The following is a 119479-nucleotide window of genomic DNA, read 5'->3' as shown; positions in this document are numbered from 1 at the left end:
TCAATTTTTATTTTATCAAGTGTATCCAGTGTGATAGATTTGTGACATATTCCATCAAATATATGAGTCTTATTACTATGTGCTTGGCATTGTACTAGGCTACTGAGAGGAACAAAATAAATATAAAAATGATCCCTCCCCATGGAGGGAGTTTAATCCAAATGGCCCATGAAAAAAATTGCTTAATGCCTGTACTGAAGTTATGGGGGGTTTTTTGGTTTTTTAAAAAAATATATCTTTATTGATTTCAGAGAGAGGAAAGGAGAGGGAGAGAGAGAAACATCAATGATGAGAGTCATTGATTGGCTGCCTCCTGCACGCCCCAACTAGGGATCGAGCCCGCAACCCGGGCATGTGCCCTGACTGGGAATCGAACCCCGATCGCCTGGATCTTAGGTTGACGTTCAACCGCTGAGCCACACCCAGCCAGGCTGAAGTTATGTTTTTAAAAGCAAAGGATATTAATAGATATAAAAACAAAAGGCCATCTACCTTATTATTTCAGAGCTTTGTTTCTTTTTTAAAATGTTCTTTTTGAAAACAGGGAGGAGAGAGGTTGAATTTTTGCAAAGGAATGAAAAGCTCAGAGGAGATGGTAAGAAAAGAGTCAGCTTGGAAAAGAAGCAGCCATACGATCTAAGCCGTTGGTGGCTGTAGTGCTCTGAAGTAAGGGCAAAGGATAGAGCAGAGTCTGAATTTTATGAGATGCAAAGACCTTACAAGGCCACCTCACTGGTTTTCATCGTGGGCCAAATTCCTGTGGCCTCCTGATGCTGCACTTCACTTCCTCTGACATAGACTGTAGGCATTTGCTAGGGTGGAATGTGCAATTTGTATTCCACTCTGACTTATGCCCTGACTGCCTTTCTAGTTTCATTGGAACCATGGCTCTTTTTATACCCCTCCTCTTTAAAACTTAGAATGAAAGCCAAATACTTGTTCCCTGTCACCTCCTGGCCCTGCTTAGCTATCCAGAAGCAAAGGTGCTTCCCAAGCGGAAGGTTACTAAACAAAATTTTAGCACTTTGGGAGAAAAAACTCCACAACTACTGATAATCACATCATCTCCCACTGAAGGTATGTCTCGACACGCATGTGCATACAACACACGGAGGGGCAGGATGTTCGCATTACCCTACTGTGCCACAGTGGACCCGCTGGGAAACCTTGATACTCGGGACAGTGGCTTAGCATCTCCCGTGTGCCTCTTTGTTGGCACTCATCATGCTATATTGAGTGCTTTAGGTGACAGACACTGTTCATTGCTAGAGATACAGTACTAAAGTACATTCAGTTTTTGTCCTCATTACAATGTTGTGTGAGAAGGCAGATATTAAACCCAAATAATTATAATTACAATCAGGATTAGTGCTGTGAAGCTGTGTGTCTCTTCCCTATGAAACTTGCTCCTCAAGAAGCAGGGCTGTGACCCATATCTTTTTCATCATTGTTTCCACAGCTTGCCTATTGTTGAGACTTTAATATGTGCTCGTTGAGCTGAGTTAATCTGCAGATTTTTGCAAATATCAGATATTGAGAAGAAGGGGGAGACGAATCATCTACAGATAGTCCCTAACTTATGTTTAAGGTAGGCTAGGCTAACCTATGGTGTTAGGTAGATTAAGTGTATTAAAAGCATTTCGACTCAACAAGTTTTCAATTTATAATGGTTTTATCAGGACAAAACCCCATCTTAAATAAGGGAGCATCATTTGGTATAGAAGTCAACTTCCTAATCTCTTTGGCCCTTGTTGAACATTATAGTGGTGAAAAGACACCACATATTCCATGAATATATACTACCTGCAGAGCCCCTGAAACTGGACTCAGACCCTGGTTAATAAAAATGGGAGACTTCTAGGAAAAGAGAATTTGTTGTTATGCAACATAATATGACCTTGGGAAACCCTCTGAAGGGTAAATTGAAGTGTCACTCCCCTACTATTCATCCCTGATTGAACATTCTTTTTTCCAGGTACCAAAAATGAACAAGACAGATTTGTCTTAAAAGACATCATACTGCCCTGGCCAGGTGCTCAGTTGGCTGGAGCATCACCCCGCCACCAAAAGGTGGTGGGTTCTGTTCCAGTCAGGGCGCATATCTAGGGTGAGGGTTTGATGCCTGGTTGGGCGTGTATGGGAGGCAACCAGACGATGTTTCTCTCTCTCTCCCTTCCTTTCTCTCTAAAAATCAATGAAAACATATCCTCAGGTGAGGATTAAAAAAAAAGAGGTTATAGTACCAAATAGTTGGGCCCATTCTTACAAGTTATATGAATAATGAAAAGTATATCTCCCTTACATTCTGTAAATTTAATATGGAGCATGTTACTAATGATTTCTGGAGTAACTTATTTAAATCTTCTCTAATAAATGTAACACACACGCCAGATCTTATAAAAAGAAAATGAGACCTATTTCATGTATTAATAAATAGAAGTGGGTGATACTTCCCTATTTTGTTTTCCACCTTTCATCTGAAGACAGGATATTCTATACCTCTGGATGGATTTAGCTATAAATGGATATAGTGTTAATGACTCTCTTCTGCACCATAGCTCACCTGTGTGGATCCCATGTTTCTTATCTAGGGGGAATAGGAGCACATCATTCAAATGATACGGTTATAATTCCACTCCTTACTTTATTTACCAAATACTCATATAGGCCTACGTGTCAGATACTGTTTTGAGTCCACTTTTTTATTGAATTTATTGGGGTGACATTGGTTAATAAAATTATATAGGTTTCAGGTGTACAATTCCATAATACAGCATCTGTACATTGTATTGTGTGTTCACCATCCAAAGCCAAGTCTCTTTCCGTCGCCATTTATCCCCTGTTACCCCCTTCTCCCTCCCCACCCCTTTCTCTCTGGTAATCACCATACTGTTGTCTGTGTCTATGAGAGTTTTTTTCTTAATCCCTTCACCTTTTTCGCCCAGCGCCCCAACCTCCCTCCCCTCTGACAGCTGTCAGTCTGTTTCTGCATCTATGAATCTGTTTCTATTTTGTTTATTTTGTTCATTAGATTCCACAAATAAGTGAAATCATACGGCTTTTGTCTTTCTCTGACTGGCTTATTTTGCTTAGCATAATATCCAGGTTCATCAATGCTGTCACAAAAGCTAAGAATTCCCTCTTTTCTCAGCCAAGTAGTATTCCATTGTGTAAAGGTACCACAGCTTGTTCTGAGATCTTTACAAAAATTAAGTCACTTAGCCTGGCCTAGGATCCAGGAGATCGCGGTTCGATCTCCAGTCAGGGCACATGCCATGGCTGCGGGCTCGATCCCCAGTTGGGGGTGTGCAGGAGGCAGCCGATCAATGACTCTCTCATCATTGATGTTTCTATCTTTCTCCCTCTCCCTTCCTCTCTCTGAAATCAATAAAGATATATTTTTTTAAAAAAATAACTCAATTCTCTTAACTCTGATTAGACACGTTATCTAGTTTATGCCCATGATGCAGATGCTTATAGGATTTCCCCACCATCAAAATGGTGGACATCAAAATGGACATATTTCTCTGAAATCTACCCCTCCCCAGGCTGTTTCATGAGAGGCAAGATCTTTTCATTCTCACTGGCTTTATTCCTCCTGTAACAGGTATTATTTTGGCCAGGTTGCAATGATTACAGAAAGCAAATTTTTTATTTAATGTGAAATTTTAACCAAAACATACTTAAATATTATTGCTATTTAAAATTTCATTTTTACTTCTTTTACTGAAAGAAAATTCCCCAACATGCAAACACTTTCGGCTTTTTCTCATATTCTCAAGGTGAGATCACCACAAACATTTGGTTTTAGGAATCAGGTAAACAACTTCTCTTTCCATCACTAGGATATGGTTAACTAGATAGTCTGAAAAAAAATCTCTCACGGCAGACGTAGAAATGCTGGGTAAAATCTAACAAACATCCTTTTAAATGCATAACTGAACCCTTAAGAAGTAAGGGAAATCCCCAGAGGCTAAAAGCAAAGGGATTTGAAAATCAGAGAAGGCGTTTGCTGTTGCTGTCCTGCAGGAAGTTGTTAGGCACAGAAAGGAAAAAGCAAACTAAGAATGAGATGGTAGCTCCGAAACACTCTTCCTGGGATTCTTGGTGTATGTCAGCTAGCACTGCACATCAATGATCACAGAAAGCAATTTTTTTTATTTAATGTGAAATTTTAACCAAAACATACTTAAACATAAGTATGGATAAGCTCTTTAATAAATAGTAATGAGTCCCACTGGGGTGGCTCCGTTGGTTGAGCATCATCCTGTGCACCTAAAAGTTGCCTGTTTGATTCCTGGTCAACCAATCAACCAATCTCTGTCTCTCTCTCTCTCTTTTTCTCTCTCTCTGTCTCCCTCCCTCCTTCCCCAACCCCTTCTACTCTCTGAGCATGTCCTCAGGTGAAGATAAAAAATAATTGGTTAAGTGGTGCTCGGTCCGTGTGGCTCAGTGGTTGAGCATTGGCTTAGGATCCAGGAAATCACAGTTTGATTCCTGGTCAGGGCACATGCCCCAATTTTGTATTTAAATAAATAAATAAATGGTTAAATGGTAATGGGACAACTGGTTACCCACTTGAAAAGAAGGAACACTGGACCTCTACTTCATACTATTAAAAAACAATAAACCAATTCCAGATGAGTTGGTTTAAACATAAAACTAGAAAACTTTTGAAGACAAAGAAAAATAATTTTAAGACTTTGGGAGTAAGGATAGATTTCCTAAACAAGATACAAAAAATGGTAACATTAAGGGAAAGATTGATAATTCAACTACCTGAATATGTAAATTTTAAAAATTACATATTTTTGGTACAGTCAAAGAGGGATATGCCCTTTAGTCAGCAATTTCACTCTGAGAAACTGCTTACAGAAACTCCAGCATACATGCATAAAAATAACGTACAAAGGCATTGTTTGTGGGAGCAAAAAATGTTAGAAGTAACCTAAAATTAATCAACAGGAAAATGAATGAATTAATTGTGCTTTACTCACACAGCATACCATAGAGCAGAGGAAAGAAAGCACTGCAGCTACCTGTGTCAACCTGTATACGTCTCAAACACAGCTTATTGAGCAAAAACTAAGACCAGTTGTGAGAGAGTATACACAATGTAATATTTATAGAAAGCCTAAAGACCCACAAAGCTAAATATAGTGTTTAAAAGATACAATGTTGGAAGTAAAACCCAAGAAAAGCAAGGAATGGTTGTTGCAAAATTCAGGACAGTGAGTACTTGTTGGGAGCCCTGGAGAGGAATCCACAAGAAACAGTAATGCTTTGTAAAGCTGCATGGTGAGCATGTGCATGTCCACTTCATTACTCTAAACTGTACATGCAAGTTATCTGCACTTATTCATTATGTATTTCATTATTATAAACCAAAAAGACACTCCATGCAGAAAACAATTAAAATTTAAACATGCATACCTTGTCCTCATGAAGCACATTGTGTGAGGAAAATTGAAAGCATCTCTGGATGTATACATATGTAGTAAAAGTAAAAGCAAAAGCAAAAGGAGGATTGTTGGAAGAGAGGGGAACACAGAGGGTTTCAACTACATTTGACACAACATAGTTCTTAAGTAGTGGATGGTAACATGTACTCATTATAATATTCCCCTGTCTAACAGAGCCAGAGACATCTTTGCTTCATTACTAAGGTTAGCACTTAATCCTTTAAAAAAAATTTACCCCCCACATTTCTGGTCATTTTGAGGAAGATGACCAAGTGAAGGAAGTAATGAAAGACACAACAACCTAGCAATTTTCTATTTGATTGTTGGAAAAGGATGTGATTGAAATAAATACTCTCCAAGTTTACAAAAAACTACTTAATTTACTCATATTTTCTTAGGGTTTTCATTCCAAATATTTCCATGCTTTATGTAATTTAGCACACACACACATATATACTTACATCCTTTGGGATTCCTTTAGAAAGGAATTAAGCAATTACTTTATCATAATTCCACATAAAGTATCAGTGGTTATTGAAAGGTTATAAAAATGCTTAACCTGATTAAAAATTACAAGAAGCTTTTTCACTGTATTGTTAATAAAGGGTTATAAAGGCACATTGTGCCTTATATATAACAGGGAAAACAGGTGACTAGACTTTTTTCTTTTAAGATCTTAATTTTAAGAAGCATATATCAGCCCTGGCCACTGTAGCCCAGTGGTCAGAGCGTTGGCCTGCACACTGAAGGGCCTTGGGTTCCACTCCCAGTCAAGGGCACATACCTCGGCTGCAGGTTTGATCCCTGGCCTGGTCAGGGCGCATGCAGGAGGCAACCAATCGATGCCTCTCTCTCACATAGAGGTTCCTCTTTCTCCCCTTCTTCCCTCTCTTCCACTCTCTCTCTCTAAAAGTCAATGGAAAAAATATCCTCTGATGAGGATTAAAAATAAAATAAGTTAGAGCAGAAATGAATGAAATCGAGAACAAAAATTCTATACAAAAAAATAAAACAAAGAGCTGGTTCTTTGAAAAGATTGATAAAATTTAAAACCCTTAGCTAGATTCACTAAGGAAAAAAGAGAAAAGACCCTATAAACAAAATAAGAAATGAAAGAGGAGAAGTTACCACAGACATCACATATATACAAAGGATATTTCATAGTATGAATACTATGAAATAACCTAGAAGAAGTGGATAAGTTCCTAGAAATACATAACCTTCCTAAACTAAATCATGAAGAATTGGAAAATCTAAATAGACTGATCAGCAGTGAGGAAATTGAAATAACCAAAATATCCCCCAAAATAAAAGTCTAGGACCAGGTGGCTTCACCAGTGAATTCTACCAAGCATTCAAAGATTTAAAACCTATCCAAAAATTCTTCCAAAAAACTGAAGAAGAAGCAATACTTCTTATTGCATTTATTTATGAGAGGGAGAAGGAAACATTGACTCGTTGTGTTTATTTATGCATTCATTGGTTTTTCTTGTACAATGTGCCCTGACTGGGGATCGAACCAACAATCTTGGTGTATCAAAACAATGCTCTAACCAACTGAGCTACCTGACCAGGAACTCAATTGAACTGTTTTACACTGACTAAAGTTTCCTTTTTCACCACACTCCAAATTGCGGATTCCTGTTGGCATTGAATTGGCACTAACAACCATTGGTTGACAGTATTTAGGAGAAATCTACACATAGCCCCTACTATGGCCTATGTGATCTCCTTCCTGCTACCCCACCTCTTTGCTTTATCTCCTGCCCTTGCAGCCATTTCTGCCCTACCTTATGCAGTCACACTGGTCTCCCTGCTGTTCCTCAAATACACTAAGCAGACTCTTGCCTCTGTGTCTTGGCATTAATTGTGTCCTTTGCATAAGAGACTTAACAGGAGACTCTACCAGGAGGAAAACAGAAGCATAATGAAGGATATTTGTTGGGGAGGAGGTCAAAGAAGACTTCTTTGGGGAAAGCTCTTCCCCCACTTCTTTGCCTGGCAAGAGGAGCATGGCATCCCAGAAAGACTGGTGTGGGAAGAAGGAAGTAGCCAGAGGTGATGCCAAATAGGGGTCATGACTTCTATGTTTGGGTTTTACTCTTGAGGCATTGGGGGAGGGAAGGGAGAGGGAGTGAGGGGAGCCATGGAAAATTTTAAGTATGGATGAAACTTCGTATTTTTGTTTTAGAGAGGCAAGCATCAAACAAATAAACCACTTGAGGAAATAGATCAAGAACAAGACTAGGAAGCAGATCATTTTTATTCAGCATTTTTTATGGAGATTATATGTAATCAATGCAGTTATACTACAAAAACTCATGGCCTAGAAATTCGTTTATTCAGTCAACAAAATTATTAAACACCTACTATGAGCCAGGCACTGCTACGGTCTATAGGGATATAGCACTGAACAACAAAAAGATCCCTGTCTTCATAAAACATAATTTTAGAAGAAACAAATTAAAATCTTGCTGACCTCTCGGCATTTCACCCAGCTAAACACTTTTATCTTGGCTTCCTGACTTCACCTCTTTTGACTTTTTTCACCTTGACTTCCTGACTTACTCCTTTTGGGCTGTTTTTCTCTATCCAGCCTTTCCTATTTCTCTAGTTCCCTTTATTGGCTTCTTTTTCTATTCTACCACTAAATGCTGAGGTTTGAGATGGCTTCTTCTCTCTGTACTGTACCTTCTCCCCATGGAGATAACATCCAGTCTCATTAGTTCAAGTATAATCTATACTGTGTCAGGAAGTGCAGGTAGGAAGGTGATATACAACCTAGCCTGAGTTTCACTTTCAAGTTCCATTTGATCTTTTTTGAACTTGAACCCTTGATCATGCCCCTCAGAGTTGTTCCATTTCCAACCTTTCCCATCACTGTGAATGTAATCAGCATCCACTCAAATGTCTCAAGCTAAAAATTCAAGAGTCACGTTTAACACTTTCACTCCCTCTACTTTATTCCATCTACCACTATGATTCATAGATTTTTTTACCTCCAAAATATACTTCAACTCTGTCTACTACTACTACCCTATTTCCATATCCACTGTCTCTGCCTTATTTCAAACCACCTTCATATCTCACCAGGCCTACTACAACAGCCATCTAACTATTTTATTTCCTCTTTTGCCCTCCCCAAGTCCACTCTCCCTAAAATTACTAGAATGATCTTTTAAAAATGTAAGTTACTAAAAAATGTAATTTATTCAAAAAAGAATGTAAGTTACTCAGATACATCAAATGGATACAAGAGACAACTTAAAGGAGCTCTTACTGTCCAAATCTGGGACAATTTGAAAATACAAATAAATTATGACAATAGCTGATTACAACTCATTGACTAAAAAAGAAAGCATGAATTCATACTGATACATACATACTAGAAATGGGAAAACTACTTCTGGTAGGATGTCAAACAGTAATATAGAAGAAAAGATGATGTAGGAAAAAAAACACCATTTTTCAGCCATCATAGTAATAACTGATTCAGCCAAGAGTCATTAATGGATACAAAAATTAATAAGTCCAAGCTTGCTGAAGAACAGGATATTTATATATTCTCAAAATGTATCCCACATACTGCATATTAATTATAAAGAGGAAAAACAGTAACTTCACAGTGAGAAACCTGACAGATACCATCATAAACTGGTGACCAAATTTAGTGTAAACAATAACACAAACTTACATCATGTGTCTCTCAATGTGATACAGAGGACATAGCATCACTCATGCAGTTTCCCTGTCAAAATGCATAACTGGAATTAATCATGAGGAGACGAGACAAACATAAATTGAAGACATTCTACAAAGTAACTGGCCTGATTGCCTAAAAAATGGTAATATGAAAAACAAAGAAAGGCTGAGGAACTGCAACGAATGATTCTAGTTTAGATCCTGGACTGGAAAACTGCTATAAAGGACATTATTGGAACAATTGGTAAAAATTGAAAAAGATCTGTTGATTAAACTCTGTTGACTAATTGCATCAATGTTAAATTTTCTAATTTTGTTAATTGTATTGTGGTAGCGTAAGTGCATGTCCTTGTTTATAGGAAATATATACATTGACTTATTTAGGGGTAAATGGGTATGTTCTCAACTTTTCAGTAGTTCAGGGGAAACAGTTTATATACAGTTGGTTCTCATTAATTGTGGTAATTATGTTCTACTAAGTCACCAGAACTGAATGAGTACTAAACAATTGCTTGTAGGGGAAATACAGGGTTAGGGTCCTATAAGCCTCTAGTCTTAACGTTTTTTTCCCACCGATCAATACATAAGCTGGTTTTATGTATGCTTCTGTTTAAAGACACCTTATTTAACATATATAGTTGATTCATTAACCAGCAGCACTATAACTCATGTCTGAATGAAACTTATCTAACATATTATCTCTGTAAAGCACATCACAGCCTTCTTGTGCTTAGAAACACTAGAGAGCACTTCAGCACTACACCCAGGGTCCATTTTAAACAGCAAAATTACTAACAAAAGGCACAAAAATAAGAAAAATGTGGCACCAAATAAACTGTAAAAAGGACACTTATTTACAGTATGAGAGTTAAAACAAGAAGGCAGAGCACCACCTTGTTCAACCTCAGTTGGGAATGTGAATTTTTGGCAACTCAAAATTTTCGCTGCTCTGTACATATCTGCAAAAGACCTTGAAAGCACTGTGAGCATTGATTTTGGCAAGTAGGTGAAAATGCAAATATGGAATCTGCAAATAACAATGATCAAGTGTGTGTGTGTGTGTGTGTGTGTGTGTGTGTATACAGAAAGAGCAAATGGTAAACAAATCAAAGTATTAAAATTGGTCAGTCTGGATGAAGGCCATATGGGAGTTATGCCTCTTACAACGTTTCTCTAAGTTTGAAATTATTTCCAAATAAAGTGTTGAAAAATGTTAATAAATTCATTTTACTCCTCTGCTTAAAACATTTCAATTGCTTGCATTTGCATGTCACAGAAGACCTTGAAGAGGGTCAGGCCCCTCTCTGCCTCTCCAACAGTCATTCGGGACACTCTTCCTCTAGTTCACTCTGCACTAATCTCATTCATGGATATTCTTTTCATTCCTGAAGCACTTCCTTAGCTCCCTAGCTAAATTAGATCCGGTCCAGTACCCTCTTTTAAAGCACCTTGTTCTTTTCTTTTGTAGCACTTATCACAATTTGGAATTATGTATACAAACAATTATGTGCTCTTAGTTATTAAATACCATGCATAAAATGATAATTATGAGGACACTTTAGAAATGTGGAATTATGCAAGTGACCTGATTTAAATGTTTAGGCATGGAAAATTATTTAGGTAAAGTTAAGTTCCAAATTACATACAAAATTAGACATACACTTCACATAGTAGCAAACATATAATCGGCAAGGATTTGAAAGCAATATGCAAAAATGAGAATTCAGCCAGAATGATAAAATTATAAATAGTTAAAAATAGAAATTGTCTTTTCAGGTTCCTTTCAGTAAAAAAAATAATCCTAAACCAAAGAATGATGATAAAAACTATAATGTTAACACTAAAGGAACATTTTGAGTAAACATCTCTCTGATTGTAGACTAGAGAATAGAATAGAGAAGCATGGCTGGAGGTATGGAGGGAGATCAGTTAGCAAATTTAAGTGAGCTCACTTGGATGTGAACTGAAAGAGTGAAGGTGGGAATGAGAGAATGGACTCCAGAGATGTTGCAGATATGATGCTAGGATTGACAGGATCTAATGACTACTGAAGTAGGGGTGAAAAAAGAGAAATTCAAGGTCGATCTTAATTTTACATCTTGAGCAACTGGAAGGAGGTTGATCGCTCATTGAAATAGGAACCATGGGAGAAAAAGCAGGTTTGAAGATGGGATAGTAAGTTCAGTTTGAACCTGTGGGACATCCAGGTGGAGATAATAGGCAGTTGTCTACCTAGGTCTGGAGGCCAGGAGAGAAATCTGGGCCAGAGATAGCTATAGAAGTCATAATCGTATAGATAGAAATTAAACTGTAACTGAGAAAGTTATCACCCAAGGGAAGTATAGACTGAGAACAGAAAGCTGAAACCTCCTATTATTATATGGAGAATTGCATTAGACACCAGGGTTTACAGACAAGACAAATTCCCTGCCCCTTGGAGCCAGTATAGAGGTTGAGAGTGGGCTAGGAGTCAGAGAAGTACTCTTTGTCAGGTATTTACTATTAGGTTTTCTCTTGTGATCCTTAGAAAAACATGACAGCCCCGGCTATCATGAAGTTCAGAGTTTAGTAGGAGAGGACACACAAGAAAAACAATTTGAAGACTATAATATGGGAGAAGAAAAAGAGGCACTGAATTCATCCAGTGTAGGTTACTGCTTTTTTTAAGGCCAAAAAGAAATTGGCCAGGTAGAACATGAGTTTCAGATGGGAAGAAAGGTCTTTGAAAGGAGCTAAAACAATGTATGAAAAGGATGAGAGAGAGTTTAGGATATTTACGAAAGTCCTGTAGTTATCTATAATGCCCATGGGAACGTGGTAGAGTGAGATTGCTTGGGTAAATTAGCAGGTACCAGATGGTAATGAACCTTATATGACATAATAGCTATTTGAGATTTTATCCTGCGGGTAATGGGAGAATGTTAAAAAGTTGTTAAGTGGGAGAGTTACATAAGTAGATTTGCATTTTAGAAAGATCAATCTAGAAATAGTAAGAGATATGGATTAGATTAGGATTCTGGCCTCTTCCCTTCTCCATTTAAATTCCTTTTCTCCATGCTCATACTGAGTCCAATGGTGTTAAAAAATACCATCTATATGCTGTGAATATAAATATTATATATGTCTGTATTCAGCCTGCACCTCTTCCTTGAACTCTGGGTTTGCATACCCAGTTTCCTATTCCATACTCTATTTGTATATCAATAAGCATTTGAAATTAAAATATCTCAAATTGAGCACCTAATTTCCTAACCCCCACTGTGGTTGTCCTATTGCAATTAACAACTCATACTTCCAGTTTGCCAGAAACCTTTGAATCACCCTTACCTTCTCTTGTATACCTCACACTTGATCTGTTAGAAAAAATCTATTGCATCTACCATCAAAATATTCCCAGAATTTGATCACTTTTTACCACTTCCAATGGTATTACCTTAGTCTAAGCCATCACCTCTCACCTGGCTTTTTCAGTAGCTTCCTTAAGTAGTCTCTCTGCAATTATCCTTGCCCTTTTGGTCTATCCAAATAGCAGCCAGAGTGAGGTTTTAAAAATATAAGTCAGATAATGTCACTTTGCTGCTCAAAATTTCCCAGTGCCTTTTCATCTCACTCAGGGTTAAAGCTAAAAAACATACACAGCGCCCAATATAACTTTGCTGCCTTCTCTTTCTTCCCTCCTAAACACACCTATAGCATTTCTTATGCTTTTGGTTTATTTTCTTTTGCATGACACTTATCACCACCTAATATAATATACTTTTTCGTTTTGTCTTTTTCCATTGGAATGTATGCTTCACAGGGACAAGGTTTTTGTCTTCTTTTTTTATTGATATAGTCTCTACTGCTGAGCACATAGTAAACATTCAATAAACATTTGTTCCGTGAATGAATGACTGAAGGGAGGTATGGAGGAGGAGCTTATATATGTAATTTAAGAATATATAATTTAAGAAAATGAGTGCTATTAATAGACAGTGAAAGTATAAACTTCTGTGGTTGCAGAATCTTCTAGAAAAGAAAAGATGATCTCTGGGATTCTGGCTTCTTAAGTTGTCATTACTTTTTCTACACTTAATATGGAATAAAAAGAAGTGAATACTCACACTGTTAGAAAATGGCCCATCTTCCTAGGTTAAAGCAGTGTTTGTAGTAAGCTTCTGCTTGGCATAGCTTGAGCAGGCTAATATATTTGTCCAGCTTCATGAAGTTCAGTGAGGTTTCTTGGTTACTATGAGGAGGAGACTAGGGAGTACTTAGCTGTACTTACAGAAATGTTTCTAAGAATACATATTTGAAGAGAAAAACTTGTAATTTTTAGTATGAAAATATTATTCATTCATTGTAGAAAAATTAGAAAATACACAGAAATAAAGAAGAAAATGATCATTTAGAATGTCTCCAAAGAGAGATATTCTCTGTTAATAGTTTTGTATATAATGTAGATTTCCTTATGAACATATATTTACCTGCTTATTAGATAAAAGTTTTTTTATTTACAAAAAAATGAAATCATACTTTATATACTATTTTATAAGCTCCTTTTAAAATTTAACAATATATGCCATAATCATTTTCCATGTCAATAACTGTTCCTTTACAAGTGTAAATCTCAATGACCGATTAGTATTCAGATTCAAGGTATAAAACTTGAAAGAATTTGTTTCTTGATTACTTTGAAGCTGAGGCCATGACTATCTTCGCCAAATAGTTATGTCTTCTCAGGCAGATTTTTCAGCTAATCTCTTTTCACAGATAAACAGGGCTTCCTCTTTAAATTCTAGAGTAGTAAACTTTTGTTTTCTCAAGAGACTGTAGGCACTTGAAAAGTCATAAGGATTATAAGAATAATTTACTTTGTCTACCCAATAATTATACTCTTAGCCTTTCACTTTCCCCAAGTTAAATTGTGTTCCTGTGTGTGTGTTGTGTGTGTGTGTAAAATAGTAAAATATTGGAAATATAAATTTTGTATTTGTTCATAGTTTTGTTTCATTACCTAAATTGATGAGCAGAATATTTGGACAATTAATGATGTAGTCCTTCATTTTAAGGGTGCTATGGTCTGGATGTTTGCATCTCCCCCAAATTTAATATTGAAATCCTAACTCCCAAAAGCCATGGTACTAGTAGGTGGAGCCTTTGAGAGTTGCTTAAGTCTTGAGGGTGGAGCTCTGGTAAATAGAATCAGTACCTTTTAAAAGGCTCCAAAGATCTCCCTTCCCCCTTCTGCCATGTGAGGTTATCTGGAGAAATCCTCGATCTGGAAGATCCTCACCTGGCCATGCTGGCACCCTGATCTGACTCCAGCCTTCAAAACTGTGAGCTTAATTTCTGCTATTTATAAGCCACCCAGTCTATGTTTGTTTGTTTGTTTGTTTGTTTGTTTGTTTGTTTTTACAGCAGCTCAAATGGACTAAGATAGAAGGTAAATGGATAAGTATTTTTCAATATCTTTACTTTTACCAATATTTTAACAGAGAAACATAATAAATTCAAGATATAATCTTCCTCCTCCATTTCTTCTTTTCTTACATAGAGGGATAAAAATGCATATTGCCTTTCTATATATCTTGTATTATTATTATGTTTCTACAGAAAAGAAAGGTAGTGAACATATTTATTACTAAACTCCAAATTCAGGACAGTAGTTTCTGTGCTGAGTAAGGAGGACTATATTCTTTGCAACTAGAAAATTAAAATTCCCATCAGTGAGTCAAATTATAAAGCAAATAATTATAAGAAAAATGTGCTAGGTCACCTTAAAAAGAAAGTTATACTTACTCTGCCAAGCCTCTTTGTAACCCGACTGAGGTTATTTATACACCTAAATAAAATATGTGAGTCGAGGGTGGTGGTCTAATGAAAGTTGGAAAATGGAGAGTTCTCAATGCAAACTTTGTGTTCTTTCCACAAGTATTTATTCAACTATCCTATACGGAGAGAAAAATACCAGAGCTAAACAATTTGCCCAGTTAGTCTAAGGTTCAAATCCACTTCACTGAAAATGTTGCATGGCTCCATTTAATTAATTCACTTAGCACATATTTTTAAATACCTTTTATGTGCAAGGCATTTTGCCAGGGGCAGTGTGGGATATATTATGAATCAGACATTTGTGTAGTAGTGGAAAGAGATGTACTTTTACATTATACAGACTGGTTTGAATCCAACTTCTTGGATAAGTTACTCTTTTAAATGCAGTTTTTAAATTGGTAAAGCAAGGTGGTTGTGAGGGGGAAAAAACACACACAAGGAAATGTATTTCTTAGTGACCAGCACACCAAGAGGTGCTCAATTAATTTAGTTTTCCTCCCCGCCCCCAATTCCACTTTGAGGAGTTTTCTAGAAGGTAAGTGATCAGGTAAGCCTTGATGGAATGAGGAAGGATGCGATTGATTTGGTCATGAGATAGGTTCTTGATTTGGACTTGTTGAGATGTGGGAGACAGTAAACCCGTCATTTTACTTGGAGGGTGCAAACTAGAAGCTGTAAAGGTCAGGTTGCCTGCCTACTTGGAAAATCTCCTTCAGTTTAGTGTCAATTTCTACAAACATGTAATATTATTACAACAGCCTGAAAGCAAGACATCTTCTCTGTAGAGATCTCTGCGGGGCAGGTTTTTCCATATGGGACTGGATTATTGACTCATTCTACAAACACTTTTAACTTATTCAAGGAATGTCTAGGATTTCACTTAAGATCTACGTCAAAAGACACTGTCCCAGTTTTCAAGGAGAAAGACTCATAAACAAATCATCTGAGGAAGTTTGGAGGTGATTAAGACATCTATGGCAAGCAGCTCGGAGGAAGAAAAAGATTTTCCTTCGGGGCAGCTCAACTCTAAACTTACATGAAAATAGGCGGATTTTACAGACGATACAATATTCTTAAGCACTTAAAAGGAAAAAAAAGGACATTTCAAATAAATTCACAGTGTCCATTGTAATGGTGATTTTAGCGACGCTTTAGAGCGAAGTCCTCAGGAAAACCCTGAGAAAGCGTGGTACTGAGTTACTGTTTTCCAAAATCAGTCCTCCGCAATTTTTGCTTATAAAGTAGAAGCCTGTGGAAAGTCCTGTCCCTGCTTTTTAAGGAACGCGCAACTGGGGACACCGAGGAGGACGCGGATGCCGCAGCTTTCGGAGCGCGGTTCCCCCTCCCCCCGCCAGACTTTCGGCAACTCGCCCCTCCTCCCTCCGGATCCAGGGTTATGGTTCCAACGCCCTCAGGGGCAGTCCCTAGTGACGTCACTAGCGCGATTCCAGCCGGTGGCCAATCACGCGGCCGGATTCCGGGGAAAGCCCGGGGCGGTGACGGCGACCCGTGCGCGTGCGCGGGGTCTCCGCGTGGCTATATAAACATGGCTGGCGTGGTCGCGCGGCTGGGCTGCGCCGAGTGTGCGTAGGGTGCTTTGGGTCGCTCGGGTTTGTGGTTTTGAAATTTCCGGCGGGGCGACCGCGGCGCTGAGTTAGGCTTGGACGTGAGAGCCTACGTGACGCCCTTCCGGGAGCCGCACAGCCGAGCTCCACGGGAGCGGGACTGAGGCTGAGGCGGCGCACGTGGGAGCGCCGCTGAGGAAGCGGCGGAGCAGATACTGCTGCCGGCGGGGCCACGCGGACCCGCGGAGGTCCCGGGCGCGCGTGTCGTCCTTCCCAGCCGGCGCCCATCATTGACTTCTATGCGCGGCCCCAGCGCCTCTGCCTAGAGATGCTGTGGAGCCGGAACTTCACCGGAGTCGGCTGCCGCTTGACAAGCCTCCGCTTGCCTGTGCCGCTGGAACGGCGGCGCCGCAGCTGCCGCTGATCACCTGGGGGATGCCCGCGGGCCTCACGGAGCCGGCCGGCGCCGCTCCCCTCGCTGGTATGAGCGCCTCCGGGACCTTGACAGGGGCCCCCGGCGGGGCTCTGCCCGTCGGGGTGGAGAGCACTTCCGTGGCCCTCGGAGCCGTGACTAAGGCTCCTGTCAATGTCTGCGCGGAGTCCGCTGTGTCCCAGCCCCTGCGGCCCCCCGTGGGGACCCTGGTGACCAAAGTGGCTCCTGTCAGTGCTCTTCCTAAACTCAGTAGCGGCCCCGGGCTGCCTGCTCCTCAGATAGTCGCCGTGAAAGCCCCCAACACCACAACAATCCAGTTGCCAGCTAATTTTCAGCTTCCTCCAGGTATGTTGATCACCTTTTTCCAGTTTATCCATCGGCCCAGGTCCAGCCAGCGGTGACAGGGGCAACGGCAGAGCCCCGGATTGTGCCTTCTTGTTTTAAAAACAAAAAAACAAAACAAAAAACCCTCAGCTAAGAGAACCTTTCATAATCTTGCCTTTGCGGGGCAGTGATTTGGCTTTACAGTTGATAAAGCCTCTTCGAGTCCCTACTGCGTAGTTTTCCTTTCCATATTTAAGAAAAGTGTTTTTCACCTAAGTCACATAGTAAATAAAGCTGGAGCAGCATATTCCAGAGGGCCTTTGAGGCACTGGCTCCTACTTGGGGAAGTATAGCTAAGTTTATTTTTATGTGGAGAAAGGATCAATTTATATATCCACACACATCACGATGTTAACTAAAAGTGTATTTAAAAGGTTCTTGGGTGTTACGACTGAAAGAGAATTTTGAGTTTAAGCAAGTCAAAAATTTAAATTTCAGCCAGTTTACTGCTTTATAGTACCAGAAATGAATAACGCTGCTTTTCCGCACAGTCTTTAGATGTGTGAGCTTTGTAACTTTGGGTTAGAAGACTCACTCTCCCAGGAAGTGAGTGCCAGAGTTGACAAATAGGTCAGAGCAATGCTATTGTGGTATTTGAAGCAGGCTGTGAATACTAGTCCGTGAGTATGTGACTTCTTTTTATCCTAGGGTTTACTCTATTGGGCTGTTTTTCATGACTTATGTAAAGGTTTTGCTCGGTGATCATTTACATACTATAAATGTGATGAAGGATATTTGACTGTTTACTTGCTTTACTCAACTGAAAATTTCTTGGAATTTCAGTGGGGGGAAAAGCACATCTCACATTCTTTGGAGCGAACTCGACTCAGTGTTATGTCTTCTGTTAATTTTGCTCAGCAGTAATTGGAACTCTAACACTCCAAGATGGTAAAGAAGTCAAAGCATTTGGTTTAAAAGATTTCAGTATCCCCAAGCAAAATGATGGGGTCTCTTTTGTAGCTAATGTTCCGTTTGGTCATGAACATTGTGGAAAGATTATGTTCTTTACTTCTGATAAAGTTTTGTTTCAGTTTTGTATGGTACACCGGTACATACACTTGTTAAGCTGAGTGTATCAGTGAATACATTTTCTTCCAGTTCTAAATTATCATCTTGCATGCATTCTTATAAAGTAGTTATGAATGTGTTTGAAATCACCTCCTAATTTGTTAAAACTAAATGGCTGTGTAGTCAGTGAAGTTTGTTTAGAGGCAATAAAAAAAAAAAGTATTAAAATGGGAAAACTTTAAAGAGTGAAAACTTACTGATAAATGGGAAATGATCACTTGTTGAGGGTGATCACTACGGATGGCTAGGTTTTATACGTTATTTGTGTGTATAAATAACGTTGTTTGTTGGTCATAATAGGTAGGTAGCAAATTATCATTCTCTAAAGGTAATTTGCTCAATGCAAAACTCATAGGTGTCAAAGGGAATTTGAATCCAGATCTGTTTTACTGTACTCTTTCCACAACACTATGTTTTTATCACTTGGTGTATGTACAGTTATGCCTCATTGAATATCAGTGCTAAGAGGTGATTTTTAGAATTTTAGAGCCTAATCTTTTTATACACAGAGAAACCAAACTGAAACTTGGCAGAACTAGATAGCAGCAAACCAGAACCACAGTCTTAGTATATGCGGCACTAACACATTTCATGGAGAAACTTTCATAAAAGAGAGAAGATAAAATTGCCTTTAGTAATTTTTAGCTACAGAGGAGGTGGGAAGGTGCTTTTGAGAAGCAGCTTTTGGGAATTTTTGCTGATGTGTGGCAGAAGAGCATACTAATATTTGTGTTCTTATTGGTGCAGAATATGATAACCAATACTTGAAGAATGAAATGGAAACACTGATTAATATTTTCAAAAGGTTATGATTCGTGTACCATTTCTTTTATATACTGAACATTAGCAATTGATTACTCAAGGATGCTTTCTTTAATTATATAGAAGTCTTGTACTTTAAGTATAGTATACTTATACTTTAAGTATTTGATTTCTCTTTACTTCAGAATTTTCTCTATGAACAGAACTGGTTTAAAAAATGTATAAATATGGGGAGATCCAGGATGGCAGCTGATTAGGTGGAAGCTACACTCACCTCCTCCCAGGACCAAACTGGAATTATAACTAAAGTATAGAAAAATCACCCTGAATAACCAACTGAAGAGAAGGTGGAGAGAAGCCTTATAACCAAGGACTAACAGAGGAGGGCACGTCGAGGCTGTGTTACTTACAATAGTCAAGATTTGGAAGCAGACCAAGTATCCATCAGTAGATGAGTGGGTAAAATAGCTATGGTATATTTCCACAATGGAGTATTACTTAGCCATAAAAAGGAAAAAAATTTACCCTTTGCGAGACTGTATGGATAGACCTGGAGAACATTATGCTAAGTGATATAAGCTAGTCAGAGAAAGACAAGTACCATATGGTTTCACTCATATGTGGAATCTAATGAACACACTGAACTAACAAGTGAAATAAAGACAGACTCATAGATAGAGAGCAGGCAGACAGTTCTGGTAGTGGTGGTGATGGGAGTGATGAGGAGGTGAAGGGATTGAACAAAAGAAAAAAGAAAAAAAATATATATATGTATATAAAAATATGCACCACAGGTTTTTATAGGTTAACAGGGTTTGGAAATAAAAAGGAGGGGGCATTGTGAAGAAATGAAAGAAACTATAGTGAAGCTCTGAAAATTATGCTTCTATTGAATGTTTTTGGTAACTTCTCCCGTCTTCTTTTTTTGTGAACGTGGGATTTGAGGCCAGACTGTGGCTCTGTTTTTGGTATTCTGTGTCTGTCCTATCACTTGTTTGAGAGTGATGAGCAAGGACTTGTTTATTTCTTTTAGGTTATAAACTGTGGTAAATTCTGCTTGACAGTCACACTGTACAGAAGTTTGTGAAAGTTACTTTTTCATCAATATCTTCATGCTGAGATGTCACATAGGATTTGCATTTGCTTTCTCAAATTCCTGAGTCAGTTCCTAAATAAGCTAGTGGTTCTTGTTTCCACCTTGGCTTTATCAAAGGGATATTACATGTTCGTCAGCTTTCACAGTTGTCACAGTGCTGCTGGATTTCATGAAATGAGAGACTCTTCTTTTCAGTGCTCATCATGTGTGCCATTGGCTCTTTGGATTTCAAAGGCTGTGGAGTCAGCTTAACCCTGATAATGTCAATGGCATTATTCAGTCTTTGGATAGTCCTCTCTCAGGAAAAAGTGCTGGTACTTCATTGGTGCAGCTCTTCTTCAAGGCTAGATTAGGGTCTCCTATTTTGTGTTCCCACTTGCGCACTGTACTCTCACCACCATACTACTCACATTTCAGTTTTATTGCTTCCTTTTTTGATTGCAAGTTCCACAAAAGTAGGGACTCTATATTGCTGACCTTGTTATCCCCAGGGCCTAGTATGTTTCTTGGCATAGGGAAGGCACTAAAGTATTTGAGTGCACGCTTGAGTGTATGCAGAGGGAGTAGGGGGCAATCGGGCTATAGCCCTTAAGGGATTCCAAGGGCTGTCACACATATTAGTGCATTTTATTTTTAATTTCTTTGCTTATTCTGCCTACAAAAGTGGAATATGTTCATGTAAAAAAAATTACTGAAATGTAATAACCACTTCACGAGAGTATTACTACTAACAACTTTTAAAATATGTTTTTATTGATTTGAGGAGAGCAGGAGAGCGGAAGGGGGAAGGGGGAGGGAGGGGGAGAGAGACAGAGAGAGAGAGAGAAAGAGAGAAACACTGATGTGAGAGTGAAACATTGATAGGCTGCCTCCTGCACGCCCCGTACTGGGAATTGAGCCTGCAACTGGGCATGGTACCTGACTGGGAGTTGAACCAGAGACCTTTTGGTGCATGGAACGACACTCATCCCACTGAGCCACAGTGGCCACGGCTACTAACAATTTTTTGTATCTTTTTCATGTTAGTACCTATAAACCTTCCTCACTTTTTGAATTGCTTAGTAGTCCATTGTATCGATGTACCATCATTTTGGGAGCCCTTCCCTATTCATAGACATTGATATTGTGTGCACTATTTTCTGCTACTACAAATAATGCTATAATAAACCTCTTGGTATGTATATTTTTGTGCAGCTTTGTAGACATGTGTTTTAGGACACATTGCTGGAAGTGGAATTGTTGGTTTAAAAGGTAATATTTTAATAGGTATTACCAAGTTTTACCCCCCCAAAGATTCTTTAAATGCATAATTAAGAACATTAATTTTAAGTAATTTCCAGGCTTTACTTTAATTAACGGTAAGAGAAGATGAGTTTTATAATTGAGTGGAGAGAGGAAGATTTTGACTATAGAGAAATGTTGCCTGGATGATATTATATAGATTTGTTATTTACTGAATAACTTTGCCTAAGAGGGCTCTTGATAGCTTGAAGTAAAGTATATAATAATATATAGTAGCTGAGGTTTAGTTCAGGGACACAGAGTAAGGACTAGGTGGTTTCTAATCAAGTATGTAGATAACAAGGGATTTAGAGGATTAGCCTTTTGAGGAAAGTAGTGGAGTATGGCAATATAGAGTAGAATATTCACCTTGGAATCAATAGACCTGAATTTGAATCCCAGTTCTGTGACCTAATAGCTTTGCGATCTTAGACAAGTTTATTCATCTCATCCTAAACCTCACTTTTCTTATGTCTAAATAATGAATCACACTTTTTTTAAAGAAGTATCATAAGGATTAAATAAAATAAAAATACAGGCCTGCATGCCGTAGAACTCCGGGGGCCATTTATGTGGAATACAGTATTGTACAGCAGGAATGTTCTGAATATTTAAGGTACCTTTGTAGCATTTAGCTCTAGGTACTCTGTGATTACTATTTGTCTAATAATAATAAGTATTAACATTCTCCAAATTCTCAATAGTATGGACATTTAAATAACCTCAATTGCCTATATACCCCTTTTTTTTTAAAATTGAAAAATGATAATTATAAAAAGTTTGGAAAACGTAGAAATATTGCCCCCAAATATTTTGAGTCTATTTTTTAGTCTCCTTTTTAATGCCAACTTGATTGAGCTACAATTTTTGTTATTTTTACAAAAAGAAACCTATTTACAATGAGTTTTTAAAAAGTTGACCAAGGTATAGCCACCACTGCACTCAAACTCTAGAACATTTCACTCTCCAAAAGCTTTTAACTTATTTGGGGGAAAATATATGCATGCTTCCTCTATTTTTACATAATTGGGATTATATGATGTAATAATTATATTTTGCTTTACACTTACCATTACCTAGTGACAATTTTATATGTTATAAAATCCAAAACTTAATTTCAATGGCTGCATAATCCATTATTTAATCATTCCTTTATTTTGTCCATTTAGGTTGTTTATGCTTTTTTGTTTAAAATGTTACTTATAAATAAAAGTAAACAAAATGTTTTTGTATTTAGGTTGTAATTTGCAACTTGATTATTTTCTTGGGACTAGATAACAAGAATTGGAACTTCTGGATCAAGGAAATATGAGTGTTTTAAAGTTAATGATTTTTTAATTTTAATTTTTATTTATTTATTTTTTAAAATATATCTTTATTGATTTCAGAGAGAGGAAAGGAGAGGGAGAGAGAGATAGAAACATCAATGATGAGAAAGTCATTTATTGGCTGCCTCCTGCACGCCCCCAACTGGGGATCGAGCCCGCAACCTGGGCATGTGTCCTGACTGGGAATCGAACCCCAATAGCCTGGATCCTAGACCGATGCTCAACTGCTGAGCTGCACCCAGCCGGGCAAAAGGTAATGATTTTTAAAAAAAAGATTTTTAGTTGATCTTGAGAGAGAGAGAGTGAGAGAGAGAGAGAGGAACATTGATGTGAAAGTGAAATATCAATCAGCTCCCTCCTGCACAAGATGGAGCTCAAAACCTGGGCTTGTGCTCTGACCTGAAATTGAATCAGCAACCTTTTCCTGCATGGGACCATGCCCAACCAACTGAGCCACACCCACCAGGGCAATGATTTTTTTTGATTTTTTTTTAATCTCATGCACTTCAGGCCTACCTATATACTAAATTCTATGCAGAGCATTATGGATATAATAGTAAATAAGGTAGGTGCAGTTCCTGTTCCAGAAACCAAATAGATTTACAGAATTTCCTTAGATGACTCTAAGCTTAATTTTTCTCCAGCAATCCTTTATTTTTTGTAAATTAATACATGTATATATGAAATCAACCAGAAATATGGAAACTTAAAAAAATCACCTGAAATCTTACGGTCTTACTTTTAAAAAATGAAACTTAATAGAGGTAAATAGAAGTTCTGTTTTGACATATCAACTGTGTGAATGGAGGGTGAGGGAGATAGATGTACCGTAACTAATAGAATCTGGGATTAAAAGTTATTGATTGATTTATTTTTTCTTCATTTACTCAATGAATTATGGGAATGAGGGGAAGAGGGAAATTTAAGTGACTTTAAGCTCAGTAGGAGAAACTATGATATTTGAGGAACTGGGCCCAAGGTGCCTGAAGAAGGAACAACTTAGGATATGTTAGCTACCTTTAAGTGTTTAGAGGACTGTCCTGTGGAAGTGAAAGTAGGCTTAGTTTATGTAGTTGTACAGGGTACCTTCACATTTGTGAATATTAATGGGAAGCACAGTTTGGTTCCATATTAAGGAAGAACTTTGTATTTGTCTGCTTGTGAGGGAGTGACACTTGTACATCTCCCCCTTCCCAACTGTGGATTTATTTGAGTAAAGACTGGAAGGTCATCAGTCAGGCATTTGTGTGTAGGTATTAAATCGTTATTAGTGAATTTTAAACTCTTTCTGGCTCTTAGATCTGTATGGCTCTGCTGTCCTTTCAGGGTAGGTATTTACCAGGCTGTGAATATGGAGAAACCAAAGTATCTAGATCAGCTTGCCACCAAGACAAAGTAGGAAAGGCATCTTGGGACATAGTAGTTCACTGGGCAGAAAAGTAGACTATGTTAAATTATGTACCAGATTAGAGAGTGGATACTGGACTGCTTTATACTTTAATATCTTAATATTTCAGAGAAAAGGTGCTCTGTAATCTAATGTATGATTATTTTCTTTCAACATGTCTGTAGAGTAAATAAATGGCTGTTCTTTCATTATTGGAAAAAATGAATCTCAGATATTTATCAGGATTGGATTCAAAGAGACTTGGTAAGTGGTCTTAAGAAAAGAGACTAATGTTTAGTTTCCTTTTTACGTTGATTCCCATTGGAATTGGACTTTTGGGATAGATAGTCACTTCAGTCAGAAGAATGTCTAGAGTTCAGATGAGCTATTTATTTTATTCGTAGTACAGTAGTCCTCCCTTATCTGAGTGGGTATATGTTTCAAGACCCTCGGTGGATGTCTGAACCCATGGATAGTGCCAAACCCTATATATACTATCCACTTTTTCCTACACATACATACACTTACAGCTTCTTTTTGGCATATCTGTATTGCCATCATCACTACTCTGTGCTTTGGGGTGATTAAGTAAAGTAAGGGTTACTTGAGCAGAAGCACTGAGATATGGTGACAGTTGATCTGATAACCAAGATGTCTACTGTGACTAATGGATGGGTAACATTACAGTGTGGATACTCTGGTCAAAGGGATGATTCATGTCTCAGGGGACTGAGTGGGAAGGTAGGAGATTTCATCATGCTACTCAGAATGGTGTTCAATTTAAATCTCAAGAATAGTTTATTCCTGGAATTTTCCATTTAATATTTTTGGTCCACAGTTGACCTTGCTAACTGAAACTGCAGAAAGTGAAACCGTGGATAAGAGGGCATCTACTGTATCGTCTGTTTGCAGCTAGTGGTGGTGAGTAGTTAGTTGAAGAAAAGTGTGGATTGTGGACCTTTTGGCATTAATAACAATTATTACTCATAACTTTAAAATATGAGAAATCCTCTCAAATGTATTGTCTCATTTGATCCCTTTAACAATCCTGCAAGTTAGGTATTAAGTCTCTTGATGGGGATGTCTTTCCATTTATTTAGGTTTTCTTTAATTTCTTTCAACAACATTTTATAGTTTTCAGGACACTAGTTTTGTACTTATTTTGTTAAATTTATTTTTAAAGTGTATTGCTCTTTTTGATCCTTTGTGAATAGAATTGTTTTCTTATTCATTGCAAGTGTATAGAGATACAGTTACTTTTTGTATATTGATCTTGTATCTGGCTGCCACCCAAACTCATTTATTAGTTTTAATAGTTTTTCCCTGGATTTGTTAGCATTTTCTATATACAAGATTATATTATCTGTGAATAGATAGTTTTACTTATTTCTAATGTGGATGCATTTTGTTTCAGCTTCTTGCTTAATTGCCCTGGCTAGAACTCTCAGTACAATGTTGAATTGAAGTGATGATTGTAGGCATCCATATCTCATTCCTCATCTCAGATATCTTTGTCTTATTCCTGATCTTAGGGAGAAATCATTTAGTCCTTCACCACTAAGTATGATGTTAGCTGTGGGTCTTTTGTAGATCCCCTTTCATCAGTTTGAGGAAGTTTCATTTTATTCCTAAGTGTTTTTATCCTGAAAAAAAAGGGTGTCAGATTTTGTCAAATACTTTTCATCTATTGAGATCACCATGTGTTGTTGTTTTGTCTTTATTCTTTTGATAGGGTGTTTTACAGTAATTAATGTTCAGATGTTAAACCAGCCTTGCATATTAAGATATCACTTGATTATAGAGTTTTATATGATGCTGGATTCAGTTTGCTAAGACTTTGTTGAGAACTTTACATCTATATTCATAAGGTATGTTAGTCTCTAGTTTTTCTGTGATGTCTTTGTCTGGTTTTGGTATTAGGGTAATACTGACCTTATAGAATGTGTTGAGACATGTTCCCTCCTATTCTGTTTTTTGGAAGAGTTTGTGAAGGATTAGCATTAGTTTTCCTTAGATGTTTGTTAGAATTTACCAGTCAAGCATCTGAACTTGGGCTTTTCTTGTGGATACTTTTTTTGATTATTAATTCAATCTCTTTGTTAGAGGTCTGTTCAGGTTGCCTATTTTCTTGAGTCAGTTTCAGTAGTTTTTGTGTTTCTAGGAATTTGTACATTTCATATAAGTTATCTAATTTATTGTTTTATAATTATTCATAGTATTCCCTTATAATCTTATTTTTGTAAGGTTAGTAGTGATGTTCCCTCTTTCATTCCTGATTTTAGTAGTTGGAGCCTTCTTTTTTTTAGTCAATCTGAATAAAGAGTTGTCAGTATTGTTGATCTTTGCAAAGAACCAACATTTGTTTTGATTTTTCTCAATTATTCTTCTATTTATTTATTTTTCCCATCATCAATAGTTTTTCTATTCTTTTAAAAAAATATATTTTTATTGATTTCAGAGAGAGGAAGGGAGAGGGAGAGAGACAGATAGAAACATTAATGATGAGAGAGTCATTGATCGACTGCCTCCTGCGCACCCCCTGCTGAAGATCAAGCCCACAACCCGGGCATGTGCCCTGACTAGGAATTGAACCATGATCTCCTGGATCCTAGGTTGATGCTCAACCACTGAGCCACAACAGCCGGGCTATTTTTCTATTCTTTGCTCTACTGGCATACCTTAGATACATTGCAGATTTGGTTATAGACCACCGCAATAAAGTGAATATTGCATTGAAATAAGTCACATGTGTCTCTTGGTTTCCTAGCGCGTATATTTATACTATACTGTAGTCTATTAAATGTGCAAAGCATAATTTAAAAATACTTTATTGCTAAAAAATGCTAACCATTATCTGATCCTTTAGTCAGTCATAGTCCTTTGGCCGGTGAAGGATCTTGCCTTGACGTTTATGGCTGCTGACTGATCAGGATGCTGGATGCTGAAGCTTGGGTATCTGTGGCAATTTCTGAAAATAAGACAGCTTTGAAATTTGCTGCATCTTTTGACTCTTCCTTTCAATGAATGATTTCTCTGTAGTATGCGATGCTGTTTGATAGCATTTTACCTACAGAACTTCTTTCAAAATTTGAGTCAGTTCTCTTAATCCCTGCTGCTGCTTTATCAATTAAGTGTATGTAATATTCTAAATCCCTTGTTGTCATTTCAACAGTCTTCACAGTGTCTTCACCAGGAGTAGATTCCATCTCAAGAAACCATTTTATTTTCTCATCCATAAGAAGCAACCCCTTATCTGTTGAAGTTTTATCATAAGGTTGCAGTAATTCAGTCACATCTTCTGGCTCCACTTATCTAATTCTAGTTCTCTTGCTATTTTCCCATCTGCAGTTACTGTCACTACAGAAGTCTTGAAGCTCTGAAAGTCATCCATGAGGGTGGGAATCAACTTCTTCCAAACACCAGTTAATGTTGATATTTTGACCTCTTCTCATTAATCGTGAATGTTTTTAATGGTGAATCCTTTTCAGAAGGTTTTCAATTTACTTTGCCCAGTTCCATCAGAGGAATTACTATCTATGGCAACTATAGCCTTACAAAATATATTTCTTTTTTAAATAATAAGACTTGAAAGTCTAAATTACTTCTTGATCCGTGGACTACAGAATGGATGTCATGTTAACAGCACAAAAACATTAATATTACTGTACATCTCCATCAGTGCTCTTGGGTGACCAGGAGCATTGTTGATGAGCAGTAATTTTTTGGAAAAGAATCTTTTCTGAGAAGTAGGTTTCAACAGTTGGCTTAACATATTCAGTAAACCATGTTGTAAACGGTTGTGTTGTCATTCAGGCTTTTTGTTCTGGCAGAGTAGATTTAACATAATTCATAAGGGCCCTAGGATTTTTGGAATGGTAAATGAGTATTGGCTTCAACTTGAAGTCACTAGCTGCATTAGCCCCTAAGAAGAAAGTCAGCCTGTCTCTTGAAACTTTGAAACCAGGCATTAACTTCTCTCTAGCTGTGAAAGTCCTAGATGGCGTCTTCTTTCAAAATAAGGCTGTTTTATCTTCTGCATTGCAAGCATGCTGTTTAGTGGAGCCACCTTCATTAATTGTCTTAGCTAGATCTCTGGGTAACTTGCTTCAGCTTGCACTTTTATGTTACAGAGATGACTTCTTTTTTTAAACCTCATGAACCAACTGCTAGCTTCACACTTTTCTTCTGCAGCTTCCTCACCTCTCTCAGCCTTCATAGAATTGAAGAGGGTTAAGGGTAGGGCCTTGCTCTAGATTAAGCTTTGGCTTAAGAGAATGTTGTGTCTGCTTTGATGTCCTATCCAGACCACTAAAACTTTTCCCTTATCAGCAATAAGGCTGTTCTGCTTATCATTCATGTATTGTTGGAGTAATATTTTTAATTTTCTTCAAGAACTTTTCCTTTGCATTATTAACTGTTTGGTGCAAGAAGCCTAATTTTCAGCCTGTCTTGGCTTTTGATGTTCCTTTCTCGCTCTTAATCATTTCTAGCTTTTTATTTAAAATGAGAGATAAGGGACTCTTTCTTTCACTTGAACACTTAGAGACCATTGTAGGGTTATTAATTAGCGTAATTTCAATATTGTGTGTTGGGGAATAGGGAGCCCGAGGAAAGGGATAGAGATGGAGAAAATTGCTTTCCAGTTAGTGGAGCAGTTAGAACACAGACATTTATTAAGTTTGCCATCTTATAGGGGTGTCCTTTGTGGTACCTCAAAACAATTATAATAGGAACATTAAAGATTTCTGATCACAGATCATCATAATAAATATAATAATCATGAAAAATTTTGAAATATTGTGAGAATTACGAAAATATGACACAGACATGAAGTAAGCAAATGCTGTTGGAAAAATGGCACTGATAGATTTGCTGGACACAGGGTTGCCACAAACCTTAATTTGTAAAAAATGCAATATCTGAAATGAAATAAAATTAAATGCAATAAAATGAGATATGCCTATATATACTTCTGCTGTGATCATTATTAATTTCCCTTCTTCTGCTTGCTTTTGCTCTCCTTCCCCTCAAAGTATTTGTTACTATATTTTTCTTTTTAAATACAGGCATTTACAACTATAAAATTTCCTGTAAACAACTGCTTCAGCTGTATCCCATAAATCTTGGTATGTTGTGTCTTTATTTTCACTAATTTCAAGGTATTTTCCAATTTCTCTTGTGATTTCTTCATTGATAACTGGCTACTTGAGTGTATTGTTGCCTGGCTGGTGTGGCTCAGCAGCCGAGCATCGACCTAGGATCCAGGAGATCGAGGTTCGATTTCTGGTCAGGGCACATGCCCAGGTTGCAGGATTGATCTCTAGTATGGGCTGTGCAGGAGGCAGCCAATCAGTGACTCTCTCATCATTGATGTTTCTATCTGTCTCTCCCTCTCCTTTCCTGTCTCTGAAATCAATAAAGACATATTTTAAAAAAAAAAAAAGAGAGAGAGTGTATTGTTTAATTTTGGGGTATTCGTCAGTTCTCCCAATTTCTTTTTGTTATTGATTTCTAATTTCATTTCATTGTAGTTGGAGACCATACATTATATAATTTCAATCCTTTTAAGTTTATTGAGGCTTGTTTTATGTCTTAGTATATGGCCTATCCTGAGTGTTCCATGTACACTTAAGAATGTTACTTTTGGGTGGAGTTTTCTATGGCTGTTTTTTAGATCTGGTTGGTTTATAGTGTCAAAGTATTTGATTTCCTTGTTCTTCTTTTTAGTTGTCTGTTCTTCATTCAAAATGGAGATATTAAGTCTTACAAGTATTGTTGAATTGTCAAATTTTTCTCTTCATTTATGTCAGCTTTTGCTTCATGTGTTTTGGGCTCTGTTGTTTGGTGCATACAGGGTGTGGCAAAAATAGATTTACATTTGTTCATATGGAAACTAATATAATAATTAGTAAATAATAATACAAAAATAAACTTTCATGTACTCACAACTGTAAACCTACTTTTGCCCCACCAAGTATACGTTTAGAATTGTTCTGTCTTACAAACCTACTAATTGTTTTATCAATTATAAAATTCCCCCCTTTATTTCTAGTAAGATTTTTAAAATATAATCATTACATTTTTAAATAAAAAATGTGCAGGTGGGGCATTGTTTTAGAGATGCTTGAAATTTTTTCATGAAGTTAGAGCTATTAGATAACCACTGTGCTAAGTAACTGTATACATACAGGTAAAGTGAGCATCCAAGGTATAGCAGCAACAGTCCCTTACAGCCTTGTGCACAGCAAGAAAGACACATCCTCTTGCCTTCAGGTTGCATCATTTTCCTTCAGGAAGCAGGCCGGCTTCAACTGAGCACTTACTCACCTTCAAGGTTAGTGATTGTTCCGATAGTGATTCCCTGCTGTTGGTGTTTCATGCAGACTTGTATGAGAATCCTCTTTTTTTCTTTAAAAGAATTTCTCTCTTTGAAGAAATCTGATACATACACAACAACTAATATTGCAACCACAGCTCCTTGAATGAGTCCAGTCAGCACATCACTCCAATGGTGTTTGTAATTAGAGGCTTAAGAAAGGCCCACATAAATGGACAGACATGGAGACCAAGCTGCAGCGTGGGGTACAAGAGCCTTGCCCAGTCTGCCTTCATCCTGGCTTAAAGATAAAGCTCCACGAACAGCATGCAGTACATGGAGAGGTGCCCTCCTTCACTTTTTGTGAATTCCCTGGACATATGTAATTTTTAGTGTAACCATCACTGCAGTTGATTTTTTTACCAGCCTGGGTTACAGACATCCAAGATATGAGGCCTCAGTTTGCCTATCAGTACTTGCAATGTTAGTTGGGGACTGACTAGAAGCTGCACCAAATGAAAATGTCTCAATGGCTTTGTAAATTAGTGTCTACCTAGTTATATCTGATAAAGGAATTCAAGTGTAAGAGGTTACAGTACACAGATAGAGCTTTTCCAATAATCTTCCAGCAGGACACACAGAATATCCAGGCCACGTACGGGAACCATGGACTGTGGAACATGGTCACGGATCAGTGGCGGGCATTGTGTGGACTCACAAGTCCCAGGGGGCAGCTCTTGGCCCGCAGTGCTGGACCCTTCCCCACAGAGCCTCATCCTTCTGGGAGAGGCTCCTCAGGCTCTCATCTACTGACCCACCCTATCCCACTACTTACCACCCGGATTCTAGCCCCCTCTCCAAGAGGCAGGGCGCCCTTGTTCGCATTCAATCTTTAAGGATGGGGATTTCTGGGGAGGGTTGGCACAGGACCAGACATCACGCAGTCTGTCTAGTAAGATTTTTTTTGTTCTAGTTTATTTTGTCTGATATTAGTGTGGCCATTTTAACTCTCTTATGGTTGCTGTTGCATGATGTAATTTCCCTGTCCTTTTACTTTCAACCTTTTTTGTATCTTTGACTCTATAGTACTGTATGTCTCCTGTAGCATATAGTTAGATCTTATTTTTTTTTAATGTAGCCTGATACTTTTTCGCCTTTTGATTGGATTATTTAATCAATTTATGTTTAGTGTTATTGATATATTGTGTTTAGGTTTGCTGGTAACTTTTATTTCTATATATTTTCTCTCCTTTTCCCCCCTGTATTTCATCTTTCCTGATTTCTTTTGCATTTAAGTGAATATGTCTAGTGTAACATTTTAATTCCTTTATAAATATATGTACATGTATGTATTTGTGGTTGCTCTAGGGCTTACAGTACATATCTACAAGAATCTGCTTCATATTTATATTAATTTATTTCATTGAGATATAGAAACATTTAGCTCATTTTCCTTTTTATGTTTGCGCTATTACTATTCTATGTATTGCATCTAGATATGTTACAAACCCAACAATTCCTTGTTGTAATTATCACTTTATGTAATTTTATATCTTTAAAGAAGGTGACAGAAGAAAGAATAGCAAGGATATATTTGTAGTATTTGTTTTATCACCTTCTTATTTACCATTTCTGGTTTTCTTCATTTGTTCCTGTGGATTTGAGTTATCATCTGAAGTCAATTCCATAGTGCAATAAAACTGCTCAAACCCACTTCCTTTGTGCTGCTATTACAAATATATTACATTTCTGTGTTATAGGTCCATCAATACAATTATATACGTATTGTTCTGTATAATTGTTTTTAAAGCTATTAAGAGACGAAAGGAGAAGTTATATGCATCTATACTGTCAAATTACATAATTACCTTTATTAGTGCCTTTGTTTCATGTGAATTCAAATTAATTACTGTCTGGGGTCACTTGTTTTCAGCCCTGAAAAACTTCATTTAGTAGTTCCTCTATGAGGTGCCTGCCAGCAACCAGTTCTCTCAGTTTTTATCTGAGAATGTCTTTATTTTGCTTTCATCTTTAAAAGATATTTTTGGTGGATATCTGATTGTTGGTTAACAGGGTTTTTTTTCTTTTAGCAATTGGAATGATGTTTCATCCTGCTGCCTCCCAGTCTCCACTGTTTCTGATGAGAAATCAGCTGTTAATATTGTTGGGGTTCTTTGTACATAATGAGTCATTTTTCTTTTGCTGTTCCCAAGACTTTCTTTGTCTTTGAATATTTTTACTATGATGTGTCTTGGTATGGATCTCTGAATTAATCCTACTTAGAGTTTGTTGAGCTGTTTGGATGTCTAGATTGTTTTTAATCAAATTTGGGGAATTTTCAGCAGGTATTTCTTTGAATTTTTTCCTGCTCCTTTTATATCTGTCTTTCCTCTTTCTCGTACTCATTATTTCTGTGTTGGTGTGTTTATCAGTGGACTGTGTTTCTCTGAGGCTCTGTTTATTTTCTTCATTCTTTTTTTCCTCTGTGCTTTGGATTACATAATCTCTATTAATCTGTTAGTCTATCTTTTTGATAAGCTTTATTTATTTTTCAATTTTTATTGAATTTATTGGGGTGACATTGACTAATAAAATTATACAGGTGTACAATTCTATACTATATCTTCTGTATATTGTATTGTGTGTTCACCACTCCAAGTGAAGCCTCCTTCCATCATCATTTATCCCCCCTTTACCCTTTTCTACCTGACCCCACCCCCCTTTTTCCCTCTGGTAATCCCCATACTGTTGTCTGTGACTACGAGTTTTTTTTCTTTGCTTACTCCCTTCACCATTTTCACCCAGCGCCCCTCTAACAGTCTATTCTCTGTACGTATGAGTCTGTTTCTATTTTGTTTATTTTGTTCCTTAGATTCCACATATAAGGGAAAGCTTGTGTTACTTTTCTTTCTCTGACTAGCTTATTTCACTTAGCATAATACTCTCCAGATCTATCCATGGTGTTCCAAAAAGTAAGATTTCCTTTCCTTTTTTATGGCTAGGTAGTATTCCACTGTGTAAATGTGCCACAGTTTTTTTATTCACTCACCTACTGATGGACACTTGGGCTGCTTCCAAGTATTGGCTATTGTAAATAATGCTTCGATGAATACAGGGGTGCATATATTCTTTCAAATTAGTGTTTTGGATTTCTTTGGATATATTCCCAGAAGTGGAATTGTTGGGTCATAATCTGTCTTTAAGCTCTCATTGATTTTCTTTTGCCCATTCAAATTCAGGCCCTTTAGTGAATTTTTATTTTCAGTTTTTGTGCTTTTTAACTACTGATTTTTTTTTTACTACTGATTTACTACATAATTACCTCGGTAATGGTATTTTTTTATTTGATGAGATCGTCATTATACCATCCTTTACTACTTTAATCATGGTTTTTGTTAGTCTTTTAAACATATTTATAATGGTTACTTTGAAGTCTGTTAAATCTGACATCTCAACCCTCTCAGCGGTGGTTTCTGTTGCCTGCCTCCCCCAGACCCCATGTCTCACACTTTTTTCTTTGCATGTCTTGTTATTTGTTGTTCAAAACTTATGTATTATAGCAATTCCAGATACTGGACTCTACTACTTTGAGTATGTTATTGTTTGCTTGTTAATTTTTTTAACATCTAGCTGGATTATTTCGGTAAAGTCTATTTTCTCTGCAATGAGAAGCCTTTGATGTTGCTCCATTTTAGAGGGCACAGCCTTGGGCATCAGCATAGCCACCCTGACTGGGATGACAGTGGTTGTAGCAGGGCTTTCTTTCTTTGATCTCTCTGGTGTCATGCCCAGCTGTTGGTCTCTCCTCGTTGATTACCCTATTGTTTTCAACAATTTCCCTAGGGCCTAACTTGCTGAATAGTCTAATTTAATTAAAATGTGGTCTCTTTTACAGGGATAGCTTTTAAGGCCATTGTTTGAGAATTGTTCTGATCTCTGAAGGGTCCTTCCTGTGTCTTTGTCTGGTTCTCTGTGGTAAAGTAGAGTAAGGCCTATGGCTTAGTTTGTATCTGTCATGAAACTACTAGCCTTCTTTTAATTGTTCCTTTGGATTTGAGAGTGTCCTTAGCCTTGAGCTCCCCCACACTCTGAAATAAAAGCAGTTTCAGGTACCAGAATTGTGCATGCTTCCTTTTGAATCATATCCCTGCTTTAGACGTGAGTTCTGGGCATGGATGGTAATCTCTGGCCCTCTCTGCTTACCTCTCCCAGCATGATACCTCCACTCTAAGAAAGTACTGGGGTGAGAGCAATCAGGGTCCAAGTATTCTCTGTGTCATCCTGATATAGAGTCTTCCACATATGAGTGGGGATAGATGAAAGAAGGGAGAATCTCTTGGATACATTTGTCTCAAATTTGTCCTGTGCAGTATGTAGCCCGGGGTGGGGAAGATGAGATAAGCTGGTGGCCTGCTTCTTCCAGGAAGAGACCATAGCCCTTGACTGGGAGCTTGGGAGAGAAGGGAGGCCCCGTATTGGCTACATTGCCTGGAGTGGAGTTTGTCATGCTGAGCTGAAAAGGGAAAGTGGGTTGTGGTTCAGATGCCACAGATTCTTTCTGTTCCTACTGAGTTTTAATAATTGTGTAGTCATTTTCTGTATGCCTTAAGGCAATTTTCAAAATTTAAATGGTTGTTTTTAAAAATTATTTTTACCAGTTATGCTTGTTTCACTGGGGAATAGGTTTGTTGAGCTCTTCATGCTGCCATTCTGGAGTATGAATATTCTTGCTTGTGACTCCTATAGACACAGATAAAAAATTTTTTAGATTTAGAACTATTGGGTTAAAGGGTATGAAATGGAAATCAATATAGCCCCATAATGTAGAGTTGAACAAAGAAGTTGTACCAGATTATACTACCACCGTCAAAATAGAGTTCCTGTTGCTACACATCTCTATAACACACAATATTGTCATTGGATTTCTTAATTATTGCCTAGCTGGTAAATATAAAGTGGTATCTCACTGTGGTCTTAATTTACCTTTCCCTGACATTGGCATCTGTGTTCCTTTTGTTCATTTTGGATATTTGTCCTTTTAATATATGTGAACTAAAATTTTCTCTTGTCTTTTGGTTTGTCTTTTTACTTGGTGATGTGTCTTTTGCTAAACAAAAGTTCTTTTGATATAGTCAAATGTATCAAACATTACATATTTAAATACTTATTCCACGTTAAGAAAGATAATTTTCTACATTAAGAGTTTAAAAGGTTTTACTTTTTTACCCTTTAATTCGTAATGGTTTTCGTGTATGGTGTGAAGCTTTCCATTTTTTCCATGTAGATAACTCATTGACCCAGTCCTATTTATTGAATAGTCTCTCTTTTCCTCATTGATCTGCAGTGCCTCTTAGGAAAGTTTGATGTTACATATCTGTATGAGTGTCTCTGAGGGTTCTCTATTTTATTCCATTGGTCAGTTTGTATAGTCTTGTGTTCTTACCATAGCATCTTACTTACTATAGCTTTTATAAGTAGTTTCATGTCATAAAGAAAAAGTATTTGCCTCCTCCAGAAGTGTCTCAGCCATATGCTTAGATTTTTAATATTTTAAGTAGCTTTGAGTAAAAACATTTTTTCATATTATATATGATAATTACTAGACATGGAGTTCAGTATGTACTAATCACTTTTTAGACCATTTACATTATTGAAAGAAGTAGAAGTAATGTATGATGATTATGCTTCATTTATTAGCTAGGTCACATTTTTTTTCTTTTTAAATATAGGAACGGTTTTGATCAAAAGTAACAGTGGTCAGTTGATGTTGGTATCTCCTCAGCAAGCTGTAACAAGAACCGAGACCACAAGTAACATAATTTCAAGGCCAGCTGTACCAACGAATACTCAAACAGTCAAAATCTGTACGATGCCGGTAATATACCTTAAAGTTTTTTCATCTTCTTTAGTTTTCCAGCTATTATTTTCATATAAACGTACATGTTTTGCCAGTAAAAATAATAGAAGGGATGATTTTGTTCAGTTATGCTACTTTCTTTGAATATATGTTAATTTAATCAAGATTTTTGGTTTTGTTGTTTGGTGATTGCTAAAACAATAACAATTCAATCTTCATACTCGAAGGTTTTATAGTCCTTAAGGGAATGTTCAAAGGGCTATTTGCATCTCTAAATAGAAAGAAAACAATTCTGCTTAAATTTTAATTTATGGCAAAATATAAGACTACAGTTTAATATTCACTTTTATCCATACCTTATAGGAATAACCTTTAAGAAATTCAGTACTCTGCCGTAATATTTTATTAATTTGACATTGTTAAGAAATGATTTCTTTTACATACATGATGATCTTTCTTAGTACTTGAAGTTTATCTTGTGTGCCAGAGTTAAAAAATAAATATGCTTTTATGGGCATCTTTCTTTGGTTAAACAGAAAATGCTGAATATAGAATAGCATTTTCTTGATGAGTAGGCTCATCCTAAAGAAAGGTTGCACTGTTTTCTCTGGTAATACCATCCTCTGCCAATTTAAATCTCCCCCACCCCCATTTTTTACTCTTCTAATTTGATTCTGGGTTCTCAACCAGTCATTTGTTACTGTATCTGTCAATGATAGCTACTCCTTCCTTTTCTAGTTAGCTTTATCTAACTGCTGTCGGTTGAGAAGATAGGTTAGCAGATTTTTGTTTATAATTAGATAGCAAATAAGAATCCATGTTTTCTGTTTGCGCCAAAGAGTAGATTTCAAGATTTTAATGCTGAAATACTGTGATACTTATTTGTTAAATCAGTTGCCTCCTTATGAAATGAGTATCAACTGGCCAATTGACCAGTTAGGTTCATAGTAGAGAATGTGCATAAAATTTATAAAGATTATAAAGCCAGTTATAACAAAGAAATTTGCTATGGCAAAGTGTTTCAATGTTTGCCACAGTACTGATTGATTTTAAATTACTAATGCTAATGACTCTGTATTACCCCCTAACCCCCCTAGAATTCCAATTCACAATTAATGAAGAAAGTGGCAGTGGCACCTGTTAAACAATTGGCACAACTGGGAACTACTGTGGTAACCACTGTTCCAAAGCCTTCCTCGGTACAAGTAAGTTGTAACAGACTTGTGGTCATATGTGCACTAGTTATTCTCCCATCTTTCTTTATTAGTTTTCTCCCAGATGTATAAGTTGCTGACTATGTGACATTGAAGAGAGCAATTCAATGATATATGATGACACTTATCAAACTGATAACTGTTGGAGGTAGGGAAACATAAGATAAACATGGTGTAGTGTCTTGGAATATTAGCTTAATACAAATGCATCAAATTGCCATGTGTTCCAGTGTCTAGAAGCAGGTGCTGGAACAGAATTTTGGTGTATGGGATATTTATTAGGGTTTGATATACCTGTGGAAGGGAATGGAGAGTAAGAGTTTGAACTAGCAGGGCCAATTAAGCTTTAGTGAAACTGGTGAATAACTTTGAAGCAAGTATGGCCTGTCAGAGTTGTCCCACTGTGTGCCAGTATGGCTGGGCCTTAATTCTTCTTCGTGATCAGTCATTGGATGTGGACTCTCTAGGGAGAGTTGTGCTCTTGGGCAAGGTAATTCTCTGCAGCTGAGTTAAAACTTGAAGGAACTGACAACTGCAGGTTATCTAATAGCATTTCCTGTATCTAGGACAATGCAGATCTCTTCTTGTGATGGCATATCACAGTATACTCCTTGCATTACTGGGATCTGCTTCCTCATACATTTTGAAGACCTGACCTTTTGGGATTCCAGTGGATTACTTCCTTGGGGAACTAACGAAGAGGAAATTAGTAGGATGAATTACAGTCCCCACTGCTGCAACTGATACTCATCATCTCCTTTTATTATCCATTCCAGATTCCCCTTACCCTCAACTACCAGCTCTACTAATCATGGTAGCTTAGCTGGTAGTGTGACCAGACCTTACTCCCTGAGAGATATGAGGTCCTAATCACCATGGTCTTTTGAGGCAATTGCTGTATTTGTCCATGTATCATCACAATTGCGCAAGGAAATACCAAGAGGCACTTAAGTGGATCATTTGTCTTTACTACACATATTCCTCTTGGCTTCCATTGTGTAATAGCAACCCTACCTATTCCAGATGTCAGGTCAGTTACCCCATCATAATAATGACTCTTCACTTTTCTGCTGGTCCCTGGACACAAGGAACCTGAAGTGCCCAGGAGGCCCCCATGGTGTCTAGTTTATAGGGACTCTTGTTATGTCCTTTGGTGAAAGAGTGACCCCTGTGGGGCCCGTATGGGCAGAGCTCCCAGGTAGTGGGTTCAACCAAACAGGAGGAAAGCTGAGAGACAGTGAAGCAGCAAGTGCTTTTATTGAGGACTGGTATAAAGTACAGAGCAAGAGATATGCGGAGATTTCATTGGTGTGTTTGAATGTCACTAACTCACAGCCTGAGGGGGACAGGAAGGGGAACTTGTAGCAGGGACCACCCCTCACACTGGTACACCTAGTTGCCTGGATGGGGTGCCCAGAGAGTATTTGTGGGGGTGTTGAGGCATCAGAAAAATAGGAAGTTAAAAAAATTTACAATATAATTATTTTATGGAAGAGTTTTATCACTTCAGCAGTACTGTGAGAATATGAATTTTTCATTGAATCTATTTTTTAAAGATTTAGTACTTATGGTTCTTCTAAAATGGTATATCTGGGTTATTAGTTCTTTTCCTTGGATTATTTTTCATCTGTGTGTCTACCATTGACATTACCATTGTGGTTCATTTGTAACCTTTCCTACTTTAGATCAATGCATACTTTAAGCCGGGCTGCTCCTCAGTGGTAGGCTAAAGCAGTAGAAATTATCAAACAGTGAAGTTAATGAATAATGTGTCCATTTTGAGGGGTAAAGCATCTCCATTTTAGGCATTTCTTGGAAATAAGGAGCTAGAACTTGGAAATGAGAGATGATAACCTCTTTATACTTGACTATTTGACTATGAAGGCAAATGTGTGTTAAGAAATTTTGAAAAATATTTTTCTATTAGTAGGTATTGATAGTTATTAAAATGGCTTAAAACATGGTCTGGTCTAATAAATATAATACAGGAACTAGTTTGAAATCTTTGTTCAGTTTTATGTTGTATTTGATGAAGACATAGCTTGACCAATTGTTATGTTGAAATATAATGTACAAATGATTGCATTTAGAATTAGTATTTCTAATTACAAATGAACAGACCCAGAGTTCATGGCTTTTTCAGGCAGATATAGAAAATGCAGTTTAGTCTGCTAAATTTGCATACAACTAATTTTACTGGCTCTATGTATAACTGATTTTTTACAGATTATTTCACATACTCCCAGGTCTTTTTTCTCCTGTTTCCCTGACATGCCTAGTGAATGCTAGTGTAGTCTTGCAAAGCATGGAAGTACCATTGGCTGGCCTATATTGAGTCTAAGGCAGAGTTATGATTGAGTTTAAGACGGTTCATTCATTATGGCAGCGAGACTATGTAGATGAAGACTGGGATTATGTACTTCTCCATGCCTTTTAAGAGGTGAAATTCACGTGGAAAGTGCATGTATTTGGTAGGGTCGTGAAGGACAGATTTTGTCCGGGAGACAGAATAAAATATTGACAAGTAAAGTAGAAATGCCATAAGTGCTCCCTCCACTCAAAAAATAGGACACTTTTCCTGAGCTCACATTTCATTTGGCCTTATTTTGCTTGTAAGGGGAAGGGAAAAAACTCCCCGAAGGAACCCCTCCTACCCGAATTGAAAGGTAATCATACTCACCAGCTAAAGTTCCAGATTACACCTCTTAAAATACAGTAACACAAAGAGTTAATGACGGAATATAAAATAGACTCACTGAAGAAAGACTAATTATTTGCTGTACATAAGGCTAAAAAAGTTGATTAGAAAATCTCCAAAAAGATTCAGAGGAAACTGTATAGTTGTGTCATTGGAGAGCAGGACTAAGGATAGGAATAGGAGGGAGATGTAATTTCCTTGTTGCCTTTGAGATCTGGTCATACTTAATAAATTTGTACTAATTTAGGCACATCTTTTGTTTTCCCCTTTAATGCTTAACATTTCATCATTAATTCTAGTCACCATCATTAGTTAGTGTTTTTAATTTCTCATTTTTATGCTCAAAAAATTCTTGTCTAATACATGCTCCAGTCTTTCTAAAGTGGAAAATATTGTTGTACATTCAAATTTACTTATCTTTACTATTACAGAAAGAAATTTTCTTGAAGATAATAGCAACCTGACCTTTTTGTGCTGTATGCCTATAGAACACAAGCATTTAAATTAAAATGATGGTGCAGTGTTCAGTTTTCTGTGTGAATTGTAAATACTATTCTCTCTACGCCCCCAAACTTTACTCATATTCTGTGACTTTTAGTGTCTGTCTTTAAAATAAGATTGTTGCTTTAGCTCAATATGGTTTTCTGAATTGCTACCTGACTTGTGATTTCTTGTATGAAACTTTTATCCTGCAGGTGGTGCTATAATCACACTTCATTTCAACAGAGGATGGAAGAAGCAATTGAAATTCTTTTCATTGTGAAAATAAGATATCACTTTCATAATATTCGTAGTGCTTACTCTTATGGTCTATGTAAAAGCAGCTTATCTGAATATAAGATGACCAGTAAATCTCTGCTTTATACTTATGAAAAAGCGAAGAATTACAGAACAGGAAATTCCATATTTTCATATAAAGGCTTACTATTTCAAATCCTTTTTAGAGAAGTATTAATAATATTTTGTGAGGACTTTGTGCTTAGCACTGTATTTCACAAAGAACCCTAAGGTAGTAGGTACCATTGCTGTTCTTGTTTTTAATAGACAGGAATCAAGCACTTAGCAGGATTTAGTAACTTGCCTGAGGTCAACACTCAGTAGGTGTCAATGAAAATGATGTAGGTAGATGAGCCTGAAATGCAGATCTGCTAGAACCCAGAGCTTTTATAACTGTTACATAACATAAAAGTGAAGATTTCAAGTCCATGTGTAAAGTCTGATAAGTGTGAAATGAGGGCACCCACTATGATACATATGATAGTAATACATATCTAAATATATACTCCTTTTTAATTTTAGTCTGTGGCTGTGCCAACCAGTGTTGTCACAGTTACTCCTGTAAAGCCGTTGAATACTTTAACTAACCTGAAGCCTTCAAGTTTGGGAGCATCACACACACCCTCAAATGAGCCCAATCTCAGAGCAGAGAACTCAGCAGCTGCTCAGACTAATCTTTCTCCGGTAAGCTGTCACTGGCACCTTACATATAAATACAGCTCTTAAAATTTTTTTTTAAACTCTATCTTCTAGCTAACATTTATGAGTATTTGTTTATATTTCTATATTTAGACGATGCTGGAAAATGTGAAGAAATGTAAGAACTTCCTTGCAATGTTAATAAAACTAGCATGTAGTGGATCACAGTCCCCAGAAATGGGGCAGAACGTGAAGAAGCTGGTGGGACAACTTTTGGTAAGTTAGTACTATGAAACCTTGCAAGCTCTGTAAGAATCCATAGAACATGTTTTAAATAGGAAATTAATACTTTTAAATGATGTTTATTTTAAATGGATTTTTGATAAACTTCTTTTGTTTCTTGAAAACTTTGTAATGACTATAAATCTTAGACAAGTAAATCTTTTGTAGTATATATTACTTTCTATGTGTCAGTCCTACTTCCTTGAGCCTAAAAAGGGCCTTGGAGAGAAGGTTGACTGGTCAAATAAAAAGTCAATAGAATTGTAAATGCCAAAAAGCCGAGCTATTAACAAATAATAAAATTCAGTTCTGTATGTCAAAGCAACAAACTTTGGGACCTGTGGAAGGAAGTTAACTTTCTTTATGTCTCAGTTTCCTTCTCTATAAGATGAGAGGAGTAAATGTGATGATCTTTGAGGTTTATCTAAGTGCCAGGATGCTGGTCTTTTAGCTACCAAATTACACATCCTTGGTTTCTTCTGTCCTCTTTCAGGTAAAATGCTTAGATATGTTGAAAAGTGGATGAAGGTGGAAATTAGCAAATACTGCATATTACATACTTAAGAAATATGCTAAGGGATCTAACAAATATAATTTTGAAATTTTTTTGAATTTTTACAAGAGTTTATTTGAGCCAAACTGACAACATATGTGGAAAAGCAAGGTCCCAAATGTCCTGGAAAATAACAGTTTTGCATCTTTGTTTATGCATTTGAAATTAAGGAGTGAACATAAGGAAGATTACCTGAGGGTGGGGAAAAAGCAAGGTAGGGATTGGATTACAAGATAGTTAACAAGATTATGTACTCTTTTGTGGGTTAATGCCCCCTTTTGGGGTTTTTAATTCTGGTATTTCAAAGGTGTGTTAATCTAGATGCACAAGAGCAATGGACAGGGCTGGCTTAAAACCTTTCACTAAAGATGCTATAGGCCTGGGGCATGATTACCTATAAGCTGCCCAGTTAGAAATTTATGCTCAGATCACTGTATGAGATTATTTTCCATAGGATCCCCCATTTTTGGTCTATAGTTCCTCCTTTTGATCATAAATCAATTTGAAGGATGCATTGAAGACTAAACTTGGTCGGAGAGTGTGGTCTCACAGCTTCTAGGAAGATTCATTTCTAGGATGTCTCAGTATCAGTGTTGTCTTGACCATTGGGGATGGGGCAGTTCTGTAACCATAGGATCTGAGTTGAGGTTGAATTTTTCCCAAAGAGGGAAAGGCAGGTAAATGGAAGGTAGTCAGATCTTACGGCTTTCATTGTGAAAAAACACCATATCATTTTTATTCATGAACTATCATGATTCAAGCTGTTTCCTTCTGTTTTATTTTTCTGTATATGGCATCTAGTGTAACATTTACATAAACCATGAAAAGAATAATAACAGTTATACATGTTCAGTAGTCAGAAATAGTTGGACTATATAGAAAAACCCAAAGAACAAGTATAACAATTATTATGACTAATATTATTGGGAAATAGGTAAAAACAAGAAAACAAAATGGATTCTGAGTTCAGTATCAATCCATAGCTATACAAGCCTTGTCATATCTTTAGATAGTTGTCTACCTCTGGTGTCAGTGGCTTCTCAGCCTCGAGGAGTCTTTGATGTCCATAACCAGGGGGTAGATGTCCATTTGAGATTAGGCACCTGATAAGTTCCCTTACAATGAAGTTGGAGAGTGTCTTTTACTTGATGTCCTTCCAATAAACAAATCTCCAGGTGGCAGTCAATGATCTTTAAAAGTCTGTATCTTGGAGTCTCTTTAATAAATGGTGTTGGGAAAATTGGACAGGTACATGCAAAAAAAAAAAAAAAAAAGAAAAGAAACTAAACCACCAACTTACACCATACACAAGAATAAACTGAAATGAGTAAAAGACTTAAATGTAAGTCAAGAAACCATAAAAATCCTAGAAGAAAACAGGCAGTAAAATCTCAGACATCTCATGAAGCAGTATTTTCACTGATACATCTCCTAGGGCAAGAGAAATAAAGGGGGAAAAAAATAAACAAATGGGACTACATAAAACTAAAAAAGTTCTGCACAATGAAAGAAAACAAAATGAGAAGGGAACCCACTGTATGGGAGAACATAGTCACCAATGATACACCTGGTAAGGGGTTAATTTCCAAAATATATAAAGAATTTAAACTCTACGCCAGGAAGACAATCCAATTTAAAAAAAGGTAAAGGACCTGAATAGACACTTTTCCAAAGAGGGCATACAGATGGCCAGTAGACATGAAAAATGCACTAATTATCAGAGAGATGCCAATTAAAACTATAATGAGGTATTACTTCATATCCGACAGAATGGCTACCATCAATAAATAAACAAACAAGTGCTGTCAAGGATGTGGGGAAAAAGGAACCCTAGTACACTGCTGTCAGGAATGCAACTGGTGCAGCCACTGTGGAAAACAGTATGGAATTTCCCCCCAAAAATTAAATATGGAACTGCCTTTTGACCCAGTGATCCCACATCTGGGAATATATCCTAAGAAACCCAGAACACCAATCAGAAAGAATATATGCACCCCTATGTTCATAGCAGTGTTATTTATAATAGCTAAGATCTGGAAACAGCCTAAGTGCCCATCAGTAGATGAGTGGATAAAAAAAGCTGTGGTGCATTTACACCATGGAATACTAGGCAGCTATAAAAAGGGATTTCTTACCCTTTGCAATAACATGGATGGGCCTGGAGATTATTATGCCAAGTGAAAAAAGCCAGTCAGAGAAAGACAAGTATCACATGATCTCGCTTATATGTAGAATCTAATGAACAGAATAAATGAACAAAATAGGTCTAGAGACATGGATGCATGGAACAGACTCACAGATCTCAGAGGGGAGGGGGGTAGAGGGGATGGGAAGAGATTAACCAATGAACATATATGCATATATGAATAGCTCAGGGACACAGACAGTAGTGTGATGAAGCCCTGGGGTGGGGGTCAGGGTTGGGTGGACGGGGGCAAAGGTGGGGAAAATGGGGGACATCTGTAATACTGTCAATAATTAAAATGAAAGAAGTCTATTTCCTGGGAGTTCTCTGTGAAAGTAAGCAGTTACCAACTTGGCATTTTCTCTTTCAAACCTTGGCAATAGTGTAAGATGTCTTTTTTCAAAAGTGTCAGCTCATAAATTCCTTCATCTATGTCCAGCTGAAATGCACTGTAACATGAAGAAATTCAAAAAACAAAAAAATGGGGAGCCAGAGAGTAAGGAAGAACCAAGCAGCCATCTCAGGTTTGCCACTCCGACCACTCAGTATACAGCCATTGCTTATCCATACAATATACCCTAGAAGTTTTCATCACTTATTTTACGGTGTTCCCCATATGATTTCAGTTTTTTTTTTAGGTGTTCCAGGAGCTCTTCTGAAACAGTGCAAAGTTATTGCTACATATATTGAAATTTTAACTCTTAAAACATCAATTTCTAGTGAAAACTAGGAAATAATCAATTAGCATTCTTTAGCTTGGACATTTTATAAATTCTAGAAACATTTTTCATAGACATAAAAGTCAGTTATTAACATGGGTTTATTTTTGTAAAACTCAGGCAAAATAAAGACGTCTGTTTTACTTAAACCAATAAACTTAAGCTAGCTTTCATTTACTAAGTATTAATCTTAGATGACATGAACTTGAAAAGCATTTGAGTTAGTTCTATATTTCTGACAATTTTAGAATACCCAATCCTTACAAGCATTTGCCTTTAGCAATACCATCTAGAGGTAGAAAATTATGTCACATTTACAACATACATATATAAATATACACAGACAGAGACAAAGAGTTGGATTCAAATTTTGTTTTCCAGGCATTTACAGTTTATATCTGTCTTTGACAAGCCAAGTGCCAAATAACCTTCCACGTTTTAAAATAAGGACAGCTATTAATACCTCACAGAATCGGATTGACACCTAAATGACATCATAGGTTGATTTATTTATCTAAATACTCCTGTAGCTTTGAGAGACCAATTAAATGTTTTTCATTCATTCTGCCTAATATCTAGCCAGCTTTTTCTAATTGTGTGCACAAAAGATTAATTTAGAAGTATCAAAGGATCCTCTTCTTGACCATCTTAGTATTAAAGGGAGGCTGGCAACTGTTGTGGGGCTTTTGGTCTCTGAGGCACAATTTCCCATGTTAATTATGAGATCGGTAGAGTCTGAATAAACTTATAGGGAAAACCAGCCTTTATGATATGCCTCCAGATGAGCTAAAAGTCGTGAATCCTCCCTATAAGGACAACTTGATGCCCTAGAGGAAAGTTTTCTTCAGGCATCCCCACAAAGATCGTTAGTTGTCTAAGAATACCCGAGCAGGAGCCAACGAGAGCTTACTGGATGCTGGAATCATAACGCTTTCCAAAGCACAGCCCCTCTCAGGATGAATCCAATCTGGGGCACCCTGCCCTTCTCCCCGGGACTCCCACAGGCTTCTCCAGATCCACTGCGCTACCATACTAGACAACTCCTGGCACCCACCTCTGCCACTCTGATTCAAGGTTCTGAACAGCTAGCATCACCCCATTGGCTAGCAGGTTGGGGAAGCAAGTGTCATTTCTCTTCTGGAGCTAAATAGAGTTCAGTCTCATTTACCCAGCATAGATTTTGTTCTGACTCTCAGTAAACAATCCAATTAAAAGCAGCAACCCATTTTTTTTCATTTCCCTGGGTTATCCCAACCTTTCGCCACCTTGAGGATTTTTCTAAGAACAATGCAAATAAAGTCATGGCCTGCTACTTAAAGCAAAGAGGCCCAGATATCTGAGAGACTGTCATCTCATCCAAGTCCACCAATGCAAAGCCTAGCACCACCAGTGTGAAACGGTGGGACCTAGCACCAGTCGGGGTCCACGCAGTGGTTCTGGGTGGGCTTCTTTGGGATACTGCCAAGTAAATGATGATGAAAGAAACGGCCAAACCTGTAGAGAGATTTTATAAGAGTTTATTTGAGCTAAACTGGTGACACATGCTGGGGAGCAAGACCTCAAATGCTCCCTGGATTTTTTTGAAATGCTGAAATTTATGGATTCCTCTGACCATATAATGAGAATTTTTGTCTATTTTTCTTATAAAAATGGTTACTTTTTTTCAGCAGAAAATGTTGACATACAGTTGACTCTTGAACAAGACAAATTTGAATTGCATGGGTCTACTTATACACAGATTTTTTTCAGTAAATATAGTCAGCCCTTTGTATCTGTGGGTTTCCTATCCATGATTCAACCTACTGCTGTTGAAAACAATATTTTCACATTCCCAACTGCGGGTCAAAAATACTGTTTTAAATTATTGGTTGGTTGAACCCAAGGGTGTGAAGGTTTGAGTGCAGAGTCAAAAGTTATACGCAGACTTTACCCTGTGCAGTGGTTGGTGCCTCTAACCCCGTGTTACTCAAGAGTCAGCTGTGTTTCAAAAGGTGTACAGAAAAACAAGCACAGGTTATAAATATTAAAATACCTTCTTTACTACTGTTTTTTATGCTGCCTATAATTTATTAGCTATAGAGCACATTTGAAATGATTAGTTTTCTATTTGAGAAAACTTTTATATATTTAAAATTATAAGTCATATAAACAAGTTTTTAACTTTTAAGCATCCTTTTTTTTAAATGTTTTTATTGATTTTAGAGGAAGGGAGAGGGAACAAGAGAGAAACATCCATCGGCTGCCTCCTGCATGCCCCCCTACTGGGAATGGAACCAGTGATCTCTTGGTGCTTGGGCCAATGCTCAACCAACTGAGCCACACAGAAAAGGGCTTGAGCATCTTTTTAAAGTAAACATTGAGCTTTTGGTCTTCCATTTTTAAGGTATGGTAGTTATGAGAGGGGATCTGGTCACTTGTTTATCGGAGATGGAATACTGTAAATTGAGAGGCATGGTGGAAAGGAGCATGTATTCAAGAAGACATTAAAAAATTTCTTAGTACAAAGAATTTCTTTGAGTTTTTTGGACATCTAGAGGCAGTCAGGAATTAATCAAATATCCTTTCTAGCTTAAGATCTATTTAGCTTAAAACAGTAAATAGCAATTCTCAAACATTTTGGTCTGAGAATATCTTTGTATTCTTAAAAATTGAGGATTCCCAAATGTATTTTGTTGTGGGGGTGGAATTAAAACTGATAAATTAAAATTTTTAAAAAATTTACTAATTTATTTAAAAATAACAATAAACCCATTACATGTTAACATAAATAACATGTAAATGAAAACTATAGTTTCTATAACAAAAAATTTGAGAAGAGTGGCATTGCTTTATATTTTTGCATATTTCTTTGCTATCTGACTTAATAGAAGATACTGTAGCTGCTTTCTGACATCTGAGTTTACATTTGATGTGTTATTTTGGTCAAAATATTTGGAGAATATTCGACCTCATGCAGAAAGTTGGTTGGAAAAGTATTTTAAGCACCTTTTTCCAGATCATTGTGGATATTCTTTAGATTCACCAGTTTAGTTTGCACTCTAGGTCTTTTATCCATGTATGATTATTGTAACAGAAGGCATTTTGGCTATTTGGAAAATATTGGTTCATTGAGTTGTACAGATCTTCCAAATGTTGATGGATTTGTTATTTAAAATATCCAGAAATGATACTTATAATCTGACTATCAGTCTCATAAGGAAATTCCTTAAAAACTGGGAAGCTATCAAACTCAGGATCACGGTTACAAATTTTCCAAAATTCTAATTTTGGCTTGAGAGCTCTAATTTCTATCATTAGCTACGAGTACTGTCAGTTTCTTTCTTTATAGTGACTGGCTTGGTTTGTCTATTTGTTTTTGAGAAAGTGCCTGTCAGTCAAATGCCCAAGTCTTCTGAATAACCACAGTTAGTTTGACAACCTTTCTAGTAAATGAAAAAAAATCAACTAGTTCACATAGCATCTCAATCACAAACTGCTTTTCCTTGAGCATCTTAATTTGGTCTGCAACTGAAATGCTCTATATGTGGTTCCCATTTTCTTACATACATTATTGAAAAGATGTCTACTGAAGGGTTGATATTTAGTAAAATTGATTTTTACTGCCTCATGGAGAACATTTTAAAATGAACCTGGCTCTATTTTTTGTTTTTTACCCCAAGTGCCTAGTGATGTAGAATATGATGGCACCTATTTCAATTTGTTGCCGTTACCTTTCTTGCCAGTAGTTTTACTTTTATACCATCAATGCAAATCTCAGCGAAAAAGGCCAAAAAGCCTTTTAGTATTAATATGAAAATAATTTAGATCTCACAGACCCCTGAAATGCTTAGAATGTAGGGCAGTATGGAAGGCTTCCTAAGTCCTTTGGAACAATAGTATATCTGTTATTATGGCCTTACAGCATTCTAAAAATACAATCTTATCCTGATTAAGGTAATTTCAAAATTGAAAAAGCAAAACAAAAAACCTCAAGGTCCCCAAACCAATAGCTTCTATTTCCTACCCTAAGAAATTTAGGACTCCTGTGTCTTCAGTTCTTAGTTATTCTTAACAGACTGTAATGCAATAGCTTTCTTCAGACTGCCAGCTCTACTCTTACTTTGCTCATTGGGATCATCCCCGTATGAACAAACATCTCTATTGTTTATGCTTAATTCATTTCACAAGTGACATGAAAAAAAATGCCTCCATTTAGTGATGGACTTTATTACTGTTCAAAGCTTGTAATGTCTATAATCATGAATTACATACTGTTCCTGTTTTAAAATATTTGTTGACCTAAAAGTATTTTTCTTTCTCCCACTCTCAGGATGCAAAAATCGAGGCAGAAGAATTTACTAGACAGCTGTATGTTGAACTCAAGTCTTCACCTCAGCCTCACCTAGTTCCTTTTCTTAAGGTAGAGTTATGTATTTACTACTCTGAAAATATTCTTAGTATTAGGTTACTTTTAAAATAATTTAAAACCTGAATATTTCAACATCACAGCAACTTAAGGTGAATATAACTAACAATGTAGAAGAAACCTCTCAGTGTTGTAATCCATAAATCATGTTGATAGTTCATATTCTTTGGTTTGGAAAACTTTGGGAAAACAGAAGTAACATCTGAGTCATGAATTATATTATTAGATGCTCGTATATGCAAAATTCTTGACATTAAAAAAAATAGGGCCTTCTGCTTTGTCCTAATGACTCATATTCTCTTAAAAATAACCCACATAATGCCAAATTTAGTGGAGAGGCTATTTTTAAAAATTAATATATTTTGTTAGTAGGCATATTCTTTAAGATTTATTGAATTACATAGAATTTTGATGGAGAACAGTAACTTTGATAATGGACAGTTGTAATATTTTCAACAATAAAGATAAGTTAAAAAAAGAGCTTGGTTTGGCAGACTAAAATATATATTCTTTGGATACTCACAAGCTGAAAAGGAATCAAATTGAAATTTATTGAAGACTAGTGAACGAAAGACTCATCCCATAAATTTTGAAATAATGGAATAAGGTGATGCCTTTAGAAACATTTGGCTTAGTTATGTAGGAAACATGAAAGAGGTTTCATAGTGCAAGACTTTTTTTGATTGCCTCATGATGAAAGGATGGTAAGGGAGATGGAGCACCGCATTTTCAGAAGGGTATTAAAATAGTGGAAACCGTCCCTAAGAGGGTGACCACGTTGATTAGGAGGGTGCTAATAGTGTGATCCGAAGTGTGGCTAAAGAAACTGAGAATGTTTTAGCCAGAGACGACTTGGTCTGGGAAAGGGATGTTAATACCTAACATCAGATGACTAGTGCCCTGAGTTGAGATGACCCTTTTTTTTTTCAATTTTAAATATCTTTATTGATTTCAGAGAGAGGAAGGGAGAGGGAGAAAGAGAGAAACATCAGTGATGAGAGAGTCGTCATTGATTGGCTGCCTCCTGCACACCCCTGACTGGGGATCGAGCCTGTATGTGCCCTCACTGGGAATTGAACTGCAAATCGAACCTTGATCTCCTGGATCCTAGGTCGATGCTCAACCGCTGAGCCACACCCGGCTGGCTCAGATGACCCTCTTGATTGAGAAGTTTGAGGCAGTCTTCCTTGGGTCCTTTTCAGAGCCATAGGTGCTCTGCATGATATTGACAATTCTTTTGAGTTTATTTCCATTTCACACTCCCTGGAGACACTATGAGGAAGAAGGAGAGAAATTAGTAAGCACCCACTATGTGTCTGATGCTTTGCTAGATAATTTACTTCTAATTTGCATTGTTTGCACTTAATTTTCATATCAGTCTTTTGAGAATAGCTGCTAGATAGTATTTTTCATTTTAGGGATGAGAAAACCGTGTAAATTGACTAACTTTTGACCAAACTCACAGGTCCATTGTTTAGCCTACCTGACTATTTGCTAATGAACACTGCTTTGAAGTTACCAAAATCACTGTGAACTAGTGCACTTTGTTTCTGTTTTCTAAGGACCTACCTAAGCCTTAGGTTTTTTCTTGAGAATTTTTTTTCCTCATTTTTGGGAGCTTTTGGGGCTTGGATATTGCATAGGGATGAGGGATTCAGCCTTTATTCTTTTTTTTTTTTTTTTAGAATTTTGTGAATGTATATTTTTAAGATACCCTATTTTTATTTTTTTAATTAATTTTTTTAATATATCTTTATTGATTTCAGAGAAAGGAAGGGAGAGGGAGAGAGATAGATAGAAACATCAATGATGAGAGAGTCATTGACTGAGCCCGCAACCCGGGCATGTGCCCTGACCGGGAATCGGACCCCGATTGCCTGGATCCTAGGTTTACGCTGAACCGCTGAGCCACGCCCGGCCAGGCTCAGCCTTTATTCTTAACTCTGGCCAGGAGATCAAGAGATAATTTAGTGTCTCTTTAAATCTTTTTTTTTTTTTTTTTTTAAATATGTTTCTATTGATTTTTAGAGAGGAAAGGAGAGGGACAGAGAGATGGAAACATCAGTGATTCGATCAGCTGCCTCCTGCAAGCCCCCTACTGGGGATCGAACCTGAAACTCGAGAATTGAACCAGTGAATTCTTGGTTCCTGGGTCAATGCTCAACTGCTGAGCCACACTGGCCTCTTTAAATCTTATTACTTTAACATTTCTTTCCAGTTGTGTTTTTCTCAGGACCCCTTCATCTTAGATTTCTAACTTAAATTTAATCAATCACTTCATTTGTTCACTTATTTTTAAAGCAGCGTATTTTTCTTCCACTTTCAAAGTTTAGAAAAGGATTATGAGAGACTTTCATTTTCTTTTTCCTTTTTTTGTTTGTTAGTTAATCCTCATCTGAGGATATTTTTTCCATTGATTTTTAGAGAGAGTGGAAGAAGAGAGGCAAGCGGGAGGGAGAGAGAGAGAAACATCAATGTGAGAGAGACACATTGGCTGGTTGCCTCCCGCACCTACCCCTTCGTGGGCTAACACTCTAACCATGAAGCCACACTGGCCAGGGTGAGCAACTTTGTTTTGTTACTATTTTTATATATATATATGAAAATCTCTTTGGATAAGAATTTTATCAATTTCTTCTAATAAAAAAAAGTAAAGGAAGTAACTGAAAGGAAAGGAAAGGAAGAGGAGCAATAGTTTTTATTTGCTTTTTAAATAATAACAGTCTGAAAATTTGTCAAAACAAGGAAATCTTTCAAAACAGCCCATGAACTTGCTAACAGATAACCTACTATCTACTTACTTTTTCATCTTTTTTTCTTACACAAAAACAAAGAAATATCCCATATCCTAGAGATGAAAGGCAGAAACTTCTACTTTTTAGCTTGAACTGTCTTTAATACTTTCATCAGGATACAAAGATAAACACCAACTTAAAATACAGTCAGGAAATATTCTCACTCAATTAAGAAAATTGATCTTACTTGTATTAGCTTTATTTTGATGTGAAGACTATTTCTATCAAAATTTGAAAGTTATTTAACAAAAAAAATGTTGTAGTCTACTTTTGTATAAATAAACTTACAGATATTGAAGTTATTAGTGATCCATTATGGGGTTTAGATGAATACAAACAAGTTTAAAACTTTTATTTTAACACATCGATTTTCACTATACAAAATAAGTTTAATACTGGGACATAATAATTTCATATTGAAAAATAAATCACTTTTGGGTTTTAAATAAATCGAATCTTGGGTATTGACAAGACATAAGTAATATCAGATTTCCTCAACTGAAACACTTGATGTACTTTTGAATTATTTTATGTTGTAAAGATTTTAAATACAAAGTATTTCTATTTTACTAGTAGCTAATCTACTTAGTTATCAGTGTGTTTTTTCTCTCCTCTTCCCTGTTTCTAGAAAAGTGTGAGTGCCTTACGACAACTCATGCCTAACTCCCAGAGTTTTATTCAGCAGTGTGTTCAGCAGACTTCTGGTGAGGTAGTCATTGCTACCTGTACTACACCAGTAACAACTTCTGTGGTGACAACAACAGTTTCCTCAATCCAGTCTGAAAGGGCAATCATTGTTTCTGGAGCAACAACACCCAGAACTGTGTCAGTACAAAGTCTGAATTCACTTGCTGGTCCAGGGGGAGCAAAAACTGGAGTTGTGACACTTCATTCTGTGGGTCCAACTGCTGTAGCAGGAGGAACAACAGCTGGAACTGTTTTGCTTCAGACTCCAAAACCACTTGTGACATCTATACAAAATGCAGTTACAACAGTCTCACTTCAACCTGAAAAACCAGTTATCTCTGGGGCAGGAGTAACGCTGGCCCTTCCATCGGTAACTTTTGGAGAAACTTCAGCATCAGCTATTTGTCTTCCATCTGTGAAACCTGTCATTACTTCTGCTGGGACCACATCTGACAAGCCTGTCATTGGCGCTCCAGTCCAAATCACACTTGCACAGTCAGGACCCATCCTTTCACAGCCAGCTGGTATTCCACAGACAGTTAAAGTCAAGCAACTAGTGAGTAACATTTCATTACTTCCTCAGTTTCTTATTTTGAAAATTTCAAACATTCAGAAAACTGGTAAGACTAGTAAAATGAGCCCCTGTGTTCTCTTGACCAAGTTTGACCAGTTGTTAATGTTTTACCACATTTGCTTTGTTCTCCCTCTCTCTATTCACATACTACACAATACACAGGTGATTTTTTTCTTGAACCGTTTGAGAGTTGCTTGCAGAGATCATAACATTGCACCCCCACATACTGTGTATCCCTTAAGGAAAAGTCTGTGGGTTTTTTCAATGTAAGTTCAACATAGGTGGGAAGTTAAATATTGGTATAGTACGTATTTCCACAGTTGTCCCAACAATGTCCTTTATAGCTATTTGTTTTTCTGATGTTGTTTCTAATGAAGAATTGCATATTACATTTACTTGTCATTTCTCTTTAGGCTTCTTTAATCTAGAACAGTTCCCCAGTCTTTTGTGGTTGCTTATTATGTTGTAATATTTTAAGTGCCTGGCCTGGTTGTTTTGCAGAATGCCCTTTATTCTGTTTTGTCTGATTATTTCCTCAAGATTAGATGCAGATGAAATATTTTAGCAGAGTTCTTACATAGGTGATATTATGGTAACATTTCTTTAAAAAATGTGGGGAGGGAAGAGGGACATGGTGAAAGGAGTAGATAAGTAAGAAGTTGTGTTGTTTCCTAAATTAGGTAGGTTGAGAGGTTCTTGGGTAAAAGAAATCGTAGCTGTTTACCGATGAGTGTTTAGAACATTCTACTTTATTCAAGACAAGTTTTCTCAGAAGACCGTAAAAGTATTGTTAAGCTGTGTGGCATAGTAAAGCTCTCTCCTACTGTATACAATAATAAAGCTAGCTTTTTTTTGATTTTTGGTGATTGCCCTTGTTTTCTTTTGTAAGCCTTTGTGGTAAAGGTTGTGTTTTGAATCTCTTTGTTTTAGTTCATCCTGCTTCTTGAAATAGTTAAATCTAAGTAAATTTCCCAGCCTTGTTTTGTGCGATCAGGAGAGGAGATTAGGTTCTGTGGATGATTGACTTTGAGACAGAGAACAGCTTTGGGTGTAGAATGAAAGGGGAAAGATCGCCTGGCCAGGTGTGGCTCAGCGGTTGAGCGTCGACCTAGGATCCAGTCAATCGGGGTTCGATTCCCGGTCAGGGCACACGCCTGGGTTGTGGGTTCGATCAATGACTCTCTCATCATTGATGTTTCTGTCTCTCTCTCTCCTTCTCCTTTCCTCTCTCTGAAATCAATAAAGATATACTTTTTAAAAAAAGAAAAGAAAGGGGAAAGATCAATTCGAACAGCCATCAAACTCTTGGGTAGGTAGGAAGTAATTGTCATTTCCTGGGTACTGATCTTTTTTCATCCCTTCCTCCTCTGGGTCTGATTTTCAAATGGAGAAATATACCTGCCTTGCAGAGTTTCTCTTGAGTGTCTCAATTTAATCTCAGAGATGAAACCTTTTTAGAAGTGATGATTCTTAACATGTATTTTTTTTACTCTTATGCTACAGTTTTTGTTTAGTTGAGGCCTTCTATTTTCTAGAACTTAATCTTAGTGAGTGCATGGCAGTTATCACATATTGAATATTGAATAGAAATTGTAGGAAATATTACCCTTGATTCCACTAACTTTGTTTGCATATACTGCTTGAGTTATTTAGAGTTAAATATTTGATTGTTCTGTATTTATGAATGGGAGTGGGTTTGGGTTGAAATACAGAGAGCAAAGTGTGAAGCATGCCGTCATCTACTTGTTTCTTTGCTTCCTTTCCATATAGAATTTAAGAACAATTCTTTGTCAGATATCCCAGATCATAGTTATGGAAAAATCATAATTAATGTAAAAAAAACTGTCACCTAAAGAATATTGTGTAGTTGTAGATCTGTATTTTCTATAAATGATTAGAACATTAATTTGTTAACATCCAAATAAAACGTCAGAATTTGATATGTCAAGAGAAGAAGCTAAGGTATTTATTCTTCCTTTCTAGTAGTTTTTTGGAGGGAAAGTAAATAAAGGACTTAAGTTTTAAAAAATATACTAGCTGCATGGCTCAGTGGTTGAGTGTCGACCTAGGATCCAGGCGATCAGGGTTCGATTCCCGGTCAGGGCACATGCCCGGGTTGTGGGCTTGATCCCCATTGGGGGGCATGCAGGAGGCAGCCGATCAATGACACTCCCATCATTGATGTTTCTATCTCTCTCTCTCCTTCTCCTTGCCTCTCTCTGAAATCAATAAAGATATATTTAAAATAAATAAATAAATAAATATAATAGCTCTTTCTTTTGCTTGCCAAGTAGGAGCCAGTATCTCTTCTTTGGGCCAATTTCCATATCTTTAAGATAATTTCAGTCTCCATAAGATGCCTAATACAGGGGTGGGCAAAAGTAGGTTAGTAATGGTAATAATAAATAATGCAGTAATTAATAAAGAAATAATACAAGAATAAACTTTTGTGTACTCACAACTGTAAACCTACTTTTATCCACCCTTGTACTGTGGTTCTAAATGGTACTTTTCTTTGAAAGAACGCTGATGAATTCTCTTATATATTTTCACTCATACTATTACTTTGTTCACCAAATATGCAGGAGTATGCTGCACATATGCTGCCTCAAGTTTTATAGTCATTAATATGAGCAGTGATGGAGATCCAAGATTGTGAATCCCAGCTCAAAACTTTGTGATATATATAAATATCCCATATCATTCATATACACATATATGTGTGTGTGTGTGTGTGTGTGTGTGTGTATATTTTTTTAACTGACACATTTGCCTCCCACCACCTGCATGAACTTGACCCTGATTGGTCTGTAGGCCAGGCCATGTACAGTGCCAGATGCAGGTTGGCACGGAGGCTTACCTTCCCAGCTTGTTCTGTGCCAAGGTATTACAACCAGCATCCGGTCCACTGGGAGCTGGCCCCTGCCTCCACTCCCACCCCTCCTGCCGGGTCCCTTGGAGCTCTGCCCCCTTTCCACCTGAGGGAGAGACTTCCAGGCTGTTACCTTTTTGCATACTCATCACAAATGGTATGAAGATTAACTCATAAACAAATTTCTAATATTTTATTACTATCTTTCATAATTAAAATACTAAAAAGAATACCTAGTAAAGAATATAAAAAAAGAATATGTGAACAATAGGGAAATAAGTCAGAGTTGTTAGAAGTGTTTTTGTTGAGCTTTCTTTCTGAATGCATAAATGAGACTCTGAATGTATTACTTTGTAGAATTTAAATATGATGCCTAGGATTTTATAATGCATAAATACGAGCTCAGCTTGTTAAAAAGACATCATTGCTTTTAAGAGTTTTTTTCTCTCTTTCAAGAGCCTACTCTTAGAATGATGGCAATTGAATTATCCCAATTTGTATTCTCTAGAGGTATTAGTTCCTATGGGATTATTTACTGGGGCATTTTGCGTTTCTTATGACTTACTATTGTTTAGTGATTGATGCACACTAGATTTTAAATTTACTTACAAAAAAATATTAAAGTATAGAATAAATTGTACTTGCAAAATTCTGTTCAGAGGCCTATCTCCTGGCACATGTATATTAGCCAAAAATGAATTTAAGGACTGATAATTAGTTCACTACCAGTAGCTAGCTCAAAACCTGACCGTCTTTCTTCTTTGAAGTGAAAAAAAAAAAAAAGCTTTGCTATTTTTTTTTTCTCTTATTCTTTGAAGCTAAAAATAACACCCTGCTAGTACCTTAATTTTGCTTCCTTTATCCCCAGCCCTCACCCTCTGGGCTTGAACTGTTTATTTTGGAGAATGCCTTTAGCATTGTAATTTGCCAGGTATTTTTTAAAAATGGCCCATTAAAAGCCCTTATCTTTTGGAGATATGTTTTCAAATATTTATGGATAAAAGATATATCTGGATGTGCTTTAAAATAATTGAAGGTGGTAGGGAAGAGGGTGGGGATATAGATGAAACAAGATTGGTAAAGAATTAATCATTGTTGAAGCTGGATAATAATGGCATAGGTGGTTTCATTATATTGTTTCTTCCACTTTTGTATATATTTGAAATTTTTCATGATAAAAGTTAAAAAATGAAAATAGGATGCAGATGGAGGTTTAAATTGGGCAATATGTAATGTACATTTGAATTCCACTCTAAAAAATAACATAAAATGTGTGAGATAGTCATGTTTTTCAGTTTTGAACGAGATAATTTTGCAACAGGCAAATTTAAATTTTAAGTAGGCATTCTTGTTTATTTACAGTTAGGTGAGGGCAAATTGGTTGTTTTGTTGTTATAACTGAAGCAGGTTTGCTTGAATGACTATAATGATAGTTCTCATTGTTTCAGGTAGTCCAGCAGCCTTCAGGAGGCATTTCAAAACAAGTGGGTACACTTTCCCATTCCTCAGCATTGACCATTCAGAAATCTGCACAGAAGATTCCAGTGAACACTGCAGTAACTACCGGTCAGTCACATCCAGCTAGATTCTGACCCGCCACACTGGGTTTGAAACATGATGAAGTTTTCGACTATTTTTTATTGTTATATTAAGAGACAGGAGATTTGGTCTTTTATGTTGAGACCTATGAGAGAACACTGAAAGATAACTATTTTACATTCTTTGCACATAAGTAGCCACTTTTTTGGGGTATATGTTGTTTTAGAATAAAAGAAGCAACTATTCACAGTATTTATAATCAGATAAAACAATTCAGTAGTAAATAAGTACTTTTTTAACTTATAAAATTTTGTGTGGCCTTTCTTTTTAAAATATATTTCTTTCTCTAAGTTTATAAGTTAAGTCTTACACATAAAATTTAGAGGTATTATGTATTTTTAAAATCTACCAATATAAATGATATATTATTAACATGTTTCTGTCACCTTTTCTGGGTAGTATTTTTATAGTGCTGGTAATTCTGTAGACAATTTGAAGACTGGAGGTCCAGATTTTAGTAGATGATTTCATGTGCAGGGAATAAATTCATTGTCATGTTTGAATTTAAACATAGTTTTAGGGCAGTTTGAATTTTTCTTGATTTTTTTTTTTTTAATGTATATTAAAAGCTGTTGTCCTGAATTTTTCCTAATGTGGCATGATTGACTTTTTAAAATTATACTTTTTTTCTTTCTTCTTTGTTTATATAGCTTCCATTCTAAAGCAAATTACCCTTCCAGGAAATAAAATTCTGCCACTTCAAGGATCTTCTATTCAGAAAAATAAAATAAAAGAGAATGGAACAACATCCTTGAGGTAAAGAAAATAAATAGTTAAAACTTGGTTTGATTTAAGGAAGTAATATTTTAAAAAAGAAAAGAAATGACAGAATAATACTTGTAATAAGTAAATATATTTATGCATTTTTAAAAAGCTAACAGTACTTTGAGTATAATTTATAAATAAAAAAGTGCACAGATTTTAAGTGTATGTCTCAATGAATTTGACAAACATATATACCTGTGTAATAATCCAGATTAAGATGCTGAACATATCCAACACTTTTTGCTCCTTTCAAGTCCATTATCACCAACCCCTGCTTCCTACAGCCACTATTTTTATATCTATCACCATAGATCATTTTTGTCTATTCTTGAACTTCACGTAATGAAAAATTATATTATCTGCTCTTTTGCATCTGAATTTTTTTACTTAGTATGTTTTTGAGATTCATATCCTATGTCATGAATATTAGAAGATTTTTCTTTGTATTGGGGAGAAGTATTCGTTGTATGAATGTAAATTTGTTTCCTTTTTTCTGTTGATGAACATTGGGTTGTTTCCAGTTTTCGACAATTCTAGATAAGGCCACTATAAACATTTACATACAGATTTTTGTGTTTCATTTCTCTGTAGTAAATATCTAGGAGTATAATGGCTGGGTCATTGGATAAGTGTGTGTTTATAGAATGTGCTGGATTTCTGGATTTACTGCAGTTCAACTTATGATTTTTTGACTTTACGGTGGTTTGAAAGCTATATGCATTCAGTAGACACAGTACTTTGAATTTTGATTATTTCCCAGTCTAGCAAAATGCCTTATGCTACTCCTTATGATACTCTCAGGGTTCAGGGTAGCAGCAGTGAGATGATTTTGCCCAACTGTAGGCTAACGTAAGTGTTCCAAGCATGTTTAAGGGGTGAGGCTAAACTATTAAGTTCAGTAGATTAGGTGTATTAAATGTGTTTTTGGCTTAAAATATTTTCAATTTACGATGGGTTTATCAGGATGTAATAACCCCATCGAAAGTCCAGGAGCATCTGTATTTAAGAAACTATCAAACTGCTGACCAAAGGGACTGTAGCATTTTATATTCCCACCAGCAATGATGAGAGTTCCAGTTGCTCTCCAACTTGTCAAGGCTTGGTATATTCAGTTCTTTTGATTTTTACAATTTTAATAAATGTATAGTGGGTATTATTATTGTGGTTTTAATTTATATTTTCCTAATGACTAAAGATATTTTTGAGTATCTGTTTTGTGCTTATTTGCTCTCCACATATCTCCTTTGGTGAAATGTATGTTCAAATCTTTTGCTCATTTTTCTTCATTGAGTTGTTTGATTTCTTCTAATCGAGTCTTTAGAGTTCTTCATATATTAAAGAACCAAGTTCTTTGCTACATAGCGATTTGGAAGTGCTATTCTGTGTGGTGTGTTTAATTATTCTCTTACCAACATCTCTCACAGAGCAAAAGTTTTTAATTTTGCTCAAGTCCGGTTCATTAACTTATTATTGTAGGTTATGCTTTTCATGTTTTACCTAAGAAATGTTCGTGCAACCCAAGGTTATGAAGATTTTCTCCTATGCTTTGTTCTAGAAGTTTTACAACTTTAGGTTTGTCCTTTTTGTATTGATATTCTTTAGTTTTCACTTCTTGCCTATGTAAAAACCAATGTGTGGTGGTTCTATTTTCTTCTTTCTATACATCTATCTATAGTTCTTAGTTGCATTATTTTTTGTCACAATATATAAACATTTGTACTGTAGTCTACTTTCCTCATCATCCCTATCTGCATTTTAGTTGTAGGTCTACTTCTGTATTAAAATGTTCACCTTTTGTCTTTTCTCTGAAGCTTTCTCAGTCATCTCTTGGTTGGACGAAGTTCATCTTCTCAAGAAGGACTCATTGGTGTAGAATTCCCTAAGTTTTTGTACATTAAAAACAGTTTTTCAATGTCCTTGATACTTGAAAGACAGCTTGGCTGGATATGAAATTAATACTTTTTGTGTTGCATTTAAAAATACGTTGCTCCATTATTATCTTGATTTTATGTTGGGTTATTTTTTTTAATTGATTTTTTAAGGGGAGAGAGAGAGAAACATCAATGTGAGAGTGAAACATCAATCAGCTGCCTTCTGCACGCCCCCTACCCGTGAGTGAGCCCGCAACCAGGGCATGTGCTGTGACTGGGAATTGAACTGGAAACCTTTCAGTGCAGGGATGACGCCCAACCAACTGAGCCACACCAGGCAAATTTACAGCTGAAATTGACTGAAATTAACCACAATTTACCTTCTACCACTTCCCCTGGAAGTTGCAAGCCTTCAATAGACTTCCAAGTTCCAAAATAGTTATACCAGACAGATTCCTGATGCTTACTATTCCACCATCTTCCCAGAGTCCTCCTCCTCACCGTGCTTTTCATAAGCTTTTTGTGTGGCTTCTTTGACTTTTATTCTGCAGAGCTTCAATGCCAAATGCTAAATGGGAAAAAATCATCAGGCCTGCTTCTTTGTGCCTCACTTCTGGATAGGATCATTGCCTATCTCTCAAGTCTTGGCAGCCTGGGGAGCCTTAAACTCCTACTTTTTGTCTCTCTTTAGGAGATTGCCTAATGCTCTCTTAGCTTTTCTTCTTCTTAGTAGCTGCCTTTTCCCATGGCTTCTTAGTATCATCTTATTCCACATCCAGATTAGCACATACCCAATGGAAGAACATGGAGAAAAATGAGGTTCCTTCAGTGAGGTTCTATTCTCTTGGGATTGCTGCCCTTCGATACCTGGTTCTGTTGGAACTTCTCAGCTTCAAACAAACTTTTAAGAATAGTTTTTCTGGCTGTATTAGTTTTTCTTGATTAGGACAATTACCTGTTATAAGTGATGGTTGTGTACTTACTTTATGGTATATTTTGATAAATTGAAGTTGCTCATTTTATTTAAAAATTTTTTTTGTTTATTGATTTTAGAGAGAGGAAAGGAGAGGGAAGGAGAGAAAAGGAAACATTGATTTGTTATTCCACTTTTTCATGCATTCATTGGTTGATTCTTGTATGTGCCCCGACTGAGGATTGAACCTGCAACCTTGCAATATTGGGATGACAGTCTAACCAGCTGAGATAGAAGTTGCTCATTTTACAGTAGTTGAGTTTAGTAATTTATTTTATGAATTGTTTATTCATGTTTTATTCATCTTCCTTGGTTTCATAAAGATAGTCTCCTTTATAGTCTTCTAAAGGTTTTGAAATTTTATTTTTTTTTATTTAAATCTTTGTTATCATTGTTTAATTTTTTTCCCTATGGTATGAGGTAGGAATGGTGATTCACTTATTCACATATATAGAACCATTTGTCCCAACAGCATTAATGTACAGTCTATTCTTTCTCGTTGATTAATAATGTCTTCTATGTTATATATGAATGGATCATTTCTGGGCTATCTGTTCCTTTAGTTTATCTTTCTTTTTATCTCTGTTTTATCACATTGATTAATTTGTTCATTTTCAGTAGCATACTGTTCATTTTACTATAACTTCAAAATAAATTTTATGTCTGTTAAGGCATATTCCCTACCTACTTCTCCTTTATTTTCTCTCCTCCACTTTCATAACCCCCTCCTCTGTTCTTCTATGCATGTCTTCTTTAACATCTAATTTAGTGATGTAATTTTATCTGTACAGGTTGTACACAGTTTGTTGAATTTATCTGTTGTGTTCATTCCTAGGCGCTTTTTTATTGCTCTTACAGGTATTATTTTTGGTAATTGCCTTTTCTGTTTCCAGTATATAGAAAGCAGGGTTTTTAAAAAATTGATTTCAGAGAGAAGAAGGGAGGGAGAGAGAGAAAAACAGAAATGCATGAGAGAAACATCGATCATTTGCTTCCTGAATGTGCCCCAACCAGGGATTCAACTTAGGACCTAGGTTATGGGCCCTGAATGGGACTCGAACCCGCAACCTTTTTGGTATATAGGATGACGCTCAACCAACTGAGCCACCTGGACAAGCATGTTGGTTTTTTTTGTTGTTGTTGTTTTAAATCATAATGCCAACTGCCTTGTTAAGTTCTTATTTCTGATAATTTTTAGATTATTTTAGGTTATTTATGTAGATGATGTCAGGAGTGAGATTAGAATTATGAGTTGCCTTTTTTTCTCTCCTTTCAGCACTTTAAAAATGTCTTTCCATTGTTTTCTGATATCCATGTACGTGTTCAGTTTCACAGATAAAACATATATAGAAAAGTTACCCTGATTTTAACAGGGAAACAGCAACACATTTGGATCTCCAGTGACTTAAAACGTTGGATGATCAAATGTTCCCTATTAAAAACTATTATAAAATGGTTAAAAATAAAATGTGGAATCTCAAAAATGAGCAAGTAACAATTATCTATTAAGAGATGAATACAAAGATTTGAAAGATAACCAAATAAGACATTGAGAATTGAAAAATGTAATTGTTGAATTTAAACCCTTATTGGATAGGTAAATCAGATTAAACCTGAGGGCCCAAATTGAGTTTGCTTTACTCCAGAGAGGATTTATGACTGTTTCGTGCAGCAAAGAGGGATGACTATTGACTTGAGACCACTTTAGCCTTTTTCTAGGAAACCTGACGTAGATAAGATTTCTCTACTTTAACAGAGGCCCAAGAACTAGTGCTAGCCACAGGCATTCGCCCCTGAGGCAGTTCTACAGTATGCTCATTGCTTATTTTTACTGACACCTTTTGACAACTTCTGTGCACCCAGCACTGGAATGAAAATGTCTTATGCTGGTCTAGTTGTAATGCTATGTAATTTCTCCTTAGTAAATCTAGTCCACTTACTGCCTGAAGCAAAAGTGTCACCACTAGTATTTTCTTTGGGAAATTTCTAGCTTACTACTTTTGCTCATTTATCTGCTGAGTGCTTATTGCTTTTTAGATTTATATACATATATATGAAAGTAATTATTTGTTGTATATGTTGTAAATATTTAATCTTTGGTTTAGCTTGTAACTCTTTTTAGTGTCTTTTGTTATACAAAGGTTTTGTCACAGTACTAGATTCCTATATGGCTTTTGAATTTTACCTATTCTAAGAAATCCTTCCCTATCCTCAGCTCATAGTGATGTGATCCTATATTTTTTTCAATGTATCTATATACACACACCTCACATATGCACACATACCTTTTCATCTTAAGTAATTCTTGATTTTATCTTTGTAGATGTCTTATGCTACAATTTCTTTGTAACTGACTTAGTCATTTGCCATTTTGCAGCTTATGTACTGAAATGTAAACATCCTGTGAAGAAAAAATAACTTTAGATTATGAATTCTATTCATATAATGGCTTATAATAGGGTCCTGTTCTGGACAAGGGAAATTAAGAATTTTTCCCAATTGGATTGTTCACCTCAAAAGTCGTTACTGAAGAATCCATCATTCTTACCTTTCTGATTTGAAATGCAACCTTTATCTTATAGTAAATTCTCGTTTACACAGGGTACATCTATAGAATTTCATTTTAGTGCTATGTTTTTATTTCTGTGTTAATATTTTTGCATCTTCAATTATTACAACGTCAGTATTTGTTTTTATATTTGTTAGAGCACACTTTTTTCTCTTAATTCCTTTTTTATCAAAGGTATGTTCATTTTATTTTCCTTGTTTTTCTATTTCACATGAATTTTAGAAACGACAGTTCTATAAAAAATTTTGTATTTAGATGATGTGATTAGGTTTATTTGGGGAGAGTTGACTATTTTATGAATTTTAGTTATAGATGTTAGAATTCAGTAAGATTGTAGATAACAGAAAAACTAAAAGACAGTGGCATAGGCAAGATAGAAGATAATCTCTCATATTCAGGTAAACTGGAGGTAGGGGATCTGGGCTGCTTGTTTGCCTTCTTTCTGTTCTTAAACATAGTAGTTGTGTCCCTACCATATTTATTAGATGTGATATTCCCTGGATTCTGTCCCCCCAGTCTTCATATAGCTTGGTCCTTCTTATTTCAGTTTAAAAGTTGTTATCTTTTATTTTTGCACTAAGCTACAGTTTTTCATTGTGTATAATGCTTGCTAGTAATTTGAGTCATATCTGGTTGTATACACATCTTTTTAGAGTGATGTCTTTTTATTTAAGTTTGCCTTCTTGGATATTTAATATCAATATCACTTCAATTATTGTTGAAATGTTGACACTTGTTAAATAAGAGGAGGTATTAGTGTGTGGCATTAAATCTTGGCTTGACAACTGGATGAGGTGTAATAACAGAGTAGTATCTGCCTACTTTTTCATAACTACCTGTTTGAAAATTGTTTTGGTTCATGATTTTTTTCACTTAGAAAATCATATATTCTATTCTGCTTCTCAGTATACCTGCGATGAATAAGGGAAGCTATATAATTCTTAAACACCAGAGGGTGCCAGAGATTCATGTTTTATTCTTACTATTTTAGAATTAGAAGTAACAAATACAATACCTCTGTATATTTGTATAGTTAGGCCTGTTTAAACTGAACTGGCTATTTGATGATAATTAGGAATTATTGTAGATTTTTTGAAAGTGTGGTAATGCTTTGTGGTTAATTTTTTTTAGAGTCCTTATATTTTAGAGAGAAGTAATAAGATATTTATGGATGAATAATGCATATGTATTACTTCTGTTAGTGAAGCTCTTGTAACAACTAGGAGTTTAATGTGGTTTTTAGAACTTTTCTTTAAAATCCACTTTTAGAAAATAATATAGGAGGTTACATGTTATTTTTGTAGATAGTATTACTCCACGAACATTTAGGAAGAGCAGCTTATTCATTGTCAGATAATGTCAAACAGCTCTAATGGAGGTTGTGTTAACAAATTATACTCTGACCAACAAAGCTTAAGGTAGCATATTTTCACGTGTTCTAATAAACTTAAAAGAAAGTTGCCAATCTAACAGGTGAAAACTTATACAGTGAAACCTCAGTTCTCAAACTTAATTCCTTCTGGAAGGCTGATTGAGAAGCGATTCGTTAGAAAACCGAATCATTTTTTCCCTTAGAAACAAGGTAAATTGCATTAATCCATTCCAAACCCACAAATGATTCCTTGTTTTAACCTTTCTTATATACAGTACATGTCTAATGTACTGTTTAACCTATAAATAAACACTTCTTTTCTTAAATTTATTGAACCACCCCCTACTAGCCTTAAAGAAATCACTTTCAGCATTTGTTCAGGAACTCAGCATGTAGCATCTTAGCTTTTTCACATATCATTGCCTCAGAAATGCTATCACTGGCTAACTGCTTTTTGTTTATCCAATCAACAGTTTTTCTACCTCTTCTATTGTCTGTGATTGTTGTTTTGTGAGCTTTCACACCCTTAGCAACATCAGCACTCTTGATGGCCTCTTTATATTTTAAAATTGTGCTAATCATCTATTCGCCAGCAACAAAAGCATTCTCTCCTTTGTTGCCTGAGAGACACTTTATGTCTTGCTGAGGTATCAGCATGAAAGGGTTATCAAGTCAAAAACTGAAGTTTTGGGCAACAATGGAGACATTTTTTTCCATGAACAACTTGGTCGAAAACGGAATTATTCAAGGTGGGAGACGTTGGAGAACTGAGGTTTGACTGTATCTTACATTTCTCTTATGAATAGGATAGAACATCATATATTTGAGTCATTCTAAATTTTCTGTTAACATGACCCATATGCTTTATTTTTCCATTGGACCCTTGGTCTTTTCCCTGGATATTTGTAGGAGCCTTATATATATTAAGGTAATTTTTCCATGATATGAATTACTTCCTTCAATCCTTAGTCTAAGATGTAGGGACTATAATGTCCCCATACTGAAGATGCAGATCTAGAGAGGCTAATTGATTTGCTTTATTTCACATAGATAATAAGTGGCAGATTTGGGATTCCATGGTATACAGTTTGTCTAAGAGCCCCTATCATTTTTACCTTCTGTTCTACTTCCCAGTACATTGTAATAGATGGACAGCACACTGCCTGAGCACATAGAAATTCCCTAACCATTTAAGGATCATTTACATACTATACAAGGTGATAAAGATTTAATATCAATAAAATTTTCTACTTCGAGGTTAAGGCAACTACATTGGTTATTAGAAGACAGAGTAAAACCTACCATAACAGAGTTAAAGTGTGCTCTCAGAAGTTCAAAAGTTGTAGTAATTGGAAAATTCATGAAAAGTATAAAAACAAATTAAACTAGCATTTCTAAAGTAGGCATTTGAAGTAGGTCTGGGATATAGATAAGGCTTTGACGGCTGAAAGATAATAGAGCAAGAGGAGTTGACAACTAGAACAGGAAGTGAATAGCCTGAGCAAAAGCCAGAATCAATAAGAGTTAGTTGATAGTTGAATAATGGGAGGGAAGAGAGCTAGTTAAGGTCATTACCTGGAAGGCCTTGAAATCAGGTCAAGTTCATGGGAACATCAAAGGTTTTGAACAGGAAAGTGATGTGATTCGCTCTACTTCAGAAGAATTAGTAGTCTGGTGCTATTATTGATCTTAAGAGGGTGGGAGAGATTTAAGGCAGACACTAGTAGTGGTTAACTTTATCAAAAGCTAAAGAATTAGATCTGTTTCAGAAGCCAGAATGCAACATATTAATGATAATTAGGTAATACTTTTTCATGTCTGCATAGACCCCTATTACACTCCACACAATCTTAAATTGGAAGCCTTTTTTTCTGAGTTACTCTTAAATTTCTCTTTTGCATGTCTTTGAAAAATTTTTTTTATTTAATCCTCATCTGAGGATATTTTCCCCATTGCTTTAGAGAGAGAGTGGAAGGGAAAGAGAGAGACAGAGAAACGTACACATTGATTGGTTGCCTCCTGCACATGTCCCGACTGGGGCCAGGGATTGAGCCTGCGACCAAGGTACTTGCCCTTGGCCGGAATCGAACCGGGACCCTTCAGTCCGCAGGCTGACACTCTAACCACTGACCCAAACCTGCTAGGGCATTTTTTGTGTCTTTTAAAACAAAACAGATTGTTTTTCACAGAGCCTTCATCATAAGGCACTGCATTAGACCAGACTTGAAGACGCAGTTCCAAGATTCTCACTTTCTTCTGTAAAATTCAAACCAAACCAGAATCACAAATATGCTTCAACATCAGAACCTTTATTACTGTCCTCGCCTGCCTTAACCTTATTGATAATGCTGCTATAACACTGTGTTGTGTTGTCTTTGCTTTCCTTCAGTCTGCCTCCTTACTTAGAGAAAGTTTTAAATGGCGTGGGTACTATTTATTGTGGCACCTTTTTCTCTTTCCTCAGGAGGGGTCTTCCTCTACTCGTGTTGCCCTCTGTAACCATAGCAATTGACAGATGTACTAGAGGGAGTTGTGTTCAGCTTATGGTCAAATAGAAGGAGGGAAGACAGACAAGAACAAATCTTATTGGGCAGTTAGTTCCCGGCTTATTTGAAGAAAAGGGCTGCAAGAAGATTCTAAAAACCATGGGTCCATCTCCTCATTGATGAATTCTATTATATTCTAGTACTGTGCTAGGTACTGGTAGTAAGTAGGCCTGGTATTGGTCTCTCCAGACCATGCGTGTGATCTTAACAGGGATTATGCAGAAACCCTCCTGTGTGTCTGACACACATCTGAGATTGTAAACAGTCAGTGCTGTGTGCATGTGTATGAAGGCCATGTGTTTTACACCTTGTACAATTCTGATTTTATTTGTAAGGGAAGGATTAGGTTCTATGTCTAAACTTCATCTTAATTTCTATCTCCAGTTTTCTTTCTCTAAATGTTTATTTACTTACTTTGTAAAATATCGGTAATCATTTTCATTGGGTAATGTACAACATTCAAAAGGCAGAAAGAAGTATAATATGGCATAAGTCTTCTTCCTATCTCTGCTTCTGTATTTCCCTCTCCAAAGAATTTCTTCTGTGTCTTTCTAGAAATATGCTATGTCCACGTGTGGGTTTGTGTAATTTTTTCAAGGTGCAGTGTATTTTGCACCTTGGGTTTTTTGTTTGTTTCACTTCACAGGACACCTTGGTGATTGTTCTGTATCTGGTCAAAGAGAGCTGCCTCCTAAGGTCCCTCTAAGTAGGGACCTTAGAAAGCACCTACTCTAAGTTATTCAGTTTTCAGAGGAGGAAAACAATTGAGTCTATAGATATAAAGTAACTGGTTAGGATTCTGCTTTGAAGTGAACTGACTTTTCATTGAGGTGTGCTTGGTCTTTGTTTATTAGAGCAGTTTTAGGTCCACTGTAAAATCAAATTAGAGAATTCCTCCTACTTTCACACATGCACAACTTCCCCCTATTATTAATATCCCCAGCCAGAGTGGTCCTCCGTTAAAATTGATAAATCTGCATTGAAACATCATTATCACCCAAAGCCCATAGCTTAAATTATGGTTCACTCGGTGTTTACATTCTATAGGTTTTGATAAATGTATAATGACATATATCCTCCATTATAGTATTGTACAGAGTAGTTTCACAGCCCTAAAAATACTCTGTAGCCTGGCCGGCATGTCTCAGTGGTTGAGCATCAGCCAGTGAGTGATCCAGGAGATCTTGGTTCGATTCTTGGTCAGGGCACGTGCCTGGGTTGCGGGCTCAACCTCCCATGGGGGACGTGCAGAAGGCAGCCGATCAATGATCTCTCATCATTGATGTTTCTATCTCTCTCTCCTTCTCCCTCTCTCTGAGATCAATAAAGACATTTTAAAAAAAAGAAAAGAAGAAAAGAAATATTAAAAGAAGTTTTTTTTTTTAAAAAAAAACAACAAAAAACTCTGCTGTACTTATTCATTCATCCCTCCTCCCCTTTCACTCCTGGTAGCCACTGGTCTTTTTACTGTCTCCATAGTTTTACCTTTTCCAGAATGTCATATAGTTGAAATTACCAGTATGTAGCCTTTTCACATTTGCTTCCTTCACTTAGTAATATATTTTAAGTTTCCTCCATGTCTTTTCATGGTGTAATAGCTCATATCTTTTTAGTGCTGAATAATATTTCATTGTCTGGATGTACCACAGTTTACTTACTGAAGGACATCTTGTTTGTTTCCAATTTTTGGCAGTTATGAGTAAAGCTGCTACAAACATTCAAGCACATGTTTTTGTGTAGATGTAAGTATTCAACTCCTTTATTAGTAAACACCAAGGAGTACAATTGCTGGATCATATGATAAAAGTATCTTTAGTTTTGTGATAAACTGCCAAACTGTCTTCCAAAGTGGCTGTACCATTTTGCATTCCCACCAGCAGTGAATGAAAGTTCTTATTGCTGCATATCCTCAGCAGCATTTGGTGTTGTCAGTGTTCAGAATTTTGACTGTTTAATAGTCGTATCTTGCTGTTTTAATTTGCATTTCCCTGGTGACATTAGATGTGGATCCTCTTTTCAGATGCTTATTTGCCTTCTATATATCTATATTCTTTGGTGAGGTTTCTGTTCACGTCTTTGGTCCACTTTTTAATTGGGTTGTTTGTTTTCTTATTGTTGACTTTTAGGAGTTCTTTGTATATTTTGAATAACAATCCTTTATCAGATGTATCTTTTGCATATATTTTTCTCCCAGTCTGTGACTTGTCTTTTTATTCCTTTGATAGTTGTTTTTTTAAAATATCTTTTACTCAGATCTCTTAAAATATATATTTTTACTCAGATCTTGGTTCACCTTTAGTTTTATGGTCTCCACCATTCTTACAATTTAGATGTTTAGATGTTTCTGGGCATATTTATTTACATAGAGGACAAATTGAGTCTTAGAACCATTCTTGGCCTCTCATACCTCTAACAATACCTCTGTGGTATTTGAAAAGGTAGAATTCAACAATTTACATATGGTTTATTTATAGTCCATATTTCATTTGGTGGTTTGAGATACTGATTTTTTAAAACTAGGACCATTGTTCTTTCTCTTTACTTTGAACTTCTATGTATAGCACTTTACTTTGTTTCATTTCTTTTGCATCTCTTATGTATGTTTTGAATATAAAGTCTTTCCCACCCCAGTGTGCTGCTTTCTAAAGGTAAACATCAGAGGCCTTCATTTCTTGAGCACTTGACAATTAAAATTTATTTCCCTTTTCTGTGCACAATGCATTACCACAGGGAGGTTCATAATTTAAATCTATTGACATGAAACTACATGATATACCGTATATTTGGCCCATGCAATAAAGAGAAACATCTTTTTTTATGATCATGTTTGTGCAAATTATGTTATGCATTGGTGTATGAGTTATAATCAGTAATATTCTTATAAAGGTGCCGTGAAGGAATTTTAGCCTTTCTCTCTCCTTCCCTTCCTCTCTCCCTCCCTCCCCCTTAAACATATATATTCATTGTAGTACTCTAGCCACGTAGCATTTCTACTAGATAAAAACAACTATTTAATTTTGCTGGTGTAATATAAGGTACTCAGGCATATTTTGTGTTTTATATGTATGTCTTTTATGCATGTGTATGTCATTTTACATGTTTTATATAGGCCCTTTACAGCCCTTTACTCAAGGTTGTGGTTTAAGGAATGCAGTTGGTACAGATGGAGCACACCAAATGTCTGAAGCAGAAAAACAAAACTAGTTTTAACCATTTGGTTTCAGAATAGCCAGTCAAGAAAGCTTCTTCTCAGGGGCCTTTATGTAGCTATGAACCTTTGAGGACTAGGCAATTTCTGCTGCCCTTCGTTGGAACAATGGAGTGCACTCGGGAAATTTGAAGGGCTTTTAATCATCTTGGATGAAAACAAAGAAGTCTGTTTTCATTTCTATGTCTTTCATTGTAGGGTATTTGTGGATAACTTAGTATAAGTTCGGAATTACTCTCGGCATATCTCATTTGCTAAACAAAGAGAGGGCAAGATGAGCACTAGAAGACAAAATTGTTTCTCATTTATTTTTCTGAGAGTAAATGTACACAATGGGTAGAGAGAGATACCAATTAATTTTAAAGGCTTATAGGAGAAGAAACCATTCTTCCATTCTTCTCTTGCTTGGATGAATTGAGTAAGATCATTTCTTTTGTTATAAGGAGATATCTTAATTCTTTGTTCTCTTAAATCATTCACACACATAAATACCACCACTGCCACTACCAAAAAGCTGTATCTTTTTTTTTCCTTCCTATTAGAGATGAAGATGACATCAATGATGTGACTTTCATGGCAGGGGTCAACCTCAATGAAGAAAATGCCTGCATCTTAGCAGCAAACTCTGAATTGGTTGGCACACTCGTTCAGTCATGTAAAGATGAGCCATTTCTTTTCATTGGAGCTCTGCAAAAGAGAATTTTGGACATTGGTAAGTGCCAGCTTACGATTATTGACCTGATAGGACTGCCTGTTCCAGGGAAAATGTTATCAAGAAATAGCCTTGGTTGGTCTTCCTTAAACTCTGAGGCTTACATAAGACTGGAAATAATTAAAGTTTCATGGGTGTTACAGAAAGAAATATTTTATTTTAAAAATAAAAGTTAACATTTTATTCATATTTCTTAATATTTTTATATGAATATATGCATATAATATACATTTTTTCTGTCCTGTTTCTTTCTTGGTTAGCCTTTAGACATGTATATGCACACTTAGGTTACAGGTTTGTGTTTATGGAATAAAGACACAGCTATTAGAGTAATTCCCCCTTTCCTTATCTTCAGTCCTGAAATTCAAACCCACCCTTGCTTTAAAAGAACTAAATTAGAATATTAGTGTTCTTTCTAGGTCCAGTAGCTGTTAGGTGGCTACAGTATGTGAAAGGAAATTCAAGAGAACATACCAGCTTTATTCTGGAGCCAAACAGCTTTTTTGTTGTTTAATGCCAAACTTGAATTAATGTGAAAGACTATAATCTCCTCAAATTAACTGGAAAAAGAGACATACTGGAGAGGTATTGTGTGTGAGACTTCATCTCATTTCTTGAGTCCTGACCCTGGGACTTATTGGAGAGCAGGTCGTCTTCTTCATCCATGTAGAATTTGGGGCCAGTGTTAGTGGCCTTTGAATATATGTGAGTAGGAACCTTTATTTTATATTGAACGTCTAACACAAAAATACAAAGGTTTCTGATTTTTGACACAACCCACGGTATATTTAAGGACTACAAAGTGCATTACTATATTTTACTTATACTTTTCAAAATACTCAATAAAGAAATGTTTGAGCTCCTACTATATGCCATACAAATTACTACTTTTTAAAAAAATTTTTAATTTAAGTTGGGTATATATTATCTTTCTTTTATCATGAAAGGCTAGCATTTACAAGTAATCCAAAGGATAGGAATTCAGAAGAGCTGATTATAAATGTTTGTTTTCTGTTTGCTTGTGTTTTGCTTGACTTCTCTCTCCTCCACCCCTATTTTCTCTCCCCTGCACCTCTGGCTCTTGTTTTCTTCTTTGCGTATGTATTTTGTACTGTACTTTAATTTTTGAACAAGCCTAAGCACTATATCTTTCTGTGACAGCTTGGGAAATTTCCTAGTATTTGAACTCCTTATAGCCATATAATTATCTAAAGCTTTGGTAGAGTATAAGTAGATACTTAATTTTGTCAACTCCCTACCCCTCTTATATATTTTATTTCTAGTTTGACTTAAGCCTTGATTATAGGATAGGAAAATTTTTAACATCGAAAGAGCATTTTTGATCATTTAGGACAGGGATGAGCAATTGTTTTCTGCAAAGGGCCAGACAGTAAATATTTGTGGGCCATGTGGTCTGTATCACAACTGCTCAACTCTGGTGTTATTACAAAAGCAGCCGTAGACAGTATATAAACAAATAGGCAAGACTGTATTCTCATCAAACTTTATACACAAGAGACCACATTAGTTTGCAGCCTCCATTTGCAAGGAGAATTCTGGGGATAACTATTTGTATTTTCAGTTCTTGATGAAGCACAAACGTCATTTAATATGATGAGAAATTGCAAAACTTACTTATGAATTACTTAGGCTTAAAAAAAGACCACAGAGTGAATGGAGTTATGTATTTCTAGGAATGTTTTCCATTTATAGTAAAATTCCCTTTTTACACAACAGGTAAAAACTAAAACCATTCCTTAGTTAGTAACAGAAATTATAAATATACCAAAAAAGATTTTTTTGGAAGAAGATTTTTCTCTTAAGTATGTTAGGAGAGTAAACATGCTAGTGTTCTCTCATCTTTGTAATTACCTAAATTAAACTGCACAGACATTCTGTAAAATCACATAACAAGCCTGTAAGCACCAACTAGATCTCCTTAATCAGTTATGTTGACTTTGTGAAAGTGTTTCATTTAAAAGTGGGAATTTTTCTTACAGTAGTAACTTTGTAACTTTGTCATTTTTTAAATAGGTTTAGTAACGATATAGGACATTTGATTGTTCTCTAAGCCCTGGAATTGTTTACAAATCCCAGCCTTGTTTATTTCTAATACTTTAAAATATTATCTTTTGCACAGGATAAATTATCTGTTTTATGAATACATATAAAATTATTTTCAAAGTTTCCCTTCAAAACTAAATATTTTTAAATGTTCATTGTCTTAATTTAAGCATGAACTGGCATGTCATTCCCTGTCTACCCTATGTGTAGTTATAATTTTAATCATTGGATTGTTTTGAAATTGTACTGTCCCTTCGGTAGTAGGCCCCCACTATTTGTTTATGCAGACTGTTTTATTTTTATTTATTTATTTATTTTTAAAAATATATCTTTATTGATTTCAGGGAGAGGAAGGGAGAGGGAGAGAGAGAGATAGAAACATCAACCATGAGAGTCATTGATTGGCTGCCTCCTGCACGCCCCTGACTGGGGATCGAGCCCAAAACCAGGGCATGTGCCCTGACCAGAAATCGAACCCCAATCGCCTGGATCCTAGGTCGACGCCCAACCGCTGAGCCACCCCCAGCCAGGCTATGCAGATTGTTGTAATAAAGTTGATTTGACTTGGTAGTGTGTTTTCCCCTCTTAAATCTAAAATTGATGGTGAATTCTGTTTTACTAGAAAGTAATAAACTACATTTTGAAGATTTGGCTTAGGAGAAGCTGGATAATTTTATAAATCTTCTTCCCGTCTGGTTTACTGTAATCCGCATTTTGAATTAAATTGAAGATTTGTTGGCTTTTATTAAAGTTTATTTTTGCTATACTCATTCACACTTTGATGAGTATATAAGTACATTTCAGTTACAGTGCAAAATCAAAGTGATACTTTAAAAATTTCTGTGTATAGGCATATCTTCAAAACAAACACAACACTATTAAAAGCTCATTTAAATTATACTGCCTGCCTGGCCGTGTGGCTCAGTTGGTTGAGCATAGTCCCATGAACCAGGAGGGCACGATTCAATTCCCAGTCAGGGCACATGCCCAAGTTTTGGCTCTGTTCTCAGTAGAAGGCATGCAGGAGGCAGCTGATTGATGTTTCTCTCTCACTGATGTTTCTGTCTCTTTCTCCCCCTCCCTTCCTCTCTCTGAAATCAATAAAAACATTTTTTAAAATTAGACTACCTAATTGCTTGTGTCTTTAGGTTTTGGTCTCTGTTGATAAGGGTGGTTTCACTACACTGGAGAATTACTATTTAAATAGTGATAAGGTTGATTTATAAATGAACTTCTGCCTTTTGGTATGTGTTCCACATTGTTTTCCTAAAAGTTTATTCCTAGTTAGCAAAAGGAAGAAAAGTTTGGTTTATTTATGGAAGGAGATATGGTGAAAAAGAAGTTATTCAAATGGATGGCTGAAATGACGAGGCTTTGAACCCATTTCAGCTTGTAAGCTAATTACTGGTCAGTTTATCTGAACATAAGCATGATTGGTAATGGACAAAAGGAGTATAGGTATGCCTGTAGACAAGGCATTAACAGAGACTCACAATCTGAATTCATTGAAATGTCATAAATTGTTAACAGTGTCAAATAGGACTAAATGCAATTTTCTGTTTTTTTAATTACTAAAATTAACAGAATACAGCACTGATTTCTGCAGTTACCATTTTTCTCTCTGAACGCTAGACTTGATTTGTGTTCTTATTAACTTTGTCCTATAAATGACCTTGCAAGGAGAATGATTCTAGAGGCTAAGTGAAACAATGTCTATATTTTCTGAGGCTTCAGGCTAGGTTTTATTAATATAATGTCTAAGATCTTTGAAGTTGTGACTTTACCAGGAAAATCATAATCTCCAAACCTTTATTCATAATGGGTATGACTTCCAGGGGGAACAGAATACCTGCTGTGCTAATTATTTCAATTATCAGCCTCCACTAAAACACGTAATGGATTTTCTCTGCTTCCACAGGTAAAAGGCATGACATTACGGAACTTAACTCTGATGCTGTGAATTTGATCTCCCATGCAACACAGGAGCGATTGCGAGGCCTTCTAGAAAAACTGACAACAATTGCTCAGCATCGAATGACAACTTACAAGGTAAAGGAAATCATCAGAGAAGTAGAGACTCCTCTCTCTTCTTTGTCATGTTCAGGGTAGCTTTTTTGTATGGATTTATATTCTAAGTATATTTTTAAAGAAAATGGTTGAGACCTATTTCATGTTGGTTGAAAATCAAAGTCTCATTCCTGATTTGCCTTATTTAGATTCACTTACATGACAAATAAAATTAAAATAGAGTTTAAAATGATATCTAAAGCTTCTGTGTCAGTGTAAATTGAAATATGCATCTGTTCTGCCTGAGGCTTCTCCTCCTAAAGCTTTTGATTGGGAAGGAAGATATGTTAGAATAGAATATTGTTTAGCTCTGTTCTCTAAGGTGATCTATATTCTGCTAACATTCCTGTTCCTTTTAATAAGTCAATGATTGCCTTGAATGCTAATACTGATGACACTCATTCTTATTGTTGACTACTTTTATATATAAAACAATTAAATACAAGAATGGCTTGTCTGTCCCTAATGGTGTGAACCAAATCACTTGCTATCATCAAGATGAAAGCCCTTGATTTATTTGAATTATGGTTTTGGGGGAGAGATGATAAGGAATCAAAAATAAAAAAGATAAAAGATAAACCTTTTCCCCCTATATCAAGAAATGTTGATATCTAGGTTTTGTATAATATGGCGTGTGGGTAACCTTATGAGGTTTTGAGTTTGCAGGAATGGTCATTGTGATGATGTCCTAGCTATATTAAAAGGCATCCAGAGCAGTATTAGCTACCATTACCACTGGTAGCTTTCCTGGAGGAATCATTGTGTTTTCTCTCCATTCTGCTTCATTTAGAACGTTGGAAGGGCTATTTATATAGTTGCTGAGGTCTTCACTTGTATAAATCTTTGTCAGAATTTGCTGGACTGACTTTAAAATATGTGATTATTGGAAGAAAAAGCTTTAGAAAACCAATATCGGTATTTCTTTGGTGCATGTTTCTAGAATTTGTTTCTTCTAGGTTATATAATTTGTTGGCATATAATTGTTCATAGTATTCTCTTATAATCCTTTTTATTTCTGTAAGCTCAGTAATGATCCCACTTTAATTTTGATTTTAGTTCCCTTAAGGTGTAAAAAGTAAGTTACTGATTTGAGATCTTCGTGTTTATTTATTTATTTATTTATTGAAATTCTTTGTTTTTTAAATATATCTTTATTGATTTCAGAGAGAGGAAAGGAGAGGGAGAGAGAGATAGAAACATCAATGATGAGAGAGTCATTGATCGGCTACAGCCCGCAACCCGGGCATGTGCCCTGACTGGGAATCGAACCCTGATCCCTTGGATCCTAGGTTGATGCTGAGCCACGCCTGGCTGGGCTAGAGACCTTCGTTTTTAAATGTAGGCATTTATTGCTATAAATTTCCCTCTGAACAGTGCTTTACTGCATTAATAAATTTTGATACATTGTGTTTTTATTTTCATTCATCTCTTTTCTAATTTTCCTTGAGATTTCTTTGATTCACTGGTGGTTTTAGAGCAGGGATTTTCAACAGGTGTACTGCAAAAAATTTTAAAGCATGTAATATCTGATTATTTAGTCAGAGGCACTGACCTCGTTTCCCGTAGATAGTCAAATAAAAAAGCGACAACAGCTGATACAACAGTTCCCGTCCAGTGTGAATGAATCAAAATTATGCCTACTTTTTTTTGTCAGATTGGCAAAAAATATATTTTTTGGTGTGCGGCAGAATTTTAGTAATTAGCTTATGTGTGCCATGAGATGAAAAAGGTTGACTATTACTGTTTTAGAGTTTGTTGTTTAATTTCCACATATTTGTGAAATTTCCAGTTTTCCTTCTAGTATTGATTTCTAATTTCATTTTATTGTGTCCAGAGAAGATTCTTTGTATGATTTAATCATTTTAAATTTATTGAGGCTTGTTTTGTGGCCTACCTTACGGTCTGTCTTGAAGAATGTTGCATGTGCACTTGAGAAGAATGTATATTCTGTTATTGGGTGAAGTGTTTGTATATGTCTACTAAATCTAGTTAGTTTACTGTGTTCTCCATTTCCTTATTGATCATATGTTTAGGTATTCTACCCATTATTAAAAGTGAGGCAATGAAGAATTCAGGTATTATTATTGAACTGTTTCACTTTTTAGTTCTGTCAATGTTTGATTCATACATTTGGCCGCTCTAGTGTGTATATCTTCTTGATGAATTAACTCCTTTGTCTTAACTTCTTTATCTCTTTTAACCATTTTTTACTTAAAGTCTATCTTGCCTGATATTAGTATAGCCCACCCCTGCTTTCTTTTGGTTTGTTTTTTGCATGGAATATCTTTGTCCATCTTTTACATTCAACTTGTTTATGTGGTTTCATCTAAAGCGAATCTCTTGTAGACAGTATATAGTTGGATTATGTTTATTATCCATTCTGCCAGTCTCTACCTTTTGATTAGGGAGTTTAATCCATTTATATTTAAAGTAATCACTGGTAAGGAAGAACTGCTATTTCAGTATTTTCTGTACACCTTATGGCTTTTTTCGTCTCTTTTTCATTTATTTCTTTTGTTGTTTGTCTGCTTAATTGATCTATTGTGTACTTCTCATTCCCTTTTGTGTGTGTGTATGTATGTATTTTTTTTCTTACAGCTTTAATTTTCTTTTTAATCCTCACCCGAAGATATGTTTATTGATTTTAGAGAGAGAGAAAGGGAGAGACATTGATGTGAGAGAGAAACATCGACCAGTTGTCTCCTGCATATGCTCTGACTGAATCCTGACTGGGAACCAAACCCACAACTTTTTGATTTATGGGACAGTGCTCCAACCAACTGAGCCACACCAGCCAGGGCTTTTGTGTATATTTTTTTAGATACTTTCTCAGTGGTTACTTTAGGGATTAAACAATTTACCTTCAATTTTGGTATGTGAGGAAATTAGTCTTCCTTTTTGGCTTTTTACTGTAGCTTTTAAGATCTTAGAATGTTTCAAACTTGGATTCTCCCCTATTCCTGTCTCAATCACCCTGTTGTTTCAGAGATACATAGTGCACTTTTGTTTACAATGGGCAGTTTCTATACAAAATGTAACATGTCCAATTTAGTATAGAATAGAATTTTCCCAAGTAGAGTTTACTATTCTGAGTGGTATCCAGAGCTCTATTGTGTACAGCTTTCAGATGGAATTCTTTTGTTGTATGTCAATAGCATATGGTCCATATAGCACTTTGCAAAATGAATAGTATCTACCTCATCTGGAACCTTCCTGAATAAATTAGCTCAAAGCTAATACCTCCTTAACTTTCTGTCTTGTACACTGCCTCTCCTGATTGATTTTCCCCTTCTCACCTTTCTGTACACTCAGTCCTCAATACAGTTAATGCCACTGTCTGAATTTGTACATATAGAAAGGCAGCTACATTATCATCCTCCGTTAAACAGAAATAATAATCATTTAGTTATATTTGGATCTACTTCAAAATTATACTTATTTTGTAAACTTTGATTGTAATAATCTGTGTCACAGGTTTGGCCCTGTCTTTTATATTTCAGTTAATCCCTGATAGGATTTATTTTTATTGGTATAGTGTGGGAAATTTTATTCCATGAATTTCACAAAAGCGAGCCACTTTTAAAATCAGAATCCCACCATTTTCCCCCCATTTGATATCCGTCTACTTTTGATAATCTTTCTCCTGGTTAGATATAATTGTCTGGTGAATCACAGTCTATAAACTGAGATTTCAGTAAAGAAGTAGAAAGTGACATGAGGTACAAAGCTTTTGATCTTTCTGCCAGGTGTTTTCCCACTGAAGAAAAATTATAGGCATCTGCGTGTCAGTGGCTGTAGAGAAGCTTCAGTGTTTTGTTTTCCGGTTGAAAGGGACTATAGTGCTTTCTTTAGATGGGATTCACTTGATGGTTTTATCATTTGGTCTAGGTCCTTATATTTTCATTGCTAAACCAGCATAATCTATGACGCATGAAGACTTCAGTTAGGCCACTGGGTAGACAGGAAAGAATGTGATAAGATTGGGATACTGTTGTTTAAATAAGGATGGAGACTCAGTAGGAGTAGAGGATGCACTCATATGTTTTGTATGTGGAAAAGTATAGGAAAAATGCATTCATTAAGCCAGAGGTGGTTTTATCCAAGTTGGGGGAGAAAGAAGAAATCTTAACATGGGAATGAGATTGGGTTAAGGTTTAGAAAGTCTATGTCCCTTTTTAATTTACTGTTTGTTATCTTTTTAAAATAATTAAATTGTCAGTAAAATTTCCAGTATATCTGAACACAGAAATGGTAAAGATTAAGTATTTAAGAAACCACCGGTTATTATTTTTATATCTCTATGACTGGCCTATAATGTATTCCATATTCTATCTTGTATTATTTAACTTTAAAAGTACTTGAGAATTCTTTTTATATTACACATGAAGTAAAATAAGTAGCATTAGTACATCCTTGTTCGTTATACTATGTAATACTCTTTTGATCTAGTTAAATACCAACAATAAAAATTTAATTTAAAAAGAATCTTGGACATATGAAATCTCTAGTCCTAGTTAATTGAATTAGCCATAAGCATGGGATAAAACAAAGATGGGAGTGGTGCTGTACCCAGGATTTACACACCAGGTACTGACTATTGGACTGAATGTTTAAAAACATTCCATTTTCCAATTATACAGTCTCTCTCAATCCCTCTCCTATAGCTTGGATGTCTGAATTACTGAGGTGAATAGATGGCAGGATGTCTTAAATATTATTGGGAAAATTGCCCTCTACTGCCCCTGCCCCGCACGTATACACATATTTATATATATTAGAAAGGAGGGATGGATTGGCATATCAGGTAAAGAAAAAACCAAAAGTATTTACATTGGAAAGCACTGTTTTATACTCTAAAATATCAGAATAAATGAAACAACATAAATTTTATAGTTCTATGGAACAATTAAGACATAATTATACTTCTGTTATGGCTCTCATTTATAAATTGTATACTTAATCTCTTTAACTGTAGGTCTCCCCAAGTTCATAGCTTAAGGGAATCCTCAAAACAGGGTTTAGGATCTTAATGTTTGCCATTTTATCTTATGTTGTTATTTTGATGGACGTTGTATTCACTTGACAAGGTTAGAGCAATCCAACAATGGAAATAAGGGTGAAAACTTTCATCTTTGGTATGTTTTTCAGTGAAGTGATTTTTTTTTTTTTTTTGGTTTTTGTCTTTCTTAGGCCTAAGATTTAATTAATCATATTAAACTCTGCTCAGATAGACAATAATTTAGCTAAAAAGATTTATAGTTAAATGTACACTCTTTTGCTTTCTACTTCTTATTGTTAGAATCTACTTGGCTTAATTCCCCCCACCTTTTCCCAATGAAGATTACAGGAAGCTCTTTGAAATTTAAATGCTTAATTCTCAGATTTTAAAGGTGATTAAAGTTATTTTTTTGTTAAGTGTATTTAACAGAAATAAAAATATTACCTCCTGAAAATTTAGCTCCCTATGTATGTTGCTGATACTGCCTTTAGCTGGTTTATAACAATATCTAATGTAGATTGTGTTGCCTAGGATCATCATAAGACTCTTTTTTTCCAGACAAGTGAAAATTACATCCTGTCTAGTGATACCAGGTCACAGCTCAAATTTCTTGAAAAGCTGGATCAATTGGAGAAGCAGAGAAAGGACTTAGAAGAAAGAGAAATGTTACTTAAGGCAGCCAAGGTAAGATCCTACCTGATTTATAGTGAACATGGCCTGGTAAAGAAGTCAGAATTGGCTTTATCATTGGTTGATTGTCTTGGTTTTACTAGGCCTTCAGATTTCTCTGAAGGATTTCTTATAATAAAATTTCTCCAATCCAGGATGGTATGGTACAGTGACTTTGATTTAATTTAGTTTAATGAGATATCTTTTGTCTTCTCATTCTCAGTTTCTATGTGCCTAGCATCATACCTACCACTCTCCTCCAAAACATGTTTTATACAATTTTCATGGTATTTTTAGTGATATGATTGATATGTGCAAAGTTGAAGTTGAGAGAGAAAAATGTGGAAAGTAGGCAGGCAGACAGGGTATGAAGAACAAAATAAAATATAGGATCCCAGAAATGGGTTAGAGATAGAGTAAAAGAAAGAATAGATGAAGCTATTATTTATTTCCTTTTTCCCTTATTTAAACATTTTCCCGGACTCTTTGGTGCCAGATGGAATGAAAGCTAATTCCATTACAGTTTGCATTTTGTTGCTCCACATTTCTTTGCAGGCCTAGGGCCTTTGTTTGGACACTAGTATTGTTTTTGTGTTTTAAACACCTTCGTTTTAATTTCTAGTGTTTTGGGCAGCCACCCCTTTTAGAGTATTTGTTCCTAATCACATATGAATCGCTTTTTAAGAAACTGTTTATTTTGAAATTATATCATATTTATAGAAAAGTTGCCAGAACTATTCAGAGAACTCTCTTCTTTACCAGGAATCTTTTTTTTTCTTTTTTCTTTTACTGTGTGGTAATTTGGAGGCTGGCCACTGGTAAATTACATTCAGTGAGACAATGCTAGACCAGTACTATGATTCCAGCTTACTCTAAGGCTGCATGATGTTCCAGATTCCGTATTTTTAACATTTTACTGCATTTGCTTCATCTCTACCCTTTCTTACACACACACACACACACACACACACACACACACACACACACACACACACACACAATCATTCTTTCATTCTTCATTCAATTCAGAGGGGTGTTGTTGTTTTTTTGTATATTCACAAGGTTGTACAACTGTTGTCTCTAGCCTTTTTCTGAAGCTTTTCTTAAATTTATTGGTCATATATAATACATATCGAGAGAAAAAGAGAGAGCCACCAATTTGCTCTTCCACTTATGTTTATGCATTCATTGGTTGATTCTTGTATGAGCTCTGACCAGGGATCAAATCGGAACCCTGGGGACGATGCTTTAACCAACTGAGCTACCCCGCCAGGGCTCTGAACCTTTTGAGAGCAAGTTTCATACATGATGCCCCATCACTTCTAAATATTCTAGTATGTATTTGTGAAAACAAGGACATTCTTTTGTATAACCTTCCAAGTAAACACCTGAATAATATAATATTATCATCTAATCCATAGACCCCATTCAAATTTTGCCAGCTATCTCAAGTCTGTTTCTTTTCACTTCATGGTCCATTTTCCCATTCAGAAATATGTGTTAAATTCATTTACTATTTCTTTTCAGACTCTTTCAGCAGGTTTTCTCAGTCTTTCTTTTTCTTTCATGTCTTTGACAGGTTTTAAGAGTATAGACCTACCTTGTGTAGGCTGACTCTCAACCTGGGTTAGTCTGATATTTCCTTATGACTGGACTTACATCATGCATTCTTGGCAGGAATAGATAAAAATGATGCTATGTTCTTCTCAGCTGATCATATCAAAAGGCAACCTTGATCACCTGGTTGTGTGTGTGCCTACCAATTTTCTCCATTTAAAATTTGCCATTTTCGTCTTTGTAAACAATAAGTTTTTCATAGGAAGATATTCCAAGATTATGTATACCAGTATATCTCATTTCTAATCAAACCTCTGCATATCAACTTTAGCATCTATAGATGATGTCTGCCTGAACTTTCCACCTCTGTGATATTTGTCATATGGTGGTTCTTTGTTCCAATTATCTCTTCTATATTTATTAGCACTTTTCTATGTGGAAAAGCTTTCCTTTTTCTCTTACTCATTCATTCATTCATTCATTCATACATGCATTCATTCTTATCAGTTTGGGCTCATGGATGTATTTGATTCAACAGACTGTAATCCATTACTATCATTATTTATTTTGATGCTCAAATTGCTCCTGAGTGTGAGACCCTTCCAGCTGGCTTTCTGTCTATTAATCATGTCTATCATTCAGTGAACATGTCCTTACTTTCTGGCACAAAATATCGCAGGCCCAGCTTTCACTCTTCCTTCCCAGCCCTGGAATCAACCATTTCTCCAGGGGATTCCTACATCTTTATAGTTGAAGATGATATCCAGAAATCAGTTAGAGCATGCAGTGTGCTCATTGCTGATGTGGTGTCATTACATGTAGGCCCTCTCAATGGACAAACCTAGAAAATACATGTATAGTATTATATGTGTACACAAAGGTATATAAATACAATCATAAATCTGTATTTGTGTGTATATATTATAAAACCATACCTCCAACTCCAGTCAATATCTTAGGGTTCTTTCTAGACTTAACCTTTCCATGTTTATAAATAGTCAGAAACTTGGCTCTCATTATTCTCTATATATTTACTTATGTCCTTAATTTAGATATTTGATCAATGTAACTAATCTCCCAAATAGCAATGCTAGCTGACTCCTCTTGTCTGCTACTACTATGACCACTGCCTTCCTTTTATTGTCCATATAATTGGCTTCTATCCTACTGGCCCATGCCTTGGTGAGTCTCCCCAAGTCTCCCTCATCACCCTTCATTCTTGGCCACTGGTCTGTACCTTCAGGTGCCCCAGTCCACCACAAGGATGTGGGTCACCACGACTTTGCAATTGTGCAACTTCTCACTATCCCACAGTCTCGGTCCCCATGCTGATTTCCTTCTGCAGTGGGAAAAGGCAGCTGGGAGAGGAAGATGCTCTTCCTTGAGCCTTCAAGTATTACAAGCAAGCACACAGCCAATGTAATAAAGTGGTTTATTGGTATTTTATTTCTAATTACTATGCTGTAAACAAGGTCACAACTATTAAATATTTAGTTATTATTGGATATAATATATTATACTTGCTCTCATTATCTCTTGGCTTTTCCCCCTCTACCTAGACTTCTAAATATGGGAGTGTTCCAGGATTCAGTCCTAGGCCTTCTTGTCTGTCTGTATTCCCTCATAAATTTATATTTCCAACTCAGTCTACATTCTGGAACTCCGGACTCATATAGCTAACTGCCTACTTGAGATCTCCACCCGTTTGGCCAGTAGGCATCTCAAATTTAATGTGACCAAAAGAACTCCTGATTTTCCTCCCACTCTAAATACTTTTACTTTTATAGGCTTTCTTACCTCAGTAAATGACACCGTTATTCACCTGGTTCAAGCCAGAAAAAACCTAGGATTAATCTTTAACTCTTTTTTCTCTTCTTAAATCTAGTCAATTCTATTTCTGAAATGTGTCCATCTTCTCTTCATCACCATTGTCACCACTCTAGTCTAAGTCACCTTTCACCTGGACTTTTATAATGTTTTCTAACTGATCTTTTTCTTCTACAATCCATTTTTTATACTATCTTAAAAATAATGCTTTCATAATAAGGCATGTGTGTCTCTGTTGCTTCCCCTTGCACTACAATAAAACCCAAACTTCGTACCAAATTTGAAAAGGCCTTACAGGATCTGACACCCCCGCCTTCTCTGAGCTCGCCTCATATCACTCACTCTTTCACTTACTCTGCTCCAGTCACAGTGATCTTTCTTTGATTATGCCACTCTTGTGCCTCCCCACCCCCTTTAAAATATTAGACTACTAATTAGGCATCTAAAGCCAAACATTGAGTCCCTTCCCCCTAAATCTGCTGGGGTCTTTATCCTCTCACAAAGTTGGAATTATCACCCACCCAGTTGCTTAGACAAAATCCTAGGAATCATCCTTGACTTCTTTCTATTCATACCCCTATATCAGTCCATCAGTGAATCTGTTTGGCAGTACCTCCAAAACATATTTAGAATCTAATCACTTATCATCGTCTTCTCTGACAATAGTCCAAGCGGCCCTCATCTTTTTCCAGTCTTGTATTCACAACATTTGTTTTAGAACACTCCCCTAATTGCTCTGTGTACCTATGCCACCCGTCTTGGGTCCCTATCTTACACTCTTTGCATAGCAGCCAGGCTCCTCTTTCATTAAGTGTCATGTCAGTGGCATCGCACTCCTGTGCTCCAAACACTCTAGTTGCTTGCTCTTATAACTGAAATTAAACACCAATTCCTTATCTTGGCTTACAGGGCAACACATGGTCTCCAACCTTATCTCCCTCAACTTTTCTCTGTGCTCCAGTAACACAGGTTTGTTTTCTTTCCTCAAGTATCCCAAGCTTGTTTCCATTTTAAGTTTTGGTGATTATTGTGCCTGCTGCTTGGAGTGTTCTTCCCCCAGATCTTTGCATGGCTGCCTTCTTCTTGCCATTCAGATCTCTACTCAGATGTCACTCCTCGGAGATGTCTTCCCTCCCATTTTAGCTAAAGAAGTACCCCCCCCACATGTCTGTCTTCCTGTCACATTATTTTCTTTATAGCTCTTGTCACTATCAGTAATTATTTGTATTTTATTTTCCCCATCATAAATGTTTTACATATTATGTGTGTTTAACTTTTATAAAGTTGTTTTATTCTTATTCTTAAAATGTAAGTTTCTTGGAAGCAGGGACTTTGTCTTGTTATTTCATTTCTATATCTCCAAGGCCTAGAACAGGGGCACACAGAGCACAGTTTGTATTATGGATAATCAATAAAAATTGTTGACTGACAAAGACTTGATGCCCAAGTACCTATTTTATACTGGGGCAAAAAATTACACACCATACATACATAAACACACATATTTTTATATAAATACATATATACATGTACTGATTCTCTTATAGGTAGAATACTATAGGAGTTTGTCTTAGTTTGGGCTGAAATGAAGTTTTTTAGTAGGTTAGGGACAAAAATGAAGAAAAAAGTTACTAGTTTTGGGTAGAATCTTAATTAGATATTTAACTAAGGTGCTGTGTCTAAAATTAGAAGGCACTCTTAAATCTAAGCAATTTCTTTCTTGTATTTTCCTTTAACAAAAAATACTGATAAGCCAGTAAACCTATCAGGTAAGCTTAGTGAAAGAGGAAAATACTTTTGGCTCTTATTTTGTTAGCTATAATTAGCTGATGTTGCATTTTATAAAACAAATATTCAGATTTATAAGGAGTTAGGTATCTTTGTTAGAATGAGAAGAAGGGTACACCTATCCCAAGCATATTTTTCAGTGGACAAATGTTCATGGTATCAGAAATAAAGTTTCTTACCCTTTGTTCCATTATAGCATTACATATAGAAAGTAGCTCTCTTTGTAGCAATCCTGTAAGACTGTTTATTTTTGGAATGCTAAACTGAATCAGTGTGGAAAGTGACATTTAACAAACATTTATTGAACATTTATGCATAGCATTCTGTTAAGTGCTATAGAGGACCTAAAGATGGTAAGAGACTCTAATGGAAACATTGGGATGTATTTTTTTTTAATTACACTTTCGAAGAGAGAGAGAGAGATTTGGTTCAAAGCTAGTCAGGTTCTTGATTTTAATAGTCCTGAAATACCATATGTTTTTTCCCCCCAAAATGGTTTTACCTAAAGATTAGCCAGTGTTGACTGTTTTCATTCATTTAAGCCAGAAATTATTCTTCTTTTCTTTTCTTTCATCCGTACCATTTGTTTTTTAGTTTTCAGTGTTCCAACAGGAACAACGTCATGCCTCGACTGGACCTGACTGACATTGTTAGCATCATTTTCAGTGTAAGCTTCCTCCGGGCTAGAATTGCAGCAGCCAGTGCAGACTATGAGAGGGCGGGGTGGTAAAGGAGAGAGTACACAGGGCTAGATTGAGGCATTTCCCCCTGGAGCTAAGGTTTTCAATCACAAGAGAAAATTGTCATTTATTAAATATTTAACGGCAACTATAGTGTTTAGATGCTAGTAATTTCTATTAAAATTTTCTTTTCCTTTGATAGAGTCGTGCCAATAAAGAAGATCCAGAACAACTGAGATTAAAGCAGAAAGCCAAAGAGGTAGGACTTTCAAGTTACCATGTTTGTCTTTGTGTTTGAGGGAAGGCTGGCAGCTCTCTCTCCTGGCAATTAGGTCAGGGTTTATTTTGCTGTTGCATACCATTTGCAGAAGCCTTGGGGAAGGACAGGAACTGCTGAAGGCAAGGGCAGTACTTCAAATGAGGTCAATGAGTGATGTGCTCTCTTTTTAAAATTTATTTTCAAGGCTTAGGCCTGTCTAGAAATGGCTCTTTGTAAACTACAGCAGCACACTTGGAGGGATATAATGTGGGATTAAGAAAAAAAAAAGTAACTTCTGAGATTTAGCATCTGGGACTGTACAATAGGCTACATTTTTCCAGGGTAATTGTTCGTTTTGTAAATCTGATACTGCTTATAATTCTTTGGCTGGGAGGCGGTACTGGGATTTAGTTTTAAATGGAAAACGCCTCTGGCTTTTAATTTTCTGGGCCCAGCAGTTTTCTGTTCTGGAATGGAGCCCTTGTTTCACACAGTTCATGTTTAGCTGCAGGGGTTTTAGTTTATAGCTTAGACTGGTTAAGCTTTTACTCCCAGAGGCCTCTGCATAGCAACTGTAGAAATCAACAAATAAGTTCATTTATGTCTGCAGCCTTCTCTCAGTAGCTGACTTTTTACATTTCCCAATATCCATTTCCTGACTTTTCTAGCCCCAGAGAAAAAAGCTCCACTAATTGGAGCTTATTTTAATTGAGCCTTAATATTGGATCTCACTGGAGTTGCCCCCAGAGCTGCTGAGAACAGAAGGAAATGAAAGTACCTAAGGTTGAAGATGTGGTGTGTGTATGGGTGTGTGTGTGTGAAATTTTTCACTTGACCTACAGATTCTTTTCCCTGCTGAATAAATCATCAAGCCTGTTCACATTTCTGATTAAGGATCTGACAGCAGACAATAATAAAGACAATTGAGGTGTGAGACGTGTGATGTGAAGCTGAAGAAATTGGTTTCTATAGTTACTTGACTGATTTCATGCAATTTTAAGGATCTTTGTGCTAAATAAGAGTGATTTCCTGAGCAACCTTTTTCCTTAACTGTGCCTCTTGAACTATGAAATTTGTTGTTGCTTAACATTGCTGCACTCAGCTCCTAGGTGCCAGCAGCAGCAGGTTATTTATGAATGTTTTAAAGGCCCTTATTGTTTGGATTAATGTAGGAGCTGAGGCAAAACAAATGGAAATCTAGTAAGAATCTTACAATCAGCGTGGTTTGTTTTCACTAAAATAGAGAAAGAAAATACATGAGCTCTGGATGGGAGGGTTTCTGGATTGCGGTGAGGAGAACTGGAAAGGGAAAACATTAAAAAGAACTGAAACCAGAAACATTTAATTTCAACAGCAAAAATTTTTCATACTCATTTCTTACCAGTGGAAAATTTATCTAAAAATATTATCTGAAAAAAATAATACTAGAACTATACCTATAATCCTTTATCAGCAAGGGTGGCTTGATGATAGATTTGGGGATGGGCAACTGTTATTGCTCTGAGTCATGGGTATCCCTCTTTGTTTTAATTAAGGACTGATAAAATGCTTATGCACTTTCTTCTACTTGTATCCCCGTTTTGGAAAATATATATCATAAAGCTTACTCTTTTATCCTTAAAGATATCCTGTCCCTTCTTCATAAACATCTGAATCTTAGATTAATTTTTCTTTCAGGTTTGTATGGTATGGTTTTGTTTGTTTGGTTTGGTTTTCTTTTAATATTGTATATAATTATTCCCTGAGGGATGAATTGGTGGACAGCATTTTTCAAAAACAAAATTGTAAGGCTAAATGTGAATAAACAATACCTCTCTTAATGAGAACAGGTGGTACCAAACTTTGTTTTTCCCCCTCTCCCTTGCCACCTGCATTTATTTCTTTTTCTAGCAAGATTAAGTGGACTCAATATAATTTCTTTTCAAAATATTTTGTAAGTTTTCTAGTTGCTTCCTATCTTGTATCCTCTTGATTTAAGAAAGAATCAAATACAGTGGCCCTGTTCCAAGAGCAGAGCCACTCTGTATTAGTTGCAAATGTTTGATAAAAGTAAAATATTGTCATCCCTCTGACCCCTTAAGCTCTTAATAACTTTAATGTTCTAAGGGGCTCTAATTTAGAATCAAACACTGATGGATACCGTATTTTGTTTAGATGCAAAAAATCACTGACCGCATTTTAATATAGAGCTGAATTATTCTCGTGTATGGTAGTTTATAAGGTTATCATTTGGGATATGTTAATTGTTATCACACAAGTATAAAGTATAAAGCTGTAGTTTGTGATTTGGGGGGGAAGTTTTCTTTGTTCAGTCGTTAAAATTAGCATGTATTTCTTAGTTTCTTGATTTATAACTGCTTTCCTTTCCTTTTCTTACCTATCTACCATGCTGGTCATAGGAAATAGATTAATGATAGTATTTTATGAATGCAGAACTATGAAGAACTGTTTAGAGAAGTTATAGATTTTATTGTTGCTAGGAAATGTATCAGCAATGATATTTGTCATGTAAATATTAAGTCACAACTCGAATCCCCTTCATACATAATTTTATAATCCATGTTTGCTTTCACCAGTTAAGGACTAGAATTTTTATCTTGATCATTTCCCCTGTGGGTCTTCTTCTCTCTAATGTAGTTTTAGAGAATGTTCATTTCTTCTTTGCATTCTGGATGTAAAGACTGTTAAATTTGGCCAGTTTTTGTGACTTGTCTAATAAATTTTTTTCATTCTTCCTATTGACTTCTTCCAATTTTCTCATTCTCATTTTGCACTTTAAAAAAAATAGGCTGCTTTTGGGTTTGCCTCCAGCCTAGTCCCAATCCATTGAAGTAGTTCCTGCTGCATACAGTTCTTATTGACCTGACAGGTTATCTGTCTATTTGAAAACCTTATTGTTATTTGGCTAAAATGTCTCTGGATATCCCTGTAATTCAAACATTTAGTTTTAACTTTAGGGCTTTTTCCTTTATTCTGTTTTTGCCTGGGAAAATATTATAAGCGTTCTCTCTATTGTAACTTTATATTTTAAATAATGACACTTTAAAATTTTGATTTAAAATAATTTTCCTAGATATCTTTCCTAAAATGTAAGTACTGATATTCTTCCATTTCACCCTTTATTTGAGAAAGGTTTTAAATAGGTTACTAATTGCCAGATTCTAATTTGAAACAAGCAGGCACATGTTTGTTAAATGCAGCTGCAGACTTGTCTGAAATGTGTGCTGTGTGTCCTAGATTGCCATCTAGCCCTCAGTGTTTTTCTTTCTTACCACATCATCCAGAATTCTGCTATCTGACCTTGGAGTTCAAACATCCTGATTCCTTACACATTTGTTATATCTATTGCAACCCTTATTTCCTTTTGAATATCTTCTTTCTCCTTTGGGAAATGTGAGTTGAGTGCATCTGTGCAGAGGAAGACAAAGAATTCATTTACTTTCTTTTTGACAGTTCTTAGCATTCCCACTTTCATTTGTTATCAGACAATAGAAGGAAGAAAAAGGAATGTAAGACATGTACCTGCTGACACATTAGTTTCACAGTGCAACCTGTAGAAACTGGGCAAAAGAATAAGTATTATTTAATTAAAATGCGTAACAGATTAGAAAACTTGTACCCTGAAGTATTTAGGATTTTTGTTAAAAGAAAATACAGGATATAAAAGCTCTAAGTAGTGCAATTCTCCATAAAGCATTATTGTGCAAGAAAAAATAATAATAAGGCTCATTACTGATTAGAATAACGTATGATTTAGATATGAAAAAGGCAAGGGATATTCTTAGAAACAAATTTAAAAAGATATGGAGTCAATGAAACGTGACATTTAATGCTATTTAAAAAATTTTTCTTTATTGAGGCCACCCTGCATCTCCCCCACCCCCAGGCCTTCCCTATACTATTGTCTGTGTCCATGGGTTATGTATTTATGCATATAAGTTCTTTGATTAAAGAACTACTAAATTAGAGCAATTTATATTTAAACTTTATGCTAGTGCTGCATGAACCAAAACTCATGAAACACTGGAGAGGGCAAAATGAAATTTGTCATTAAAAGTACTTTCTAGCAATCAGATTAATTCAGTATGGAGAAGACATTCTTAAAATGACTACTTATAAAGAACTGGGTACATAGCAGAGAAACAGATGCAAATGTTTCAAAGCATTGCTCAGCTAAGAACGGTGGTTTTCAAACTGGCATGCTTGAGAGTAATCTGGAGGGCTTGTTAAAAATACAGATTGCTAGGCCCTACCCCCAGAGTTTATGATATAATAGGTCTGTGTGAGGCCTGAGAATTTGCATTTCCAACAAATTTCCTAGTGATTCTCCACTGCTGCTGCTCTGGAGATCACACACAGAACCATTGGTCTTAGGAGGAGAAAGAAAGGGGGCCTTTAAAATCTTACACTTTTAATTTTCCATTGACTAAATGGTCATAGAAGGTTAAGCAAAATTCTGTGATTTGGGAATCTGAGGGTTGACATCTTGAACTGGCAAGTTCATTTACCATCAATTGCCATTTCAAATACGTGCTCTCTTGGAACCAGGAAAGCTACACCAGGGTTTTCGGTTTTTTATTGGTTTGTTTTTTTTTAATCCTCACCCCTGGACATGCTCATTAATTTTTAGAGAGAAGGGAAAGGAGGTAGAGAGAAAGAGAAAAACGTTGATGTGAGAGAGCACCATCGATCAGTTGCTTCCTGTATGTGCCCCAACTAGGGACTCAACCCGCATCCTACACATGTGCTCTGATGGAATCAAACCCACAGCATTCCAATGAGCCACACCAGCCATCGCCAGGGTTTTGTTTTTAATGGATATTTCATAAGAGACCTTTATTGGTTATATCTCTTGATTGGTATACCTTATGTAGAAAAGATAATATTTTATTTGGAGCATCAGAAGGTAACCTGCATCTTTAATTTTGAAGCCTAGGATCTCTGTGTCTTGAGAGACATGTTAACCTTTTGGTAGAAGAGGTGCATATTATTTAAAAACTAGCATTGAACTAGAAGTCAGGGGTTTGGATTCTTGATTGACCCTGTCTTTATCTAGATATCACTTTGGGGAAGTTAAACTTCTTTGAACTTACCTCAGTTATCTTGTATTAAAAAGAATGTAACAATGCATACTCTGCTTGTGTGACACAGCTTTCGAAATTTAAGGAAAGGTGAGGTATACGGGGAAACCCAGTAGCCTAAAAACATTAGGTATAGAAACATTTAGGATAGATTCCACCGAGTAAGCTTTGAGACTGACCATGGATATGTTAGGTTTCTTTTCATCCCAGAGGACTGGAAAGATTGAGAAAAAGAATGTAATGGTGAGAACTAGAAAAAAAAAATTTGTAACTTAAGAATACATCCCAACATATTTGTTTTAAACAATACATAAATCAAGTGTTATGTTTAAGGGCAAGGGAGAAAGTGCCTAATTGGGATTATGTGGAATATGCTATTTTCCTGAAAGACAGGGATGGATTAGAAAAGCTGACAAGCAAAGCATCGGAGTGTACATTTCAAATTCCAAGAATCTCAGGTGTTCTGGACAGGGTCCTGATGTCTTAAGAACTTGTCTTAGTGGTTGGGAGAATAAAATAATCAGACCCTGTACTGTTTGATTTGGTGGAATGCCTGCTTAATAATTGTCTTTGAAGGGTTGAAAAGGATCCTCCTGTGTTTCTGTTGTCTAATCCTTGAATTTTAGGTGTGGGGGGGGGTAATTTAATTTTTTGCTAACTTGTGTTTTTTTTGTTTCTTTGATTTAAGATTCCTCTATTAGTGTTTGGTATGGTGATGTTTGTTTTGTTCTATAGTATAATATTTGGGGATTTAACCTTGTTTTCCCTAGTAAATTACAGTAATTCAGAAGTGATTATAAACATTGTTGATATTTTAGTTTGGTGAAATTTTCCAAAGTATATATAACTCTATTTAAATTTTCATTATTTTTAAAAAAATCTATTTTTGGGTGATAGGGTTTCATTGTTATCTCTATGTACACTCTACTTTAATTTTGAAATCCAAGCAGGAACATCATTCTTCATTTTTTGTATTCTAAGTTCAAAACCTGGTAGTGTACTTTATTTCTATTATTTAGATTCTTTTAAACGTTCCTGTTTGGTAGCATTAGCTGTTTCTCATTGCTACTAAGATATTTATTGTTGGACAGCACACTTAATCCTCAGAGAAAGACATTAATTTACCACTCAACTCTTTTCTTTGCTTTATACCTTATTATCACTTTCCAAAAGTTAGTAGCAAAATCAGACTGCAAAATGACACCGCATCATATTTTTGCATCATTTATTATGGACAGCTCTGCTATTATCTTTCATACTTATAGTGCCTGTATTTTTTATATCTTGCTTTCCTTAAGCATGGAAAAGAAACATTTTTGGACCCTGGCCAGTGTGCTTCAGTTGTTTGGAGTGTCATCCAGTACCCCAAAAGGGGTTCAACTCCCATTCGGGACACATACCCAGGTGTTGTGGGTTCAATCCTTGGCCTGGGTGTGTATGTGAGGTAGCCGATCGTTATCTGTCTCTCACTGTCTCTCTCTCTGTCTGTCTCTCTTTCTCCTCTCCTTTCCTCTCTCTTAAAAAAGTATTTGAAAAAAAGAAACATTTTTGGATTTTCCATACTGTCAGTGTCATAATTATCTAGGTAATTTAGTCCTTCCTCTAGCTTCTCTCATTCTGCCTAAGCTTTTGGTTTCTGTTTTCATTCATTTTAATTTTTTTCAGTATGTTTTGTTCTTGAAAAATGTGGTTAGCATCAAGAAGCACTTCTATTGAACTTTACTTCTGAGAGTTTGTGTGATCTTTAAGGTAATCTCTTAATGTGTTTTGGGTCTTGATTAAAGTCAGTACTATTATAATTAAAAATGAAAAGAGACAAGTACTAAAACCAGGGATGAAATAATCTTTACTATTGCTCTATTGTGCTCTAGGGCACAGACTTCAATTTTATGGGACCTCTACTTGATACCAGAGAGACTGATAAATGAAATGCAGGCTTCTGCCTTTGTCACTAGCCATAAAGGCAAGAATGAGGATTCTATCAAAAAAGAATATGCCTGTTAGGAGCAAGGTGTGTGCTACTAGTATGAGTGAGCGAGCAGGCTTAAGTTTTATTAAACAAAGTCTAGTTGGAATATAATATAACAGAAACCTGTTGTTAGAATTCTGGTTAAACTAGCATTTAAAGGTTTCAGTGAAGATGGAGTTAAATCACTCCACATTGTCTCTCCCACTGAATGTAGCTGTAAATCCTGGGCAGAATGCATGGAGCAGCTATTTGAGGGCTTTGAAAAGTAAATAGTAGGCAAATTGGGGAAGAAAATGAGAATTCATACTACTGCCAAGCCAGTGGTGAGGTTGCCATCCCTTTACCTCCCCCACCCCTTGTTCCCCACTCCCATTCCTTCTGCTGCTTTACCCTAGACATAGACACAGTCACAGAAGTGTGTGCAGCAAAGTATAATAACTGAAGCTCCAGCTTTCTGTCCAGAGGACCATAAAGAGGAAACCCAGGGAATCCAGAATTACTGGGAAGTTTGCAGAAAGGGAAGAGAACAGGAAAACAACCCCATTATCAGTTTTTAAACTCCAGGTCTACTCTTGAGCTATAAATTTGTCATATGCAGATCTGATTCTGATCAGCATACCAAAGACTTTAAGAAGTGAACTAAGAAACCACTGCCATTTTCTAAACACTACTGAGTGGCACACTTTTGGGACAGATCCAAATAGCATTGCAAAGGTTTTGAAAGTTGAACTGATGTTGAAGTCACAGACCACAGAAGTCAATTTGGAACTTGTGGTCTATATGTAACCTGTTTTGCATACTAAAACAAAAATATGTACACTCTCCAAGGATTTAAAGAAGACCCAGAGTCTCATAACATAATATTCAAAATATTCAGGACACAATCCAAAATTACTTGGCATGAAGAACCAGGAACATCTCAACTCTCATGGAAAGAAACCACAGATGCTAACCCTGAGATAACATAGATGTTAGAGTTATCTGACAAACATTTTAAAGTAAGTAGCTACTATAAAAATGCTCCAAGAAGCAATTGAAAATACTCTTGTAATGATTGGAAAAATAGAAAGCCCCAGCAAAGATACAGAAGATATGAAGAATAAAGTTCCAAAGTGGAAATTTTATAAGTGAAAATAACAACTGAGATAAAATGCTCACTGGAGGGATTGGATATCAGGAAAGAAAAAACAGAGGAAAGAGTTAGTTAACTTGAAGATGGATAAGTAGAATTTATCTAACCTGAAAATCAGAGAGGAAAATAGAGTTAAAAAAACAAAACAGAGCCTCATAGACCTGCAGGACAGTGATCAAAGGTTTGACATTTGGGTTATTGAAATCTCAGAAGAAGATAGAGTGAGATGCAAAAATTTTTTGGAAAAAATAATGACTAAACTCCTCTACACCCTAATTTAGAGAATGCCTTAAACCTAAAGATTCTAGAAGCTCATTGAACCCCCAAACAGGGTAACCACAAAGAAACTCTAGCTTAGTCACACCAATCAATTTCAGAAAATACATAGAAAAAATTTTGAGTCTAGCCTTAGAAAAGGACATTTTTTTCAACACGAACAATAATTCAAATGACTGTACATTTCCAATATTTTTAAAGTCCAGTTAAAGAACTGTAAACCAACCCAGAATTCTATATTCAGTGAAAATATCTTGCAGAATGGAGGTGAAATAAAGACATTCTCAGATGAAGGAACATGAATAGAATGTTGCCCAGACAACCTGCTGTAAAAGAATTGCTTAAGAAAGTTTTTCAGAATAAAGTGAAAAAAGAGCAACAGAAGTAGTAGTATACGCTATTCTTATGTTTTTGAGTTTTAAAAAAATATGTTTAATTGAAAGCAAAATTATAATATTGTCAGGAATTTTCAATGTGTATATATGTAATATATCAAATAACTATAATAACGTGTGAAGAGTAAAAGGATATACATATGGGTAAAGTATCTATTCCGCTTGAAGTGGTAAAATATTGATTTTAAGTATGTATATTGTAACCTCTAGAGCCAACACTAAACTTTTTTTAAAACTATATAAGGAGACATAATTTTAAAAAGTAGCTAAATTAAAGTGAAATACTAAAAATGTTTAAATAATCCCAAACAAGTAGGAAAAGGGAAACAAATGAAAAACAGAGGGAAGAAACATAAAACAGTAAAATGGTAGCTATAAATTCACACATAGCTAAATCATTATAGTAAGTGAAAATGGTCTAAATATACCAATTAAAAGATAAAGATTGTCAGAATGGATTAAAAACTATGACTCAACTGTATCTGTCTATAAGAAACTTACTTAAAATTTAATGACATATGTAGGTTAAAGTAAAAGGATGGGGGAAATACTTATGTTAGAAAAGAAGAAAGTTCTCAAATCAATAATCTAAGCTTTTACCTTAGGAAGCTGAGAAAAGAAGGTCAATATATACCCAAAGCAAGCAGAGGGAAGGAAATAATAGTTAAAAGCAGAAATCAATGACTTTGATAACAGAAGGAAAGAATGAAAATCAGAGAAACCAAAACTGGTTCTTTGGTCAACAAAATTGAGAAATCTCTAGTAAGACTAATAAAGAAAAATAAGATGTAAATTACCAGTATAAGGAGGAAAAAGATGGGAAATCATGACAGCCCACGCAGATGTCAATAGGATGAGAAGGAATTATAACAAACAACTCTGCGATGCGAATAGTTTGAAAACTTAGATGAAACGACCAATTTCTTGAAAAGCACAAACTCTCAAAACTTGGCCAAGATGAAGTAGATGGCCTCAGTAGTTCTGTAATTATTAAATAAATTGAATTTATAGTTAAAACCTTCCAGTAAAGAAATCTCCAGCCCTGGCCGGTGTTGCTCAGTGGGTGGAGCATCTTCCTGTGCCCTGAAAGATCACTGGTTGGATTCCTGCTGTATTGAAAAGGTTGTGATGAGAACACTTGTCTCTGAGTTCTGTTTCTTTCACTCACTATTTGTGTGACCTTTATGAAGTTTTTCTAACCTCTTAGAGCCTCACTGAACAAAAAAGAAAAAAGAAAAGATGACTTATACATGTAATTTTCATATGTTATAACAATTCATATGTACCTTTCAGTGTGGTTATGAGAGTTAATGAGTTAATTTTTAGTGAACTGCTTTATAAATCATACAGCATAGAACAGTTTCCTATAAAATTCAAAAACTGTTTATTTTTAAGAAATTTTCTTTTAATCTGAAAAGGTTGACTAGTTTGGCCAATTTCCCTCCAATTTACTGTTCAATTTATTCTTCAGGCCTTTCTTACCTGTGTTTAAACTAAGAGATTTAGCTCTAGCGTCCTTTCTTTTCTTTTTTCTTATATTCTCTTCCTCACCTGAATTCTGCCTATCCTTTTAGAGATTCAGGACTAAAGACTTTGTTGGAGTAAATGAATCAGGAAATGATGTGCCCTTGGCTGTTAGGAGAATCTAATATTTATTTTACACTTTAACTTAATTTGGTGAAGAACACAGAAATAGGTTTAGTGATCAGTTTCTTTCCCCCTCTGAGCATGACTATGTGTAAACATTGCTTTTTTTCTCTCTTTTATTTCATCTCCTAGTTACAACAGCTGGAGCTCGCACAGATACAGCAAAGAGATGCTAACCTCACAGCCCTTGCTGCTATTGGACCAAGGAAGAAGAGACCACTGGAGTCTGGGTCTGGAAGTGAGGTAGTGATAAAATGTTTATTTTATTTTTCATGTCAAAAAAGCAAGCCAAAAGGAAGCAAAGACATGCAAATAATTTACCCTACCTGTATGCCCTTGCTGCCAAATGCTTATGAAAATTCTCCTTTGCCTGCTTTATAATATCTTAATTTTTGTCAGGTTTTTAAGGTATTGCCTTGAACTTTACTCCTACTCATTACTCATTTTATACTTCTTCCTATATTCCATCTCTAGTCATACTGAATCTCACTATCTCAATTTTTTTATTTCTGTGCATTCTTTCTAGTGTTCTTATGTAATCCTCTCCTCTGTTTATCTAAATCCAGCTTGTCTATTAAGGTCGAATCTGTTGTCTTATTTCTTCCATGAACCCTGACTATTCTTTCCCACACTGACTTGTTTTCTGTGTTTGCATGGCATTAATTGTTCTCTCTTCCTTCTATGCATGTTTTTTATTTTGTAAGGCTTGAAACCTTGAGCAAGACTATAATCCTATTTTTTTATATTCCCCACAGAACTATGCATATACACTCAATAAATATTGTTAATTGTGTAACACCCAGAAATGCTTACTGTACTTACATCTTTAGAACAATAATTTGATATAACGTTAGGTTTTCAGATTGATCATCAGGTCTGAGATAGAGGTACAATAAGAGGCCTGAGTTAGGGTCAGCAATAAAGAGCCACGGCTTATCTGTTCTGCTCTGTTAAAATTTAAATGTCCTCCCCAGCATTGACCCTTACCATTGACAGTTCCTAAATGAATGATAATCATCTTCATAGAGAAAGGATTTTAAAAATCTAGTTGTTTTCATTATAAATGTAATGAATGCAGTGTGTTCACATGCAAAAGAAATTAACAGTATAAAGATATTTGATCCCGGCCAGACATGGCTCAGTGGTTGAGCGTCAGCCTAGGATCCAGGAGATCGCGGTTCGATTCCTGGTCAGGGCACATGCCTGGGTTGTGGGCTCGATCCCCAGTGAGGGATGTGCAGGAGGCAGCCGATCAATAACTCTCTCATCATTGATGTTTCTATCTCTCTCTCCCCCTCTCCCTTCCTCTCTCTGAAATCAATAAAAATATATATATATATTAAAAAAATTTGAAAAACTAAGGTTTTATTCCTCACAGATGTCCAGTCTCTCCCCTGCCCAATCAGGTGTAACCATTGTTAAGGTTTTCACATAGCCTTATAATGTGGGCACGTATCACAAATCCACATGTTTGATTTTCTTTTTACTTAAATGTGATCTAACTATACCTGTTGTTCTGCTCTTGAGATTTCCCTCCTTAGGTTAAAAGAAAAAACTAATATAAATTTTAATAGTCATGTATGGCTAGTAACTACTATATTAATGCAGCAGGACTTCTGTATTGAGGTATATCTATTTACGGCTGTTTGTGTATTACTACTACATTTTTTATTTTATTTTTTACTATCTTAACCTTTTTAAGATGTACAGTCAGTGTGTTAGTCATATTCACATTGTTGTGCATCGTATCTCCAGAACTTTTTCATCCTGCTGAACTACTCCCCGTTTCCCCCTTCCCCAGCCCCTAGTAACCACAATTCTACTTTGATTCTATGAATTTGACCACTTAGATGCCTCATGTAATTGGAACCGTACAGTATTTTTCTGTGTGTTTTGGTTCATTTCACTTAGCATAATGTCCCCAAGATTCCAATTTTTAATATGGTGTATTTAAAAATATGGTAAAACTAGGCTAGTAGAGAGTTTTTTATGTTTCTACTTCTCTGGCACAGGATGACCCACTGCCCTTTATTTTTGTTCTATTTGTATATAAGTGTGTGTAAATGTTATTAAAACTGGGGCATGCTATTTCATCATTAAGCATATTCTGTAAATATGGCCTGGTTAGCATATTATTTTCTTTTGTGGCAAGAATAGTTATTTATAATTTTTTTCATTTACACACTTGTTATATTTATAATATTTTAACTCCTTTGAGAAAGAGCTACAGGGATGTCTTAAATTCCTGTCCTACCTTTCTATATGGTAGCATTCATTATTCAACAAATTCTGTTAAATGTTTGCTTGTGGGCAAGCATCGTAGCATGTTGAATAAGTACATACTTGTTGGACTCGGATAAATCTGAGTTTTGTTCTTCACTCTCAAGTTTTGTAACCTTTGGCAAGTTCTTTAAACCCCATGCCTCAATGATTTCCATCTAGAAAATAGGTATAATACCTGCCTTATAATGTTTTAAGGACTGGGTTATGTAAAGTACTTAATTAGTTCCTGGCCTAAAAGTACAGGCTTAATAAATTGGCATTGTTGTCATCATAGTAATAGTACCATTATTTTAGCTTTTAATAGTATTTTATAAGTAGCATTAATGATCCAGAGTGAATTTGAAATGTTATCCATTACTCTCTCCAGAGCTTCGCTTCTTAGTCTTATTTGAGTTTGTCACAAATTTTAGAAACATTAAACATTTTCTAGTCTATAATACAGAGTTTTATGTATTTTCATTGATTATATGTTTGAATCTGAGAAAGCCCATTAGGTAAGGGATGTGGGGGTGGGAGAGAGAAATGTACTGTTTCAAAACTGATAAAAGTCAGTTTATATGATTTATCAGCATCAAAATGAAAAGTTATTTTCAAGTTTCCAACTCAGCTGTGTTCTAACTTGGATGTAAATATATTGAATTTTCTATTTGTTTGGTGCTTCTGTTTTGAGAATTTAGGCATATGTATTTTCCCCTGTATTTTCTGGACTTTAGGCTTAGAGAGTTGTCACACACTTTTAGTGAATTATTCAGCAGCCGGTACTTTAAGTAATGCCACCCTGAATTGAAAACATCCATTTTTTTTTAATGAGCTGGTGACATTTTTAGTCAACCTTCATTTTGAAATTAGCAGGAACCTACTATCTTTTTTGTTAATTGATTTTAGAGAAAGAGACCGAGAAACATCGATTTGTTGTTCCACTTGCTTATGCATTTATTGGTCAATTCTTGTATGTGCCCCGAATGGAGATCAAACCTGAAACCTTAGTGTGTCGGGACAATGCTCTAACCAACTGAGGTACCTGGCCAGGGCCTTATTAATTTTTTTCTTCATGGTGCTTTAACTTTAAAGGCAGTTTTCTTTAAAAATATGGGAACTGGAGAGAACTCCGTTGTGCACTTTTTCAGTGTTCATTGAGAGTATTGCTAAAGGAAAGAAAGAAAAGAATGCTGCTAATTTATTTGTCCCTTCAATAACAAGTCAGGATTGTTGAAAGACCTTTATTTAATTGTTTCATTCCCTCACAAATAACACAAAAATTATGTGTGAAACCATGTATATTTTTAATATCCTAGACCTTGGAAACTGAGGCTTTACTTTTTGTTTGCTTCTTTCTTTATAGATGAGAAACTGAAATCTTATCTTTTTAATTTAAATTTTCTGGAATAAGCATATAATCCCAGAGGAGAGTGAGGTAGCGTTTAGTTCTTTGAAGAGTAGCTCTTTAGTTCAAATGTAAGTTTTTTTCTTACTAATGGGATATTTTTCAGTTTGGAAGGTTGAATAGAGTGATGGTGGTTTAAAATTGTAAAATTCAGAAAATACGCTTAGTACCTTAGCATTCATAGATTACCACTTTTTGTATGTAGTAAATCAGCAATAATAAATTTGGAGAAATTAGTTTTAGACCTTCATCCTTTAGCATTTTTTTCTGTTATGGAAAACACAGCAAAACTGCCTCTTATCCTTAAAAAGACTTTTCTGTTTATACAATTTATATATTATACTGGCGTCTTACAGAACTACATTTGATACCATCAGAAGTCTTGGCAAAGTTGAATAGCATCAGCTACTGTCTCCTTGTGTTATCCTGGCAAAAAACAATAAGTACCAATTACTTATATAACCAAATATTTATACAGCCTGTTGGCTTTGGCGAAAGAAAATAGTTAAAATTTACTACTTGGGAGTACTTGAATTTGTCCCGAGTTTACTGCTGTGGTTTGAAGTTAATATATAGATAGTTTTTAAATGAATATAGGCTATACAAATATTTAGAATAAATTAGAACCTTAGAGTATTTACATGTATGTTTGTATATGTATATTGCTTAGGTGATGTGTTTGGGGTCCTTTGGAATGTTAAGACATTAACTTCACTTCCTGTATTAATTTTAGATTCTTGGATTAGCAGTCTTTTTTCCTATTAGCAATACTTTCAATAGTTCCTGTTACTTAATAATGATTAAATATTCATAACAATGTTTCTTTTCTTTTTTATCTTCACCTGGGGATATGTTTATTAATGAGAGAGAGAAAGAGAGAGAGAGAGAGACAAAAGATATTTGTCTCTTTTTCTGGTTGATACAGTGGGTGATTCTTCATTCCTAAAAGTGCATAAGTCATTTAACTAAAAGGCTATTGACATAAAAGGGCACAGCTTTAATCTTCATGTCCTTGAGGGGCACAGGCAGTACCATTCTTTACCTCTGTTCTCTTTTGCCAGGCTACAGGGAAACCATAATTACAGCTGACTTAGAGATTTAAACAGATTTATTGTCATCTAACACTTTCTGTAAATATCTTGTAGATTCATTAGGATTTAGAGCATGTTATTATTTTAGATAAAGAAGCTGCTCCTTATATTTTGTAATACATTTTTCACATTTTACTTTGTTCACACTTTCATAAACGAATCTGCCTTTTTAATTAATGACTTAAACATAAATCTAAATTTTGGTTGGGTCTTTTACATTTTCGAGAGACTTAAAGGTTGACTCTTTGTCAGCCATCTCCAGGGACTTCCTGTGAAATATGTTGAATTGTACATTATGGGTTTAGCTTTTCTTCTTCTCAAATGTTAGTAAAGGAGTGAAAACAACATAAATACACTAAAGTAAAGAAGAGGGGAGAAAGCAGCAATAAGAGTGTTCAGTAGTTGAAATTGACTTAGATTAGAGACTAGGGGCATTCTTTCTGGGGGGAAAAGTAGCCAAGAGAGAAGGTCTCAAATAAAGGACACAGGTGGTATGGTGGATTTGTATTGCATCAGAATATCTAAGCTGGAGCTTTGCTTCCCAGAATTCCTTTTCTCTCATATCTCCTGGTTAGTATCAGCCATGAGGCATTTTGATTTTGAAAGGCAGAAGTGAAGCTGCAGCCATATTCTTCTTATTCTTGGGAGGTCAGTGTGGAGACACTGAGTGCTATGGCAGCTTACAAATGTTGGCATGGGAACAGCAGGGCTCCTCTGCTCCACCCAGATCCTCTCGTTTGGTTTCTCCTAACTCTGGGCCAGGACCTGCACAGTCAACAGCTGAACATAAACTGTTTAACCAGGTTCCTGATTACATAGGGCCTAATCTGTGTAATAGTGCCATACTCTGTATCATCCCTAGTGTTGTCTGATCAAATGCTGGCTGATACAGATTGTACCGTAGTAGCTGCAGAGAACCAGCACCTTAATGATGGGTTCATGAATTAGTTCTGGGTTTTCCACAAGTGTTTCTCTGGTGTCATTAGATTTAAAGTCATTAATGACTTTGTTTCTAGTAACAGGGGACACTGGTGATCCATGGAATGTACTGGCAAAACAGTTACTTATCACTGTGGACACTAGTAATCAAATGCCCATAGAAGGGAAGGCTTTGGGAAACAGTATTTACTACCACAGAACACTTTAGTGAAAATAAAAATAATGGTATAGATTGGTCCCTTCATTGTACGCTGAAGAGCTTAGGGAAAGAAAAGGCTTTAGATTCTGAATTCTGTGATTGTCCTGAAAGAAACCCTACATCTTGTAGCCAAAGCAGAGATTTCTGAAAACCAAACCCAAAGTCTAATCCTGCAAGTAGCTGAATTACAATGCAAGTTGAATTTCTAGACTTGTAAAGTCTCTTCTATTAAAGTTATGACACTGGGAAAGAATGCAAAACTGAAATTTGGGGTGGGAATATGGGCAGTTTCCAGTGAAGCTGGGAACCTTGAACTCCTCAATTCTGCCTAGCCACCTTTTCCAGTCCTTCTACCTCTGTCTGAGGCAGCTTAGTCTCCTGAGGAATCAGTAATGACCTCCCTTAAGTAGTTGCCCTGCAAGAGACTACTGATCTTCCTCAGGACCCATCCTCACCACCTCTCATTTCTTCTATACCTATAACCAGACTCAAGTTCCAACAGCCCCCAGAGGATGAGGTACTAAATGTTACTACCCATGAGGAGGTATGATACATACTAAAAGAATTTCATGATTCTTCCTGCATTTACCTGGAGTATGGTGTGGAAATGGATCCTAAGGGTTTGGGATCAGAGTTGAAGGAATATAAAGTTGGATCAGGCTGAATTTACGGATATGGGCTCACTAAGCAGAGAGTCCAGATTGAAGGTATTATTAGGTATTACAGTGGTGCCTCGGTTTTCGAACGTCTCTGTTGATGAACATTTTGGTGTATGAACGCCATAAACCTGGAATTCAATACTTTGGTTTTTGAACACGCCTTGGAAGTCAAACGTGCCCCATGGCTTCTGCTGAGTGCAAGATCCTGAGGCCTAGCTGTTGACTGTTGATCCTCAGTTTTTGAATGTTTCAGAATTCTAATGGTCTTCCTGAACAGATTACATTCAAAAACTGAGGTACTACTATATTATTAGAGAGCTAGGAGTGGCTCTAACAGTTTGCTTGGTTGGTTGACTGAAAACTACATTAAAAGATGGCCTAAATTAAGTAAAGCTGTGATAGATGTTAGAACTTTATTTGTATACTGTAGGGGATGTTACTCAAAGGCTCAGGGAGATTGGAATGCTAGAATGGGTTTTTCATTAAAAAACGCACAAAACTTGATTACACATGTCCCCTGGGAAGGTCCAGAAGACATTCATGAGATACACATTCATGAGGGGAGCCTCAGCATCCTTAAGAGCTCTGTTGACTATTCTCTTTAAGCTAGTAGTAATGATAGGCGTTGTTACCATCAAACTAGGATCCTAAATTCAGCAGAAGTGATAGAATCTCAGGTGGCAAAGACAGGTGGCACTTAATTGCTAAAGACTAACTAGGTGTAATTACTGTAATGGTCAGTAAACCCAAAGCACTAATATCACAATAATCTGAGTTGCAGGGATCTTTGGCATTAGCCAGTTGATCATAGTATCCCTATAATTGTGGGCAACCCATTACCTCATCATTGATTTGTATAAACAGAAGAGCTCTAGACCTGGGGAACAGTAGTGTGAAATGGATGACCTTAGTAAAGAGTTATAACCCTTCAATCAGTCCCTGGACTTAAGCCAGTTCACAAACCCAGAGACCTTTGAATGAAGAGAAAGCCAGGTCCTCTTAAGGAAAGACCCTGCCATACAACCAAAAATTTATATTGTGAATCTCCTTGGAGCCTATCCCCAAAAGATATATAGCCATTTACTAGTGTGACTGGGCTTTGGGGAAGGGAAAATTATTAGACTTTTTAGGGATTGCTGAACACTGACTGAACCTAATGAATTATAGGAGACCCAAAACACTAGTTTTCTATCAGTCAATGGAGTTTTGGCTTAGGTCCATCTCACAGTGGGCCCAATATGGTTATTTCTGTATTTCTGGAATGCATAATTAGAATAGACATATTTAACAACTACCAGAGTTCTCACCTTGGTTCACTGACTGTGGAAGTGAGAGACAACCAAATTGAAGCCACTAGAATGTCATTTACCTACCAAAATAGGAAATTGTTACCTTGAGGGGGAACTGCAACCTTTTGATTGCAGAGCCACCATTAAGGATTTGAAAGATGCCGAAGTAGTGATTCCTACCACATCCCCATTCAGCTCACCTCTTTGGCAGTAAAGAAGATGGATCTCAGAGAATGATGATTGGTTATCATAAACTTAATCTGATATTAAGTTCAGTTGCAATTATTGTTCCAGCTGTGGTTTTGTTGCTGGAGCAAATCAGTGCAACTCCTGGTATTTGGTATGCAGATATTCATCTGGCATATGCCTTTTTTCTCTATACTTATTAGTAAAGACTGTCAGAATTATTTTGCTCTCAACTGGCAGGCTCAGCAATAATACCTTCACTAACCTATCTCTAAATCAAGCCTTATGTGATAATCTGGATAGCCTCTCCCTTCCACAAGCCATTTATACTAACCTACATTTTGATACCATGCGTATTGGAGCTTGTGAACTAGAAGTACCAACTCCTATAGACATTTGGTAAGGTGCATACACCAGGGGGTGAGAATCCTACCCGCCCCAATTCAGGGACCTGCCATCTTGGTGACCTTGCCAGAAGTCCAGTGGTTTGGAGCATTCTGAGATAACCTTTCAAAGGTAAAAGACAACTTGCTGTATCTGTCTTCTGCCATCACAAAGAAAAGAACACATTTGGGTTTTAAAAGCAACATTTACCTCATTTGATCTGAAATGGCAACTGTCCCCCTTTCTACAAGCCTAACTCTGCTGTATTGTCCTAATCAGAGCTCCAAAGCCTGCCCTTTTCTCTTTCATCTAGTGTCTGGAGTCTATTTTGTCTTCTTCCTCTATTTTATTTCCAGTGAGTCTTTGACCGTCAACTCTTCCCTTTCACCTAAACCTTTTGATTCCTCAGACTAATAATTTATTTAAACATTCCTCTCATGATGCCATAATATGAACTTTTACATTTAAAATGTTTATTTTCATCAGTATAATAGGATTATTGTAGAAAACTTAGAAAAGGAAATTAAAGTTATCTATATCCTATCACATTTTTACAAAATTCGTAGTGTAGTAATATTTTTGTTAACCTACTTTTTTACTTAGTGATATAAGGTGGATATCTTACCCATGTCATCAGATGTTCTACATATTTCATTGGCATGCTATAATTTATCCATCTCCTTCATTGGACATGTTTTAGTTTCCAATATACTGTTGTGTGGTGGCAGCTTCATGGCGATGAGTAGGTGAGATAGTTGTTGGAGGGCTGAGTAATGCTTGGGAACAAGCCATCAATAGACTTGACCTTTATATTTTTCTTCCAGATTTATTTGGCTTAAAGCTAAGAATGACAGAAGGATCTTAATTTAAATGCTCCAAATCCCATAATATGGCTCATTTTCACTGTTTGTTCATTCTTATAAGTGATATTATTGAGCACTAGACACTTGATCGTATTACAAACATTGATTGGATACCAACTAAGTGCCAAACACTGTATAAAATATTCAGAGGTACAAAATCCTTCCCTTCTGGTGAGTGAGAAAGTTAGAGGTAGTTGCATTGCACTGAATACCTGTGATGCTATATAGAGTCAACTACAGAGTACTGAAGTGCACAGGAGTTGCACCTCATCTGGACTTGGAGTAAGTTGGTGTTTGTAACATTGGGGAAACATGCTACTTGTGTTGAGTCTTAAAGAACTTAGGCGATGTGATACAAGGATAGGACAGAGAGATTGGAGGAGTTCTGAGAGAGAATTACTGTCAGGAGCAAAGAAGAAACAAATATTCTGTGGCATGATCAACAGTTTGAGACCAGGAAGAAAGGAATGAGAGAGATGAGACTGTGGGGAGAAGCTTTGATATGCTCATGGATGACTGTGTATGTCTTCCTTGGATTTTTGGAATTGGTCCTGTAGGAGATTTTTGCTATTGGAGTATTTTAAGCAGGAAAACAAATATTATCAGATTATTTATTGTTTTAGAAATATTCTCATTGCAGTGTGAGTAATATTAATACTGGTAATAGGGAGGTTTCTTACCTTTAAGTAAGAAAGAAAAGGAGAAAAGGGAGGAATATGATTTGAGACATGTTGAATTTATGATGCATCCCATTGGAGACTTCACTAGGAAATTGAACAGTGAGATCTGGAATTTAAGAAAGCATTCTTTTGGATAAAGATGAAGGTGTTCATTAACATAGGGCAACCAGTATTATCTTTCTTGCTCTCTTAATTACACAATAGTGTAGCCCTTAAGTACATTTCATATGAGTCTATTTTGACATATTACTTTTATAAAAGACTTAGAAGTGACAAAATTCTAGAGCAGAAATTAGCATGCAGGGTTGTCAGTGTTCTGAAATAACGCAAAAAGAATAAAGTGATAAAGGCAAATCTGTTGCTTCAAAAGTTCTGCTTGTTGACCAGCAGAGGGCAGTCAGATTCAAAGCTCAGTATTTTCTGCTCTGTGCTGTCATTCAGTCCTAGAAACCCGGTCTTTGGAATACAGGTTTTTAGTGTTCTTGTTACACAAGGCCAGGCAGCCAGGGTACTTTTTATTTATCCTTGCTTCCAAGACTTAGAAGATGTTTGACTTTTGTTTTGAAGCCATATCTTCATTTCACCCTCTTCATTTCACCCTCTATCTTCATTTCACTCCCTAGTCCCATGTCTAGTTCTTGTGAATTCTTCTGTAAAGTTTAAGACTTGAGTTGTCCTGTAAGAGCTGCCCTGGTAATATGGTGTTAGAGTAAAATCAGGTAGGGAGTCTGAGAAATGTAATGTAGCTTTGCTGCTCTCTATTAAAAATTACATTTTTGTTCCTAGTTAACTATTAAGATTCAGGGACACATTTCTGTTTTCTTAGTCCTATGATTCAGGGAATAGAGTGGAAGAAGTGGATGTTAGCTTCTAGAGACAGTATTGATAAGCTTGGGTGGTTATCAAGTTTCTCCACTGTTTGATGGGAGGAGCTTATGAAAAACTCCTGTCCCAGGATATGTCCTTCATTTGCCTGCCACATGTCTGAAATGCCCGTTAGTCTACTTTTTAGCTTTAGGCATTCAAAACTCCACTAAATTTAAAAATTTCACTGGGACGGACAAGGCAAGTGTGGCAGGACAAATTAGTTCTTTAAATTAGCTAGGACTTAAGAGAATAGAACATGGGCAGGAAAGTTTAATTAGTTTTAACTAGGGGATGGAAGGAAAGGCCTGGAACTAGGATTACACTCTTTCCTGTTTATAAGCCTTCCATGCCTCCCAGTTGACTAATGAATTAATTTATTATAGTAAGGGTCAGCATTTATAGAGTATATACTGCATGCCAGGCATTGCTCTCATTTAATTTTCAAGCCAACCATATGAGATAATTACTGTTACTATCTGTATTTTGCAGATTAGGAAACTGAGGTGCAGAGAAGTTAAATAATTTGTGTGAGATTGCTTATGGAGGCACAGCTAGTGTTTACCACTCTTCAGTCCTCCTGTATATCTTATGCTGCCTAAAATATTTCCTTGCCCATTGTAGATGCCCAGTAACCCAGATAACTTTTGAATTAAATTAACACATGGGCTAGCATGAAGCTAAGTTGCCTTAGATGATGGTGGATCTTAGAAACAGAGGCCCATATGAAGTCACTGAGAACCTCAGCAGGATTCCTGAAGCCCCTGGGCTCATACAGATGTGATTTCTGCTTCTCAGTTAGTACAGCAGTAATATAAGGAAATGTGGAAAAAATAAGTTTAAAAGCTTCTAAAGGTTTTACTTCACAGAACCTACTCTATTAAGTTGAGGGAATAAAATTTGGATATAATTAGAGCAAAAGAGTACCTCAGAAGTTTGGTTATAAAAATAAGTAACTTTGTTTAGTGATACAATTGAACAAATCAATGAAGGCTAACTTAATTGACCTGTCAGTGTTAGAATATGTTAACATTTAGGTTTGATGACACTTCTGGGAACATCTGTTGTGCACTTGGTAAGTGAATTATGTATTTTCATCTTCCGTTTTACCCTCTTTTCATCCAGATGAAGAATCTGGATTAAGGAATATCCTCATGTAGAAAGTCAATTGGGAAAGCCCTCTATTTCAGAAATAAATAGTACATTGTCACACAAGCCTTTTCTTCTCACACATTCTGGTCTCTTAACTACATTAGTGTTCGTTGGCATTAACAGTGTAGTGTGCCCAGAAATCAGTCCCAAGTAGCTTTGGGGAAAGAACTTGGTGGGGTGGAAGAAAATTAAAACTGACGATGAAAGGGCAAGTTTGAGTGTTTATGACTTTAAGTTACCTGTGCACCCTCTACCCTCTTACCATGGTCATTTGAGAGGTAGCTGATTATTCTGCCAGGTCGTTGTGAAAATGACAAGTCGGATTATGGACTTTCCCAGATCATAAGCACAGGAATAAAATGCTCTGCATTTGTATCCAGGTTCAAGAAAGGTTGACTTTCTAAGTCGGTCACTATTTGGGGGAAGAGAACGCTATCACCTTTGTAAAGTTGTGAATTATGAAAGACATTTCTGTTGCATTACTGAATGTCCCTTGGGGTTGATTTCATTTATAACATTGCCTCAGGCCTTCTCCTGCATCCTGTTGGAATGACCTCCTTTTCAACCCTGTGCTGGCAGCTGTAATATGGCTCTGTCCCCTGGATCCTTCAGGCTTGTCACATGACAGGCATGAACTGTGACCCCTTTGTTCCTTACCCAGATCATTAGGTCTTTGTAAATTTTTCCTGCTTAACAATTTTGCCTTGTTTTCTTTTCTCCTCTTCCCTCTTTGCTCCCCTTTTTATTTCCTGCCTAGCCAAGGTTGTTTTCTGTAGTGCTTTATTTTTTTTATTGAAGTATGTAACATGAATGCAGAAAAGTACACAAATCATAGACTCACTGAATTTTCGCAGCAAATATCCTCCCATGCATACAGTACTCCGATCAAGAAAGAGAACATCACCAGAAAATCTTTCCTAGCCCTTCTAGTCCAGTCCTCTCCCTCAAGGGGAATCATTATCCTGACTTCTGTAGCTATGCCTGTTTTTAAACTACATCGAAATGGAATCAAACTGTCTATATTCCTCTGTGTCTGCATCCTTTCATTTAACACTTTTGTGATATCCCTGTTACTCAGTTTGTTATTGCTGTGTAGTATTCCATTTGTATGAATATTCCACAATTTATGTATTCTACTCTTACTGGACATTTGGATTGTTTCTAGTTTAGGGCTGTTATGAAGTGTAGTGCTAAACATTCTCATACATGTCTTTGGACGAACATAGGACATGTTTCTGGGTATTTACATAGAAATAGAATTGCCAAGACATAATGTATCCATCTAACTGTTTGATTTCAAAATTCATACAAAACACTGAACAACTGGTTTTAGGGAAACTCTTGGTGGGAAACATTTGTAAATATATATAGATTCAGCTTTAGCATAATATATCCAATTTTTGGCTGAGAAAATTGCCTCTACTTAAATGTACTATCATTTTAAACAGATAACTCCTGTATGCAACAAAATTGCTACTCAACTGCCCATGACACACTTTTTAAACTTTCTTCCTAATGTATACCTTTTAATCCAAAGCTGGTGGGTCCATTCTATGAAAATATTTTAATGGTGATAATTTATAAGAGTTCAGATTACATCTGAGTTGCACAACTTCTAAGTGGTAATGTTCGCGTGGAAGAGGGACATGCTGGTGCTTAGTGCTTTACTGCCACTCTTAGCTGAAATTATAGAGCTGACACGTTTGTACAAATTGTGTTCATTACCAAGAATCCTGCAAAAGTGATGCGAGACTGGCTGTGTGCTGTACGTAGGTGGGCTCCATTTATGCAGCCAGGCAGTTGTGCAGCCAAAGACGTCCTTTTTGTCTTTTCTTAAAATGTGGACTTTCCAAAATTTGTCCCATGGCTACTTTTGAGGAGGTTTAACCAAAGGAGTATAGAAATGTGATTGTGATATCATATCCCCCAAAACTGAATAGTATCTTTTAAGGAAATTTTATTTGACCATTAGATAAAGTGCCCCCCGGTCATTCTGTGAACATGCGTGAATTAAGTTGACTTGCTTTGACCATAGTGTTTTGGAGATCATAAAAAGGCCTTTCCTCCCCTCCATCCAAAAAAAAAAATGTAGAGGGAATAATTATAACTTGATTATTATAAAAGAATAGTAGTAGAACGAGAAGACCTGCTTCCTATGTTAGATAAGCATCTTTTCTTGTATAAGTGTTTTGGGTGGAGAAAGGAGGGTTCCCAGCCCTATCAAAATGTTTTTGAAATAAACTATGGTTAAAAAAAAAATTAAGAGAATCAAGGATTTTGTTTTTATAAAATTATCCTTTGTCTAGGAATTCCGTATTTATTTTTTTCTTCCAATCTTATTTTTTAAATAGTGGTATGTAGACATTGATATTTAGAAAACTGTCTTAATACAGGCATATTGGATTTAATTCATTTTTTAATTAAATATTGGGGTGCATTAGTTAATAAAATTATAGGTTTCAAGTATACAATTCTATGATACATCATCTTTATATTGTATTGTGTGCTCACCACCCAAGGTCAGATCTTCTTCCATCACCTTACATTTGACCCCCTTTACCTTTTACTACCCCCACCCCCTTCCCCTCTGGTAACCATCATACTGCTGTCTGTCTCTATGAGTTTTTGTTTGTTTTTCTTGTTTGTTCATTTGTTGCTTTCAGTTTTATATCCCACATATGAGTGAAATCATAAGGTCCTTGACTTTTTCTGTCTGACTTATTTCACTTAGCATGAATTTCTCAAGATCCTCTATGTTGCCACAAATGGTAGTATTTCATCCTTTCTTATGGCTGAGTAGTATTCCATTGTATATATATCACATCTTCTTTATCTAATCATCTATTGAGGAACAGTTAGAACTCATATTGGTTCTGCTTTAAACCACTACATTCAATTCAGGAAATAATTTGCTATTAATCTACATTCTTCTGTGTTCTCTACTAAGTCCTACATGTCATAGAAATGATAGTCCCTATCCTTAGAAGGCTTATGATCTAGTGGTTATAGGGTGGTGATGGTAGCCTATACTATAATGCTACATAAGGTAATTGCCACAGTGAAAATTCCTTGCAGGAAGAGGAGGGGCAAGTATACCCATTTAAAATGGGTCTTAAAAGATGAATAGATTGGCCTGGAGTGGCCTTTCGCTGATCTTTGCCTTTTGGCTGGAGTTAAGATGCTTTGTAAAGGAGCAATGGGAAATAAGGCTTGGGGGGAAGCCAGTGATGAGTTTATACCTGATGTGATAGATAATATAGCACAGTGACTGAGAGCACTTCATGTATTTATGTATGTATGTATGTATGTATTTATTTATTTATTTATTTATTTATTTATTATTTTTTAATCCTCACCCAAGGGTATGTTTTTATTGGTTTGAGAGAGAGAGGAAAAACATTGACATGAGAGAGAACATCAGTCGGTTGCCTCCTGTACTCATCCTGACCAGGGGATTGAACTTGCCAGCTTTTGATGTACAGGACAATACTCTAATCAGCTGAGCCCCTTGGCCAGGGCACGAGCACTCCCTTTAGATTAAATTAGAAATTGAGTCCCAGCTCAATATTGCTATGTCATCTAGAACAGGTTGCTTTTAATCTGTCTAAGCTTACTTTCCTCATTTGATAAATGAGACATTACTCATATAACTTGCTGCAATTCTATATAAAAGATAAGAGTTGATGTGTAGAAAGTGCTTAACAAGTGCTCAAGGAGCTACTCTGGACAATGGGGAGCCACTGAAGTTGACTCATTTTGACCATAGTGTTTTGGAGATCATAGAAAGAGCTTCCCTCCTCTCCGTCAAAACAAAACAAAAATATAGAGGGAATAATTATAATTTGATGGTTATAAAAGGATAGTGATGGAACCAGAAGATTTTTGAAACAGAGTGGTGGGATCTGAACCATGTAAGTCTTTTACTTTTATTTTTGTAATTGACATACAAAAGACTGCGCACATTTAAATTATACATTCTTATAGGTTTTTACATACACATACACTGTGAAGTCATCACCACAATCAAAATAGTTGACCATACCTATTATTCCCAAAAGTTTTGTCTAAGACCTTCAAAGAGGAAAGTCTGACCTGCAATGTGCAGCAAAGGATGTAGTGAGGTAGAACCTGGAAATAGAGAAATCAGTTAAGAGGCTGTGGCCATGGTCCAGGTGAGACAAAGAATGAAGGAGATCATGCACTAGCTGTGCTGGCAGTTGGGCACCCCCAAGAGACCAGGCTTCTGGAGGGCAGGGTTGAGCCTACATCATTATATTGTCTCCAGCAGTAACCCAGTGGCCAGAGGCTCTTACCTAATGAACTGACAAGCGTCCCTTGATGAAAGATTGTTTATTTTAAACTCGTTTCTCTCTTCTGTTTAGGGCTTAAAAGACAACCTTCCTTCTTCTGGGACACCCAGCCTGACAGCTACCAGGCAGTTGCTTCGTCCAAGAATCACTAGAGTCTGCCTCAGGGACTTGATATTCTGTATGGAACAGGAAAGGGAGATGAAGTATTCACGAGCACTATACCTTGCCCTTCTGAAGTGACCACTCCATCTCCATCCAGATCCTTGCTGTTTACTGCCAAAGAAGACTTAAAGAGCATCGTTGCATTGTCCTGAAATTTCAGTTTCTGGAAAATAATCACCAGTAGGGAAGACCATTGTTTACAGTTATAAACTTTTCTTAAATCTTACTTCTATATCCCATAGGGTTCTTAATGACCAGAATTCAACTTTGTCTTCTGAAAATTGGTCATGAAATATAGTTTACGCAGAAATAGGCATCTGCTTACCTGTACAATTAATCATAGCAAATTAAGACCCTGTTTGTTACTTACCTGCTTTATTTGCCAAACTGTTAACAGTTGAGGTGTCTTTCCCTAAGACAGCCTGGTTGAGGTGCAGGGGAAAGAGGAAGAGTCACTGCTTACCAAAGAAACTCTATTCCATCCTGTATGAGACCTGTCTCAAACTGTTTAGGTTTTCTGGGCTGGAATCAGAAGTTGCTTAGCTAATCATGATAGTCGCCTTCTGTAGCTGAAGGTGACAAGCCACAGAGTTAGGGCCTGTGGTGACTTTGGTCAGCTGAATCGCAGTGTTGTCAAAACTGAGACTAATGGGGATGGTTTGTGCCTGAGGTTGCTGTTCTCTGGTTCATGTCACCATATGCTGCATCTGAGACCAAGTTAGGGGACATCCTTGTTAGAGAAACCTTAGAATTGGAGTTACTGATATACCTCATTGAAAAATGGAAAACGGGGAAGTATCAGAAGGAATGATGGGGCGTTGCACTCAAACTGATGAGGGAGAGATGAAAATGGAATCATAAAACAGGAAATGCACTGCATATGCCTAAAGAGGGCAGTGGTGAAACTGGAACTCCAGTGCAACTGTACATGTTTTGTTAACAGAAAACAATTACAGCCCAACCAAAAAGGAAAATGTTACCAAACATTTCCAAATTATAGTATTTCAAAATGAAGTTCTTTGTTTTGTGTATTATTTTAAATCTCAAGGACAGTTTTGTAAAATCTTTTAGTCACCCTGTGTTTTAAGCATCTTGTTGGATTTTAAAAAATCCTAATGATGATTTAAAAATTGCTAACAATAGGGATTCTATTTTGGGTTCTATGCTCAAAAGATAATGTTAGCATCTCCTGGACTCTTGGCTCTACATATATTATGAGAAGCATGTTACATATATTCACCTGAGAAAGAAGCTGACGTTTTGTAAAGCAAACACTGTTTTGTTTTGTGTTTTTTAAATTCCACCTGTGTGGTGTGTAGCTGGTGACAAATGCTGTGGTTACAGTCACATAAAGAGAGAATAAATTCTCCAAGAAAGTTTTTAAAAATGGAAAAGTATGTTTCTTACAAAAAGAATTCCAGGAGGAAAACACCTCAAGTATGTTCTTCCCATTGGGACTGTTATGGCCATGCTCTATACTCTAGTAAGTTTTAAATTGGCCACTTTTTTTTTGTTTCAGCAAGTTATTATGTAAAATGTTATAAATTATGTATATGTTAAGAGTACTTTACGAAGAGATCTATACCTAAAGTTGTTTTTGTATATTTAAATGCTTAGCTTTATTTTTTGTAAAGTGCAGCATATTCTCATATTTGTGTATAATCTTATTGATCAGATGTTTAAAATTATTTCAAATACTTCATTAAAATAATTATTTTATTATAAGAATAACTTCGTTCAGTCTCTGCCTTTGAAAACCAGTGTCTTTAGCAGTCCTCTCTGAAGCTGGGGGCTGGGCCAGTGTATCTGCTAGGGAGTGGAGCTTTCTTGTCACCTATTGCTTTGGGGTGTCAGCTTTTGGGTTCCAGAGCCTCACTTCAGGTCCAGGTTTTACCATACCACTTTCTTCAAAATAGTTGTCCATTTGCTGTGCTGTTTGGCTCACAAAGAAAGTTTAGCATGTTCATTACAAAAGCTTTTCTTTGGCCATCAAGGTTTTTTTTGTCACAAAGGAATTCTTTTTCAAAGTTTATTTTTAATATACATTTTAAAACTTAATGTCTTGAAGCATATTTTATGCACAAAAGAATGAATGCAATATATCCAAGGTATTGTTCCTCTCAGTTTTTGCAAAATGGTGGCCTTGGGGTGGATTTGATCTATAAATGCATTTTCTGTGACTCACAGTGTTGACAATGTTTTAGTTTACAGAAATCTATTTCCAGTTCTGAAAAATGAGAACATCTGGAATAATCACTAGGTGTAGCCTGCCTTTTGTATGGCAGCGCATTAGAGCCCACCAGTGGCTGTCCAGTTTAGATATGGGGGCATATGTGTACCTGCCCTATCTCATTCCTTTGAGCATTGAAGTCTGTGACCCTCTGCCTTCAATATGTATCCTGACTGATGAACAGTACAAGGGGGAAATACCAGAAAGTCTCTGTTTACTTTTTTAAAGCAACTTTACTGAGGCATATTTTACATATAAAATTCATCCATTTCATCCGCTTTACTTTTAATGTGACTGATCGTCAAAAATGGTCTCCTGAACATCTGTAAGACCCTTCTTCTCTTAAAAAGAAGCTGTTTAACATTCTTTTAAAGCCTGTATTTCTTAAAAAATGCATTTGGAGTAAATTTTGTTTCATTAGCGTTTTGGCTAAACTTTACTTAGAATTAAGACCATTCATACTAGTTATGTCATGGTTACAGCAAAAGAACACAAGCAATGGTAGGGCATATTCTGTAGAAAAATAAGGAAGCAAGATTACAGGCCGATTAAGTTGACTATCTCTATGCCTAGTTGTACAAAGAACCAAGTGAGTGTTTATAAAACTTTGACCTCAACAAGACTCAGTGATATAAAAGTATAAAACGTCATATGTTTATACATGACCTGGTAGCCGTTTCCTATTTTGCTGTTTTTAGCATTATTTCCAGATAGTTTCACATGCCTCACCAGACTGAAACTTTTTTTTACATCTGGTATCAATATCTTTTCCTCTGACTTTTAACCATCTCTTAGTTTTTTCATATGCATTGCAATTGTGTTCATTGGTACAGTTGCTTTTCCACTGATGTTGTTCTACCTATTGGAAACTGGCCCTCGGGAGAACATTTTTGCCATGCTTTTCTGTAGGGGAATATTGAGAGTTCCGTGCTGTGCAAGTGTTCACCGACTAGGTGAGAGGAACAGAAAGATAACTACTGTGTTTAGAATTTGTAGACCTTGCACATTATTTGTGAGAAAATACTCCCAAAAAACTCATTTTAAGACTGTTGACTTTGTTGGTAAGCTACAATGAGAGCAATTTTTTAAATTTTTATTTTTTAATATGTCTGTTGATTTCAGAGAGAGGAAGGGAGAGGGAGAGAGCGAGATAGAAACATCAATGATGAGTGAGTCATTGATCAGCTGCCTCCTACACGCCCCCTACTGGGGATTGAGCCCGCAACCCAGGCATGTGCCCTGACTGGGAATCGAACCTCGATCTCCTGGGTCCTAGGTTGATGCTCAGCCCCTGAGCTATGCTGGCTGGGCAATGAGAGCAATTTTAATGGCAACTCTCCTTTAAAATAGAATGCCAGATTTACATCTTTCTCTTATTGTAGATGGCACTGAGGCAATATTGTCCTGGCTGCCCATCTCAGTCTTGCCTCTTACCGGCTGGGCACACAGCTAGACTGAATTTCTGAGTCTCCTTGTAGTTCAATGTGGCTGTGTGCCCAACGTCTGGCCAATGACATGTAGGCAGAAGTGATGTGTAACATTGCAGAGCTGGCTCGTGACATCCTCTTTAACCTGTTGTGTCAGATCTCATGTTCTCTTTCCCTTTCCACAGAGACCGCAGAGGGCTCCTGATGAAGATGGCAGAGCCACCATCTGGAAGGAGCCTTGGTCACTGAACTGTGGCTTGGAACAAAATTGCCTGCTAATCAAGAACACCCATTTGGGATACAAGTGAGAAGCATCTAATGTAAACCACTAACACAATATATGTTAGAGCAGTTAATATACATACAATAACCATATATATATTATATAACTATAGCAGCTAAATTAACTTATACAGATAGCTACTACTACTGTTATTTCTATTTTACTGATAAGGACTCTGGTGTGTTAAGAGATTTGCCAATTTACTGGAAGTCAC

At 36.3% G+C, this 119479-nt stretch overlaps 1 protein-coding gene and 1 pseudogene across 2 annotated transcripts; one reads left to right on the top strand and one right to left on the bottom strand.

The window, feature by feature from the left end:
• Positions 1-16837: 16837 nt before the first annotated feature.
• On the top strand, positions 16838-117042 carry TAF4B (TATA-box binding protein associated factor 4b). Its single transcript, XM_081150037.1, has 15 exons — positions 16838-17321; positions 36328-36473; positions 37553-37660; positions 41667-41828; positions 41937-42059; positions 49832-49921; positions 53351-53965; positions 58304-58421; positions 59105-59210; positions 72301-72470; positions 76453-76583; positions 82159-82284; positions 88324-88380; positions 99013-99123; positions 115236-117042. Exons 1-15 carry the CDS (start codon positions 16979-16981, stop codon positions 115401-115403), a joined length of 2574 nt encoding a protein of 857 aa, XP_081006163.1. The 5' UTR covers positions 16838-16978; the 3' UTR covers positions 115404-117042.
• On the bottom strand, positions 30618-31280 carry LOC308562780 (phospholipid phosphatase 1 pseudogene; annotated as a pseudogene). The gene has a single exon. The product of its transcript is annotated as a phospholipid phosphatase 1 pseudogene (transcript).
• Positions 117043-119479: the final 2437 nt, after the last annotated feature.

This window comes from Miniopterus schreibersii, assembly GCF_964146895.1.
Source record: "Miniopterus schreibersii genome assembly, chromosome: 10".
Taxonomy (NCBI): domain Eukaryota; kingdom Metazoa; phylum Chordata; class Mammalia; order Chiroptera; family Miniopteridae; genus Miniopterus; species Miniopterus schreibersii.
Note: the sequence above shows the minus strand (reverse complement) of the source record. Positions and strands in the feature narration are given on the sequence as shown.

What these genes read in the sequence shown, in the direction of transcription:
- TAF4B (XM_081150037.1), top strand. Translation starts at nt 16,979, where the DNA reads ATGCCCGCGGGCCTCACGGAGCCGGCCGGCGCCGCTCCCCTCGCTGGT. An exon ending in TAATTTTCAGCTTCCTCCAG is followed by an intron (nt 17,322 to 36,327) that starts GTATGTTGATCA and finishes TTTTAAATATAG; the next exon opens with GAACGGTTTTGATCAAAAGT. An exon ending in ATCGAATGACAACTTACAAG is followed by an intron (nt 76,584 to 82,158) that starts GTAAAGGAAATC and finishes CTTTTTTTCCAG; the next exon opens with ACAAGTGAAAATTACATCCT.